The 141,147-nt window shown below is 32.3% G+C and overlaps 15 protein-coding genes and 3 long non-coding RNA genes across 54 annotated transcripts; 11 read left to right on the top strand and 7 right to left on the bottom strand.

Moving 5' to 3' along the window:
* Positions 1–3,717: 3,717 nt before the first annotated feature.
* LOC105770199 (histidine-containing phosphotransfer protein 1) lies at positions 3,718–9,457 on the top strand. 10 transcript variants are annotated; one of them, XR_008196299.1, is made up of 9 exons: positions 3,718–3,996; positions 4,299–4,390; positions 5,711–6,217; positions 7,212–7,342; positions 7,426–7,494; positions 7,826–7,935; positions 8,262–8,333; positions 8,629–8,701; positions 9,235–9,457. XR_008196299.1 is itself a non-coding variant. In XM_052631623.1 (8 exons), the coding sequence occupies exons 4-8, from the start codon at positions 7,254–7,256 to the stop codon at positions 9,277–9,279; spliced, it is 348 nt and encodes a 115-aa protein (XP_052487583.1). In that variant the 5' UTR covers positions 3,739–3,996; positions 4,299–4,390; positions 5,711–6,217; positions 7,212–7,253; the 3' UTR covers positions 9,280–9,457. The 10 variants fall into 10 exon arrangements, 3 of the variants coding, with proteins under 3 accessions (XP_052487583.1, XP_052487585.1, XP_052487584.1); XR_008196298.1 differs by having other exon boundaries at positions 3,720–3,996; positions 7,426–7,750; XR_008196296.1 differs by having other exon boundaries at positions 3,729–3,996; positions 7,426–7,935.
* Positions 9,458–10,122: 665 nt separating this feature from the next.
* Positions 10,123–13,924, top strand: LOC105769295 (flagellar radial spoke protein 5). Of its 2 annotated transcripts, none has more exons than XM_012589830.2 (9): positions 10,123–10,511; positions 11,356–11,440; positions 11,658–11,774; positions 12,301–12,365; positions 12,456–12,544; positions 12,647–12,726; positions 13,034–13,145; positions 13,382–13,501; positions 13,584–13,924. In XM_012589830.2, exons 1-9 carry the CDS (start codon positions 10,178–10,180, stop codon positions 13,764–13,766), a joined length of 1,185 nt encoding a protein of 394 aa, XP_012445284.1. In that variant the 5' UTR covers positions 10,123–10,177; the 3' UTR covers positions 13,767–13,924. The 2 variants fall into 2 exon arrangements, with proteins under 2 accessions (XP_012445284.1, XP_012445285.1); XM_012589831.2 differs by lacking the exon at positions 10,123–10,511 and adding an exon at positions 10,654–11,012.
* A 797-nt stretch (positions 13,925–14,721) lies between these two features.
* LOC105769294 (DNA polymerase epsilon catalytic subunit A) lies at positions 14,722–34,307 on the bottom strand. Its single transcript, XM_012589827.2, has 49 exons — positions 34,064–34,307; positions 33,897–33,962; positions 33,736–33,795; positions 33,533–33,628; positions 32,833–32,993; positions 32,570–32,658; positions 32,252–32,469; positions 31,853–31,939; positions 31,627–31,761; positions 31,425–31,547; positions 30,636–30,719; positions 30,142–30,306; positions 29,862–30,038; positions 28,786–28,899; positions 28,335–28,439; positions 27,869–27,987; positions 27,636–27,777; positions 27,464–27,558; positions 27,106–27,211; positions 26,927–27,006; positions 26,555–26,731; positions 26,275–26,362; positions 26,060–26,140; positions 25,835–25,978; positions 25,271–25,366; positions 24,933–25,133; positions 24,225–24,279; positions 24,002–24,144; positions 23,469–23,923; positions 22,798–22,945; positions 22,527–22,724; positions 22,342–22,416; positions 20,970–21,160; positions 20,105–20,288; positions 19,947–20,011; positions 19,057–19,189; positions 18,838–18,939; positions 18,663–18,746; positions 18,438–18,512; positions 18,156–18,215; positions 17,757–18,007; positions 17,633–17,681; positions 17,161–17,321; positions 16,994–17,060; positions 16,402–16,512; positions 16,100–16,270; positions 15,806–16,003; positions 15,588–15,694; positions 14,722–15,254 (listed from the first exon to the last, which is right to left on the bottom strand). The coding sequence occupies exons 1-49, from the start codon at positions 34,223–34,225 to the stop codon at positions 14,894–14,896; spliced, it is 6,615 nt and encodes a 2,204-aa protein (XP_012445281.1). The 5' UTR covers positions 34,226–34,307; the 3' UTR covers positions 14,722–14,893.
* Positions 34,308–34,599: 292 nt separating this feature from the next.
* On the top strand, positions 34,600–35,900 carry LOC105770450 (60S acidic ribosomal protein P2-1). The gene is made up of 3 exons (XM_012591654.2): positions 34,600–34,768; positions 35,320–35,546; positions 35,625–35,900. Exons 1-3 carry the CDS (start codon positions 34,681–34,683, stop codon positions 35,649–35,651), a joined length of 342 nt encoding a protein of 113 aa, XP_012447108.1. The 5' UTR covers positions 34,600–34,680; the 3' UTR covers positions 35,652–35,900.
* A 5,726-nt stretch (positions 35,901–41,626) lies between these two features.
* LOC105768208 (serine/threonine-protein kinase D6PKL1) lies at positions 41,627–46,206 on the top strand. 5 transcript variants are annotated; one of them, XM_012587998.2, is made up of 3 exons: positions 41,627–42,292; positions 42,672–44,706; positions 45,145–46,206. In XM_012587998.2, exons 2-3 carry the CDS (start codon positions 42,974–42,976, stop codon positions 46,001–46,003), a joined length of 2,592 nt encoding a protein of 863 aa, XP_012443452.1. In that variant the 5' UTR covers positions 41,627–42,292; positions 42,672–42,973; the 3' UTR covers positions 46,004–46,206. The 5 variants fall into 5 exon arrangements, with proteins under 5 accessions (XP_012443452.1, XP_052487341.1, XP_012443454.1 ...); XM_052631381.1 differs by having other exon boundaries at positions 41,627–42,102; XM_012588000.2 differs by having other exon boundaries at positions 41,627–41,879.
* A 139-nt stretch (positions 46,207–46,345) lies between these two features.
* LOC105768210 (uncharacterized) lies at positions 46,346–48,604 on the top strand. Its single transcript, XM_012588007.2, has 5 exons — positions 46,346–46,903; positions 47,175–47,310; positions 47,452–47,519; positions 47,602–47,688; positions 48,257–48,604. Exons 1-5 carry the CDS (start codon positions 46,499–46,501, stop codon positions 48,335–48,337), a joined length of 777 nt encoding a protein of 258 aa, XP_012443461.1. The 5' UTR covers positions 46,346–46,498; the 3' UTR covers positions 48,338–48,604.
* A 265-nt stretch (positions 48,605–48,869) lies between these two features.
* Positions 48,870–53,105, bottom strand: LOC105768209 (uncharacterized). Of its 5 annotated transcripts, none has more exons than XM_052631384.1 (11): positions 52,794–52,935; positions 52,303–52,340; positions 51,914–52,052; positions 51,556–51,700; positions 51,331–51,458; positions 50,423–50,494; positions 50,199–50,322; positions 49,999–50,123; positions 49,812–49,853; positions 49,361–49,573; positions 48,870–49,199 (listed from the first exon to the last, which is right to left on the bottom strand). In XM_052631384.1, the coding sequence occupies exons 3-11, from the start codon at positions 52,043–52,045 to the stop codon at positions 49,131–49,133; spliced, it is 1,050 nt and encodes a 349-aa protein (XP_052487344.1). In that variant the 5' UTR covers positions 52,046–52,052; positions 52,303–52,340; positions 52,794–52,935; the 3' UTR covers positions 48,870–49,130. The 5 variants fall into 5 exon arrangements, with proteins under 5 accessions (XP_052487344.1, XP_052487345.1, XP_052487343.1 ...); XM_052631385.1 differs by having other exon boundaries at positions 51,914–52,047; positions 52,794–52,934; XM_052631383.1 differs by lacking the exon at positions 52,303–52,340 and having other exon boundaries at positions 50,423–50,467; positions 52,794–53,105.
* Positions 53,106–56,485: 3,380 nt separating this feature from the next.
* LOC105768212 (uncharacterized) lies at positions 56,486–59,252 on the bottom strand. 14 transcript variants are annotated; one of them, XR_008196142.1, is made up of 5 exons: positions 58,664–59,233; positions 58,412–58,516; positions 57,389–57,485; positions 57,181–57,310; positions 56,486–57,001 (listed from the first exon to the last, which is right to left on the bottom strand). It is a non-coding gene; the product is annotated as an uncharacterized LOC105768212 (long non-coding RNA). The 14 variants fall into 14 exon arrangements; XR_008196143.1 differs by having other exon boundaries at positions 57,181–58,516; positions 58,664–58,782; positions 58,993–59,243; XR_008196144.1 differs by having other exon boundaries at positions 57,181–58,229; positions 58,664–59,243.
* Positions 59,253–67,573: 8,321 nt separating this feature from the next.
* LOC105767527 (uncharacterized) lies at positions 67,574–68,199 on the top strand. Of its 3 annotated transcripts, none has more exons than XM_052631883.1 (3): positions 67,574–67,642; positions 67,750–67,909; positions 68,003–68,199. In XM_052631883.1, the coding sequence occupies exons 2-3, from the start codon at positions 67,754–67,756 to the stop codon at positions 68,048–68,050; spliced, it is 204 nt and encodes a 67-aa protein (XP_052487843.1). In that variant the 5' UTR covers positions 67,574–67,642; positions 67,750–67,753; the 3' UTR covers positions 68,051–68,199. The 3 variants fall into 3 exon arrangements, with proteins under 3 accessions (XP_052487843.1, XP_012442537.1, XP_012442536.1); XM_012587083.2 differs by having other exon boundaries at positions 67,580–67,642; positions 67,753–67,909; XM_012587082.2 differs by having other exon boundaries at positions 67,595–67,642; positions 67,742–67,909.
* Positions 68,200–80,420: 12,221 nt separating this feature from the next.
* Positions 80,421–81,482, top strand: LOC105765871 (ethylene-responsive transcription factor ERF024). The gene has a single exon (XM_012585134.2). It carries the CDS (start codon positions 80,515–80,517, stop codon positions 81,268–81,270), a length of 756 nt encoding a protein of 251 aa, XP_012440588.1. The 5' UTR covers positions 80,421–80,514; the 3' UTR covers positions 81,271–81,482.
* Positions 81,483–89,131: 7,649 nt separating this feature from the next.
* On the top strand, positions 89,132–92,074 carry LOC105771173 (protein BLISTER-like). Of its 4 annotated transcripts, none has more exons than XR_001126415.2 (4): positions 89,132–89,286; positions 90,645–90,764; positions 90,943–91,008; positions 91,526–92,074. XR_001126415.2 is itself a non-coding variant. In XM_052630925.1 (4 exons), the coding sequence occupies exons 1-4, from the start codon at positions 90,226–90,228 to the stop codon at positions 91,568–91,570; spliced, it is 258 nt and encodes an 85-aa protein (XP_052486885.1). In that variant the 5' UTR covers positions 89,624–90,225; the 3' UTR covers positions 91,571–92,074. The 4 variants fall into 4 exon arrangements, 2 of the variants coding, with proteins under 2 accessions (XP_052486885.1, XP_012448040.1); XR_008196001.1 differs by lacking the exon at positions 89,132–89,286 and adding an exon at positions 89,345–89,600; XM_052630925.1 differs by lacking the exon at positions 89,132–89,286 and adding an exon at positions 89,624–90,252.
* A 4,410-nt stretch (positions 92,075–96,484) lies between these two features.
* LOC105770628 (stress-response A/B barrel domain-containing protein At5g22580) lies at positions 96,485–97,465 on the top strand. Its single transcript, XM_012591909.2, has 2 exons — positions 96,485–96,708; positions 97,070–97,465. The coding sequence occupies exons 1-2, from the start codon at positions 96,590–96,592 to the stop codon at positions 97,266–97,268; spliced, it is 318 nt and encodes a 105-aa protein (XP_012447363.1). The 5' UTR covers positions 96,485–96,589; the 3' UTR covers positions 97,269–97,465.
* Positions 97,466–101,340: 3,875 nt separating this feature from the next.
* On the top strand, positions 101,341–102,906 carry LOC105765982 (uncharacterized). The gene is made up of 3 exons (XR_001124937.2): positions 101,341–101,462; positions 101,841–101,914; positions 102,727–102,906. It is a non-coding gene; the product is annotated as an uncharacterized LOC105765982 (long non-coding RNA).
* Positions 102,907–103,645: 739 nt separating this feature from the next.
* LOC128041269 (uncharacterized) lies at positions 103,646–107,180 on the bottom strand. Its single transcript, XR_008196008.1, has 2 exons — positions 106,825–107,180; positions 103,646–104,139 (listed from the first exon to the last, which is right to left on the bottom strand). It is a non-coding gene; the product is annotated as an uncharacterized LOC128041269 (long non-coding RNA).
* Positions 107,181–113,183: 6,003 nt separating this feature from the next.
* Positions 113,184–114,510, bottom strand: LOC105771395 (uncharacterized). The gene has a single exon (XM_012592844.2). It carries the CDS (start codon positions 114,223–114,225, stop codon positions 113,323–113,325), a length of 903 nt encoding a protein of 300 aa, XP_012448298.1. The 5' UTR covers positions 114,226–114,510; the 3' UTR covers positions 113,184–113,322.
* A 4,887-nt stretch (positions 114,511–119,397) lies between these two features.
* On the bottom strand, positions 119,398–120,865 carry LOC105770964 (uncharacterized). Its single transcript, XM_012592346.2, has 3 exons — positions 120,622–120,865; positions 120,415–120,518; positions 119,398–119,700 (listed from the first exon to the last, which is right to left on the bottom strand). Exons 1-3 carry the CDS (start codon positions 120,786–120,788, stop codon positions 119,669–119,671), a joined length of 303 nt encoding a protein of 100 aa, XP_012447800.1. The 5' UTR covers positions 120,789–120,865; the 3' UTR covers positions 119,398–119,668.
* A 7,186-nt stretch (positions 120,866–128,051) lies between these two features.
* Positions 128,052–135,569, bottom strand: LOC105770286 (uncharacterized). The gene is given in 21 exon segments (XM_012591412.2): positions 128,052–128,408; positions 128,481–128,519; positions 128,745–128,810; positions 128,813–128,858; positions 128,962–129,027; positions 129,266–129,402; positions 129,498–129,555; positions 129,652–129,688; positions 129,782–130,381; positions 130,479–130,561; positions 130,636–130,672; positions 130,765–130,833; positions 130,906–130,997; positions 131,088–131,172; positions 131,245–131,324; positions 131,410–132,145; positions 132,226–132,316; positions 132,392–132,691; positions 132,769–133,297; positions 133,391–134,184; positions 134,309–135,569. Coding segments are annotated over 21 exon segments (5,055 nt in total). The 5' UTR covers positions 135,276–135,569; the 3' UTR covers positions 128,052–128,265.
* A 680-nt stretch (positions 135,570–136,249) lies between these two features.
* Positions 136,250–139,855, top strand: LOC105770312 (UDP-D-apiose/UDP-D-xylose synthase 2). Its single transcript, XM_012591455.2, has 9 exons — positions 136,250–136,637; positions 136,917–137,009; positions 137,190–137,297; positions 138,388–138,502; positions 138,585–138,718; positions 138,830–138,931; positions 139,047–139,139; positions 139,221–139,356; positions 139,457–139,855. The coding sequence occupies exons 1-9, from the start codon at positions 136,371–136,373 to the stop codon at positions 139,567–139,569; spliced, it is 1,161 nt and encodes a 386-aa protein (XP_012446909.1). The 5' UTR covers positions 136,250–136,370; the 3' UTR covers positions 139,570–139,855.
* Positions 139,856–141,147: the final 1,292 nt, after the last annotated feature.

Consider the following 141,147-nt stretch of genomic DNA (forward strand, 5'->3'; position numbering starts at 1 on the left):
CAAACCCTCCCATATTTCGGGCGAGCCGTCAGGCCGAGCCGGGCCTGGCCGCCCACCCCATGATCACCTCTAGCTATAGCCACCCTATCTTTTTTCTTAAGTATTCAATTAAAAACAACTTTATGGAGACGATAAATTATTCTATTATCTAATTTTATTACTTAGACAACATGTTTTAAGGAAATATGTGTAGTAATATGATTTTTTAAATAAAATATTCTTTTAACTTTGTTGATATAAAATTTGATAGTGGATGAGTTAAAAGTAGTTCACATCGTGTGGGTGTCAGAAACTTATTTTTGATATAAAACAATTCAAATTTAATTCTAATTCAAATAAAATAAATTAATTACGATTTTTAGGAAATTACTTTTTAAATATAATTTAAAACTTTATTTTTATTTCATATATTTTAATTTATTGTATTTTTATTTGTACAAGTATCTTTTATAGATTTAATAAATAGGGATTAGGGTGAGAATTTCTTGAGCAAATTACACCATTAGTTACTAAATTATAAGTAAGTTTTGTTTTGGTCACTTAATTAAAAAATGTTACAATTTGGTTACTAAACTATTTGAAAATTTTCATTTAAGTTATTGGGTTCTCAAGTATTTTCTTTTAAAAATTTGTGCCAGCGAGCTTCAAGTGACAATTCGATAATTAGTACAGTAGATCAGCACCCATCGATGGGTAGAAGAATATATGTTAGATCCAAATCGATTCTGGCGTTCAGTGTTGGAGATTCGGAGAAAAAAGTTATTTAAAAATTTATTTGCAGATTCATGATTTCCAATGTTGTTTTATGGAAAAAAAAAGAAGCTAAACTATAAAAAAGAAGGGGAAATAGAGCTTTTGATTGGTATAAGTAGTGCAAATAGAGAAAGCTATATAGCATCAATTTTAACAGCCCAAAGACTTAAATGAAAATTTCTTAATAGTTTAATGACCAATTTGTAAATTTTTTAGTTAAGTGACCAAAATGAAAACTTACCCATAATTTAGTGACTAATGGCATAGTTTACCCTAAAATGTTTTAGACAAAGGGAATTTAATTTAATGTTAAATCATTATTTGGGGTTTAAACTTGGTAACTATTCTCACATTAGAACTTAAACTTTTTTTATTTGAGTTAGGCCTTGAACTTGGTAATTATCCCCCTGGAATTTTTTCAATGTTAGTTTGTGATATTTCCTTAAAAATATTAAAATTCAAGTCTAATGTAAGAATAATTGTCAAGTTATGCTTTAATATGGAAACAATTATCCGGTTCAAGAACTAACGTGAATAACAAAAATATTCAAATATCAATAAAAAATAATTACCAAGATCTAAGTTAAATAAAAATATAAACCTCAATAGAGATAGTTATCAAGTTGAAACCAAGCCTTCCCTCGAAACGTATTACAATACACGAAGTCCTTTACCTGTCTTTTCTGCCTTTTCAATTTCAGTTTTTCTTTTCTTTTAATTAATTTTGTTTGAAGAATGATTTGTCGTTTATTCAAACCTACGTTACAACACTTAAAATTTGACGTTAATGCTCCAAATTTATCCACAAAATCCAATTGGGTCCACTTTGAAATCTATTTCTTGTTGAAAAGTTAATTTTATAACTGGATAAGGATGTTTCTCTTTATAGATAAATATGAACAAGCTCTTATGCAATCATTTCGTAAAATATTTTTATTTTATTTTATTTTCACACCAAACTCCTTCTAAAACAAAAGGGAGCACGAAATAAATGTTTTAACTTCAACGAGGCATACAATTTGATTACTGTTTACAATAGAATTAATGGCGAATAGTAATTTTGGAGTTTGAATGAGAAAATCATCAAATCCAATAAAAAGAAAGTGATTTTGTTTTCGCCTTTTGAACTGAGTCATGAAAATAATGTTGCCACCCCACTTTGAAATTTGCATCAACTTTCCATTTTCACATGTTTTTCATTCTTAGAGGACAGAAAGTTAAATTCAAAAGTTAAGTAGATAGATTTTCGCCGGTTTTTAATGGAAAATTGTATTTAACAGTTTCGAAATACTCCAGAGGTGTCAGTCTTTGCTTTGCAACTTCTTTGCTAAATAATTTTAGGGTAAATTACAATAATAATTATCTAATTATGGAAAATTACAAAATAGCCATTCAATTATTCAAATTTATCTTTTCTGCCCTCAGTTGACTAATGGTGGTAACTTTTAAATTTTGCATAATAGTAACTTTAACTCTCAACATTTATACATTAATTTTAAAAAGTTAATCCTCAACATTTATATATTGTGTAATTTGATCTTTTTGCAAATTTACTTCTCCTTATAACCATTTCACCTAAAAAGCTGAAAAATAAATTTATCAACAAAATTTTATTCAAAATATGCAAAAAAATGAAAACATTGATAATAAATTTCATCTTTTTCATTCTTTTAAAATTAACTCTCAATGTCACAAAGAAAAACAAAACTGCAAAAATACCAAATTCCTCAATGCATAAATGTTGAGGGTTAAATTTGTTTAGAATAAAGACCTAATTGACATAATTTATAAATATTGATAGTTAAAGTTACTATTATGCAAATTTTAAAAACTGCTACCGTTAGCAAACTAGTGACCAAAAAAATTACTAATAATTAGATAACTACTAATATAATTTACCCGTAATTTTAATTATTGAATTGTTTTATTTCTTCAAGAAAATTCAGTCAATTTAAACAGTTGATGCATATTGTGCAGGTTTTAATCAAGAAATTGAATTGAATCAGAAGGATCATTATTTTATTTTATTGGTCTTCTTTATCGCATGATAATTAATGGGAATCTAAATTCCTGATTTAAATATGTATTATGTATGTGTGCAGAATCTGCAATTCCAATAAACCAGCACTTTGATAATATAACTTTTGAATGTTAGAGATAATTTTAGAAATTTTTTTATGGAATCGAAATTAAATTATAAATTTTATAATAGTAAAATTTAATTTTATTATTTTAATATTTTATATCTTTATAATTTTTAAAAGAATAAATTAAAATTTTATCATTTTTAAAGGAGTTGAAATATAATTTTATTCTTACTAATTTTAAATTTTTAAAATTTTAAAGAACTTAAATGAAAAATTTTTCATTTGAAGAGAAATCGGGCCGTTGCGGACACCCTTAACTACTCCTATTGGCACTGATGGGAAACACGATCTCTAATAAATACTGCACATATTTAAATTAATTTTGAGTGATTCACTTAAAGAAGTTGTGAAGAAAAAAAAGCTTCCCTGTTTTAGTTAACGAGAGCTTTAAAGTCGACCACCTAAGATCCTTATGCAATGGAATAAACCTAGGAAACGATAGTAGAATAGAGAAAATGATTTATGCAAAGTTAAGGGCGTGTTTGGTTGTAGAAACAATTTTATTTTTATCTTTTTATTTGTATTAAAAAACACAAGGCAATATCATTATAGTTTATTTTTTAATTTTCCGTGTTTGAAAATTTAGAAATTTAAACTTACTCTTAAATTAAACAAACATTTCACAACAGTTTTATGTCAGCTTTAAATTTACTATAAATCCTATGGAATAAATAGGTAGTGAATCCGGCTTTCCCATTTTTGAGAAACCAGAACTTGATCGAACTTTATGCAGCCCGGTTCATCTGAATCGGGCTTCAAGGAAATTGGGTCTTTCTTTACAGTCCAGTTAGCATTTTTCTTCTGTTATTTTTCATTATCATTTTAACATTAAGCCTTCTCATTCTTTCATGTTAAAACCGACCAAGATTATGCAAGATGAAAGCCCCTTTTGTCCTTTAGCCAGTTTTGGCTGCAATAACTAATCTAGTTTTCACCAAAAATTTTCTTTGCTCTTTAAACGAAAACCTTTCCATAGCTAAGAAAAAAGCAGTTAAAAATTGTAAACCCTTCCATGCAAGAAACAATTATTGACAATGGCATTCAGTATCCTGAAAGTCCTGCTTTCTGGGTGTTGATTCAGTTCATGCATGATGAGGTAACCCATTTTCCTTTTCTAATTTACTTTTTAGCTGTTTTAATGCAATTTGGGTTTTGTATTTTTCATCGTTTATCTCTGTTGTTTGATTGCAACTTAATTGCTAATACTTTATGGATTGTGAAAATCATCATAAAGTTTTGAACGAATTGATGAACTGCTTGCTTTTTTTAAAATCTTTTCCCGGATGTGATAGATATATGAATGTGAAATTGCTCATAGTTGTTGACGTGTTAAATTACTCTTCTTTCAAACAAAATGCTAACAATTTAGTGATACAATTTCGTCTCTTGATATTTCAGGGAAAATTTTTATCACCAATTCTATCAGCTGGAAACCATGAAGGGCCCAGTTAGGCCTATTTATATTGTTGGAGCATCGGCATTAATCTCAGGTTTGGAAATAGGGTTTGTAATACATGATACGTTAATGCATGCCAGGTTTCTTGATGGGAATGTTTCTTCTTATCTTCTGAGTGGTCACCCTGATGACTTTTCTAGATCTATGTTTACCCAAACATAGGTGAATGCCAAATACGAGTATGCATATGGTATATGATGAATCTTGTTCCTTAAAGTAGCAAATCATACTAAGCCCCACAAAGTTTAAACTCATTTATCTAGAATTTTAAGCTTTGGACAATGAAGTGGGCAACGGATACTATGTTTTATGATCACTAACAATGTTTCTAAGTTGTAAGAGCTATTTGTTGCAACTAAAAAGTAAGGAGTATATCGTTTCTAAATTTTATTAATATGAATATGTCAATTATAGATCCTTTAAGTTGGCATTGTGAGTTGTTTCAAAAAATCACTGCTTGAAATCCTAAATTCCGGGGTTTATTTCAACAAAACTTTGGAAGGTTCATACTAAACATGAAGGAGGAACATTTTAGTAGGGTAGAGCTATCTCTCGTTTAGGGGAGCTTTGTTTCTTCGTCATCAGGAAGGAAGGAAAATGTAACAATTTGCCATTACCACCTAGTTTTCTGCTTACCATTAACCGTTGTTAATTGCATATTGATACTAGTGGTCAAGCTTGTTGAGTGCTTTTGAAGTTATACAATATATTCGAAAGGGGTTATGATTTCAAAGCTACTTTTCATGCGGAGTAGCTGTCTTTCTGCTCATTAACATTCTGATTTTTCACTATTGAATCGTTTCTTTTGAGCACTCTTGTCCAGGTGTTTTGTTAAAGAGCCTGAAGTATTTCAAAAGCTTTTACCTTTCTAGCTTCATTTAAAAAAAAAAAAATCCGCCGTGGATTTCTGAAGTAAACCATAAACATTAGGAAATTGGATTTGTTTTTACATGCAAAATTGAAACACCTTTAATACTAAAGTTCAAAGAGTATTAAGTTTGAAAAAGTAATATGAAATTCAATAACTTAAATTCTTAAAGTTTTTCTTCCCAAAAAAAGCCCTTAAATTTCAAAAAATGGTGTCTCAGGGACAAAAAAAAAACCCATCTCCATATAGAAATTCAAATAAACAAAGAAAAGTGGATATTAACATCTTTATAGAAACTGATGTCACCTCCATCTACTTTTGTGTAATAAAAGTTAAAATATACGAGATGCATGCCTACATCTTAAATAGAAAAACATGAATGTTAATAATTTGTATTTCCATTTAAGTGTTTTCAAGTTGCTAGTTTTCAGCTTGTTATACCAACTGATGATAATATTTCTTCGTGTTTTTCTGCTCATGATGTAGGACTGCATGATATATATCAGCCTGGTGTATTTGATCTCCTAGGGAAGGTCTTAGGACTGAATTCGATGTTATCTAGGTTAAGCAGAGTATTTTGCTAGCCCCTTCATCAATCTTGTTGAAACTCTAGCTGCGCTGAGATTAATTCTTCAACCCATTCCAAGGAACTAGCTGATCATATACTAGCTTAAGTTGGCTTTGAACCAAATTTAGCTTCCATTGGTTCATTGAGAGTTGTGGGATAGGCTCCTGGGTGAACTTGAACTGCTTTTGATCAATGAGATGTTTAACGAAGAATCTGAGTAATACTATTTTGTCTATTGCAGCTACAATAAATAAGACAACTGTATATGGACTGTTACATTATGATTAGAATAATGGGGCCCAGTTGACAGTTTAAATATTTCTTCAATTTGAACATGTGGCATGGACATGCTGTATCACCTTATGTGTCAATAAGGTGTAAAGTGGACCCCCAATGCCTGTCAACTTGCCAAGCAGGATTAGATTGTAAGTGCTTTATAGGGTGATAAATTTTGGAAGTTCAATGGCAAAAAATTTTACTGTGTTTAATTGCATCATGGTTAGAACCATTATCTTTTGGTTAAATATCATATATTGAGTTGCATATAATCAGTTATGAGTTGGAATTTAGAACCTTCATCGTTTTCAGGATGTGTTTGGAGTCCTTGGTTTGTTTTTCTTAATGTGTTGTATGATATCCAGGAAAAGGCTTTGCTTTTGATTTATCAGTTACAAATGATCACAAGCTAACCCCACATTTCAAAGTTATCCAAAGACCTTTTGATTGACAACAGTTCAGGTGTTTTCTCACTAAACGAGACAAGATGTAATAAGTGCCAGAAACTCTCAATGCAAGAGGACAAAGAGAATTTCTTGACATTTGTCATTAGGTGTTGTTGGTGTTATCAGTGAAACGCTGTGCTAAACTCGTGTTTTCTGACAACACATTTTTGTTTGCAACACATTTTGCCTGTTAAATTGTCACTTTAAGGGGGTGCATCTCATGCAAAGACCTTTTCTTCTCACCTTGGATAGAATATTTCCTCCATTTTCAGTTGTTTTCATTTAATTAGCATCAGAAATGGCTTTTGTGTTCATTTAATTAGCATCAGAAATGGCTTTGTCTATTGTCAAAGGACTGCTTGAACAATATGTGCAATCACTGTTCAATGAGGTTCTTGGTTTCTCTTCCCTTTTTAAAATTTTTTTAGTATCTTTGGTGCCATGAGTGTCCTTTGGATTTAATATGCTATCTATGCATGGGGCTTTTGGTTAATTTTCCATTTGACCTTGAATCAGATGTCTAAGCATTGTAGGTAAAATTTTGGGGATTATATTAAAAATTTTTGAATTCTTTTATATATTTTTATCCTGTTTGGATTATAGCTTCTATTGTAGACATGCACTTGCTCAAGTATTTATGGCATTTTTGCATTAACTTACTATTGAATCTGTGTGGTTTTATGGTTGTTCTTCACAGGGAATTATAAATGAACAGTTTTCTCATATTCAACATTTGAAAATGGTTGGAAGAACTGAACATTTTGTCCAGTTGATCAATACGTACTGCCTCGATGTGGAAAGCATCTTAGCACAACTTGCAAGCTCCATGTATTTTTGTTACTAAATTGTTTGAACTCAAGAAATTAATTTTCTTTTACTTGGATTATCTTAATGGGGCTACATGTTTGCAGTGATCTCCCTGAAGTGGATTTTTCTAAGTTGGCTGCTCTTGCTGCAGAAGTAACAGAGAGAAGCTCCCGGTAATGTTGACCTTAGTTTGAATCCTGGTTTAGTTCATCTTATAGAATGTTTGCCAGATGAAGAATATTGATTGAAATTTTTGTCTGATGGTGTTTTTCTTTTAAGAGAAAATTGTAGTAGTAAATGAGTTCTTCATTGTATGCTTAAAGTATTAAAACTAATGTTGAACGTGGAATAATGTGTTCCTTGATTAAGAAAAGAGTGCATGTATTTATAGGTGAGGCATGTGTTTTAGGTCTGCAGCGAAGATTCGAGGTATGGCAAAATGCACAACTAACACATTAGTAGAATCACTGCCTATCTATCCCCTTTGATCTAAAATCATTGCAGATGCAGTGTAAAATGAACAAAAGATGTGGAGCACCTCCGCTGAAATAGGATGTTGATTAAATAGAAGCATCCATATATGCCAAAAATAAAATTCAAAAGGCGACAAACAAGTATGTATAGCCAGCATGCGTTTTCTTACGTATCAATATACATCATTAGATTTTGCAGTTGGAAGACCAGTTGGCAGAGAGAGAAACAGGAAAATAATTAAAAGATTGAACATTTGATCTTGTAAGGATTTGTGATGCTTCATTTTATGCAGCTTTAGCTTTTTTAAGAAAAACATTTATGTCCAAAGCAATATTTACTTTGTCTTGTTTAAATTGAAAGTTAAGGTATGATATTTTTATGTAGTTTAGTTTTAATTTATGCAATCATTATTTACGGATTACCGAGTGGATAATATCCCTTGCCCCCACCAAATGCATTTAAACAGTATTGGTGCTGAGCACGTGAGACTCGCATGTGTGGATCTAATGCAGGCCTGTGAGCAGATGCAGAAGCAGAAGTATGAAACTTTCTTGAATGCACTTTTTCACTGATCTTTTTATCTACATGTGCTGCCACGTGAGAAAATGTTGACATGTGTATTCATCAACGCTGCACTATTATCATGCTTTTACTTTTATGGCATAGCTAATCTTTTCATTGAAATAGGTGTTTCTGGTGTTTGATTTTATTTGTCCCACTTGCATTTATCTGGTCGAGATCATTCAGTCCTTATGCTGTATATTCTGCTTATGTTTTAAGGAATTTTCTATTTAAGCATGTGCCATGTGTTTCTATAAATATCCGTATTACAGATTCCTCCTGGCCTTGGACTGGACAAAGACTGAGTTCACTCAAACCCAGAACAAGTTGCAGGTCCTTGTCCAGGTATAAACTCAACTTCAATTCATATGACAGTTGCATTATATGAAATTTTTATGGACATTATAATGAAAATAAACCACACAGAGAGAGTAAGTTCAGATCCAATCAAGCTGGTTACCATTTTAGGCCTTGCATTAGTTTGTGATCACTTCGGTCATTTTGGTAATGCCTTTCTGGTTTTGTTTTCTGAACCGTAATGTCCTGAGGTCTCGGGTCAAGAAGAGTTGAGTCTCTTTATGACAGACCATACGTCATAAATCAGGTTAAGTGTTTAGACATAGTTATCCACAATGAGTAATGTTGAGCGTATCAATCATTAGAAGCTAACCTTAATTAGTAAGCAGAGTTTGCATTTATGGAAATTTATTACTTAGCGCATTGATAGCTTATTGTCTTGAATTTGAACTTCATTGAGCATAAATTAATGAGGTTATTACATGATACACTTCGCATATGAGATCGATAACAGTAATAATAATTGTGTGGTGGTGGTTTGAGGTTGTTAATTATTATTGCTTCGGCTGCATTGAATGCAGATGGAGCGGAGGATCATGAGACTGGAAGCAAAACAAAAAAATTAGTGGATGGTGCTTGCTGCATATGGAGTAGTATACTTGTAATGAGCCAGCCTATAGAAATTTCGAACAGACCTTGGTGGTTTCGTTGGGAAAGTTTGGGAAAGACAATGTAATAGCAATCGTAATATACATGTTAGCAGGAAACTTGAGGCAGTAGTTTGGAAAGAGAACATTTTTCACAGAGTAGTTAGTCTCATACAGCTCTGCTCATCTTGTGATGGTTCCATCCGCAACACAGATGAGAAACAGAGCCTACCAACAACTCACTGCCCTTATAAATGGATTGTCCCTTAATTCCATTCCATCAGGACTCCGGCTTTCCCCTCGATCAAATTAAGTGTTTTCTAATTCGAGCTGGATGGATAATTTTTTAAATAATTAACGATATTTTTATTTAATTATATATAAATATTAATAAAAGTTAATGTTTAATTTTTTACAATTTTTTTATGAATAGTACTTCAAACTATATATCATTATAATGTTTGAGATAATAAAAGTTTTAATGTTAACCAGAAATTTTATCACAAGTGCTTATAAGTGTAGAAATCACAAATTTATTATTAATATATAGTCGATGGAAGTAACAAAATTTGTATAATAAAATTATGAATGGTAAATTACAAAATTTTACTAATTTAGTTCATTTAGGTTATATGTATATTTAAAAACTAAAATATTTTTAATAATATAAATTATTTTAATTATGAAAATACTTTTTCATAACTTTTTTCGAGTTGATGTTATTATGTTAAGACAAAATGTTAATAAAATGTTTTATAAAGGTCATAATTTGCTTCTAATTAATATTAAAATAATATAAAATTGTATTAGTAAACACATTTTTAAGGGACGTTGGAGTTTTGAGTTTGGAGACGCATTATTTTTGGCTTTACAAGAAATGGCCACATCCACTGTCTTCACCGGTGTCAGCCTCTTCAAGTCCAATAACTCCACTAAACTCTTCACTTCAACTCGGTTCTCCGACTCCAAGCAACAACTCAGCCCCAACTCAGTGAAATGTTGCTCAAAAACAACCACCGCAACAACGGAGGAGGCGACTGGTCGTCTAGTCACGGTGAAGAACGGGAACGATTCGCTCGAAATATGTCGAGTCCTTAACGGCATGTGGCAGACCAGTGGAGGTTGGGGCAGAATCGACCGAGACGCCGCCGTTGAAGCCATGCTTCGCTACGCTGACGCCGGTCTCTCCACCTTCGACATGGCCGACCACTGTACGCTCAATTTTTTCCGTAGACGTGGCGTTATTTAATTGGTTTGTTTTATTAATTTTCCTGACCACACAATAAAGATAGCTTCCTTAAATCCACGTGTCACGTTCTTTCATTTGCCACGTTCCTATGCCTCATGTTCTATATTTTTGGCATACGAATATGGCACTATTGGATGCTTTTTTAGGTGAAAAACAATTTGAATGGCAGAATTCTTACAGAGTTCTTTAAGCAACTTCACTTTGAATTCGGTTAAATGGGAAGTAAAAACTGGGTGTAGTCCAATAAGAAAGTTGACCCCAAACCAAATTCAGTGTGTCATTACTGAAGATAAAAGAAGAAGCATAGTTAAGAATGGAACTGACTCATTGGAAATATGTAGAGTTGTAAATGGGATGTGGCAAACAAGTGGGGGATGGGGTAGAATTGATCGAGACAATGCTGTTGATGCTATGCTTCGATATGCTGATGCTGGACTTACCACTTTTGATATGGCTGATATATGTAATCCCCTTATTGCTTTTTTTACTTTTTTGTAAATGAATGTCTTACTTTGAAATATGTAGTATGTGCGCCAGTGTTTGCATATGTTTGTTGGGCGCATTTGTTGCATCTGTTTTGGTTAAGTAGAAAGTTTATAAAGTGGAAATGATTGTTTGTGAAATTAGGATACCCAAGTTTTTAATGGTAAAGATCTTTGCATGAGTCTAGACAAGTTTAGTTGATTGTGGACTTTCTTCTTTTAAGTATTTGAAGCATATAAAAGGTCTATATGTGAATTTTCAGTAAGTCGAATTTCTTACAGTGTTACGAGTTCTTTCGTTGTTAAGCTTCTATGGTTTTGCAGACGGGCCTGCAGAAGATCTTTATGGCATCTTTATCAATAGAGTGCGTCGGGAGCGTCCACCAGAGTACTTGGAAAAAGTCAGAGGGTGAGTCGTAGCCATATCCATAAGCAGCACAATGTTTATGTTCTTCTGCTAGATTTGGGTTAATAAAAGCTTTCTTGGGCACTAAACTAGTTTACTCTGTGCTATTCTACTTTGTAGGCTACTTAATTTTGTTGGGTTAATAAAAGCTTGTGGACCAAAATAGTTTGGGAAGAGTAATTTTGTTGGTTTTCCTTACCCTGTTGCATTATTCATGCAGTCTCACTAAATGGGTACCTCCACCAGTAAAGATGATAAGTGGCTATGTCAGGGAGAACATTGATGTCTCACGCAAGAGGATGGATGTGCCTTCATTGGATATGCTTCAGTTTCACTGGTACTATTAAGTATCTGTCACACTTTCTTTCCACTTAGAGTAATTTGCTGCGGAAATTTAAAACCTCCCTTCAAAACTTGATAGGATGATGCAAGCTTGATTTTTAATTTCACAGAGAACCATATTTCTTTAAGGGGATAGGGAGCTAGAAGCTTCAAAGTCTCTTGTTGATTTTATATTGTTTGTTCTGATTAGTAATGGCATGAGGTAAAAGCTCGCATTATTTGTTACAGAATATATTATTGACTTCAGCATTGTCGTCTATTAAGGTAGACAGAATTGGCTGAAAGTATTTGCTCAATTTACTTTCTTACTGTATCAAATATAAACTTTTTTATAGACTATTTATTGCATTCTAGTGATATTTGGTTCATCTATTATTCAATTCTTAATTATAATGAAGTTTCAACATCAACAATCCTGTATTGATTTTGAAGAATTTTCATATTTGTTTGATAAGGAGACTCGACTTGTTAATTTCCTTCCTACTGAGTACCGAATGTTTCTTTGTATCGATTTGAAACAGGTGGGATTATTCGAATCCTGGCTACCTTGATGCTCTAAAAAACCTTACTGATCTGAAAGAGGAAGGTTAGAATTCATTCTCTACTATTCTAGTTTTAATTTTGAGTAGCCTGCAATTCTTGATTTAATCAAACTACTACTCTGATCAATGTGCAGGTAAAATTAAAACTGTTGCTTTGACAAATTTTGATACGGAAAGGCTGCAAATAATACTAGAGAATGGAATTCCTGTTGTTAGTAATCAGGTATTTATTTTCGAGTAGTAATTAGGTATTAGTTTTATCGCTTTCCTTGGTAATTTATATTGTCTGTGGCATTGCTGATAATATATATGGTGGTTCCATCAGGTGCAACATTCAATTGTTGACATGCGCCCCCAGCAGAAAATGGCAGAGCTCTGTCAGCTTACAGGAGTCAAACTGATAACGTTTCTCTCTCTCTCTCTCTCTCTCTCTCTCTCTCTCTCTCTCTCTATACATATATATATATCCCCTACCCCACACAGACATCTTGTCTGCCTTTAGCTTGGGCGTTGCAGATATAGAACCAGCTAACCAGGATAAATCTTCCAATGACAAGTAGTGAATTTGAGGCCAAATGTGCATACTCAATCAATACGGCATCCTTAGATAATGGCCTAATTTCATGCTTACACTGATTTTATGTTTATTGATCTCTACTACATGACTAGGCAATGCTCTACCTTAGTAGTTTGATGAGAATTTCAAATGCAGGTATGGAACGGTAATGGGTGGTCTATTATCTGAGAAGTTCCTTGACACAAACTTGACCATTCCCTTTGCTGGCCCTCCGTTAAATACTCCCTCTCTGCAGAAGTACAAAAGGGTACTAACTTTTTCCTTTTTCGCATATTAATAAGAAAGCATTTGAATAAGTTTGTCTTCTATATGTCATTTCTCGTCAAAATTTCATCTTCTATGTAACCAGTTTGCGATTGTTAAAAACACATCGACTCCATTGATAAACATGTATTAGTACTAATATGTCTTTTCAGAGTGAATATATTATATACCCTTTTATCTTTTGCTGGTAGTATTTTAACGTCAATATGGATGTGGCAGATGGTTGATGCTTGGGGAGGATGGAGTTTATTCCAAACTTTGCTTAAGACTCTAAAAACAGTAGCATCTAAGCATGGAGTCACAATCCCAACTGTTGCTGTTAAATACATACTAGATCAGGTAATTTACATGTAAGGGTTTATTTTTGGTTGGGGTTAGTTTGATGCATTGAAATATGAGAAAGTATCTGTTTGACTTACAGACAGCAGTAGCAGGATCGATGGTAGGTGTTAGACTTGGTTTGTCAGAACATATCCAAGACACAAATGCCATCTTTTCACTTGTTCTGGATGAGGAGGATGTGAACAGCATACAAGTTGCGCAAAGAGGGAAAGATCTGCTTAGAGTGATTGGGGATTGCGGAGACGAGTACCGGCGTGCATGAGAATCACTGCTGCCATTGTGTCTTTTAGACCAAAATTTATGCCATGTTCGTGATGTTATATGTTCGTGATGTTATTTTTCCTGTCTAAGATGTTATATATTTTATATAAATTTTGACATTTTTATGTGTTATATAAAATTTTGATGTTCCCATGTAAATTCATTTTGTGTTTGTTTTTTTTTTCTTTCCAAATCTTGTTAAAGTTCGAAACAATTGAGATATTTTTTTGGAGATTGGATGCAGTTACTAATTCATGATCTGGCATGTACAGAATGAAAACTTCATTCTCGTTTCTTCGAAAATTTTTATGAAAGCCTTTCATTTGTTTTTTTTCGATGGAAGTTTTATATTCCCAGAATGTATCCTGATTTTTGGTCTAATTCTTCTGATGATGATCGATTCAACCTCTGATAAAAAAGATATACCTTGGTTATATTTCATCTCTTCAACAAGTTTAGTAATGAGCATAACAGCCCTATTGTTCCGATGGAGAGAAGAACCTATGATTAATTTTTCAGGAAATTTCCAAACGAACAATTTCAACAATCAGTAAATAATTAGGGTTTCCAGGTTCCCATTCAGATATAATCAAGCAGATATTCAAATATTAACAGAGTAAAGATCATCAACTTTTTACTGCAGTGTTTAGCTGCTAGCGTACATCCCCGTCATTTTATGCATGAAACCTCAATGTATAATTTATCCTAATTCGATAAATTGAGAACAAATATGTTATTACTTGGTAAGCATATCACACATACTACACAGTAAAACACATTACATGAACTGTACTTTACTAATTCGTTTATATTAGAGTACAAATAAATTATACATATTTTTCATTATTCTTTACGCAAATCATTTGTTTAATCCATCAAAATGTATTTCATATTTTAGTATATTGATCGACAATGATACAAATATCAAAACGAAACTTTGAACTTAATGATGTAATAAAAAGCATGGTCACTCTGGAACCGTTAGCAAAATTTCATTAATAGAGAAAATTGAACCTTATGACATACGCATGATACATTTCATGTACAATACATTTTTAATAAACAAATCTAATAATAATATATGTACATTTTCAAAGATTTATGTTAAAAAGAACTCAGGGTTGAGTGCTAGTTGATTTGTAAGATCCATGAAGTACACTCCTGGAGGAGTTGAAACTTTTTACGAATGGCTATGTTCAAGAATATCTGCATTTTGCGGCGAAACTCAGATACATCTTCCTTGCATTTAAAAGAGCCTGCACACCCGCATTGTTCCGCTAAATGTGCTGCTTTCACCTGTCTGCACCTACAGCACACTAGATCCTGTAGATGATACAGTCTTTCTCTTTGTCGTACAATTTGCAAAAGTGCATTCTCCATCACCTCCCGATCATAAGGCTGCCCACACTGGGGGACAGCACAGCACCACTCGTCAACCAGTAAAGCCGAGTCCCGGCATAAATCCAGGTCTCTACAGTCGTTGCAGTAGCTGCCAAAAGATTATGCAAAATCAGCAACAAGTTTCGAAGACAGTAAAATTGATTTTTGCATATTGATAAGATGTTGGATATCTAAGTCAATATCAGAAGCTTCTCAAGCATGTTCAACACGTAGCCTTAATAAAAATTTCATGGTAAAGACTAAGTGCACATTCTCATTAGGAAGGCCAGATGCTATCTAAGAAATACAAATTTAACACCTTTCTATCCAAAACATTAACTCAAGCAACTGCCAGTTAACATTAACCGGTAAAAGCAATTAATTAGTCTTTATCTAGATGAGTTTAACCGAATACAAAGACATTTAGCGCCAATTTCAATACCTGCAAATCACATTGGGTAAGATGAAAGAAGGACATGGATCATGAAACTCAGCTTCTGGAGCAAACTCCTTGACATGTACATATTTCAGTAGATTCTTCCTTAATACCTGTATAAAGGACCCATGAACAAAACAATTTCTTATTGTATGACATTATTGATCGAGTTGATTAACACAAATAAAAATTGCAGAAGCCTGCTAACTAGCAAGTGCTATTACCAGAACATCGTGCTGAATACTATGGTCAAGGGCCAGAACAGTACAGACATGCTTAATAAACTCCAGCGCAGCATCTCCTTTGTGAGGAACATTATGCACACTCTGTTGACCAACTTTTCCAGATCCGTTCAACCCTTTCATATGAAGCACAATATCACGAACAATCCCTAGAAGTTTTTCTGTGAAGTAGGAGCTAATCTGTAAAGCATGCACCCAAGTTAATCTGATTGAGAATCCACAGGCAACAAGTCAAGGTATTAAATAACCTTTAACCACTATATTCCCAATTCCTACCTGCTCTTTGAGATATTGTACGATATGGGCTTCAAAATTCTCAGCAGCGGTAATAGTGATTGATGGAGTGCATAAGCTGCCATCCAGAGAGGATGTTCTATTTGCAGCTTGCTCCTGTGCATATTTCCAGGGAGTATGCAGAAACTCGGAGACAATTAAAACAAAATGATCCTGCCAAAAGTCCAGAAGATAATCAAGTGAAGTACAAAATGCAACTGAGGTTCGTATGATGTTGTTTTACACTGGGAGAAGTAAACTCAATATCTAAGATAGAGGGGAAATGGGTACAGAAGCCAGCATACCTGAATCTTCTCAGGTAAATACTGAGCAATGTTCCAGTTAGAAACAATATCCACTTCTGACTTTTCTTGTGAATTTTCATGAGATTCCGCCAAGATTCCCCCATGGTTATACTATCAAAGGTAAAGCAACATTATCATAGGTTTACATGAACGAGCAGACAGATAAACATAAATTATCTCAAATTCTCAGCTATTAGTGCAATATGATTGAAAACCAGTTGAACCGTTTGATTGATAAATTTTTATTCTAGAACTATGGATCGTGATGGGAAAGTAATGTGACACGACTGAAGGCACCATAAATACAGCGATCATGAGCAATGCTAGTTACAGGACACCCATGCCATGGCAGACAACTCCATCACCCAATAGACTTTCACTTTGGAATCAGATTGGTAATTCTCCAATACGTGAAACTCAATGGAGGTTTCACACTAATCGGGTTTTGAGACTATCAAGATATTGAAATTTCATTAAGGCTATATTCGCAAGATATAATTTCTGAAGTTGTAGCTCTAATTATATATTATTACAGCGTACAGCAATCCCTTTTGCAGTAATGAAATAACTAAACCATAAGAAGAAATCATACCTGATCCATAAATAACAAGGAATGCCAGAAGTGAATCGGCTCAAGTTCAATCCATTCAAATAGCTCTCTACCAATCCACAGTAAAAATTTAAAATATATAAATATACATACCAAAAATTTAAAAAAAAAATGAAAGATCTAGCTGAAGTTTTTAGGCAAACACCAACCTACTCTGCAGAGCTTTCAGCAAGCTATGACAATAAGCTTTAGCTGCTGATATATCATATTTTCCTGTGTCAATGATAACCTTGGAGAAGTCTGCAAATATAATTGTGGCACCCAATTTGCGGAATTCGGCCAACAGCAAAGCAAACACCTTTTGCATGACCTGCAGATATTAGAAACGAATCAGACATATAAGACCTAAATCACAAACCAGAAGAATTATTAAAAAAATCAGATTTTTTAATTGTAACAAGCTCAATGCAACTTATCTTAAGGCTAACACAGAAAAAAAGAAACTTATTCATCAGAAAATTGCCTCAAGTTAGTATTGCTTTTGGAAGAAATTTATAAAGCACTTAATCAAGCACAGCAAAATCAAGATCATCAGATGAGAGTGACATTTGAGTCCAATTTTCAACCAGTAAATATTCTACTGATGAACAAAAAGATTCTCAGTATCCAAATGGTACATACCTTGTGTAGTATGCGGTGAAGAGCTGGATCATGAAGCTTTGACTGAGGACTGTAATATAGAATGAGAAATATATAATCATCCAAAACAAAGGTGAAAGGAAAATGAAAGAAGATAAGAAACTACCTGCAAAGCCACCGATAAAGATGTTGCAGTATTGCATCAGCAAACACATTTCCAGAGGAAACTGCATCAGCAAGGCACCTCTGTATCAGTTGTTTCATGACTCGAAATGCAGCAGCAGATGCATTAGCTTCATCAAAACCACACTGTTCATTTCCAGAATGCACATCTTGGTCAAATCCTAATAAAGCTCCTCCTTCCATTTCATTGATTTGGTTACTTTTAAGAAGAGCATCTACAGCCAGGTTATGAATCTGAACACAGACAATAAACTAGCTTATTCACAATCACCTTGGTTAACAACCAGATTATACCACCCTACTAATATAGATAAAAACACACAGTGCAACATATAAGAAAAAAGAAAAGCAGAAGGAAGCAAACAATATAGATATTCTAGACCTTTAGCTCCACGGAAACTTTTCTGTATGCTCCAGGGTATGTGATAACAGGTTGACAGACCTAAATGAAAGTAGACAAAAAGTAAGTTCACTGAATGAAATTGGCATTCCAGACAATTTAAACGCACTGACATTAACATAATAAATAAGAGGGAGCAACTGTCTGGTTACAAGAGGAATTAAATTTATTCCCAGAACTGTCAAAATAAACTGCCATATTCATTACAGCACCCAAAAGGAAAAGATTATTAACCTGCTACGCTTAAACATTAGTCAAACTAACCTCATCAGCAAAACATGTATCTTCTTCACCAATGCCTCCTAGGTCAGGAACACCATCATCAGATATCCAGAGTACCTAAAAATCAATATTTGATTTTGTTTCAATGAGAAAACTGCTATGAAAAATGCAAATTACAAATTACAAATGGAAAAGGCTTTGGTTTGCCTAAGGCATTAACCAGTAATCTTGAAACATTTAAACTATCAAGAGCACCCATAGGAAAACCTGTTGCTGATCACGCAAGGCTCTAGAATAGAAGACATCTGCGGTATATAACAGCCAATCAGATTGAAAATTGCCCAAGGGTACCTGTCCAAGCAAAATTTAAAAGTTAGCATCCATAGTAACAAGCAAGGATATTTAGGAATAGATAAGGTAGACATGGAGGTAAAAGTATTACATGCGCATATCTTGAGAGAGAGATCCTCTCACTCAACCACTGAGATGATGCAGAACACCGCTGCATTCCAATTTTTGCTGCTGTTTGTTGCCATACAAGAAGCTTTATCGAACAAGAAAATTAAGCAAAAAAATGAGTTTAGACAAACAATGTCACTCCATTAGTAACTGCAAATAAAAATATGTGAATCAAGTATCTATTAAACCACAGCTCAGCTACCTGATAATCATTATCACGAGCATTGGAAGGTATGCTCACACAAGGGAAATCTTCTAGAGCTTGTATACCTGACTTCATCATTTGAGTATTTGGGCATTCAATGACAGCAAGAATAGGTCCTTGATGTTCATGCCTGTCATGCAACATAGGTAAATTGATGCAGGCTTGTGTAAACAAAAGAAATAAGTAAAACCAGACAATGATTGTGCACAAGATGATAACCTCTTAGCTAAACAAGATGAACCTCATTCTATTCACAGGTACTGATCTTTGATACTGAATTTTGTTTCTTTTCTCAGCCCATGACCTAAACAAGCCGCACTTTCACCCTAGTACGTGTTCCTCAGGCTGGGGACATCCCCCAAGAGCAGGGGATTTCGTGACATTTCTAATTGGTTGTCTTGCATTTCAAATAAGTTTTTAATAGTTGCCATGGGAAAGGCTCAACTTAATTAACTCACCATCCTTTTCTCCTTTTAACAAATATCCTAAAAGTTAACCAGGTAAGATCTATGGGATTATAGAAAATTAGATTTGTAGTTGAATTTTCTTTTAATTTTCAGTTGTGTTTTTCAAACAAAAGAGATTCTAGATTCCCCAACTCCCTAACAAAATCTCAAATTTACCAGATTTAATAATAAATGCTCAAATTCTAAAATATACTTAATAACTTGATGTAACAAAAGGAAGTAAGAGTTCATATCATGATTCAGGAACCCTAATTCCTGGTATCCCCAGAAATACTTCAGATGTTGCTATTACGATAAAGACAGTTATACACACATATGCATGTATATAAAACCTATAGGGAAAAAATACTTTAATATACAAAAATTGTAATAATTGTTACAAAAATCTTGGATAAAAACATAATTAGTATGAAGTAAAACCTGTGTTCACTTATAGCTCTTTGTAAATTTTTTTCAGCATCCTTGACATGTTCAACATAGTTCACCTGAGATAAGTAAATACAAGAATAACATAAAGATAACAGACAATATAGACAAGAATAAATCAGGAAAGCTACAATAAAGAAATATAAACTTGCCTTGAAAGAAATACCATTACGAGCTGGTGGTTCAATAGACAATGCCAGGCAAGCTTCACGAAAATATTTCTCAAGGATAAATGGAGATATACTTTCACTTTCATGGTGAGGATTAACTACCACCACAAACACTGTTCCTGATGAAGAAAAATAAGCAGCATATATGGCACGGCCTTCACAAATACTGAAGCAAAAAGCAAATCAAAATCAGCAATGTAGCACTTGCAATTCTTCTTTTCCATGAAAAGACAACATCAAGAATGAAAAGGAAGCTCGAGACCATTTGATATTGGATTTTTCCTAATTAAAGGTTCAACTATAGACTGTCCAAAATCATAGAATAAAAGAATTTTAAATTGAAAAGTTGGTTGAATTGGCAAACTATCACTCAGAGATGCCTGCCTGCAAAAGTCAGAATATCCACCACATAATGCATAGACAAAGGGGCAGGTATATTCATGTGCATGAAGAAACAATTGGTTTAGTGCCACTTTGAGAGCATCATTATTGCAAGTTTTCTCTGTTTAAACCAGCAGGTAGCTTTTAATACAAGGGATAAAATGTTCTGCAAATCGAAATAATAAGGGAAATAGTGATCTGACAAGGTATTGTTTGGCATCAAGATTTATGATATAATGTATATGATCTAGAAAATTTTTTACATCTTCTGCTTATACATTATTATTTTGCCTCCAGATGCTTAAACTTTAAAAAATAGTGAATTTTATGCTTTTGGAATAAGTAGAATTAACAAGGCATGTCACGGTCAAAGTAAAAGTACTAAACCATTAGTACAAATTACTAAAGCAACATTTCAACTTCTTACAGTAAAGCCTCATTCCAAGAAACAAGGAACTGTAATTACCTATGATACAAGTAAAAGAAAGGGATTGCCTGCTCCAGATAAGCACATTCAGTTGTAGTCTTCATATGCAGTTCACTCAGTCTCCAACCATCCTGGGCATTTCGTTTCTTGGCTGTCTTATCTACTTTACAAACACAACCAAGCTGGAGAATAGCATTAAACTCCAGCGGAATCTTTCTTTCATAAATTCCCTGATCAAAAGACGCATTCTTATCAATTAGAGATTAAGATAATTAATCCATTTAACTAGGCATCCACAAACAAACATACTTAAGATTATAAGAGTACAAATAAAATTCAAGCAACAACTAACTTATTGTTGGTTCAGCCTTATGACATAAGGATAACAGGTTTCAAGGGCAAAAATATTATGATTTACTTTCAATTCTTCTCTTAGATGAAGTTTCAAAGAAGAAAGGTTCATGTACTTTTTTATTTATTGGTTCCATGCAACTGGAAGAACTGACAAACCAACTCATAACCTACATCACTTTTCCATCAGGACTTGGAAATTAATTCATAAACAACTTCGTTCACTATGAATCAGAAAAGAACTGGAAGGGAACTATGAAAACTGTTTTAAGAACATCTTTGCCTAACAAAAGGTTTCTTTATAAGTTTTTGTTAAGATAGAAAATCATTATCATACCTTAAGGTCCTTCTGACAAAATCACAATGCTAGACACGCATATAAAATCTTATAATATAATATATCACTATCCATTGCTAACTAGATTCTCAATAGTAACATACTCATTGATGTTCAGTTAAATTACTCTTCAAGTTTACCATAGCCTAGTTGCGCATAAAAGCATAATGTGTATGAAAATCAACAAGGTCTTTGCAAGGGAAGGAGCAGTATTATCCAAGGAACATAGTCATAACCTATAAAAGTCACAAAATACATTGGAAGTATTCTACCTATGGACTAAAATAGATTGCATGTTTCATTGGTAGAAACCATTTGGATTTGGCCAATTTTTTCCAGGTGTTGTTAATTCTTGTCTATTTTCTGGGAAGGTGGTGTGAGAATAGTGATGCTTAAACAAGACAACAGGCACCTTAAGCTTCCTTTATAAGCAAGAACATGAAACAATATTAGCTACAACAGATAATATACATTTCAACAAGTTATTGATTGGTTAAAAGGAAACAAATTAAGATAACACAATGAAAAATGGACTTTTATCACTAAATAAGAAGTTCAAGTACAGCATGAAGTCAAATTCCGCTAACCAAATGAAAACTACCAACTTATTAACAACATAATAAGCTTTATCTAGAAAAAAGTCAAACCATTGATATATCTATATGTGTGCATTGTGTCTCAAAACGATTGATATACAAGGACATAAGGACATAGTATGCTCACCTCAATTTCTGGATCAGCAAGAAGAGCAGCAAGCTTCTTGCTCTCCCTCCTAAACTGGTCTTCATCAATTATAACCTATTAAATCCAAATAAAAGAGCAGAAAAAGAAAATCTCAAAACTTTCATGGATGTAAAATAAATAGAGGCAGGATCTAGCACTAAATATGGAAATGCCAAAATACTTGCCTCAAATAGGTTATAGCTCTGCCTTCCATGAGGCAGAATCTTGTTTACCCGTCTTCCAGGAAAATTTTCTGATATAGTTGCTTTAGAGTTCAAATAGAACACTCTTGGAACAGTTATAGGAACCTTAAGCATAATTCCTTCAACAACAACCCAAGCCAAAAATTGACCATTCTGTGAACCTGGAACTAGCTGCATAATCTGAAACATAAAAGAAGATAAAGTGATCAAGTGCATTCCACCCACATTTCGCCATGAAAGAAAACTAAACTACCTGCCAATAGGAATTTGTTAGAGATACTTCATGTCTTCTAAAATATGAACCAACACCAGTTCTTCCAGAGGCATCTTTATGGTTTTCCATGGCACCCAGCATTTCAGAATTGTGACTGACGTGATTTGATGTCCTTAGATTACTCAACCTACCGAAGAAAATGACATTTTAAAAAATATATGACATTAAAACATTTTTTGATACATAAACTAGAATCACCACAAGCCCGAACAAAAGACAACTAAAACTAGGGTGTGTGCTTGAGAGTTATTCAACAAGATTGCATTAAAAAAGTTTGGTCTGTAACATCCAACTGACAACTAGAATTATGAATTTGCTTAAATTAAACACGTCAAAAAACAATGATGTACCTTTCCATATACATTATCAGAGAAAAATGTGTTACTAAATGAAAGTTTTGGTTAAACCATAGAATTCAGCCCTTATAGATAGAAGAAGCAACAAGCATGCATCTCCATTGCACCGACTTTGCATTAGAAAAGTTTTAGTATCTGAAAAAAAGTCTCTTTTAATGGAAGTGCATAATAAGAAAAGATGTGTGATGTAACCATTATATGCATGAACAATTTCCTCCAATAAATACCAATTGCACACAGCAGCTCTATGGAATTATTAAAATAGACTATATCCATAAGCAACAACAAAACTACCTTTGCCTCTTCCTCCTTTCCAGATTGTCCTTCCATTTCCTCTTCTTCAGTTCAAGCCATCCTTGATAGTCAACATTTCTGTCAATATTTTCAGTGGATTGAACATTTGGCTGCAATATTGACGACAAATTTTGCTCACTTCCTCTATGATCAGTTTGGCGTTGCATAGTATTGCCTTGGATGGCTGCCTCGATTGGACCTTGATCCTTATTCATTTCATAACTACGAACAATTGGTACAGGTCCTTTCTTAGAACCCCTTTTGTTTTGGAAGTCTTCTAGATCTCCAACCACATCTGTGGTGAGAACAGCATCATTTGCCTTTTTCACTGTATCATTTCTAACTGATGAGCCAAAGATATCAACCAACTTTCTTTGACGGAATTTATCCTCCTTCTCACGAACCCTTTTATGAAGCCAATCAGGATGAGCGACCCTTGGGACAGGATTTGTAACCTAACAAATCCAACTAATTTTAGCAGGTGACAAAAGGAGAGATTATTATGATAAGTGATGTTAAACAAACAATGGAACCTTTTGCATTGCGGCAGGTATAGTGATAATTTTCTGAATTGCCGAGCTAAGCCGTTGCTTGTAATACAACCAATCAACAATAGAACGTATGCCAACATCTGAAGAAGTTTTGCACCACTTGCGTAGATAGAACTTCATTATTTCTGATTAGAAGCAGTTAGTTATTCCATTTATTCTACTAAAAAGAGAAAAACCAATTGAAGTTAAAAATAACAGAACTAACCAGGATCAGTTTCAAATATTGCAACAGGAATAGCACGTTCACTAACAGGTGTACCCTGCTCACATTATAATTATGAAATCTTCAAAACATAACATTCCAGAGAAAAAGAAAAAAATTGAAATGCCAAGGTCATGGTGTTGACTATTTCCAAGACAGTTAAAGACCTAAGAGTAAGAATGTCAGAAGAAAATGTCAGACCCCCTACATCTTAATAAACTAGTTGCATGCACGCGAATTCCTTAATGGAAGTCAGAACTGAATTAGTTGAGTATTTGGATCAATATGGCTTCTGAAAGATTGCAACAAGCTTTCTAGAATAGGAGAAAATGAAATGTATCTTAACAATTTTGCAGTAATGTTGGTTTATGGTTGGTTTTTCATGGAAAAGCAGCTACCGATAAGACTTTCAAATACAAGGTAAGAGCCTGCTTGGTTAGCATGAACGTTTGAAACTTTTGGCTGGTATGAAACAAGAATTCTCATGATATGGCAGCATCAAGAAAAAAAAAGGCATCCAAGTAACGACTCTCTTCTTATATTCCTGTGTTTCTTTCAACATTGTAAACCAGCTCTGATTGTTCCTCCACTTCCAAATTAAGCATGATCATATGGTTGAAGTTTTGACATTGGTACTTTTACAGAATTATATAGATTAAATACACAAGAAAAGATTCATCACATTATCAACTATTAAATAATAGAACTTACTCTTGGTTCACATGCCACTATATACTGGCAGTGCAGTCCTTTATCTTTAACCATAGCATCACCAAGAAAATCAGCAAGACGCCTTGCTGTGGTCACTGCACATGACTTTTGTTCACCATAATCTGCTAAAGACTTGCTCATTGTGCTAGATTCCGATATGTAATCCAATAACTCACTATCTGCAATATCCTTTCCTTGACTCTGTGAGATAACAAAAAGAAAATATTTTAAATAAAACAAGTTGCTTGGTCCACATTAAATTTATATATATAAATTACACAGGTAAAAAGCACAAAAATGATGATGGAAGACCGAATTTTAGGAGCTTAATTTCATACATCAAGAAGATCAAGCCAGCGGTTTGCAACAACAGCGACAGCTGAGTAGCATTCCTCTAAGGTGGATCCATTAAGGAACTTATCAAAAAGCTCTGCCTGCAAAAGAGAAAGTATTTCATGTCTAGAAAATGCCAAATGTGGAGGAGAGAAGTCCTAATCCTGAAATATGAAAATTGTGGTACATACAATAATAACATAATGCAAACAGTTGAAGAACGAAAACAATTTTTAACTTTGTTCCTTGTTGGGAATGTATTGAAGCTAAACAAACAATGGAAGACAACTTTTATCAAATTTTTAAGACCTAAAGCATTCAAATACAAAGAACTGAAAATTCTCTTTTATCATAAGCTGATTACAGAAATCACATAGAATTGTCTTTAACAATATGTGCACACACATATGCCACGCACTGCACCAAAAATTAATGTAATATTATGGAGCGCAAGAACTCAATATCCCAAAATTCATAACCCCAAAGGTCAAAGCATTAGCTTTGTTATATTGGCAAAAACCATCTCAAGATGCATACTGTAAACAGGGTATATCGAAGAGAGTGGGTACCTGGAAAACTTTGATGAGTTTCAGCTCACCTCTACGCTTTATCTCAAAACCTTTCAGTTCCGCAAGGGTTCCATCATCATTAAAAACAGCATATCTTTTCTTGATTAATATTCCTTCTTCCTTAGACGCAGGTATAATCATTGCCTAAATCCCATAACCAATTTGAGCCCTCAAAAAAGGAATGCGAAATTTAGCATTCAATAACAACTTAGTTTTCAGTATTACCTTGTATGGGCCATCTACTTCAAATTCAATTGAGCATTCACTATGAATTGTGTATATTTTATTGACAGGATTCACAAGTGTCTGTCAAAAAAACGTAGCTTAGAAAGTTGAACAAAAACAAGTCTTTCAAAATACCAAAACTTCCAAAAGAATTTATCAAATGCATTTGGAAGAAAACAATTCGAACATAGATTAGAACAAAGTTCCATGAAAACCTGGTACTGATCATTTGTATTATTTCTTGCCACATCAACATTAAGCATAACACATGGATAAGAGATAGTCAGCTTCTTCTTCAAGTCACTGACAGACATATTGTACAGATTATCAGAATCTTTAAATAAATCATGAAAAAAAAGCAACATATTCTCTCCAAATATGAAATCTAGAATCATATTTCATTTCAACTTTAAATACAATGAAAAAGTACTCAGAAATCAGTCACAAGTCCCAACTTCAGAGCACATATGCAAATAGGTCATGAATATAGCTTACTTAGTTTTAAAAGTAAAATTTTCTGGAAAAGACCCAGGAAGCGCACACCAGATACCATCTGTGTCTAATTCAAGTGGTTTCCCAATTTTTTCAACAAGTAAGCGAGCATTCTGAATGATTTTAGCACCAGTATATGTAACTACACCAGCCATTTCCATTGAGTACCATCTCGCACCTCTGCAGCAGACATATTTAGAACATTACTCTAAGCATGAAAGATATGTTCTATTTTTTTATACTAAAAAAGGAAGATATGTACAGAACAAGTAGACAACCAAGTTCAAATTGTGGGAATTTATAAGTAAATACAAGCTTTGAAGCCTACCCACACCCCACCCAAAATAAAGAAAAGAAAGTGAAGTCACAACTTACTTGCGCATGACATATCCATAGAATGAGTTCAGAATACACTTATGGGCAAGTTGTAAGGAATCATAAAGCACTACCATGTCCTGAAAAATATTGAGAAGAAAAGGAAAAACCATAAGAAGTTTATTTGATTATTGCGAGTCGACTATAATGGTAGACAAAATGAAGAACATTTAGCATACTTGTGCTTCTTGGATCTTCATAGGGTTTCCACCAGCCTTGGCTTCAGACAGCTTCCCTTTCCAAACTTTATTCAGTCCTTTGTATTCATACCTTCTATCTCGAAAGCTTGAATAAGGTTAAAGAAAATATGATTTAGTAAGAAACCAATTTACTCAAGGTCACTTTAATAACTCAACTTCTTGTCATTAGAAGAACATCTAAATAATAATCACCGATGCTCTTTTACAGCAATTATAATCCATCCATGATGAGAAGCACTATATATCAACATAGATTATGCTACTAACAAAATAGAAATGATTATTTAGTGGTAAAATTTAGCATATGAAATGTAAGACAGGAAATATAATAGCTTACCTGCGAACTGTGTCAACGTAAAAAGGGTTTTCACGCATACAGATCCCTGCTTCTCGAAGTTCAGTGACTGGCTTGTCCAATACCCGTCTGTAAACCTATAGAAGATACCAAATCCCATTATGTGAACTATTACTCAAGCAAACATGCTTACTAAAAACAACCCTTATCTTACCTTCTGACAGTATTTCTTCAATCGGTCTTTCAGCCTGGACTGCTGCTCCAGTTTAGGCAGGTCAAGAAAAGATTTTGACAACTGATTATCAGTACCATCAAAAAGTTCAGACTCGATTTGCTTCTTCAGGTGGTAATAATCACTGAAAACATTGAGAATGATGTTCATGTACAGATGTCAGTTAAATTTTGGTAATTGTACAAACAGAAAGCCGCAAAGTAAGAGAAGCAAACCTTTTCTTTGCCATGAATATCTCCCCACGCCAAACCCATTCAAGTTTCCGGAGGCAAGTCTTGTCCGGACGATTGAAATCACATGCAGTACAGACCTCATCTGTAACTATTGATGGTGGCTGGAATTCAAAAAGAAACACCTCATTGCTTGTTAGTTAACAAGAAACTTCTAAAGGATAAAGATCCTTAAATGAAATGAGAACACTGTCAGATCAGAAGCACCTAGTACTAAAAAAATGACTTGTGTAAGCACACAGTGTTTAGTTCAACCATTAAAGACTGTAGATCAGCATGTTTTTGCTATCTATATTCTAATGTCATGCCACCAAATAGCTCATAGGTATGCACTAGTCAATTATTTTCATGCTACCAAAATTGAAACTCAGTAACAAGTAATCCTTGAAATTAATCAAAATCATTGACATTGTCATCACAATGCACCAAAAGCAATTTATCAGTAGCAAACCTGAAGCCTGTTTGTCAAAATAATATTCGGGTACATTGCAGCAACATCTAAATGATAAATGAGAGGGCATTCTTCATGGATAGGTTCATCTCGTAACTTCACAAGCTGCATCAAAAGAAATAATAGATAAATAAAATTTTCTTACTCAAATGATATGATAAGTATAAATTGCAAGCCTTAAAATCGTCAGAAAAAAATTTAGAAAAGAAGCCAATGCACCTAATGAGAAGAGTGAATCCTTGGATAGAAGTATATAAAAAAATCAGTTTACCAAATTTGACAGCATGCATGATTATAAATAAAAAGATGACCTAGAAAATACATGTAAGTTAACTTCAAAGAAACAGCAAGGAAGAATAATTTTAAGCAAATAAGTTGGAAATTGCAGCACAAGTATCAAGGCAGCAATCAGACACATGGACATCAAGCTCAACCAACAAAATATCTTCACCTTTTCCATTATTTCATTCTTTACTTCGTCGTAGTTCAAGACTGACTCCAAGTCCATCTTTCCCTCAACTCTAATAGCATACTGTAGATCTCGGTCAAGATTACTGATCAGTTGCTGGATTCAAAGTAGCAAATGTTAGCCAATAAAGTTAATAAAGTTTACATCTCAGGTACCAAGAATCCATGCACTCGAGGATATGACAATTAAATGGTGCAGATTATGTTAGTGCATCCACACTAAGATTTTCCAAAAGATAACATAATGCACACCAACTCAAGCACATGGCATCAAAGATAGAAATAAGCACTTCTTTCAAACAGAAGATGGGCAACAATGTTTGTTTTCACCTATATGAGATATGTGTTACCCATTTTGAATTTCAAGTTTCAACACAAACTCATTTATTGAAAACTTCTGTCAAACACAAATATGAACATTAAGAAAAACAAACAGGTCTCGATGGTTTTCTCCCCAATCTTTATTTGGTTAGATGATGGTAAACCAATAATACTTTGAACAAAAAAAAAAGAACCATGATATATCAACATTATTTTCCACCAGATTTCATGATGTATCAAGGACACAACAATTTGGTTAAAAATATTAAAAGAAATGCATTTCTCTGTGTTCTTATAACTTCCAACAATTTCAAGTCTATGAGTTTCCATTATTATTTTACAGGTATAATGTAAAATCTAATTGCATAACCCTGATCTAAATAGACTGAAATAGCAAATATTCAACTACAGAACAACTCTGGCCAGCAAAAAGAAAAACCATAGCAGCCACTCAGTAGTTCATAACAATAATCTGTTGAATATATTAAAATGAGTGATACAATCTGCCAATACCTAAAGCGGTATTTGATTGTTGAAGCTAGCAAAATGAACACATATTAGATGCCATATAGACTTAATGTGTAGATGAATAAAGACGACTTCTGCCAAGCCATTGTACTATAGAGCCAGAAAAATCTTAGCATAAACCTGTCAAGCCTGTTCCTACACTATATACAACTAATTCAAAGGTACTATGGTCAACAATAGAAGAATAGAAGACCCTTGAAAACAACATACCTCATAGCCAGATGGGTCAAGTTTAAAGCTAGTTGGAAGATCAGATCTGAAAACACCACTTTCAAGGCATTCCACATGGCCACCTATATAGGTCTCACTCTCAAGAAGGTGATTCTTATAGAACTTCTCAGCATCCGATTGGTGTTTGTTAGGGCAGATAACATTTGCCTTGTAGGCCTGTGAAAATGCAATATCATATTAAAATTCTGAAAAACAAATAAAAACAATTTTGTTCAGTGAAGAAGCAACAAAGTTCAGTAAAAATGTTCACTAAAACTACCTGAACCATCAGAAGCATTTCGCAAAGTGTCCCACTTCCTTTGCGCAAAACCTCGTCAGGTGACATGGGAATAATAGTTGCCAGAGAGAAAATAAAGGGATGAACATAGGTCATATACAAGTAATAAGTTGCAACAGCATCAGAAACAGAATAGGAGGCCATCATCTGTCATAATATTGCCAGCAATCCAAACAGAAATTTAGTGAGAAAAGCTCTAGAAAGACATGCAGGGTAGGCAAAATTCTGTGCCTTAAAGATGTTTGCTAAAAGCTTGATGAATGACAGGACATATCATTAATATCAATATCATATATTACTAGACCCACATCATAGCAATTTGCAAGAACTAATCAAATTCATAGCAAGCAGATAAATGAATATCTGTAAGTACTCCTATTCTACTCTTCAACAATTCCTACATCACTTCTAAACCATCTTCACTTGTATAAACCAAAACAGGAAAGAAAACGGATTCATTTTTTAGCCAGTTATACCTGGGGCTTTTCCTTTGCAAATCGAACCATATCCTCTGGATTCACCTCTAGTGGATCATAACCCAGCTTTGCCTTCGTAACAGCCTAACATATTAACACAAGAAAGTTAACCATCTCAAGTGTCATGAAACATATAAGATCAGTTTAATTGCAAATAAAAAATCATTCTACCTAAATTAAACTTTAGAATGACTAATAAATTTATATTTCATTGCTCAAAGTACAAAAAATTCTGGAGCTTTAATGCTTTTGGCATTCCTTAGAACATAAATATTTAGTTGATTACTTCTACCCAACAAAACTAAACTCAATGCATTTTGTTTCAGAAAATCATGGTATTTCTTAACATGACTAAGAAATATTATTTTTCTCCTGCAAATCAATTACCCAACTGCCTTAAATGTTAAACATAACTCTAATTTCAGGACTGAATGTATGATGTGAAAGTTTAAGCACTAATAGTTATGCATACAATTAAATTCATTGTATCTAGAAAATAATGTAGTCAAAACCTGGACATGCTGTGATAACATTGTAGCATTACCCGTATCTCTCACCAAGGCATGGACATTAAGTAGATCATAATTATTGGTTGAATAAATAAAATAGCACTATCAGTACGAGGCAGCATGCTTCTATTTTAGCCATTTTATTCCTTGAGAAAACTAGTGAGGATGTCGTTATTAATACAGAGACATAGATATAAGTACCTTCAGTTCAACAAAAAGAATTATTGCAGAATACAAACTAAATATAACAAACAAAATAACTCAGTTTGCGTGTATGCACCTTCAGGCCGTGGCTCCCCTGAGGAAGATAACTATCACGTTTGACCCAAGCAAAACAATCCAAATGACAAGCAAATTTGGCTCGACATTCCCCCTGATTTTCATCACATCGAAACCCTATTTCCTGCAAAATCACCAAAAAAGGTGACAAATAAAGCACAATTCTTTAATGGAGTAAATGAACTGAAGTTGAGAATACATACATCACTCATTCTAAATCCATGATAAGCAGCTCTTTTTTCTATGAATGGCCAGTCAAAATAATCACCATTGTATGTAACAAAAATACCAGGCTTGACCTCTTGCATGTGGGTAAACCACTGCCGTAGAAGTTCTATCTGCAAGAAACATCAAAATAAATAGTTAAGGAAAACCAGTATCAGCATCATGAAGCCCCCATCAGAAGAATGTGTATGCAACTTCTGCTACCTCATTTTTCACATTTGTGACTTTGAAAAATCCTTGAAATTCTGGTTTAGGAGTATACTCTAAGCCCTCTATGTCTTGCCCTACACACTGCGGACAAGTGAAAAATCAGGTACTAAGTTGAAAGGAAAAGCTTGGTTAGAATACTATTTCTGGCAACACGTTTAGTGTGGTTCCAACTAATGGAAAATAGATAACAAACTGGAAACTGCAAAATTACGCAACGGCAGTAGATGACTAACAGAAACACATACAATTAACCATAAATTATTGATGAATACAAACAACCCAATAGTACATATTACAAACATGACTCAGGAAACCTTTGGGGCCAAATACAGATACAAATAAATCACGATCTTTGAATAAATGAATGAAGTAATAAAAATACATCATATATACCTCTCTGTTAATAATCAAGTAACCTTGTCCGTCAACCATGTATGATATCATCATTATTGAATCATACTCGGCATCTGGAAATTTCAAAGGAAGCTTTGTCGTCTCAATATCAAATGCACAGACACGCACTTCAGCACGTTGCAAAAGATCAGTTCTCTTCTCTAGCATGACTCCAGTACTAGAAACACTTACATCGTACCACTGGCCACATCTCACATCTGTGCTCCATCAAGTCCTCAGAGTTAGAAAAGTCAAGTGTAATACAACTACGGAAATAATAACAAGTTACAAGATCCGAAGAATAAAGGAAGAAATTACCATTGTCAATGGCAAAACGAACATGGTAAGGAACATCATATTCACGGAGATCAACTAGAAGATCTAAAAGATCTAGTGGCCTTTGTTCTCTGCAAGATAAGCCAGATTATGCTCAGAACACACATGGAATTACCATCTAATAAGTACTTGATGAATGGAATTCAAACTATGAACTGCCAAAAGAAAGATAGGTACTATTCCATTAATGAATAGACCTGCACTAAAAGCCAAGCTGAACTTGCCAAAGGACCATAGAACCTTACCTATTCCCCATTAATATCGACTCGTATGCTTCAGCAGCATCAAATTTTGTCCGGTTTCTTTCAACAACATGCACTAGATCTCTCTTCACATCCATCAATTGTTGAACAGTATCAAAAGATATTTTTAAATAACGTTTGTGTAGACCAGACAAATGGTTTTTCTGTCCATAAGCATATGAAGCAATCAGAACTGTTTGTTTGGAGAAACACAAATGTAATGAAAGCTATCCAAATCAACCATGAATAACCATGATGATTCACAAAATATTTAGCAATTCCAATAACCAGATAAGATACATTAAAATAAACAGCTAGAAAAAGTATATTGAGGTACCAATATGTCAATTATATGAATAAATGAATTCAAATTATGGGAAAGTATTAAACAATATAATAGCAATGTGCTTGCACCAGATAAAAGCCACAAATTACGACAGTACAACATAATTCAAAAAGGTGAAAATTTGAGGAGAGCAATCGAAAAGGGCAGGGCATCTAATTCTTCCATCATTAACTCTACCCACAACTAGAACAACAAATGAGATAACGAAATCAGATTAACCAACAAAGAAATCAAAATATAACAAAACCAAATGCTCTCTTTAGCAAATCCACTGCTCAGACAACATTATATTTTGATATTAAGGACTAGTTTTAATTATGAAGCCAATTTCAAAGTACAGGCGATAAAGTAGCTCACAAGATCAAGATCTTCCTTCTCCACAATTTCAATCCCTGCAATTTGAGTTTCATAACGTCGTCTCAAATAGGATTCCACATCCATTTCTGCTTTGTTCTGTCATAAGACAATCACTCATCATTATCATCAAAGAATTAGCATCAACTTAATAGTTCATGGAAAAACAAAATTAGAAAGAGAATAAACATATATAGAAAATGTACCTTTGCAGCTGCGTAAAAGTAAGGACGGAATTTGAACTTCGACTTAAAACAAGAACCATCCTACATTTCAATTTAAAATTTTAAAAAAAATGAATAATTTCCCAAAACAGAACCAATTTTCAAAATGAATTTCATCAACGAACGAGAACTTTAATTTTTACCTGAGAAACAAAGTAAAGATCGACGCAACTATATACTTTTCCTGCATCCGAATCCTCCCAAGATGACTGCAATTTAAAATAATGAGATCCTTTTTTGTATAAGTAATAGTGAGAAATGTTAATCTCATTTGATTCAATTGCTGAATACGATGAAGAGGTCGAACTACCGAAGCGAAAGTAAGTAACCATCCGAGACGTTTTTCGCCTTCAGTGAAGAGATCAAAGCCAAGCTTGGACTCGAGCTCCTCTTCTGCGCTGCGGATCAGCTTCTGCTTCTTCGATCTCCAAAGGTCTCGCCGGTCCAGCCGTCGGTTATCTCCGCCATTCATTTCGCGCGGTGGTGTTTTCAATTGCTCTAGTAACCTATTACTAGTTAGTGAATAAAAAGAGGATTTTTATTATTATTATTATTTCAAGACAGAAAAACCTCAGGCTCAGGCAGTGAAAGGGGGAGGGAGGGATAAAGCGTTTTCCCGCGCTTTGTTGAGAGGAACTAAATGACCCAAATGCCCTTGATATATGGGCTTCGGCCTGTGTATCCTTTTAGGGCCTCTTGTCCTTTTGACTTGGGCATTTTGCTTACTAGGAAAAGAAAATACTAATTCCAAATGAACGGCCACGATTGAAATTAGACGGTCCTCACCAAAAACCAAAAAAAAACCCTAGCAACGTCGACAGACACTTGTCAATATATATTCATTTTTTTCTGAAAACCCAAGCGTTTTTCCTCCGCGGCTCCTTTGTCCTTCTCGCTCTCTAGGGTTTTCGTGGTCAAGTAAAAAAAATGAAGGTGGTAGCTGCCTACTTGCTTGCCGTCTTGGGAGGGAACCTTTCCCCTTCTGCCGATGATTTGAAGGATATTCTCGGATCTGGTCATTTTTCTACTCTTTTGTTTTCTCTATTTACTATATTTTGAACATCTTTGATCCAATGATGTTCACTTCGTTTATCTATGTTTAGTTGAGCTATGATTTAATTTTCTGTTCTTATGTTCGTTGGATTTGAATCGAATTTAATGAAATCTACGTAAGGAATTTTGTTTTTATTATATCAAAATATATTATTTGCAAATAGTGAAATTAGCGAAATAGCATGGAACTGATATGGAAGTTATATCCGAATGAAATTGAGCAACTGGAATTAGATTCTAGTGGACTTCTTATGTCTGGAAAACTTGAACTGTAAATGCATATATTGCTCATAAATTAGGTAAGATGCAATATGATTGTGTATTTAAACAGTATAAAAACATGATCACAAAATAGGCGTCCAATTAATTTATGAATTTGGAAAAATCAACTATGAATGATACGTTTCCGTGTGCTGTATTATGCAATTTTATACAATTTTGCGAAATCCAAGTTCTCGCAAACTAGCATCCAGACAGTATTGACTTATTTTTCTTTTATCATGTATGTTAAAGTTGGAGCTGAGGCTGATGATGATAGGATAGAGTTGCTATTGTCCGAAGTCAAAGGCAAAGATATCACCGAGCTAATTGCAACTGGAAGGGAGAAGTTGGCTTCAGTCCCTTCAGGTGGGGGTGCTGTTGCTGCTGCTCCTACCGCAGGTGGCGGTGGTGCCAGTGCTGCACCAGCTGCTGAGGCCAAGAAAGAGGAGAAGGTCGAAGAGAAGGAAGAGTCCGATGATGTAATGATTGTTAAAGTTTGACCTTGTATATAATTCTTTATTGATGTGTTCTTCGCTAACATAATTTTCATTTTTCAGGATATGGGTTTCAGCCTCTTCGATTAAGCCAAGTAATGCAGATGTCAAGGTTTTTCTTATGCAGTTAGTGCTTTTATTTCAAGCGGTATATGATTTTGTATGTTTGTTACTCTCTGGTCGAAAGTTGTTTCTTTATCAACTTTTAGGTTCGAGTTTTCTTTGGAAAATGTAGTTAAAGATAATCCATTCAAGTCGTAACTTTAATTTTGGATTAAAACAAATTATTATCTATGTTTTATGTGTTTGGATATGAAGTTCAGATACATGCTTACTTAATTCTTTTAAGTTATAGCCGAATTATGGTTATGTATTTAAAGGACTCCCAGGGACTTGGTTTTCGGATAAGAAAGATCAATACTCGCATGGAAATAGCGAAAGCAGTATGATCCTCTAGACCAATGAAATCTCCAAGGCCAGATGGACTCCACCCATTTGGAAGTCTAAATTACTTGAAGGTATCATTGAAACACTATTGTGCTTATCCGAAAAATGCAAGAACCTGAATCAATTAAAATCTTCAGATCCATTAGCTTGGGCAACGCTACTTGTAAAATTATTACCAAGCTAATAGTCAGCAGGATTAGATGTTTTCCTTGAGAAACTGATATCGCCTTTATAATGGAGCTTTGTTCAATGTGCTTGGGTGACATGGTTATAAAAATTGATGTGAAAAAGGGGAAACTGTTAGGAAATCCAAATAAATGGGAGGAGTGGGCAATAGAGCTTCAAAGCCTAAGAATGAAGCCTTTATCCTCGGACTTGAATGGCAGCTCATTAATGAAAGCCCCAAGTCGGGGGCGAAAATTGAGTAGCCTTCGTGAAAAAGGTTTATGGTCGGGGATGGGTCAATGGTTAAATTTTGGATGGATAAGTAGTCGAGGAAAGGACCGCGGAAAGCTCTGATTCAAGGGGCTCTGATCCAAGGGGTTGTGACCTGAGTTCAATCAACTTAGTAGACGTAGGGTCAGTTCTTCATTACTTAAAAAATTTACTTCTGACTCCAAAAATACTTTTGAAAAAAAACTGTGAAGAATAAGTTACTTTTGGCTGAAATTTGCTGAAAAGGAGAATCTAAAAATTTTAGCTTTTCCTCTCCCAATTCCTCTCCCAAAAACATTTTTTGTGCTTAATTACTTTTTCACCCCTCCTATAACATAGTATTTTTCTTTTTTTTCTTGGTGCTTAATTACAAATGTGTTAAAATCATTAATTAAAAATAATAATAAAAAATGTTTTTAAAATACTAATTACAAATATTTAATTGTTATATTTAAATATTTAAAATATAGTTTATATATTCTAATTAAATTGTATAAATAATTCATATTTATTGCTTAAAAATATTTAAAATTTATATTTCATATATTAAAATATTAACAACAATTTATAATAATTTTTATATTTTTACTAAAATATAATAATATTAACTAATTTAAATATTATTTAAATGCATATTTGTTAGTTGATAATAACATGTCTAAAATGGATATTTTATTTCTCAAAAGCAACTAAACACTCAAATTTTAAACTAAAATTTTCAAAAATACTTTTTCACAATATTTTTCAAAAGCAATGAAGAACTGGCCCGTAGTGAAGCCTATGTCGCCAAGTTTGAGAAGCAGTCATCAAGGGAGAGGGAGTCGGAATGAGGGAATTTGGAAGAGGAGCCATGAGCGGGAGGAGTGAGAGAGGAAGAATCAGAGTTGGAGGCAGAGCCCGGACTAGCATTGCGATTTATGGTGGTGTTGGAAGTGGAGGTGAAGCTTGGGCTTCTGAAATTATCAACCAAGTCTTCGAGGCACGAAGATAAAAGAGAGGAAGAAAATTGGAGTAAGGAAGAAATGTGTTTGATATTCGAAGGGCTGAAGCTAATGGGTTGAACTTGGACTTGGGGTTAAAAAAGGACCTAAACAATTGGTTAGGTCTTGATATTTAGCTTCCTCTTACTACGAGGTGTTCCTTAAAACTTTATATAGTGTTTGCTATTAAAAATCAAGTCAACACTAAGTTTAATACCTTGTTGTTTGTCACTAAAATAAATTGTATATTTAGAAAATAAAAAGAAAATGACATTAACCTCCTGGAAAATAAAAAAGAAAAAAACATTATTGCATCCGGAAAATAATAAACAAACAGATAATCTAGAAGGATTATTAATTATATTGATGCTGGATTTAGTAATTTATGTTCTGAATTCTGCACTCAGTAAGCTTAGTTGTGTAAGTAGCACCATATTTTTTCCAATATGAACTTAATTAAGTATAGGATCTCAAGTCGGTCCAAACCTACATTTGACATACAAAATAAACTAAAAAATTTTCATATTTTGCATAGAAATGAGACCTATATACAATAAGTACAAATATACGTACCGAAAGGAAATAATAAGAAGTCTGAATTGGAAAGCAAGAATATATAGTGCTTTGATTTGATATGCCGCTTATCTTACCGTCATCAGGAATATTTTCCCAGCATTTTGTAGCAAAACGGCACATGCATGATAAGCGATTGGATTTAACGTTTGCAAATGAAAATAAAAGTATGACAACTAATCGGGTTTAACGTTTTCATTTATATGGGTGTCATGCGACTTGGAATTTTCTCTTTCTAAAGTCCAGAAATGGTGGTGAAGTTTATGGACAAAAAAAAAAAGATTAATAAGCAATTAATAACTTGATGAAAACTCCACATAAATTACTTGGAGTTATTTGTTTGTCCAACAATGATAGTTTCCAAACTTAATATGGATCACTCGCCGGATTCAATTTCAGCTTCAGTTACCCGTAGCTAGCTTTGTTATATTATTTCATCGTTTTTTCTCTCATTGTCACCTTTTTAGAAAAGGGATATTATGAATGATTCGAAACCCTTTCGAAGAAATTGCCGCCCATTCAAACAATCATTAATTAGCTTCATCAGTCAAAGTTCATTAATAGTTAACCTTTTTTTTACCTACCAAACACGTAAAAGCAACCAAAGAATTGTTTTTTTAAAACTCTTTCACATCTTCATAATTCATATACTGCTTTTAATTGAATTTATATTTCGAATTAATTAAAATTTTATTTTATTATAATGGCAAATGATTTTTATTTTTATATTTTATAAATTAATAAAAATTTAATAATAATATTTAAACTCGCAATGCAATAAATTTTAAATATTTAATTTTATCATTTAAATTAAAACAGTATTTGAATTTTGTATAAAATTTAAATAAATATATTTTATGCATATATATTTTTTCTCTCATAGTAATTACGAGATAATCTGTAGATTAAGTCAAATTCGTTGTAAAGTATATCATTTGCCTTCAAGTTTAAAGCATTCGGTGGAGCACCAATCCTTGTTATTTTTTTCTTTCCTTTTTAACTTTTTTTATTCACGTGTTCTCCAACTTTTATTCATTAACCTTTCAATATATATAACACTTTGAGAAAGTGCTGGGAGAAAAGGATAATTTTACCGTGAAATGTTAACAGCCATTGGTTTTTAGGTCATGACACTAAAAGAATCTAAGATAATTAGAGTTATTAATCTCATTGGAGAAAAAAAAAACACTCAACTATCGACGGCTAAATCATTGTATGCATAATCATATGCATGTTCTTAATTCAATTTTATAATTTACTTCAAAAATTCCAAGGTTATAAATGCCATAGATGCGTGCATGGACAGAAAACATTGAAAAAAAAAATTACTCAATCTAATCATATCTGTTTTTTTTTTAAGATAACGTTTAAAACTACTCATAGTTTCCTCCCCAACCCATGAAATAGGAGAATAATGCGCTCAAAATCACGTCTTCCTACATTGCCAACAATACTTATATCAATCGAGTTAAGACTCAATCAACTTATTTAATTATTTTATAAGATAACTTTAAAAGCTAACCTTAAAATGAACTAATATTTATAATCTATTTCTCACTTATAAATCATCATTGTCCTTGTATTTATTGAAAAACTTTTACTTCTTCTGCATATCCAATTTATATTAGGTATAAATTAACTTATTTACGTACGAGTTGGTAAAAGATTTGTATGTAATTATTAATTTTATTCCTGGAGATAAATATTAAAATTATATATAATATTTTAGTCAATACGTGAATTTTTATTTTATATAATTATAGACATGAAATTTTAATTATGATTCAAATGTATACATAAAAATTAAATTTTGATTCATTTATATGTATTTAAAGAAAGGAATATATTAAATTATTTTATATCGAGTAAATATACATTTTTTATGTATGTTTAAATAAAACTATAAAAATTAAAAGTTTATGTACAATTTTATTTTTTGAGTGGTGTTTATGCATAATTTAAAAAACAATAAAAGAACAATTTTATGAGGCTTTACTGAATTGCTCTTCAATCCTAGACCCATATATCTCTAGTTCAATTGATGGTCCATTCATGGTTTTAATTTTCAATTTTGTCACTTCTTTACCGACGCAGTATATGGAATGTAATAGGAGGTTTTCGGGTCCCTTAAAAATTTTAAATAGCTCTTTTAAATATAAATTATTGTTTTTGCATTCATTTATTTTGCATTTAATTTTATTCATTGCAATAAAGAACACATTATTATTTATATATTTATTGTATTAACTAAGCATAATTCACGAATCTATTAAAAGGGTTAGATCTAAATATTAATTTGTAATAACATAAATGTAACAAAAATAAAATTACTGATTGAGTTTTAGCTCATTGGTATTAGAATTGTTGTCAAGATAAGAAGATTGAAACACATTTATCTTCTTATTTAAAATAAGGATTGGAGCCCTAAAATAAAAATTTTCTATTGAAGTCATTTATAATTTATAAAATTTTAAATTAGTAATGGTAAAATTGTACTTTAGCCCTCCCAAAATAATAAAAACTTGATTTAATCATTTAAAAATATAAAGATATAATCTATTAAAATTGTGAAATTATATTTTACTATCGTAAAATATATAATTTAATTCCGTCCAAAAAATTTTCTGACTCCACCAATATTTGTATTGTTTATTTGATAAAATTAATAAATGTGAGAGGTTATTTTCGCTAATTATATAATTGCTTACAAATAACTGTATTATTAGTCAAATTTATTACACTCGAAATCGAAAACCAATATTTACCACAGAGTTACGTCGAAATTATTCCATGATTTTTGTGTCGTCGTAACAAAAAACACTTGGGAATTGGTTTGAAGACATTAAAATTATTAACGAGAGACACTTCACGAAAGGATTTTTATTTTATTTTTCTTTTTGCTTCTTTTATAAAAGGGTGGTAATACAATTAGTTATCGTTACATTGAAATGGAATAAAACCAATAAATTAGCGTTAAAAATCATAATCAAATGCAGTGTCCAAAAAACTCAACATGACATATTTTGAGTTGGATGATCCTCATGTAATACTAGAGATATTACACATTCGCGATTTTTGTGAGAGGAATTGGCTTTTTACAATTGCGCCATGTGAAGCGGAAAGTGAATGATTGTGCTAACCAGCTCGCAAAATAAGGGGAACTCTGCATACTGATAAGGGGAACTCTGCTAACCAGCTCGCAAAACGTCTGAGGTGGTGCATTCGTTAGAAAAGAAACCTATTTCTTTCTTTTATTAAAAAAAAAAAACAAAATAAGAGTTTTGAAATGGAAAAGAAAGAGGGTAGAAACAGTAGGCAGTAGGTAGCCAAGCCTTTCAACTTTTTTTTGAAGTAAATGAAAAAGTGTAAAACTGTAGAGAAGCTTTGACTACCCAACGTTGAAAAAGAAGAAAGGGAGAGAGAGTTGGGAGTTTGATTGATTTTGCATATTTTTTGTCGTTCTTGTCTTTTATCCCTTTGTGAACCATCATGTTGCTCCTCCTGAATCTGAAGTGCATGCCACCGCTTTACTATATATATATATATATATATATAGATGCTAGTACATTTTCGATTTCATGCACCTCTGTTCTTTTCTTTATTGTTTTTTCCCCCTTATATAATTAGTTTGTTATACGATGGCAATTCATGGTTGCTATTTTTTTCCGTTCTTTTTCTCTCTCATTTCATTTTTATTTTTTAGGTGGAAAATATAGTTAAAACTTGAAAGATGAAAAGAAAATTAAAAGCAGAATTCATTTTATTTATTCATTTATTATAATACATTTTTTTAATTTTATTATTCCGCCATTACAGAGTAAAAAGAAATTGTAGAGCAGCAGTAGGTCGTAGTAGCATTTAGTAGAACAAGGTGAAACTTCTCGTGAGTTATTTAACTTTTGTTTTCTTTTTCCCTCTATCTCCTCTTTCTTTCTTCGGTCGTTCAATTCACAATTTCCTTTTTTTTTTCCTCTCTCTTTTTTCCCTCCTTTTGTCCCAACCCTAATTATACCCTTTCTCTTTCTCTAGATGCCCAAATTTCCGACTTTTCATTCTTTTTTCTTCTTGTTTGGCATCTTCAAGGCCACCTCTTTTCTGGGTTCTACGTAATTCCCAGTTTATAGTTCCCTTTTGATATTTTCCTCTGAAAGTATTTTTGAACTGCTCTGGTTTGGGGGTTTTTTTAGTTAGCTCTTACCGTGCTTTCCTTTTTGTATTCAAATCTTCTGCTATTAAAGTTATCTTTGTGCTTTTAGAGTTTGTATCTTTTTTATTGCTCTTGCTGGTTTTTGAGAGGTAAAGTTATTTGATTCTTTAAAGTTACTCTTTTTGGATTTGAAAGCTTAAGCTTTTATGCCCCGTTTAGGTGCTAAAATTTGTTGTTTGCACATGGTGGTTGGTTGTGTTCATTAAGCCAAAAGCCTTGACGTGGGCATGGGATTTCAGTTGAAACTCCGTGTTCAATGTCTGCAATCAATAGGGCTTTTAATAAAATTTAAAAATACATAAAGGCAGTTGTTGTACAGCTAGGGTTTCGTTAGTCTTTAGCTTCTTTAATTTCGAAAATGGGAAGGGGAAAAAAAAAGAACCTTTTAGTACTTACGACTTAATTGGTTTGATGAAGTTTAGTCATTTTGTTAATTAATTATTCACACCCTTTCATGTATTTGTGCAGGTTTGTTCTTCTTCATTGACAGGTTTGTTTTATGGCTTCTATTTGTCTAAACTTTGTCATCATTGTGGAATTTGAATGATCTGGTTTGAAATTAAAAAGGTGGGGTTTTGATTGGCCATCCAAACCTGAGAACCATTATGATCCAAGGTAATCTTTAGGGATACGTGAGGTTGTTTTATTGCTCAGCTCTACTCAATCTTCGAGATCGAGAAGTTTCTTCGGAATTAGGTAGAGTAAGTGTGCAAAGCACATAGTTTTCTCCTTATCCCTCTAGTGTTGTCTTTGAGTTGAATTCTGAAAAGATGGATATGGGGACTAGTACTTCTGAAATCGTCGAATCGATTGATGAATTAGATGCTGAATTGAAAAGGGGAGAACCTGCTAAGAACCGGTATATGCCAAAATCAGGAAATAAGTATTCTATTGAAGATGACATTAACCGTCTTTTTGAAGCAATCGAAGTTAGGACAGCTTCTAGGGTTTCTGGTTTCTCAAAAGAAATCGGTAGAGATGCTTTACGGAAGAGTGCAATGAAAAGACCAGTTAGAGTTAGTTCTTCTCATGCTTCAGGGATTGGAATTTCTGAACCAGTGAGTTTGAAGCAGGCACTTAGAGGGTTGTCTATATCTCAGGCATCAGAGATGGCTGCTATGAAGAAGCGATTATCAAAGCCATCAGGTTCATCTGGTGTCTCAGAAGCAGGAACCATCAAAAGATTGTACAGGGCTGTAGTAGTTGAAGAAAATGGATCAAGAGTTCCTCTGAATGAAGGTAAAGGGAAGTTGGTGGAAATATCACTTGTTCCCGAAAAGATTACATCCAATACTTCGGAAATGATGCCTGAATCTTTGCAAGTGTCAAACAAGGAGGTATTCAACCTAAATTCTAGTATTTCAGACAATGCAACAACAGAACGGGTAAGAACCACCAGATTGCCATCCCCAGATCAGATTGTCCCTTTGGTCATGGAGTCTGAAAGTGAAGTATCAGAAGCAGAACTTAAAAAAGTAAATTCTATAGATTCTCCAGCTGTTAATCATGCTGTCAAGGAAGCTTTGGAGATTGGTTCTTCCTCTATCCAGACTTGTGTTGAAACTCCAATGCCTAATAAGGAGCCAAAGGGAAAGTTGCTTGCTGAATCTTCTCATTCAGTCTCTGGTGCTGCTGGTAAGGTGAAATCTGTTTGCCAAAATCCACGTCTAATCAAGCCAGTCTTGAGAAACAAAAGCTTTACAAGGAAGAAAGCAAAACAGGAATCAACTACCGTTGTCAGCAATTCCAATTCTTGTAATGGTTGTTTAGGCAATGATCTTGGACCTAGTACTAGTTATTCAGATAGCCTACTACAGAAGCCTGCTTCAGGCAGTGGAACAAAGGAAAATATGGAAGTGTCTCGTGTTTCGAGCAGTACAAGTTGCAGCAATGAAGTTAACTCAAGCATGGTGGGTACAAGTGGCAAGTCTATTTTGAGTTCAAACTCTAGTAACAAATCCAAAGGATTGTTGGCCAAAGCTGATGACAAATCAAGATCAAGGGAAAAGGGAGAGTTTTCCCAGAGCTCGAAAAGTAGTATTGGCGAGTATAGTAGTAGCACTGCCACTAGTGAAGAAAGCAATATCAGTGGGTCTAGTCGGATTGGTAGTAGACCTCACATGTCAAAAGATTTGAGGTGGGAAGCTATTCGCTCCATTCGCAAGCAGCATGGAAGCTTGAGTTTGAGGCACTTCAAGCTCCTCAAGAAGATTGGTGGTGGGGACATTGGCACTGTTTACCTTGCCGAGCTGACTGGTACAAACGGCTTATTTGCTTTGAAAGTGATGAACAATGATTTTTTGTTGAGTCGCAAGAAGATGCTTAGGGCACAAACAGAAAAGGAGATAATGCAAATACTGGATCATCCTTTTCTTCCCACACTATATGCCTATTTCACAACAGAAAAACTTTCTTGCTTGGTTATGGAGTATTGTCCAGCTGGAGATTTGCATATTTTACTACAGAAGCAACCTGGCAGGAGTTTCTCTGAACAAGCAGTAAGGTAACATCTATCTCTTAATGATGTTAGAACATGCTTCTAGTTTGTGCTGACAAGAACTTTAGTGTGTGCATGCATTGTTTGCTGTTCTTAATTTTATCTATTTCTTCCAGAAGGACATACAAGAAAATAGGGAGGAGAAAACGCTCTCATTTTTGTCTGAATTACCCAATCGTTTTGGTACTCGTTTTTCTTGTCATTTAGTCATTTATAATCAAGTTAAAAGATTATGGATTTTATGTGGAAACTCAGAGGCTATAGTCAAATTCAGGCAAATTATTGAGCTTAAAGTCAAATTCATAACAATGGACTTGTGAGGTTTTGATCATAATTACGATTGTTAGAATTAGATTTGAATACATTATTATGGTTCATCCACGATTTCTTGTTGCCCTGATTTTCTGATATTTTTGTTCCGATTTTTGCTTTTCATTCTTGCAGGTTTTATGGTGCTGAAGTCCTGCTTGCGTTGGAGTACCTGCACATGCTTGGTGTTGTATATCGAGATCTAAAACCAGAAAATATCTTGGTTAGAGAAGATGGTCACATCATGCTCACGGATTTTGACTTGTCACTCAGATGTGATGCTAATCCAGTGCTGCTAAAGTCTGCTTCACCCGTTGCTGAACCTGCAGAGAAGATGTCAAGTCCATGCTCTCAGTCCAGCTGTATAGAGCCTTTGTGCCTCAATCCATCCTTTCAAGTACCATGCTTCACTCCTAGGCTTCTATCGCTTGCTTCCAGATCAAGGAAGATAAAATCTGATCTAGCCACTCAGATTAGCCCCATGCCACAGCTTGTAGTGGAGCCAACCAGTGCCCGGTCAAACTCATTTGTCGGAACTCATGAATACCTTGCTCCAGAAATCATCAAAGGTGAGGGTCATGGGAATGCCGTTGATTGGTGGACGTTTGGAATCTTTCTGTTTGAGCTTTTGTATGGTAAAACACCCTTCAAGGGTTCAGGAAACGATGAAACACTATCCAATGTGGTGTCACACAGCCTTAGGTTTCCTAGCAGCCCTATAGTTAGTTTTCATGCAAGAGATCTGATAAGAGGGCTTTTAGTTAAGGAACCTGAGAACCGGTTAGGATCAGTGAAAGGAGCTACGGAGATCAAACAACACCCTTTCTTTGAAGGCCTAAATTGGGCTTTGATACGATGTGCAATACCACCCGAGATGCCTAGGTTCTGTGACTCGAGCATCTGTTTGCCAACTGCAGCTTTGCAGAAAAAAGACAGCTCCAGAGGTGACGAGTTGCCGGGTACTGGAGACGATGTTGAGTTTGATATGTTTTAGCTTAGGTTTTATCCAATGTGCAAAAAGGAAGATATTTTAGCTTCTCTTTTTAACAGTGAGTTTGTTTTACGATCCTGTTGTAACTGATCATATATATATATACTCATACATATAGCATATGTATAGTGTAAATGTATTTCAGAAAGTTGAGGCAAGTTATTACTGTCATATAAATATACAGTAAAGCTAGTCGTCTTCAAAAAGTACTGCAATCTTTCAAGTTTGCGAGCTCTGGTGTCTGAAAGAAGAATTTAACAATTCTCATACATTTAATATTCGAACGCCTCCTTGAAGATTGAAGAGCATTAAGCCATTAACCCAACCCATTTCAGAAAGTCCAAATCCATTATCAGCCTCATGTTTCTTTATGTTTTTATCCATCTTGAATCTTAATCTACTTCTAACAGTCCCAACTCCTTTTTATTCTAAATCCACTCCGGTTCCCACGACAGGCTTTTATTTTTTGCTTCTAAAATCTCCACATTTGCAGGAGTTATGAGGCCATATCTGAACCATGCCACAACTAGACCATCATCATCAGCAACTCCTCCATATTTACCATTTTACCACCACTCCCGTTTCCTTTCTCCCAAGACCTCTTTTATTCCTCTCTTTCATTCAACCAAATACCCAACTATTCAAAACCCGAAATCCCCTTCATATCCCCTGCAAGACCCCACCAATTTTCCTGCTTTTGCGTCGCTAGTGAAAGCATCGATGGCCTCTTCAGCATCAGGAAGGGCTGCCACAGAGACAAAGCCTTTCTCTGTTCTTTTCGTTTGCTTAGGCAACATCTGCCGGAGCCCAGCTGCTGAAGGTGTCTTTAGAGATATTGTGAAAAAGAAAGGCCTTGACTCCAAGTTTAACATTGACTCTGCTGGCACCATTAATTACCATGAGGTATGGCCCATTTCAAATATGCTAAAGCATGGTATTTTTGGACTGAGGTTTTACATTTTCTGTATGGTAAAATATCTGCCTGGTCTTGGTTTATGATTTTGGTTATAGAATCAGTATAAGTTCAGATCGATGCTTTCTGTTAAAGGTTTTAAAAGATAAAGATCGGTATCTCCTAGGACTCCGAGCAATGTGACTGATGTGATTAGAAACCTTTTCCCTAACCTTTTAATATTTTCAAAAAAAAAAATTAACTGTTTTGTTGTTTGTGAAGGGAAATTTGGCAGACCCAAGAATGAGGGCAGCCTCAAAAAGGCGTGACATTGAGATAACATCTATTTCAAGGCCAATCCGGCCATCGGACTTTAGAGATTTTGATCTTATTATTGCAATGGACAAGAAAAATAGAGGTAGTATTCATGGATTGGCTGTTTAATTTAGCCTTAAAATTGAATTCATCGGTGTTCTCTCACTTTTGATTGCTCAGATTCACTTATGTAGTAAATAGTGTTAGATATCTGTGTAGTGATAGTTACTTTTATTGCCTGCAGAGGATATATTAGAGGCTTTCAATAGGTGGAAATCAAGAGACAAACTCCCCGCTGATGCCTATAAAAAAGTTAGTAGAATGTTCAGAGTGAAGACTATCAGTCAATTATGTAGGTGGCCTTTTTATTCTGATATTTGTAATGGTTATGCAGGTTAGACTGATGTGCTCTTATTGTAAGAAACATGACGAGACAGAAGTCCCAGATCCATACTATGGCGGAGCGCAAGGTTTTGAGAAGGTAATGTAGGGGAGTTTCATATTTTTAAGGTAGATTTTAAAAGTTGATATGGTATTCAAATCATAGTATTTCTCTTGGCATATCTGGAGCCTGGGGTATACTTGATGGACTTTGCAAAACAGTGAGCTTTTTAGGTCATTAGAGTGGGAGAAGTTATGGCAAGGAGAGAAGGAAGAAGCATGTGGATATGGTGAATTATGGTGATTTTTTGTGATCTGAAAAGAAATAATGAGGAAAAAGGAAAGATGGGAGGGAGGAAACTGAAAGTTCTGTTTGCACAAGTATTTTCCCACTTATATATATGAATTTTTACATGTACTTCATTGTAAGGTTTGAAAGACACAAGGATACAACTATAAAGTATAAACGATTTGAAATGCCTTCACATGTGAGGTTGGAAGTTGGCATATGTATGCATATCTTGCCATTGAGCTGGTTGTGATACTGCGTTTTTAGTTCTTGATTAGCTAAAACGATATTGGATAATGTGGTTTTTTTGTTACCTTACCGAGCCTCCCTTGTTTTGATTTGTTTTTCTTATGTGTTGTGTTGGCAATTGGTGTAACAGGTTTTAGACCTGCTTGAAGATGCTTGCGAATCCTTACTGGATAACATCTTGGCCGAAAACAGCAACATTCATGGGTCATAAGTGTCTACTTCAAACCTCTGTTTGATCCTCAGTTCCAATATAGGCCATAATTATTGGCCGAGAAATTTGTTCATATACCCAACGTATTGAACTACTTATTATGTGTTTGAAAGGGACTTCCATTGGTGTTTGCATGTATTTAAACTCTTTTTTTTTTTTTTTTTTGTTGTTGAAAAGCAATGTGTCCCCTGTTAAGTTCACTCTTAAAATTTCACTGGCGATCCATGAAATGATTTCTCTTAATATATTACCTCAGAAATTATGCTACTTATATTGGCCAGTTGGATGGAGATGGGTGTGTCATTTTCTTTTTCAGGTGATGGCTGAGCCGAAAGGCCATCTTTTGAAAATTGAGAAAATAAAATTTATGATGTTAAGATAATAAAATTGATTGTCAAATGATTTGATGGTCAAGATGTTCATTATTTCAGGTGTGACTTGGGTTGGGTTCGAGTCGCACTATTCGCGTTTGTTGTTCGGGTTTTGTCTTGTTATTGTATTTCAAAAGTAAAAAAATTATTGTCAAATGGGATATCCCAAACTTCAAACAAATATTTATTTAAAATCATGGAAATATTAAGTTTCAAATAAAATACTGAACCTAAAGCAATGTGCTGAACAGGATCCTCTAAGCAATCTACTGAATATATTTCCCTATCTCTCTGCCATTTAAACTGTTATAGGGCTTAAACCTCTAGATTTAGCATGGCCCAGGATGGTCAATATATTGAACCTTAAATAGAATTTTATTTAGATTTTGATTGTCACATTGATAGGTTTGATTCTGAGTCAACTAATTGACCAGCTCTATCCCTTTCAGGGGTTTTCCAGCATGAAGTTGTAAGGCAACATCACCAACCACCTGAAATTAACAAAATATGAGCCAAAATCATACTTGGAAATCAACATTAAACAACTAGTAAAACAAGCCATAATAATGATGATTAGAGGAAAGTAAGAGAATGCATTTACAATGAAAAATGAAATTCATGTTACTTTCAAGAATATTGATAAGAAGCATACCTTAGCCATTGATCTATATGAATGTTCGGTAACCCCGGCAACATGAGGTGTAAGTATAACATTCTTAAATTTCAAAACTGGGTCATTAGGGTCAAATGGTTCTTTCCATGCAACATCAATTCCTAAGCCTCCCAAGTGTCCAGACTCAAGATGTTGCACAACAGCCTCATAGTCAAGAAGACCCCCTCGAGCAATATTCACCAAAAGGGCTCCCTGAAATCACACTATTGTTAACATAAACATCCAACAACTTAAATCAACCATGAGTGCAGCTCTTTCAATACAAAATTAAACGTTGAAAATTTATAGAAGATAGCTAACATAAATATAAAACAAACGCTATGAAAACATGCCTTCTGAAAATTTTGATTCCTGTTTTCATATCTATGGTTGCAACTAAAAAAACAAGAAAGAGTTCTCTCTTCAATTTTGGAGTGCATTTGAAACAAACCTTTTTCATTGAAGATATGAAGGGCTTGTTCAGAATGCCAACCTGAAAATTTGAAATATCCTTATTGTATTAACTATGGTTGGAGAATAAGTATTTTAGCATATGTATGTACATAGAACATAAGAAGACAATACCATTCCCTCTGAAAGCGGATATTTTAAGTAAAGAAGGAAAAGAAAAGCCTTACTGTTTCTTTATTCATACTCAAGCAACAGACAACTATGTCAGCCTTGCTTGCAAACTCATAGATATCACCATGACTGCCTTTCTCGTCAACCAAATCATCGAGAACCCCATTTTGAGTTGGAAAGGCTGAATGTTCAATACATAATGAATGAAAATGCCATCCAACTAAGCTACACTATTTACATAATAAATCCTCTATACCTTTCGGGATAAGAACTTCCGAGTTGGAGGGCCAGCTCCTTTTTGTAGCAATAATTTTAACATCAAATGGTTTCAAGCGCTTTGCCAAATCAATTCCAATATTTCCAAATCCCATTATAAAGACCTACACAAGCAGGGGATAATATGTGAAAAATAAACTAAAACATAATCTCAAATTAATGTCAAAGCAAAGGGAAAATTGAAGAGATAAAGTAGAAACTGACTGTTTTCCCAAGAAGTGTTTCCCCAATAGGCTCTCCAAGCATTTTCTGCTTTACAGATATTTGCATTTCATTCTACAACACCACCATAATCAATGACATAATAGAAAATGAATTTAAAGGTGCAGATTTGAAAGAAATATGCTAAAATGTGAGTCGAGTAAATGGTAATGAGATGCTGAAGACGAGATGATAAAAGGCTGCCAGTCATGAAGGATATGAAGTAAATTTGGTGAAGCTTTGCATATGAAATTGGCTGAAATGATGGCCAACCTACTAGAAAATTAGTTTGCGATGTAATGGCTATCCAATGCATTGAACAAAATAGTATTTAATCAAACGAAAAAGTACAGAAATGAGTTTGCACTCTAGCTGAAATGCAAGAAAGAAAACAATGCTTTCTCTCTTTAATTCAAATTGTGAAAGAGAAAATGCGTGATCAAGCTCACCTTCAATATGCATAAACCAAGGTATGACTGCGTTATTGAATTATTCATATTTTCATATTACTATATTAGGCACACATCCTTAATTTCGAGGCTTGATCAAAATTTTCTGCTAATAGAAAGGAAGATAGAGCACTCATGCCAGCAAACATTTATATCCATTCCAATTAGACTTGGAGGCTAATCTAGCTGATAAACAGCCATAGATCTCATAGCAGTTGTAAAGCCTACGGTTTGGTCATGGTTTATTCAACTGATAAACAAATTGCATTCTAAAGTCTCTTTCATTTCTGTAACCCAGACAGTGGATACAGCTTTCAATTGTATGCAACAACCAAGCCAATACGATTATAGTGAACTACATCACAATAAAAATAAAGTCAGATATTTTTCATGTTTAACTATAATCATAAGAACATGCTACAGAAAAATGCAACTTTTAGTTTCTAAATAAAATAAATAAACCTGTTTCCGAAGAAGGCCCAACGTTAGATATATAGCCATTTCAGCACAAGATGCAGCATTTCCAGTAGCATCACCAGGAATTCTGGCAACTTTTATCCCATGCTTTGTAGCAGCATCAATATCAATGCCTTCATGCCGAAGTATGAAAACCAAAAATTTAATACAGTAAATGTAAAGTGGCAAAAGCTTTAAGCTATGGAATATTAACATTAAAAGAATAAGGACCTTCTAGGCCAACACCAAATTGCATTATAAGCTTCATCTGTTTTGCACGAGATAAGACATTTGAATCAAACAGCATGTTTTTTGAAACACAAAGATCATAGTTCCCAATATGATCAGGAACTTGCTTGAGGGGCACATCATCAACCTACAAGAAGTTCAATATAGAGAAGATCAATATGAAATAGGAAAGGTTCAAATCCAACAGAAAAGGAAAACAAGAAATTTGTGTGGCTTGCATTTCATTGGAACATTTTGGCATATGCTTGCTAGTGCATGTTTGGTTTATGATAATGCTTTAATATTTAAGTGCTACTCTATAGCAAAAAAGTACATAAGCAGTACAATTTGAGAAAAGTACTTGGATAAAAGGATACTTCTCCAAGTACTCTCTGGTATAAATTTGTGAAGCTGGAAAATGTGGTCCGCAAAAAAGAACACGAGTGATGGGTTTATCTTTGTCCACATCTTTCTTCTCTGCCATCGAAGACATACCTGCACTGAAGGACCTCAAAATCAACACAAAATACCTTGGAAAATTAGAAGACAAAGCAAATTATAATTGAACTATATGCAATCCAAAATTTCCTGAAGCATTTCTCTATCTGATCGTCTAACCTCTACTGTAACAAAGACTAGGGTAAGTCTGCCAAGATACAATATTATAACAGAGACAACACGTATTGCCATTAAAAAAAACATTGAAAAAAAAATCAAACCAGGGCTACCTTTAGAGCAGAAATTAACTACCTATATCTGGTGTGTAATGACCTTCATTTCATCAGGTACTGCAGATAAAAACCAGTTTGGGCGGTAAAGCACCAAATTGTAGCCATTATGAAAATTATATTGGATGCTACTTGTACAACTGTCTACCAAGGGTAGCTGGATAAGGAAGAAAATAAGTACTCTCACAGCATATCCGAGGACGATTAGGACATGATAATCTATGAAAGACTGCATCACAGTCTCACAGGAAATCAACATATTGATTTCATAGACCTTAGCACGGTTAAACAGAGTTCCCCCTTGTTGAATGAGAAAGTCTTAATTCTTCTCTACTAACATTGAGTTTATTCCCAGGACGAAAGTGGGTTCAATTTAAATAGACTCTTTCCCATTGAAAACCAAGGATTCCAAAATTCCATTTTCATCTCAAACCTTCTGCTAAAATACTTCTCTTTTAAAGGAACGTTAGAAAACAAATAGAAGAATCGGGGAGTGAAGATTTGGTGGTGTACCTGCGAGTAAGTGGTGATGAGAAACAAGTGAGACCCGGAATCAGATTTTTGGCGTTGGCTAAAGCAATCTGCCTTTTAATACACCAAACGAGCATTTCAATTTAAACACGAAACTCAGGACAGAGCAGTCTGCACTAACTGTGAGTCTGTGACCCCCCCCCCCCTTTTATATATATTTTTAATCAATCATAATATTGGGGTTATCCCCAATTTCCCCTTATAAAATGATGACGAAGTTCGTCGTAATATTGGTATTTGTTCTTTCACATGTGTATGGGTTTAGGGTTTTGAATCTGTTTTTTTCCTTCTCAAGTGTATTGGATTTTTCTTAGCTCTGGTCGTTGATTTCATTTGTTTATGTACTTTCCTACGAGTTATTAACTGTTCTGCGTAACGGCTTCTATCTTTTTCGTGTTTATATTTATAATATATCTATAATATATATAAAACAAAGTTGGTTTTCACAGTATTACTAAATTATCATTTAAAATATTTATAATTTAATTTATTTAATTTATTTAAATTATTAATTATAAATTTATTTTTTAAAATTTGTGATAATTTTGTTAATTCTATAATAAAATTACAGTTTGAATAAAAATCTAAAGCATACTACTATTAAGTTAAAATATTTAATAATTAAAGTTAAAATATTATTTTAAATTTTTGAATTATATTTATTTTTATAAGTAAACTGTTTTTATTATTTTGAGGATTTTATCTTTAAATTTTGATATTTTTCAAATTGTTTTTGCATGATAGTTAATTAATTTATCAAGTTATTCTTATATCAAATCTCAATTTATCTTTTATTTATCAAGTTGAAAAAAAACTAGTGTTTTAATTTTTTTCGATATTAAAAACACGATTTTGTGACCGAATGGCCACTTCCGTGTCAGCCGTCAAGCTGGTTCAGCCAAGCTATCACAAGTTCGTATTTTTAATACCGGAAAATAAATTAAAAACATAAGTTTTTTTCAGCTAATTTTTTTTCAAAATATTTTTGGGTGTAGCCTGACACATCGGCGGCACCAAATAAATTATTTTTTTACTTTTTTTCCGTCTATTGAAAAAAAATCGAATTTACCATGCAAAATATGGGTGTCGCCGATTGATCTGACTACACCCAAAAAAATGCTTTTTTATTAGAAATAAAGTGGTGTCGCCGATTGGTCAGGCGGCACCTGTATTTTACTGTGTATTTTACCTATTCTCGTAAATATTATTCATGTTATACTATTTTCGTATACATTGATATGTTTTGGCTATTTTACTCATCTAACCCCAAAAAATTTAATATTTAAGAAAATTACCCTAGTTCAAAAACATTCACCCAAATGACCTAAAATGAATAGTAAATTTGGGTTATGGGAACTCAATGGCCAGCACCCCCTTGTATTTTGGCCCCATGAGTGCCTGATGATTGTGTCAGGCTTTAAATATATATATTTTACTTTGGGACATCAATGGTCGGAATCAGGCTATTTTTTTTAAACCGTATCATATTGGTATGCTCAAATACCGGAATTTGAAAAAAAAATTGGGTTATGGTCATCTAATGGCCAGCACCAAAGTACTTAAAAAAAATTTTAGGTGTTGGCCAATAAATGATCAGCACCAACACCTTTTTCAGGTCCCAAGACTATTTTTTTTCCTTTGGGACATTGATGGTCAGCATCACCTTTTTCAAGACCTGAATTTTTTTTTATTTTCAGACACTGATGACCAGTACCGAGTATTGAAAAATTATTTCTCTTAATTTTGGGAATCATATGGTCGAAACCCTCCCTCACTTTATATATAGGAGCTTGGTTTGGGTTTTTGAGAGAGCCATAAAAATGAAAGTGTTTTGTAATGGATTGCATATGGGAGTTTTTTGTAGTGTACAACCAAATTTTGAGGTTGAATTGTATACTATCATGTTTTAACGGAGTTGAATTATATATTGTCATGTCAACCAAATGTTATGCCATTAAGGGTTGGATGACTTTCTGCGCGATAGATGACTAACTGAGATGTCTAAAGCAAATAGACATTATCTACACTGTAAGAGCGTTTATTCTGCAACTTATAGGTGGGGTACTAATGCAACGTATACCTGATTCAAGTAGAAGATGACTAATTGTGAAAAATTACTATTCAAAAATTTTGTATTACTTTTGTATCTTTAAATCAAATTTAGCCTGTATTATTTGTTGTTCGAAATTTATATTTTAGTGTATTAATTCTTTATAATGTTTGTATTTTTTTGTATTTGTAAATTTAGTTTAGTCGGTATTATACTATTATTTGTGGTTTCAATTTTATATTTTCGTGTATTAATTTCTTAGAATGTTTGTATTATTTTGTATCTGTATTTTTTTGTATTTTTTTTCTTAGAATGTAGTTTCAATTAGGATCCATTAAGTGATCGGCGGTAATCAGTGGTGAACGACGGTGATCGAACGTGATCAGTGACGGTCGATGGTGAATGACAATTATAGTGGCGATCGGGTTTTGGGTTGAAGTATGCCATTTATAGTGGGGGACCATAGTGGCTAAGCAATGGTAAAATATATATATTTTAGGTCTTGACCTATTGGGTCACGTCAGAGCAGGCCTAACCTACTAGTGCCAGCCATTCAAAGGCTGCCTGCCACTTGGACCCTGTTGGTGCTGGCCAATTGATTTTTTGTTTTGAGTGGCCTAACACAAGCCTATCATGCTATGGGCCAGTTCTTTATTACTTTTGAGAAACGCTTTTGAGAAGTGCTTTTGAGAAATTTGGTTGTTTGGCATTGCTGTCAAAAAGTGCTTTTGAAGAATAAAATGTCCATCCATTTTAGACATGAGATTATAAAGTAACAAATATGTATTTAAATAATATTCAAATTTGTTAATATTATGATATTTTAGTAAAAATATAAAGAAATAATTTATTATAACTTATTGTTAATATTTTAATATATAATATTAATTTTAAATATTTCTAAGTAATTAATATTAATTATTTATAAAATTTAATTAGAATATATAAACTATATTTAAATATTTAAATATAAAATTAAATATTTGTAATTAGATATTGACACGATTGTATTATTATAAAAATTATTTTTATTTTTAATTAATGCTTTTAACACATTTGTATTATTTTATTTTAAAATGTATTTGAATATATAACTCATATTATATACTAACATAACATAGAAAACATAAACCTAATGAATTAAAATATTACATATATTTGGATTAAAGTTTTAAAAGAGATAATATTTATATACCAAATATAAATACTAAAATTTGTCAATAGCATTTACAATTTAAAGTGAATTCATTAAACTAGATGCTATATTTGATAAGCATATGAAAATGATTTGGTTATATTCAATAAATGATTTGGTTAATACAATACTTATATTTGATAAGCATATGAAAATGATTTGGTTAATACAATACTTATATTTGATAAGCATATGAAAATGAAAGCCGAGACTGTCTGATCAAGAACGCAAAAAAGAATATTTCATGGAAAGAAGATTGTTAGGATGAATTCTTCAATTCCAAAGTCTCAGAAACCAAGCAATATGCCAAATTAGTGGACAGTCCACATCATTAACATTACATACTGTTTTAAGATGAACAAGAATGGAACTAAAGTGTCTACCGAGGAGTAACATACTGCTATTTTTGTAAATAAAGTACAGAAAGTGTATAAATAGATGGTTGAATAATACACATCCAGAAAATATCATTGCCAATAAGCCACTAACAAAGTAGCCTCATAAACAAAGAAATAGTTTTTAGGTTCTGCCTACATTTCATGATAATGACATAAAACTACATCAAAGATCAGAGTCGAACTTTGTTCATAAGAACATAAAATAAATCATTGGCAAGAAACAATTTTGCAGCATGTCATATGTGTTGAGCATCCAAAGGAAAAAAGAAATTGTCAGCCAGTGGCTCTCATCTTACTCGCCCGCATAGTAGTGTCGCCTCACTATGGCATCCTTAACCCCCATATGACATGTATACAAGCAGCCACCCCTAGAAAGGCAATTCCACTTCATATGCAGCGAAATAAAAATACCATGCTTCATACTTTTTCCTCATTTAGCAAGAAAGTTTCTTTACGGATTATGACCAAACATAACTTCAAAGCATTAGCTGACTTCATACTCAGAAGCCGACTACTCATTTGGTGACCAGTGCTCTCAACGACAAATCTAAAATCCGAAAGAAACAAATTGCTTCTTAACACAATTATAATATCATTACAAAGTAGAATAAAATAGCAAAAACCATGACACTTGCAGATAAATTAGGTCCAAGAAGGATCTAACTGAACAACAAATCGAAAAAGTGAGGAGACCTATGATCAAGGAAACTATAACTCTAAATTTACCTTGCACTCTCCGATCCATCATTAGCCTCCCATCTGATAGTAGCATGATAAAATTCTGGCCGAATTGGATCCGTCTTTAGGAAGGGAGGTGCTTCAGAAAGAACCTTCAAGCCTAATTAGAGAATTTAACCTTACACAAATTTTGTTTTAGGAAGCTGAACAAGCTTTTGAGAAGTCATTAAAATGAAAACAGTAGGCAATGTAGTACCTTCACCATAGTAACACCAACTGTAGAAAGTAGTCCCACTTCTGAAGCAGCTAATCTTTCTCCAGATTTTAGAATTTCCAGTGTATCAAACAGAGAACTAAAGCAATAATACCAAATAGTAGAGTTTAAAACATATCACCAGTTTTTATTTGTCTAAAAAATGGGCATCTGTGAGAATATATATAGAATATAAACATCAGAATCAATAATGGAGCTGGACGTTGACCAACTATGCAACACTTTACATAGATATGCTGACCTTTTAATTGAAAACATAATACAATCATAAACAGCCTAAGCTGATGAAGGGTTAAATGAAAGAACCCTACAAGTGAATCAATCTGAAGAGTGCATGAACATAAAAAAGAACAATATAGCAAGCAAGCACTTATGAAGCAGCTATAGCAAGGATCATTAACGTTTAACAGTATCCTATTAACTTAAAAAAAAAAAAAAAAGAGTAGTTCCAAGCTTCTAAGAAATCAAGAAAAAAACATCAATTCATGCACATAAGCAATTCAAAAACATCGTTGCCCTCTCCTCATAAGCAAGTTAAGATATAATTAAGATAAAACCATGCAAATAAACAAATAATAGTACCATTAGGTGGAGCAAAAAAAAGTGAAGAACAAATAGTATAATAATAGTTACAAGAACCTAGCGTTCAGTGTTGACAATTTTGTTGGTGAAACAATCAAAAGACCCAAAATTCTATTTCCATTCAGCAACAAGGCCTCTTGATTCCCACTCAGTAACAACGCTCAACACATCGAGATTTGTCACTGTGAAATAAGGAGCACCATGATCGAATAACAGCTCTCTCCCATCTTCACTTATCTCTCTAAATTCCCAATGTTACATATTACCAAAAACAACAAAAATTCATTAAACTATGCACTTTAAAATTTTATTTCTGCATCCCAAAACACCAGCAAATAATAGAATATAAAAAAGGGCAGTCAAAATTCGTCAAAGAAAATGAATTTTTAATAAAAAATAAGTGGAGAGAAACAAAAAAGGAACCTTCTTTGAGACATGCGGCCACCAGGACCCCTGGCAGAGTCAAAAAGGGTCACTGAAATTCCATTCCTTGCCAAAGTAGCGGCACATTACAAACAGACCCTGAAACTGTGAATTTCAAGTTTTTAAAGTTAACAAAATAATGATAATAATAAATCTAAAAAAAAGATCAGAGGAGTGGGGATTTAATTTTTGTTTATTAATGGGTGTAGAAAGAGAAAGTGAGATATTATAGTAGATAGTAAGTATGGATACTTCCGCTTCCCACCGCGGCAACCTTGGCGACAATGTTTTGCATTCTATCCCGGTCGGTGTCGTAAACGGCGATGCTAATCAATTGGGGCTCATCTGTATGCTAATCAATTTGGGCTCATCTGTAATTACTGTGCCTATTAAACAAAGCAGTTTTAACAGAATCCATGCGTTGGGGTTCGGAACCCAGACGCAAATTCAATAGAGAGAGGGTGAACAATCGAAGAATGTAAAATTTCTGTAAAATTTTTGCTAAACTCTAAACAATCAGAAAATAACTAAAAACAAAGCAGAATGAATAATTAAAGAGAAGAAGAAGAAAAGAAACTCACCGGCGGAAGAGGAACAAAAAACCAGAGGAAAAGAAACAAAGGCAAAGAACTTGATATCTCAGGCAAAGAACAAGAGGGAAGAACGGTTTTTGGGGGAGAAAAATGTAAATTACCAGCCAAAAACACTTTTGGCTGAAGAAAAGGAGAAAATTTTAACTTCTTCGTCTGGAGAAAAGAACTTCTCCGATGGCGAATTTTTTTCTGAAATGGAGGCCGTTCTTCGTTCCTTTTAAAAGAAAAGGACTTTTCATTTCAATTTATTTTTTAATTTCAATTCAAATTTCATTTAATTTTATATTCATTTCACATTTCATTTTATTTTTTCATTTAATTTTTTCATATTTTATTTTTCATTTAAAATTTTTTCATATTCATTTTTTTCTTTTCCATTTTTTCATTTCATTTCATATTCATTTCAACGTTATTTTCATTTCATATTCATTACAACTTTCATTTCATTTCATATTTCATTTCACATTTCATTTCTTTTTTTTTCATTTCAATTTATTTTTTCATATTCATCTTTTCTCATTTCAATTTTTTTAATATTCATTTTTTCTCATTTCAATTTATTTATTTTTCATTTCAATTTATATTTTAATTTCATTTCAAATTTCATTTCATTTCAAATATTTTCTTCTTTAATTAAATTTCATTTTATTTAATTTTTTTCTCATTTTAAATTTCATGTTATTTCAAAATTTTAAATTTCATTTAAATTCAAAATTTTTCTCATTTAATTTTTTTTCAAATCAAAGTTTTAGGCCCTGATTCGTCGGATCACGTCGGAACAGTCCTAGGCTGCTAGTGCCAGCCATTCAAAGGTCGTCTGCCACCTAGGCTCTGACTGGTGCCGACCAATTGATGGCCCGATTTGATAGGCCTTGTAACACCTGATTTTTTAGTGGTGTCAAAAACAGTGGTTTCGAGGCCACTAAATCCAACAATTAAGTTCGTAAATATTATTATTTAATATTTACGAGCCAAATATGGTTTTAAAAAGATTTTTGATTTGGTAATTTATGTTTTATAACGATTTATTAGGTTCAAGTGGTAAGACCCTAAGGTCAAATACTTTTAGAAAGTGAAGTATAGGGACCTCATTTCTATAAACCGAGCCGTAAATATTTTTATAAATATTTACGGTGTGTCATTAAGGTGGTATTAAAGTTTTGTTGAAAATTTTTAAAGTTTCGTTTCTATAAACCGAGCTTCTGTTCAGCTTTCGAGCTTCTGTTGGCATATTCGAGAGGACCAACTCTTATGAGCTTCTGTTGATGATGTACTCTTATCCGTAAGTCATTCTTCGAATGGAAAAATCTCGGTTAGGTGATTTATTTAATAAATTTGAAAGACCTGTTTATTTATTTTTATATTAATTTGAATATAGATGTATTTATCGATTGAAGTTGTGAATGACAATGAGTTGTCATGAATGATTTTTATTATTTGATTTATTATAGTTAGTTTGGTAAAATTTTTGTTTATCTCGTCGAACTTACTAAGCTTCGTTAAGCTTACTTGTGTTGTTTAATGTCATTGTAGATTTTCGGAAGGTTGTACAATCGGAACGACATTCAAGTCATACTATCCAGTTTATCTTGGTGGTTTTTGAAACGTTAAATTCGGATTATATGACATGTATAGACTCTTGTGCTGTTTTGTTAATGTTTGGCTTATGTAAATGTTATGAATGATATTTTGTGCAAATAACCAATTTGCAAAGGGTATGAGAATGAGGTATAGTTGTTACGCTAGTATGTGTGGCTTATATATATTTGATTTGTTGTGGTTGTGGTAACTTTGTTAGATATTTTGATTTGGTATTACTTGAATGAGTTGATGAATTGAATTAATGTGTATTTTGAGATTAAATTGTATATAATTGTGGTACTAATCAGGGTACATTGGTTAGGCACATATTAGGTTGATTTTGATGTGTTTTTGACCCGATTAATGTCATTTTGATTTTGTATTTTGGTTAGTATTTGAGTTTCTTAAGGTCCAAGCAATTTGATTATGTTTGTATTGATGTATGGTTTGAATGATTTACTATTCCATTGTCCTGTAATACTCTGAAGCCGTGTTCCGGCGACGGATACGGGTTAGGGATGTTACAAGCCTGACACAGGCATGTCATGCCATGCCTTGCCACTTTTTTTTATTTCAATTTATTTTTTAATTTTATTTCATTTTCATTGTTCTCTGTCATTTGAATTTCATTTCACTTTTTTTTTCTTTTTTAATTAAAACTTAAATTTAATTTTAATTTCAATTTTTTTATCTTTTTCAAATGCCATGTCAATTTTATTCTCATTTCAATTTCTTTTTAAGTTTCATTTGAATTTCGATTTCTTCATTTCAATCTTATTAAACTTATTAAAAAAAATCAATTCATTTCATTTCATCTGATTTATTTTTAATCTTATTAAAAAATCAATTCAGCCAAAACAGGCTTCGTTATGCGGGCCTTGACCTTGGTACTGCCCATTAGAAACAAATTTTGAAAGGCCTGTCATTTCAAATCAATTTTTTTTTCATTTAAATTTCATTTCATTTCATTTCATTTCAACTTCATTTCAATAAAAAAGCTTAATTTATTTTTTAAATTTTACTCATATATCTTTTTTAAATATAATTTCATTTCATTCCCAATTTTAATATAATTTTATTTCATTTCATTTCAAAATAAAATTCAATTTCTTTTAAATTACTCATATATCTTTTTAAATATAATTTCATTTCATTCCTAATTTTAATTAATATATTTAAAGTGTTTTAAATTAAATATGTATGTATATTGTATTATAATTTGTATATTATTTAAAAAATGTATTTATTAATATATTTAATCATTTGTATCATTTGAATAAAGTATGTCATTTGGATAATTTATATATTTTTACAACGTTTTTACAAGAACATGTGCTCAATAATATATCATTTGTCATCTTCCAGTCCGACATTAGAAGATGATTGACCGGAAACATAGACATGATGTGGGCAAATTGATCAGTTGTGTCTGAATGTTCGGCACACTGTGTACAATTTAGGTTTGCATGTCTCCCTGACGTCCATGTCATTTTGAATTCTCGTCGATTGTGGTCAACCTTGATGTCTACGGAGACTACGGCCAGACACTATCTCAAAAGCAGGCGGTGGAACTTCTTAGCTAGAGACATCGGGGATTATAGGAAATTCGTTTCCCTAGATATGCAATGTGTGTTGCAACGTGTAGATCTCGTATATGAATTGTTCAACATTTAAGTTTGCTCTCGCACACATTACATGAACATGCGCACACGGATATCAAAGAGTTTGAAATATCTCGCACTTGCAACGTCTATTTTGCAAATCAACTGGGTACGACCTAGGCAGAAGACTCGAGCGATGGCTGATGTACTCTTGAACCCAGAAAGTCTCCAAGTTGCGCAAATACAAATCTGCGATCATCATTTGCGCCCTTTGACCTTTTGCTGCCGTGGCCTTTCAGATGGCCTCAACGTACACGTGCCTGGCCTCGATTTGCTTAGCTTGTCTCAACCCTATCCTAAGCATCAATGTGACCAACCTATAGATGTTACTGAGGAAACAGCAGAAAATGGCAGATGACGTATGCGCCTCAATACGGAGTTAACCGCTTCTACTAGGTCGGTTGTCATCTAGCAATACAGAAACCCCTCATCGTAACTTTGAGTCCATTTCCAGTTCTCCATGCAACCCAACCATGTCCGGAGATCTATTGGTAAAGATGACATCTAAGATTCAAGCCTCGCAAACCTTAGCCTGAGTCTTCGCGGTTCTAACTCATGAGCTGCATATGCAGTTTGGAATTAGTATTTTAAAAAATTACAGACTAATAAAATTTGAAAAGGAATTTTTGAAATAAATACAAACAATATTTTTTAACTATGTTCACGAGTTCTTTTTTCCATTCTTTATTCTTATAATCTCTGTGGAAGTTTAACGCGATGTGCCAAATGCAATAAATAAACCTCCACGGAACACCCGATCGCCTTATCGCAACAAATAGTCCCTTTGATCTGTCCGGTATAAGGAAAATGTTGTCTTTTCTGACAACGTGCCTCCGTAGATTTCTAAGAAAAAATTCTCAGGATTCGAAGCACTCACTCTTTATGATGGCAAAAGCGACCGGAAGTACATTTCGATTGTCGTCTTCTACAACAGCCATTAGGAGTATTTGCGTGTATTTACCGTACAACCAGGTTCTATCCATCTGTACCATCAGCTTGTAGTGAGGGAAGACCCTAACACATAGCTTGAACGTCCAAAATAATCAGTGAAAAACTCATTTCCCTGATTACATCTCGTCATTCAGGCCCTTATACGACAGTGTTTGCAAATCAGTCATCATCCCCGGGACATACTCCCGCATCGCGACTGATGCATCCCAGTCACCATACAACTCCCGCATTGCCATTTGCTTCGCCCACCATGCCTTCCGATAAGACACTTTGTACTTGAATCGAGCTTGCATGTCCGCAATAAGAACCGACACCTGAATAGTGGGCAACTCTTTTACCAAATTGATGACGCAGTTGCATATGATTTTTGCATCTAACTTTCGACGGTCTTGCCACATACGAGCAGATGTGCATGTATGTGGACATTCTATTTTCCTTATCATCTACATCTGAGTCTACTGCATTAATGCAGCTCGAACACGCCAGTTACACCTACTCAAGGCTTTCCAACACTCTGCGATGTATAAAGACTGCGTCGATTTCGTCACTTTATAGTCCATACCTAACTTCAAGTTGTGTTGTTTTATTGCATGTAAACAATATTTCTTGTTATCGAATTATTGTCCTACGAACAACTCTTCACTGTCGAATTCTTCATCAAGTAGATGAGCCGAAAAAATGTTTGTATATTCCAGAAACTCGTGTATAAGAGCCGTATAAGGATCCACGTTAGTCACAAAAGACTTTAAATTATTCCTTATAGTTATATTGGGGCCCGTGTTCCCGACCGAATGGGGGTTTACATTTTCACCCTCTACCGAGTCCTCTTCGTCTATGTCTTCAGGGATGTCATCCAAATCGAGGTTACTGAAATCATCGTTAGGATCACGGTGGGGCTGATCATTACCATCTTCTATGGTGGCCAACACCTCTGGATGGATTTTTAGACGAGTACGCGAGTTTGGGATGTTATGCGAACATCCACGAGTGTTTGGATTTTTGAGAGTTGGCATTAACCCTTCACAACCCGACTGATATTCCCAGTAGACGTTAAGATCAAAATCAATTCCAAAACGCTGGCTTACTGGAATTACAACTTGAATGAGATCCGATTTAGCTATCTCAGCAAACAACTCAATTGGGTTGGGATTATCCATCTTAGGATGGCAATAAATTGATATCATTATCCCTAGATAGATCATCATCATCTTCAACATTTGCTTCCCGCAACGGTAGCTATCTTTGTACCGATCTTTCGTTTTAAATCCGCCAGCGAAACACATTTGTTAAATCTCATTCCCATTTTTTTCGACTTTGAAAGATACAACCTTCTTCAGTTTTATTTATCATTTCTCCATCAAAATGAATATAAACAAACAAAATCAGGGAACTCATCTTCAAAAATTTTTGCTTCATTCTCAACAAAGAAAAAACTGATATTTTTAATCTTGATTTTCAACTAATAAAGCAAACAAAAAGCAAACAAAAATTCAAATGGAAGACAAAACACCTATATATATATTTGATAAAGTTGGTGCTGGCCATCAGTGTCCCAAAACAATAAAATATTCAGGACCCAAAAAAGGTGTTGGTGTCGGCCATCTATTGGCCAGCACCAAATTTTCTTTTAAGTACTTTGGTGCCGGCCATTAGATGGCCATAACCCAATTTTTTTCAAATACTGGTATTTGAGTATACTAGTATGATACAGTTTAAAAAAATACCCTGATGCCGGCCACTGATGTTCCAAAATAAAAAAATTTATTTTTTTAAAGCCTGACACAATCATCAAGCAATCATGGGGACAAAATACAAGGGAGTGCCGGCTAGTAGTGAGTAAAATCCGATTCAATTCGAAAAACTCAATAAAATTTTCAAAGTTTAAATTAAATAGTTCGAGTTATTTGAGTTAATCAAGTTATTTGAATCAACTCAAATAAAAAAATTAAGTTTTTCGATTTAACTCGAATATGAATTACACAATTCGAGTTATCCGAAAATCCGAATAAGAAAAGGTAAAACTAAGCCATATTGATAAATATTTATCTCTTCTAAAGTTAAAAGTCAAAACCATTAAGTTAAAAGGCAAAACTATGTTGTTTTGAAAAATGTTTACTAATTAATTTAAAAAGCAAAACCATTATATTTTTTATGTAGTTAAATAATTTTATACTTCATTTACTAGTTAAACAATCGGTTCATGTAAACGCAACATTGAGTATAAATAATAGAATTCGTTAACTTGACTCGAAATTTTTTGACTTGATTCGATCCGATTCGAAAAAAATTCAAATTGAGTTCGGTTGCTAAAATAGGATTCGTCTACTCGACTAACTCGAAATTTTTTTACTCGATTCGACTCGACTCGATTGTATACTCACCCCTAGTGCCGGCCATTGGGTTTTCATAACCTAAATTTACTGTTCATTTCAAGTCATTTGGATGAATGTTTTTGAACCAGGATTTTTTTTATAAATATTAAATATTTTTGGATTAGAGGGGTAAAATAGCCATTTATTTTATATTAATCATGAAAAAAAAAACCTCATATTTATTGGATTTACATTATGATTTGGCTGATTTTAACAAAAAAAGTTTACGTAAAATATTAAAAATATAAATTTATTTAAATGATTTTTATAATGATTAAATTAAGGAAAACATTTTATTCCTTAATTAATTTTATTTTTAAATATATTATTTAATTTTACAAATTCTATTTAAAGTTTTAAGTTTACTCATTGATTCAAACCTCGACTTAAAGATTTGTATTGGATAAAAACTTAAAAAGGTTAAAATAAGTTATAAGTTTATGTATTTTTGTAAATTTAAAATTTAATCTTTATATATATTTTTATTTAGAAGTTAGTTATTTAATTTTTCAAATTTTAAAATTTAAGTTCAACTCTTGATACCATTAATATCATTTTGCTAAATTTAGGTTCATTTGCATATATTATCAAGTGAGTATTCTTTTTATTTCAAAATATCACCTCAAAAAATAAAATTTAGATCTGAAAAATGAAATCTTAAAAAAGAATTCTAAAAGTAAAATTATGATGACTAAATTCTAAATTTGTAAACAATACAAAGACATATGATATATTTTAACTAAATTTAAATATTACTCGAATAATGATTATATTCATTTTAAACAATATATGTAAAAGAACGAATATTAAAGTGTTGGTTTCAAACATTTACTCATATCAAATTAAAATTTATACTTGTAAAATATTTTTATTTATTTTAAATATTATTTAAAGGAACTAGTACATTTATTCGTAAGTCAATTTAGATTTTATGTCTGATTCACTTAAAAAAGTTATTTTTGTTTTTAATTATTTTGAACTGAGAAATACAATTGCAAGCACAACCCAATTGCAAATTCTAATGAAATATCTATAACTGTTCAATACTAGACTTAATTATCAAGTTAATGTATCTAATTCTTAAATCATTATCAGTATATAACAGAAAAGAGAAATAAAGAATCGGAGACTAAGGTAAATTATATTTAAAAGAAGCCGAAGATTTTGTGGGTTTACCTGCGAGGAAAATGGTGTGAGAAGAAACAAGCGAGACCCAGAACCAGATTTGTTGCGCCTGCTAAAGCGGTGTGCCTAGCGAGCATTTCAATTTAAACACGAAGCTCATTACAGAAGACAACGCACTAATTGTGACCCTTAATACTTTAGTTTTTCAACTCAGACCTTTACTTTTAACGTCTTTTTATTATTATTTAGTATAGGTTGCTTCTTAGCTGCGGAGGTTGAGTTGTTTACATATACTTACTACCTCTCCCCTTGTCTGCTTGTCGAGGATCCAGACCTAGTGCAGTAAACAGGACTCGTTTATATATTTTCTTGCTACATTTGACTGTAATGTCTTCAAGTTGTTCAAGTGTGTATAACTCATTAAAATCAAAATACATACTATCAATTGTGATTTTATGTGCGTTCAATCCATCGATGATTTCTGTAAAAAAAATGTGATCTATCGATTTCGAATTTTTCCAGCTATGAGAGTTTCCAGCAAATGCTAGGTATTAAGGGGTTAAGTTTCTAATGGCTGGAATCCTCCCTTTAAGCTTGTATCCCATTAAATCATTTTATGTATCTAGTAATATTATTGATGTTTTGTAAATGCTTCAATAAATTATATGTTCATTGAGACGACTCACTTGAATTGAAGGAAGCATCATAAATTGCTACATAAAATTTATATCTAACTTGATTTCCTAGGCCAGCGTTTTTCGGCCGATCAGTCTAGGCCCAATTAGATAATAATTTTGCATGTGGGCCAAGCCAGTCTAGGCCCGTACAAATGTTTACTACAATCGTAGTCTCCTGTAAATAAATATAAAGACCATTTCGTGATATGCTTAGATTCATCTAGAATTTCTAAGGTTTTGGCATCCAAGGGAAGAGTTAATTTTCTATCAGGTACTAACTCTCTATTGTTTCCGATAGGTGTTTGATTTCACATGTATTATTTTCCTTTGTGTTATATATCTGTGGTTGAATCAGCTGAATTTTATTTAGTTGTGAAGCAGAATGTCGGAGCCACCGTTCAGGCCGAGGGAGAAGCTTATTGAGAAACAAAAACAGTTTCAAAGCATCCATAAGCCCACTTACCTTAAAGGACGATATGATAAGATCACTTCCATTGCCATTCCCGCTGCTTTGGCTGCAACTTCACTTTATTTCATTGTCAGCTTATCTCTACTTTTTGAGGTTTTCTTTGTTAGATTTGAGAGATGTAGCTGTTGATGATGTTGTGATTTTTTGCGTGTGTTGTTACAGGCAGAAGGGATTTACAATATGTCTCATGGGATTGGAAAGAAAGAATGAGGCCTACGCTACTCATGGCTGGAAAACATGTATTCCTCGACTTTTGTGGGTTTTTTTAGCATCTTCATTAGCTCTAATGTTTTAATACATCTTTATGAAGAATGTGAAAATTCCTTCAGAACAATATAAATAAACATGTTTTAAGATAACATCATTTCTGTCTTGATGTTTAGTCAAAATGTAGGTTTCTTATTAGCTTCAATTTTCCAATTTTTTAAACTTTTTATCCCAAGTATACAACCACAAAAACACACCCCTCGGCCTTGGAGGCCAATTATGGCCATCAAAAAGGGTTAAAAGATATATGTTGATGATTGGTATTAGACTGTGTTCTTTTGGTCGTTTGAAAAATACTTTTACATATAAAATTGTTTTTGGGTGAAAAGTAGTAAAGAACAAACTTCGGTGGTAGTAAATTTTTAACTTATTTGAACTACTTTTGGCGCAGATGAAAACGTAAATTTTTTTAACTTTTTCAGCCAAAAAGTACTTTTGGGCTGGTTTTTTATTTTTTTAGCCAACACACACTGGTTCTTTTACATTTTCTTCTGGAGATTGACCATAACCATCTTTGTTCATGTGGAATATTATCCAAAAAGTACTTTGTTTTCATCTCTGGTTCTTTGCTTTCATCAATTGGAATATAATATTTAATTATTATATTTAAATATTTAAATATCATTTAAATATTCTAATTAAATTTAATAAATAATTAATATTAATTACTTAAAAATATTTAAAATTAATATTATATATTAAAATATTAACAATAAGTTATAATAAATTATTTTTATATTTTTACTAAAATATTATAATATTAATTAATTTGAATATTATTTAAATACATATTTGTTACTTTATAATATCATGTTTAAAATGGACATTTTATTCTTCAAAAGTACTTTTTGACAGCAATACGAAACACTCAAAATTTTCAAAAGTACTTCTCAAAATAACTTTTCCACAGCATTTTTCTACAGCTCTTTTCAAAAGCAATGAAGAACTGACCCTTAGTTGATACTCATCGATACAACTCTTTTTTTCATATTTAAATGTATTTGAATTCATCTTTTTTAAGCAAAAAATTTAAAAAATTTAAAAGAAAGATTTGAGTTCCAAGCGCTTCATCTTCAAAAGAACAAAAGATTGTCTCGAGTTTTTTTAGGAATTAGGAATTAGGACCCTTATTCTAAAGGAAGGTTATTTTTTAAACATAATTATTCATATTGAAAAAAGTTATTCAAAATAGAAGTTATTTGAATGACTGTCATTTTCAACATAGGTATTTTTCAAGTACAATTATTTAATAAAAATTAATTTACTAACTATTTTCTTATTTTAGTATTTTAAATTTTTGGTCTCAATTTTGTACCTAAAGTATCAATTTTCTCTATTTTTAATTTACTTTGTAATTAAATCTTAAAAAAATATTTAGACAACTTTCGCCAATGAAAGAGCACCACGTGACATTTTTTTGCTAATGAAAAATGTCAGCATGAAAATTAAGTATTTAAAATAAAAATATTAAATTTTAATTTTAATTTTAATTTTAAAAATAGAAAGTATAATATTTAAATATCAAAAACACTTTTGACTTTGGCTGGCATTGACCAGTCACGTGACGCTATTAGAACACACCATATGTGGTTTTTTAGTATTATATATTATATTGATTAAAAATATAAAAATCATATATAATATATAAATTTAAAAAAAAGTTTGAAAATAATTTTTTACAAAATTATAAAATATATAATTTTAAATTTTAAAATTTAAATAATATATAAAATTGAAAAATTAAAAAATGTATTTAAATTACTTGAAATTTAAATAATTTTTTAAATTTAGAATTATATGTTTTAGAATTTTATAAAAAATTATTTTAAACTTTCTTTTATTTTTATTACAATTTTACATTTTATATTAATAAGATTAATTTAAACTAATTTCTTTTAATTTTTGTAAATTTTATTTATATATATTTTAAGATTATATATATTTTTGTGAACTTTTATATATTTATTTCCATTTTATATTGTTTAATGTATATGTATATATATATTTAATAAAAAATGTTTATTTTATATAAAGATGTCATATGGCGCTTTGTGATTGGCTATAAAATTTTTTTAACGTTTGTCAAAAAATAGACTAAAAATATAATGGGGCATACTTTAAGTCCCAAATTGGGAATTCGAGTGTACTATAGGTAACACATTGAGACAAAAAAAGTTTAGGCACCAAAGTGAGAAAATGAGATTACTTTAGGGGCCAAATCGTGAATTAAGCCAAAAAACACTATTATAGACAAGAATTATTCTTCCAAATAGAGGTGAATCCATAAATTTTTTTAGTAATGGAATTTAATTATAAATTTTTCATAGATCAAAATATAAGTTTATCATGTACTAATTTATAATTTCATCAACTTTGAAGAGACTAATTTTTTTCATTTTAGAGAGGCTAAAGTGTAATTTTACTATATTTTAATTTATAACTTTTTTATTTATAAGAGGAATAGATTGAAATTTTTTATTTTGAGAGGTCGAGCAATTTCACTATATATTAATATATAATTTCTCTAATTATAAGAGGATTGGATTTAAAAAATATTTTTGAAGGTCCAAGGTAGATGGGTGGCCCAGCCCAAAGGTCCGTCCAAAAAGTGGGAGGGTTTGAGTAAAAATGTAAGCCCAAAAATGGGTTTAGACAAAAAAAATAATGCCCATTTAGAAAACGGGTTGGGCCTCGAGTAAGGCTTTTTTGGCCCGAATATGCCAAAAAAAACTATTATTTTTTATTGTATTCTTGTTGTTGTTTTTTAAATTTTCTTGCTTTCCTTTTCATTATTTTACTACCATTTCACAATTATATTGTTACTATTTTTTTGTTATTAGTTGGATATTGTATAATTTTTGTTTTATTGTTAATTTTGTTAATATTTTAAAGGCATTTGCTTGTTAAGTTGCACCTATCTTAGTGCATTTTAAGTATACATATTTTTAAATTTATTGAGAAACATTTATTTGAATGTTTTAGTATTTTTGATGTATTAGTTTTTAAAAAAATTGTATAAACAATTTGATATGAGCGGGACGGGCCCAGATTTTAGCATTTTATCCAGGCCAAGCTTGGAAAAAGTTTAGACCCATTTTTCATGCCTGGCCAGGCTCGAGCCTAACAAACAAGCCTTAAATTTTTATTGGACCCAAACCCCATTCAACCTGGCCCATGGACACCTCTACTCCAAGACCCTTGCTTGTACCGCCACCAAATTTGTCTCTCCTCCAAATAGAGGCGAATGTAAAGGGGTTAGGGGTTGGCTCCCAAAAATGAATAATTACAATTTTACTTCTTTATAAGTTATTAAAATATAAATTATATATATGATAAAATTATACTTTAACTTCTAAAAATAAAAAAATTTATATAATACTTTTAAAAAATATGAAATTATAAATTAATATATAATAAAATTATATTTTAAGCTTTTAAAAAATGATAATTCAATTCTTATCCTTCCTAAAATATTTTCTAAATTCCTGCTTTCAAAAGAGATATAAGTGATGTAACGCTAATACTTGTTCAGAGCTTATATGCTTAATTTCTTTAAACATGATCTTATTTATCCTAAAAAAATGTTAAAAGTAAGTTATATACACGTTCGCAAAACAGTGTTTGACACTTTGCCTCAAAAAAGAAACATTGATGTGCTTTGTCTTGATGCAGTGATTACACCAAGTTTTTCTGATGTTTTGATACATTTCTGTTTCTATGTCCACGTTTTCTCGTCGGTTCTTCAATGGGAATTGGCAAGTGTTTCTGATTTTAATCAGTAGTCTCTGATCGCAGATCCCACACCAAACGTGTCAACACTCTACTACTAATTTTTTTGATATGTTTGGTGATCCCCATCATTAATGCAAGTGATTTTCTTCAAACTATCATTATTATTTACAATATTTTTAAATCGAATCAGTTGTTAATTCAGTTAAGTTAATTGATTCGATCGGTTCAATTAATTCAATTAAAAATTATTAAAAATAAAAATTTTAATTTAATATGTTTAATCATTAATTTAATCAATTTTTAATTACTTCATATTAATTTTAATCTAACCAAATCAAAATTAAATTGGTCCTTAACTGATTTATAATTAGACTAATTAATCCAATTTAATTCAAAGGTAAGACATTCATCTAACTCGAAGAAAGCGATGTAACACCGTCAAATTTTGCTTCAAATTCTAATACACGGAACATGACTAATATCCGTAAAAATTTTACTATACTGAGTGTGGGCTATCTTTACTTAATAATCACGTTTTCTATTGGGATCTTAATACCTTCCCCTTCTTGAAGCTGTTTTAAAATGCATGCACAAAGTTGAGATGTCGGTCTTTTGCTAGTTCTAATTTCTAAGGCAAAATATCATTAATTTGCTATTCATTTTCTTCTGTAGTTCTCTTACTCTTATTTATCCATATGGATGATGTGAATATGTAATTTGTAAATTACATTAGTAGTTAATTATGATGAAAATACTTTATTGTAAAATGAAATTATTAGTATTGAAAGATGAAATAAATAGAACCTAAATCAATAAAAATAATTACTATGCTGTGAAATAATTACTGCCTTAGAAGCAAATCCACTCTAATCAGTATAATTGTATAGTGGACGTTGCCCCACAAAATTAACACAATATTTTAATATTTGTACACCAGAATAAAGAATCTGGAGTACAATTGGTATTGCTTTTCTCAAAAGGAATTGGAAAAATAGGCCGAAAAATAAAACTGATGATTTGGTCAGAAAATTTAACCAAAAATGATATTTGAAAAGAAAACAGACGAATTGAGAAAAGAAGTATGAAGATTTTCTTGTTGTGTAAAATGAGGAGCATGATCTGCTATTTAAACAGTTTTTTGAAGGGTAAAATGGTAAAACACATAGTGTCAATTTCCACAAAAAGAAACACATGCATGAACACAGATTGGGCGGCAGCGGCGCACATGTGTTGAGTCTTTAGTCTCAATTACTCAATGAGGGTAAAAGGCAAGACTATATTTAAACCGTCTTATAAGCATTTTCTCAATTAATGTGAGATTACCCATTTTGCATTACCAATAACCTATTTATTAATAAATATTTTAGTCACCCAACTATGGAAAATTATAAATTTGATCACTTAACTATTCAATTTAATTTATCTTTCTTGTCACTCAACCAATTTAGATTTTTAGATGTTTTCATTTTCTTATTAGGCAGCTGGTGATCACAAAAAATAAAGTTGATCATTTTGTAACTTTTCATAGTTGAGTGATTAAATTTTTAATGTGACACGTTAACCAATTGAATGACAACACATGACCATTTTTTGACATTTGACTAAAATTTTAGAACATCTCTATAATTATTCCAAAATATTTTTTCTTTAGCAAATAATAATGTGATTATTTAGATAACTAAATTAAATAATGTGATTATTTAGATAACTATAATTTAGAACACTTAACAAGTAATTTGTCTAATTGCCCCCGTTGTTACATGTGGCATTTAATTTGTTTTAACTTTTAAGCCTTGTCGTATTCCTAACATTATTATAGAATTAAAAGAAATAATTAAGAAGACGGCCGTTTTTAATATTTAAACAGTTTTGGGACTAATTAACCCTAAATCGAGAATTCAAAGAGAAGTTGGAGTTCAACGAAAGTAATTCAAAGAGTTGAATGATTTTAGGGTTCTCAATTTCCACCACATAAATTAGTCGACCAAATAAAACTATTCTTAGAGTTGTGTGATCCAAATTCTAATAGATTACTTGTAAGTCAAGTTAAACAAAATATATTTTCTTTCTAGAAGATTTAGTATTTATTAGTATAGTTTATTTGACCTACTAATTTAACCTATAAATAGGTTTTTTACAATCTTAGAAAATACATCCATTAGATATTAGAATTCATAACACATTTAGAGAATTTTATGTTTACATTTTAAGGGTCCTTTGTTTTTGGGTTTTGAGTTTAATTTTTATCTCCATCTTTTGTACTCTTCGTTCTTTTGTCATTATAGTAAAATTATTTTTGCCTATAGTTTTTTATCCTCTTTAGATGGATTTTTTCATATTAAATTTGTATGTTTAATTTCTCAATTTATTCTGCTATTTTTTTTACTTATTACTTAATCAAGTCGATTCTAACAACTGCAATGTGGAGCAATGGACACCACTCCTATATTTGAAATATTATACACAATTTCTTTCTATTTTCTGCAATTACTAGCTTCTGCGCCCATTATTTCTTACAACACTTTCATAGACAAAAGCTATATAAAATAAAAGATCAAACTTTTAAAAACGTAATTTAATTTATTTTAAAATAAAATAAAATTCACTTTTCTAAATATTTGAATTTTGGTGCACTCAACTTTTCCAACACTATCATAATTTAATACACAAAACTATTTGCATTTTCTATTACTTTATTAATAATATTTATTTTTAAAATTCATTATTATTTTTTATTCTGATTTCTCTCACCCTGCATAGTGGGTGTACTCTAAGGAAATGTATATTAACTTATTTTTATTTTTAAAAAATACCCACATAAAAATAATACCTTAATGTTTTAGGTCAAATTCTTACATTGCATGTATCATTTGTAGGTTATTTACATATTTTTACTTAAATCCTACCATCCAAATATGAGTAATTAAAAACTATTTTAACTTAGTTTTAATATATTTTAATTATCAATAAAAGGGTACTGTGTTATACTTAGATTCTAAGTAAAGTTAATTTGATTATGCGGTCGAGTTCATCCAAAATCTTAATCCATTTTTAGGCACAGGCTCAGTCCGAAAAACAGGTCTAATATTTTACCCAAGTCACTCAACAATTAATGTATTTCTGTTTTGGTCACTTAAGTTTAGAAATTTTTATTTCAATCACTAACATTATCGAAATTTAATATTTTGGTCACTCCTTTGTTAAATCACAAATGAAAATTGTTTAATTAGTATAATAACAAATTTAACCTTCCAATGTTTATAGATTATATCAATTTGATCCTAATTTTAAAAATTAAACAAATTTAACCCAAAACTTTGTACATTGTCAAATTAGTCTTGATTCTCAAAATCAAAAATTAAAAAAATTAAAAGCAAAATTTAATCTAAATGTTAATTTATCGATAAAAATACACCAATTTTTATAAAATGCATTCAAAATTATAAAATATTTACAAGTAAATGAATATATAATTTTCTCATTTTCTAACATGACATTTTATTTATTAAAACAATATTTTTATAAGCAACAAAAGTCAAGGAAAAAATAAGAAAACTTAGGTAGATGCAGCTTTTCTATTTTTCCAACATTAACGACCACCATATTTAGATTAGATCAAAAATTACAACTTGAGATTGAAAATGGTAAGAATTGATGCCTTTAGGTTGTTGCCTAGAATAGTCCTGTTGCGTTTGAGGTTGTGCTTAAGGCTAGACATGATTGGGGATATATAGGCCAGGATGAGGTCTTAGAGACCTGGTAAGTGGAAGGCCATGCTGGTAGTTGCACAATTGATTCCTAGTTTGATGGCGTGACGATAGAGGATGTGAACATCAAGGAGTTTGGAGAAAAGGCTATTAGCGTAGGTGGTTGTTAGGGAAGGTGGTGCCCGGCACTCCACAAATTTGGCGAGGATTAGGGAACAAGGCCAAACATATAATAAATAAATTATTATTTGTAGAATAAAACTTCAAAAGAAAAAAGAGAGAGAAAAGTTTGAATTTGGTTTAAGTCTTGTCTGTGGGTTTTTTTTGAAAACAATTTACTTTTAAAAGTATTATTTTAGTAAATAAATTTCATGTTAGAAGAAAGAGAAAAATAGGTATTCAATTATTTATAGTTTTGTATGTATTTTTTTTAAATCTTATGTATTTTTAGCGAAAAATGAACTTTAAATTTGTTTTAAAAGTTATTTTTAAAAATTTTTAAGGATCAATGTTAAATTAACAGAATGTGTGAAATCGAGGGCTGATTTTGTTGGAATTTTTAGAATTAGGACCAATTTGATATAACAATGGCCAAATCAACATTCCATTATTGATTTAACGGATGAGTGACTAAAATACTAGATTTCGATAACGTTAATGACCAAAATTCACTATTCATCCATAATTACCTAACAATCCTTGTCATATACTTCATATATTACTTTTGTATATTTATAATTTAGTTATCAGCACAATATTTCGTGTAGCACTATAATTTACTTTTAATAGTATATATAACATAATATTCATCATCGACATGTATTATAAAACATTTATTCATACCTTTATGAGTTCCAATTTATCATAATCAACTTTCTACTCATATACTTGAGTATTGCTTTCAATATTATCGGAATTAGCTAAGTTGAAAAGCATATCTATCTATAAGTAAAACAAATCTCATCAGGGTCGGGAGATATCACACTATCACAGGTTATATAATGGCATGTATTTCCAAACTTCACATATGCTACGTTCGGTTTAAAAATCGACTAAACCGTAGCTCTGATACCAATAAATGTAACACCCCTAACTCGTATCCATCACCAGAATAGGGTTATAGAGTATTACCAGAGTTTACAAATTAATTTGCAGATATTTCATTTCATCAAGCATTCATATTTATAACCAATCAAAATCAAAACATTAATGAGCTAATGTTGGCCAATTTAACTTATACATGCCATTACAACCAGAATCAAATCATGCAAAATTACCGATAGTACCAATGGATAGTGTGATATATCTTCGACAAGCTTCCAATAATCATTTCAATGCATCTAATAATTATACATATTACCAATAATATTTCAATTCCAATAATAAAACACATATTTATATAATATTCATCACCAAATAACATCCACTTTAATTAAAATTATACATAATATAATTCATATGAACTTACCAGGCTAAATTGCGAAATACCATAATTCAGGACATTTTGGTAATTTTCTATTTTCTTCAATTTCCACCCAATCTTGATCTAAATTAATATTTCATTCAATTTAATAATTTAAATAATAAAACAATTCATTTCATGCAATTTGGTCACTTTATGACTTTTTTACAAAATTACCTTTAAAATTTTACTTTTATTAAATTTAGTCCCTGAACCTAAAACATGCAAAGTAGCCATTTTTAATGAAAACACATGCTAGTTGAATAATCATATGTTTTCCTCATCCTCCTCTCCATTCCACATCCTTAATGTATATAACATGCTTATATGTAACATTATCTATAATTTCACTATTTATTTATATGTTCATTCAAAGTTGTCCATTTGAGTTACGGTCACTAAATTATTTATATATTGAGCTACAGAACCCCGAATTAAGATCCGCTAAATTTCTATGAAACTAGACTCACATATCTTCTTACCATAAAATTTTTAGAATTTATGGTTTAGCCAATAAGTACAGTTTATTCTTTAAATTCATCCATGTTCTGCTGTCTTACAGTTTCGACCCTTCTTCACTAAAAATTAATTATCTCCTCGTATGAGATTCAGATGATGTTACCGTTTATTTCTATTGAAAATATACCCATTAAGGATTTAAAAATATAAATTTAAGCCCCTAATTATTTTTATACAATTCTTAAATATTTTCCAAAGTCAGAACAGGGGAACCCGAATTCATTCTGACTTTGTCTCACAAAATTTATTATATCTCATGATTTACAACTTCATTGCTTACACCGTTTCTTCTACGAGAAACTAGACTCATTATGATTTAATTTTATCTTTTATTCATCTTCTAATTTGATCCCCACAATTTTTGATATTTTTTTAAATTTAGACTACTGCTGCTGTCCAAAACTGTTTTAATGCAAGATGTTGATTACTAAGTTTATAACTCCCTTATTCCCTTTCTCTATAATATTTCCCATCACTTTCACTTATTTACCTTCACTAATATATCAAAAACATAAGACCTTATATAAGAAAACTCTACTATAACATCATTTCCATGCTTTTTCAATAATATCAAACTTAAAATATATTGAAATCTTGATGTTCTTACCTTGTCCTATTAGTTTCAAACTTTAACTTAATATTTTCTCTCCTCCAGCTTCTATTTCTTGAATCTAACTTGATATTTTAGCTCCCCATAGTCTCCTTGTTATCATTCTCTCTTGTTGGATATGTAAATTATTTTGATTTCTAAGTGAAAATGGTGAGTATTTGGTGAAAGGACCAAATTGTAAATAAAGCAAAACTTTCTTTCTTTCTCTCTTCTTCTCACGTTGATGCATGGGAAAAATGGTGGGATGGTGGCTTTTCATCTTTCTTTCCACACATATATACTAAATAAAATATAAAATATCATTAAAAAAATCAAATCAAAATATTATAAACAAATATTTATTTAATTAATCTAAAATATCTCCAACATCATTATTATCTTCTAGATTTCTCTCTCTTCTAATTGACCATTTTTCCCTTTATAATCTTTAAAAATTACATTATTGAGTCATCACTTAATTTGGTAAAATTGTGATTTAGTCCCTCAAAATTCTTCACCTTTTCAATTTGGTCCTAATTCATCCATTTTCCTTAGTTTCTAGATTATTCCACCCTTAAAATATTTGCACTATTGGTCCTTCAACTTTTTCATATTTACACTTTACCCCCTCAAATTTTGAGTATTTACTCTTGATCAACAAAAATTTTCTCACTTTTTGGCACTTTATTTCCTTATTTTACTATATCAAGGATATTATCTTACTTTCTTACTGTAGTAATTTTCGAGGTATTACATACATCGATTGACGAGATTAGCCTATCCCTTAAATCATGAGATTTACAAGATATACAATAACAAATATAATATAATCTTTACAAGATATGATTCCTATCAATCTTCTAATATTAGTTCTCATATTTACTAAGGTAGCCTATGTTGGCTTCAATCTGACAGGCTTCTCAAACAGTTCTTTGAATCGAGTTAGTTATCGTGGGCCAAATGATTCTCATCTAATCAATAGACCTCCATAGGATGCATTTTGTGCTATGGTCACGGACTTTGAACTGCGACCTATGACACTTGCGTGGTACCATATCTTTTTTAAATCAATAGAAAAGAAAAAGTACAAGAAAAACCTTTATTTATACATAAATCATGCACAATTTTTTCATTGTAAAAATTAACAAGTCCTCAAATTAAAGTCTAAATACATTTGACACTTTTAGGATTTGTTGTAAGTATCAGAATGGACGCGAAACGTTTCGTGAATAATAATTTTGAGATTAATATATACTTTTCATTAATAGTACAAATCCTTTATTTACAGATGGTAAATTTTAAATTTTAACTCATAAAATCATTATTAAAACAAACTCATTTTTTTCTTATATATATATATAAACTGGTATTTTTTAGATGTAAAATTAAAAAAATCATTATAAATGTTTCAAATAATTACTGAAATTTATATTTATTTAGGCATTAAATTAAATTAAATTGCCTCCTTCAAGTTAATTCAATTTATATTTAATTTGTTTTAATATATATGTTTTATCGTTATATTAATTTTTATAGGATAAATCAATATTTAACTTTTAAATTTGATAATTTTTAAACTTAAATTTTATACATGGCACAATATGGCACTTTAAGATTGTATCGCACTATTATGTATGAACGAAATTTAAATTTAATAAATAAATTTAAAAAAGTCAAATTCGAAAGAGAGAAGATAAAATATTCTTCTTATAATTATTAAAAACATATATAATATGAATAGTAGTAAAATTTGAAATTTAGCTGGATGATAATATTTGCCGCCTTATTCTTACAAGACACGAATTTGCACTCTACAGTATAGTAAATTTAAACGTAGTCGCACTAAATTGTGACTTGGAAAATTTCAGATGAAAAGGATTTTGTATATTTAAATATAAAAACATTGACTATATTTTAAAAGAAAAATAGTATCAAATCAACAGGGGTCAACTTCTTTCCAATAGATTAGATGGAGTATGTTTAAAAAAGATGCAGTACAGATCCATTGAACTGCTTCCCTCGTACTAGGACACGTGTTTCTGCCGTCGTAAAGTTGGACCCGATAATATTCCAATTATTAGAATTTCTACAGAAGGATAATTTTCCGACATTTCACATTCGTGTTTTCTCATGAATTTCTCGGAATCCTGTATTTTCCTTTTTCACGTGTCCGAAACTCAAACCATGCCGCTCCGTGTCCAACTCCATGTCCAAATCGCGGAATTCATTTTCTTTCCTAATCCTATTCCCTGTATATATAATTTTACTTTTTCTAAGATTTTTCCATCACTCTCTTCACTTACACTTGTCTGGCTTTTCTTCACTACTAAATCTGATACTAATATTTTCAAATTTACTTCCAAGTTATCGTTCCGGGTATTCAGATCCAGAGCTAAAAATGGAGTATTTGGAGATTGATTCTTCTTCATGCAAGCCATGCAGCCCTGACTCAGAGTTATCCTCCTTCTCATCTACCTCATCAGCTTATGATCTGCCATTAATGGTTGTTTCGAGTTCCCATAAGCGAAAAGCTGGTCGAAAGAAGTTTAAAGAGACTCGTCATCCGGTATTTAGAGGTGTACGGCAAAGGAGAGGGAGTAAATGGGTGTCTGAAATTCGTGAACCTTACAAGAAATCAAGGATTTGGTTGGGCACTTTCCTTAGCCCTGAAATGGCAGCTAGGGCTTACGACGTTGCCGTCTTAGCGCTTAGGGGCAAATCCGCCGCTCTTAATTTTCCAGACTCGGCTTCTGTTCTCCCCAGGGCTAAGTCTTCTTCGCCAAAAGACATACAAATCGCTGCGTTTGCCGCTGCCGAGGCTTTTAAACCAATAACTTCAACGGATATTGATCCTCAACCAGTGGGATGCTCATCATCAACCTCAGTTTCCACTGAGAACGACGAAGAAAAGAGCCTTTTAGATGATGGCTCGATGTGGGATCGTAGTTGGAGCTTGGAGGCCACCAACACTAATGATAATGAGTGGAATTATGGTTTCATGGACGAGGAGGCATTGTTTAATATGCCAGGCTTACTCGATAGCATGGCTGAGGGTTTGCTCCTTTCTTCACCTGCTGCTTTGCAGGCACAAGTTTATGATTGCGACGATGACGTAGCTTCCACCTTTAACATTGATTTATGGCGACATTACTAATTACAAGCCGGCCTTTGCTATGTTGTGTTTTTTCTAGTTTCTTTGTTTTCGCTTCATTTTTCCAGTTTCCTTTAAAAAAAATTAGTAGAAAAAGTATACCAATTAACCAACTGGTCATACGGTGTTAGGATTTACATCAACCTCATATTACTTTTAAATCCATAGTCTATGATTTGGATTAGGTTTGACGTCACTGGTATACATCATTCTATTTGTCTTATTTTTCATATCTCTTTTGTTATTTATATTCAAAGTTTAAAGTTATCTCTTAACAATATTTTATTTAAAATTTAAATCTCTTTTTTCTCTAAGAGTAAATTTACCGGGCAAATTACACATAAAAGCTTTTTTTTAAAATATTTACTGAAATGGGCCCGGTAAATAATTATTTACCGGAATGAGCTCTTTTCCCCGAAAACGCGTCTACGTCAGCGCAATGTCAGGGTACGTGACAGGAAAACGCATCCCTGAGGAAGCATTTTGCCTGCACTTTTAGGGTTTAGGGTTTTAGGGTTAAAAATTAAAGTATAAAGGATTATAGTTTAGGGTTTAAGGGTGTTCATGGGGCTAGGCTGGGCCAGGCTGGGTTCGGGCTAGGCCGAGGGAAAAATATTTGTCCCGATTCCTAGGGCTGGCCAGGGCCCGGGCCAAAAAAGTGGTGCCCGATGCCCGGCCCGTTTTCTAAACGGGCCTGGCTTTTTTACCCAAACCCATAATTCGGGCCTATATTATTATCCGAACCCTCCCATATTTCTGGCGGGCCGTCGGGCCGTGGCAAGCCGCCCACCCCATGAACACCTGTAAGTTTAGGGTTTGCCAATTAAATTAATTATAATTTTTTTAAAATTGGATTAGTTTTCGTGTTAATTATTTTTTAAGAAAAAATAAATTAAATTAGGGTTTAGGTCGTAGAGGTGTCCATGGGCCGGGCCGGGCGCAAAAAAAAGTTTTCAGCCCGGGGCGGGAATATGGGCATGAGATTTTGTCCAGGCTCGGCCCGGGGAAAAAATACGGAACCTGGGCCCGGGTTATTAAAATTATATTTTTATTAAAATTAAAACTAATTGTTAGTAAAATTAATTGTTATTAAAATTATATCAAATTATATTTTTTTTGTACCAATCAAAACATTTTGTAAAATCTAACATTTTGTTAGTAAAATTATTAATTGTTAATTGTAATAATTGTTAGTAAAATTATCAAATTATATCAAATTATTAATTGTTAGTACTAGTCAAAACATTTTGTAAAATCTAACATTTTGTTAGTCAAATTATTAATTGTTAATTGTATTAATTGTTAGTAAAATTATCAAATTATATCAGATTAGGGTTAGGGTTAGGGTTTTTGTTAGCATTAGGGTTTTAGTGTTTTTAAGTTAAGGGTTAGGGTTATGGTTAGGGGTTTTAAGTTAAGGATTAAGGTTAGGGCTAAGGTTTTTGTTAGGGTTTTGGTATTTTTAAGTTAAGGGTTTTTAAGTTTAGGGTTAGGGTTAGGGTTAGGGTTAGGATTTTTAAGTTAAGGGTTAGAGTTTTTAAGTTAAGGGTTAGGGTTTTTATGTTAAGGGTTAGGGTTAGGGCTAGGGTTTTTGTTAGGGTTTTGGTGTTATTAAGTTAAGGGTTTTTAAGTTAAGGGTTAGGGTTAGGGTTTTTAAGTTAAGGGTTAGGTTATGGCACTGTTCACACGCGGGGAAAACGCGTCCCCTGGGACGCGCTGACGTGGCAACAAAACGCGTCCACGTCAGCGCGCTTTCTGTCCACGTGGACAAAGCGCGCCATTGAGGAGGCGTTTTCCTGTCACGTACCCTGACATCGCGCTGACGTTGACGCTTTTTCGGGAAAAAGGGCCCATTCCGGTAAATAATTATTTACTGGGCCCATTTCGGTAAAAATTTGAAAAAAAGGGCTTTTAATTGTATTTTGCCCAAATTTACCGGTAATGCAAATGAAAAATAAGATATTAAAAAAATATTTAAAGATAAAAATACAATTAATAAAGGTTGGAGGTAATAATAAGGCACATTGTACTCTTAAGCAGGGGTGAAGTTAGGCGCACGGTCCCTTAAAATGGAAAATTTTTCATTTAAGCTCTTTACAAATTATAAAATTTTAAATTAATAATGGTAAAATTGTACTCTGGTCCTCCCAAAAATAATAAAAATTTAATTTAATCTTTTAAAAATGTTAAAGATATAAGCTATTAAAATGGTGAAGTTGCATTTTTATTATTGTAAAAATATACAATTTAATTCCGGTCCCTCCAAAAATAACTTTTTGACATCGCCGCTGCTCTTAAGGAGAGAATATAAGTTTGAATTTCGGAGACAATCTTATTGGAGGAGTAATCACGAACTCAGAATATGAAGTGTAAAATTGAAAAGATAAAGAAAGACCAAATTCAAAATTTTTTTATACAAATAAACAATTATTTTATAATGAGAAAGAAGTTTACAAATACAAAATTAAACCTCAAGTCTTATAAAAATCAATTTAAAAGGCACACAAAATTACCATTCAACTAGAAATTTAAAGCTTACTATGTAAAGCTTTTTTACTGGAAAAGAAAAAGGTTCACCGTTGACGAACCCAGTTCTGATTTTTCAACTTCCCCTAGTTTCCTCATTTCTTCAAACAAGTGAGCGAGGATTTGATTTTCTAACGGAAAATACTGCTTAGCTGCGCTTTGAAATTTCAGTTACTTGAAAAAAGAATTACATATAACAAATTAGAATTTCAGCTACGTTTAATATAATACACGTGCCACATTTTGCATTAAACAAAGAAAAGAAAGAGAAAAATATTATAAAAAAAAGGACACACTTCAAGTAGTAGATTAATTTATTGGTTCCATCATATAAATATATAGTAAAGACATTAATAACAAGTAAATGTTGGTATAGTTTAAGTAGATACATCAACATTGAAGTTGTTCAATTCAAGGATGGTATTGATCGGCATTTGTTGGATTTTTCACAGCCTCTATCATAAGGATTAGAAGGTGGTAGGCAATTTCCTCCTTTGCATTCAGATGGATGATCTCCTCTTCCAATTGCCGGATACCCAATTGTTGGTGTCGATCTTGCTTTTGCATTTCCAATCCACAATGAGCAAACTATTTTCTATATATGTTAGATATGTACAAAATCAATTTTTTATATGCTAGATGTGTGTCAAGATCTATACAAGTTTGTGTTATATATACACCAACGTTTGCACCACTAATATCGTAATTGTAATCTATATTATATGATATTATCATTACTTATCCCATGCTTATCTAATATGTATTAGAGATAAGTATACGTAAGCTTACCCAATGACTTTCCAAATTGAGAATTGAACCATCTCTCGAGATATTCAATTTGTAATTTTGAAGACCTTAGCATCTGTTTTGATTAAAATTTTAGTATATATTTAACCTCATATATATTAGTGATAAGTATACGGTAATTAAACTTGACATAATAGATACAATGATTCAATTCCTAATTAAATAAATCTTGAATTAAGATTGATTCGTCAAAATAAATTATGCAATATATAAGATAAATCTAAACACGACATAAGTATAATATAAAAATAATTAAAATATGATACTGATTATAAATGGTGGATTGTGATAATATCAAATTTATATCATTTTTGAGTTGGATTTAATTAAGTTAAAATTTTGAGAAAAATGATTGTTAAACTAAGATTGTTATGAACTTAAGTTGGATCAAATGTTTCAAATTCAAAATACCTGAAGTTTTAATTCTTGATCTCATCTCTTCTCCCATACTTAATAGTGGTGGAAAATGTTGTATGATAATTCTTCAAACTAACACAACCTTGATAATTAAAATAGGATGATAAAATTGAAGCGATCAAGTCTTTCTTGAAGAAATTGCACACTCTTGAATCTTGATGATAAACTAGTAATAAACAACAAAGAAATTTTATCACACCTTATCCTCAAAATATAATAAACTTAATCACCCACCATACACATTACTAATTCAGAGACATTAGAAGGTACAAGTTCTACCTAAATGTCACTTTTTTACCCAATTAATCAAATTCTTAAAAGGACTTGATAATTTTTTATTTTTTTGAAGTGAGATGAAATCACTATTTATAATAAAATTTTGAGAGAAAACGGCCTTACGCATTTACAACTTGAACAATAAACACATTTAAATTGTTTATAACTTTCACTTCCGTAGTAAATATGAGTTAAAATTAATTAAATAAAAAAAGCGTTTTCCATGGTAAACAGTGACATATTTTGGTTTAAATGGAACTGTTTTCCACATCCGAAAGAAAAAAAAAAACGAGAAGCATTCAGCACTACTGCGGGCCAGAAATTGGATAAGTGTTGGGCTAATCCCGCCAGCCCACTACCGAAGTTTAATTGAACAAGGAAATTAGAGTTAATTCCACCATTCATCCCAAACTATAACCTTCATTCTAAACTGGTCCTCAAACTTTAAGACATTCTACTTAAATCCAAAAACTATCGAGGCTATATCAATAAGGTCCTCTTATTACTATGAGATGTTAGAGTTTATGCGGCATATTTTAAAATGTAAAAATCAAGAAAAATGAATATTGTAAAAATCTTGATTTTGAGGCTTTCAAATATTTTAAAAAACCTTTATCATTCACTCTCTCTTTTCATTTTAAATTATGTCTTATAAGATTTGACATGCCATTTAATGATTTTAATAATAAAAGGGCCTAATTGATATAATATAAATAGTTTAAGGATGTAATTAGAATGTTTTAAATTTTAAGAAATAGTTTAAAATAAAAATAATAATTTAAGGATATTTACTGCAATTAACTCAAGGAATCAATACATGCCAAATATATTGATATTCCAAAAAACATATATCTTTTATAAAAAAAACATTAGAGTATATAATTACAACAACTACATATATGAAGCACGTATATTTGGAATCAAGAATTATAGAATGCAATTAGATTAATAATCAGAATTGATCAAAGTCAAACTAAGATTTATACATAGTAGGAATTAAGTTATAATAACTCATAAATAATTTAGATAAGGTTAAATTATATTAATAGTCACTTAATAATGGTTTTTTGTTAATTATTTTAAATTTTTAAATATTTTTATTTTTATAAAAAAAACAAAATTGATTGGATTAAGAATGTGTGGACATAAAAAAAGCAAGAATGGTGATTCCCTAGAAAAGTAAACAATTAGCATAGTATATAAAAATGATAAGGAATCAGTCAATAGATTCAAATTCACTTCACTTGAAAAGTCAAATTCGGAATGAATTATATGAAAGCTTGCTTCTTCCACACTTTTATGTGGGAATTTCGACCCATTAACCATATGTTTTGACTCACCTTCAGATTCATGACTTTATGGATCTCTCATTCTCTCCATTTCGTGTTCTTTTCTTTTCTTTTTCTTTCTGAATTCCCTAAATTTAGCTTTCTTATCAATTTGGTTTTTTTAAGCTAAATTCATCATTAATCTTAAAAAAAAAAAAAGTAGAATTATGTTTTAACAAAACATCAAATAAAATATTAATTTTAACAATATTAGTGCAATAAACCTTATCACATTCAATGTGTAATTTATGTTAGCATGACATTATTTATCTTATATACCGTCTCAATAAATAATTTAAAATTATAAAATACTCTAAAAAAGAAAAAAATAGTATGAAGTACATATGGTCTACGGGCTTCCCTATTTAAAATTTTAATGTTTTAGTTAAAGAAACAATAAATTGATTTTTTAATGTTTATTAATCAAATTAAACTTTTTTAAGTTAAATTAAGGGTCAAATCAACTTTAAAATAAATAATGATGAAAGATGTATACATTAAAAGTTATATTTCACCCTTAAATATGAAATCTTCATAAAAGGAGAAGAAAAACCCTTAAATGAAGTTCAACTTGTGCTAATTAATTAATTTAAGAATGTTGACCTAAGTTAGCTTGATTTTGTTACGTTAAATGATTAGTACAAATGCAATAAATATAATAACCAAAAAAATCGAAATCATCATTAAATAAAGATAGTCTCAGTACTTATGCTTAGCTATATAGTTGCAGCTCTTAAGCATAAAATTATTGAGTTCACAGCTGATGAAATAAGAGCTTCCCCATAATGTCGAATCCTTGGTGCAATGATGGCAAATCTCCCCAAAATCCCTGCAATAGTAATACGGTGTTTGAAAACAGCCCGGACCTCCTTCTGGGTTGGTTCAAGAACCTGAATGCTCAACACAAACAAGAGCTTATCATAGAATTGTCGACCAAAGTGCAAGGCCTTTCAATGGAGAAACAACTCCCAACCGAAAGGGCCGAGGTAGATGATGATCTCAAGGCAAGGCATTTCCAGCAACTCCTGCAGCGACTTTCTTCCAAGAAAAACAATGTCGGGTCCAAAATCCACAAGGCATATCTCGGAGTTCAACGTCGTTATATTATTGAACATGAAGATCAACATTTGTTGAAACCTGACAAGTTGAGCAATTTGAAATCAATAGATTCAAGAGCAGGATCGCCTGTTGTGAGGAAGGAAGGTGCCATTTCTGAGGTGGGGAGTTCGCTCAATCCAGAGCTATTCAAGATTAAAAAATTTTCCACCACAAAGTGAACAAGGTGGCGCTACTCATGAATCCAGAGCTAATTAATTCAGCTGCTTATTGTTGAATTTCAATATTTCAAATTATGATTAAATATTGGAAACAAAGCTAGTTAATGCATGGTGGAAATTTGGTTCTTATATTTATGGGTTTTTTTTTAAATTAATACCTAAATTTTCATTTCGTCAAGGAAAAAAATTGTCAAATTTAAGGCTAAATGAGTATTTAAGAAAAAAAAACATACATGCAATTTTAGTATTACTATTTCTTGTTGAACATATGTTCGTGCTGCTTATTCAATAAGGAGCAATTGAATTTTAGCTATAGTGACTTTTTTTCTTTTTAAATACATGTCATGAAGTTTGACAGATGTTTCAAATTTTAGCGAGAATTTCAATTTATGCTAATAGATAATATAAGATAAAAATCGGTGCAAATAATTTTTCTCCAAACCCTAAAAGCCACCTACTCTTTCTCTGGTTTGGTTTGTCATTGGAGTTTAATGCTGGTAAACTAACTCCAACTTGTTGAACTTTGACCAATCGAATATTACTTTGGTTAAAATAGGTTATAAATCTTCTTTATAAATTTAAATTTTAGTTTTTTTTCTTTTTAATTTTCAGATCTTAAAGTTTAGGTCTAATTTTTAATAATGTTAAAAAATTTTAGTTAAATTTATTGATGTGACATTTCAAATAAAAAAAACTCATTTGGTAGCAATGTAACTAAAAAATGTAATAAATTGAATTTGAATTTAATAAAAATAATAATGTTAATAGTTGGACCTAAATTTTGAAATCTAGAAAATAGATGGACTAAATTTTTAGAAATAAAAATACAAAGACCAAATTTTAAATTTGTGAAAAATGTAGGAACTTACGGCATATTATAACTAATTAATTTTCTTGTTTTTGAAAAGGGATTGCTTTTTTAGGTGAATGTACCTAAGATTAGACATGTCCAAGACTCTAGTAGCCCACTTGGCCCGACCCGATTAGGGTCGGGTTTGGACAATGATTTTTGCACCTTAATCTGACTCGGCTCAGTCTGAAATCAATTTGGATGATAAAAGATATTTATAAAATTTAAATTTGATTATAAAAGTATATAATATATCAATTACAAATATAGTTTTTTGAATAGTGAATTGGACTTTTTGGGTGGGTTGAGCCGAATTGAAAACGGGCTTGGGTTCGGAATTTTTTAAACAAAGCTTTAGGCTCCCTTTGGAAGCAACTGCATCTCAGTGCGTTGGCTGTTTTAGGCTAAAAAAAATTGCAACTGAAACGTTAGTAAACGCAAGGCTGTTTGGAAAGCATTCTTCAGTGCGATGAGAATGCATTTCACCTCACCGGAGGCTTAATTTCAGACTGGAGCCTTTTGTTCCAGTGAAAATTGGGTAACTTCAATTGCTTTTTTTTCCCTCTTTTACCCATATATTCTTCCGTTGCATTCTTCTTCAGGCTTTTCTGATGTTTGGTTACCCTTCTTCTCCCCTTTCCCCTTCCCCTTGGGTTGCAAATCAGTGTTCTTGGATTTTCTGTGTTTCTCTTTTTTTCTAATTGAAATTTTCATTTTTTTCCTTATTTGGTTTTGCATTTTTTTTTTAAATTTTGTGTTCTTGGATTGACAGGAGCAAAAGTTTTTGATCGGAAGTTCAATAATAAAACTGTCTTGCTTCATTTCCATTATTTATTGCTTGGTTAACATTCTGTAAGGCCTTTGTAATTATGCTTCAATATCGTGTTTCAGTTTTTTTTTTGTTGATTATTTTCTAATCTTGAGTTTCCCCTATTCTGCATCAGATATGCATGTACTATGAGTCCATAATCCATATTATTTCAGTGATAACATGAGGGGTGTACTAAGGACATTGTTATTTGATCCCTCTTTTTTCTTTTTCTCTTATTTAAGGGACTTACATTTGTTATGCTCAGGTGTAAACCTTGATGGAATCTGTTTTCACTTTTCTTTCTCAGAGAGTTTTTACATAGCTTTATGGCTCTGTAATGATGGTCATTGGAGTATATCCGTCCTATGGATTTTTGATCTAGCATTCTCGTCTCCCAAAAATATTTTAAGTTTTACATTTTTCCTTTTATTTTCACTGGGCTTTGGGAGAGGTTGTTAAAACTTTTGCAAAACCAGTAAACTTTTGTGGTATCTACCAGATTGGTTCAATGCCATTTGCTTATTTTCTTGGCATATGGTGGAAGTCGTGACTCGTGAAAAGCATTAAAAAATAGCTCGTTTTAGTATGTATAACCTAAGTTGTCGGATTTTGGATCAGTTAATATCCAGAATCAAAGAATCACTGCAAACGTGATATATTGTTCTTATGGTTCCTTGCTATTCTGTAGAATCGGTGAGTTTATTTGCTATTCTGTAGAATCGGAGTTGTTCTTATGATCAATGTTGCAAACTTTTGCTTCTAAAGATGCTTGCAGTGGGAATTTTTATTGTTAGACTCCTGTGACTTCTTTTATGACTCTTCAATAGTCTGATCAATAAAGTCTTTGTTTTGAATGGTTTTCTTTTGTTGCAAAGGATGGTGCGCAGGATGAATTCAGTTTTATGCTGTATTTTAAAATGTTATGCTGTCTGTATGCTGATCTGTATTTTATTCTCTTGTGTTCTTTGTCTGGTGATGTTCAAATTGTTAGGGAGCTTGTTACAAATTTGTTAACGGTTTTGTTTATTAATGTTTTCTCTGTTCATTGTCTTGGCTTTTCTAATCTATTCATCCTTATTCTGCAGCATATTGAAGACTTGACTCAGGAAAAGTTTTCACTGCAACGAGCTCTTGAGGCCTCATGTACATTAGCAGAATCTTTGGTTGCTGAAAACTCATCTTTGACTGATAGTTATAACCAACAGGTTTGTTTCCAAATATTAGATTAGCAGCATTACCGGCTGTCATGGTCATGATATGTTTTTTTTATCAGTTCATCGTGCTTCTCCATTGCAGCACTTTCTGTCATTTCATTATCCTAATTTGTATTCTCAATCCTTCTTAAAAATCTCTTAATTATCTTATATTTACTTTTCTCCCCAGAGAAGCATTGTCAACCGGCTAAAATCTGACATGGAGAGCTTACAAGAAGAAATCAAGGCCCAACTGGTTAGTATTTACTATATTTAGGTACTGTAGTCACTTCAAATTGTTAGAAATAATTGAATCTCATATAAATACATACCACTTTATGTCATATGGTTAATGCAATGGTGTTTGTATGGCATGTGTCATGTGTGCACATATGCACATTGGTTTAGATTTGTTTGTGCTTAGATAAAGTTCTATCTAAAAATTGAGATACCTACTGCTGTCTATTGCATCTCTGGTGGTACCCATTAACCAAAAAATGCAGTACAAGGAACCCTCTTGAGGTTGTCCATGTCTATGCCCTTTGATCTACACTTGAAGGGGCCTTAAGTAGTGCTATCCCAAAGTTATTAAATATTGGGTTTGTTTCGATTTTATATTCAGGTTGGGCCTCTCAACCTATTGCCTATTGGTTTTAGGTTAGATGCTTAATAACTTTTTATATATAAAAATGATCCTAAGGCTGGAGCTTGTCCATTTTTCCTGGATTCAATCAATAAGTCTTTGTTTTGAATGGTTTTCTTTTGTTGCAAAGGATGGTGCACAGGATGTTGTTGAACTTTGGCCTGCAATGCAATAGGAAACCAGCAGCAAACCAGCGTGCAGACCAGCATCCAAGCTGAACCAGATAAGCAGCAGCATTTTGTTTATTTTGTTCATTTGTAACTTGATTTAGTTGCAATGTAATTTATACTTAAAGTTAGTAGGAGTAGTTGTTGATTTATGTTTTATGTTATAGCTGGTATGTCAGCTACATTTTGTTTGTAATTCTATCTAGGCTTTAGTCATGTATCTTATACTTGACTCGTTCAAGCTTTTGATGGTTTTTGAACCATGAACAATAAGAAATGAATCAGATATGTTGATGAAGAATTGAACATGTGGTTTCTATTGGTAATTTATACTTAAAGTTAGTAGGAGTAGTTGTTGATTTATGTTTGATGTTATAGCTGGTATGTCAGCTACATTTTGTTTGTAATTCTATCTAGGCTTTAGTCATGTATCTTATACTTGACTCGTTCAAGCTTTTGATGGTTTTTGAACCATGAACAATAAGAAATGAATCAGATATGTTGATGAAGAATTGAACATGTGGTTTCTATTGGATTTCTTCTGAAATTAAGAAATGAATCATTTTTCATTCATCATTGCATTGCTTCATCTTTAGCTCAAATGTGAATCATTTTGCATTTTCTCTTCTGATGAATATTCCAATCTATTGGACAAATACACTAGTGTGATGTTGGAAACATGGATCTAGATTTGAATTGTATGCCTTGGGTTTCAATATAAATGAAGCAGAAATTATATATTTAAATTTGATTTATTATATAAATAGTAAGAATGAAATGAAAAGTATAAAAATATTTTGAAAATATGAATGTTACATTTTAAAAATATTTTATCCAATTTCTGTTGAAATAATGTTTTGATTGATTGTAGGCTAAACATGGATTTAACAATGCTAATGTTATAAAGTCATATTTTGACGTCTTTAATCTTATATTATAACTCCAATGTTAAACTAAATCAAACTTAAAGTTTAAGTTAATTTTATCACCCCAATGTCTTATAATATTGTATTAGTAAAACATTTTAAAGGATTTGGTATGTAGGCAAAATTTCATACAAACATAGATAACGAAATTAGTTCAATTGAGTAACACTGTTAAACCTTCTTGTTAAACTGAGCTGTTCAGTAACTTATGTGCTAGGAATTAGTAAAAACCAACAGTAGCATATTTATGTTATTGTAATAATTCATTTTTAATTATTTATTATTGAAAATAAATATAATTGTAATAATTTTTAATCATTTATTAAATTTATAATTGTTAAATAATTTTAAAAATTTATATTATATATCATTTTTAATCTAATGTCCTTAAAAGTCATTTTCTATTTTTACCTCACCGCTACAGCTGCGTTTGAATCCAAACACACACTCCACCGCTGTTTCTAATCTTACTGCTACAGTACCCAATCTCACTGCTACAGTAACTAATCTCACCGCCACCGCTGTTTTTAACCTCACCGGAGCTAAACACACCGCCCATCCAAACTAAGCCGTAGTCCAACTTGACCCATGGACTCCTCTACTTGAGATGTCCCTCTATTATAGGGATATGATTAAATTAATCTCTCTACTATTAAATAGATTAATTTAGTCCCTGTACTATTAAAAAAATTAAATAAGGCCAATTTGTAATAGAGCTAATCTTAATATTTAATGAGGTATTATTTTAAAGTTTTTATAATTCAGTAAATGAAATTTTTATTTGGAATTGAAATTTTTTAATATATTTATATAATAAATTTAAATTTTATCACAACTTGAGCTTATTCAATTTTTAATAGTATATAAAATAAATTGATACATTTAATAATAATAGAATGACTAATTAAATCCAATCACTCTAATATTGAGTACACCTAAGTCGCTTAACCTTTTTTTTTTTTTATATTTCCATTCAACTTTACTTCTTATTATTATTATTTACAAGAGAAGGTATTGTATGAAACTGTGATTCCACGTTATCCTTATTCCTTTCCAATAGAAGAATGACAAATCAATTTTTTACTCCTGATTTTCAGTTTTTTCCTCCTTACAAAATTTAAATCCAACTAAAAATGCTAAAAATCAGGAGAAAAAGTTTGATTTGTCATCATCTTATTGAAAAAGATAAAGATAACGTTGAATCACAATTTTATACAATTCTTTCTCTGTTTACAAATGTGATTTTATTAAATTTTTTATTTACAAGCGAAGGCAATTCTAAATAATATTTAATTGTTCCTTTAGATATTTATTGAAATATATATTTTAATTTTAATTAGTTTAATATTAAAAATAGTAAAATATAGAGTATTAAGTAAAATTTCAGAAAGAGGCAACTCAATAAATCATAATGTCTGTCATTTAAATATTAAATAAGATTGTAAAAAATTAAAAATCAAATTCCAACCTTAACTTTTAATTTAATGGTACTACGTGTTCATCTTAAAATTAACTTTATAAGTCCAATCACCTAGTATATAATTATATTTATTAAATATATAAATCTTTAAACCTGTCTAATATCTATATCATATTGATATAAAATATTGTATATTGAATGATTAAATTTTTATATAAAATAAATAATTAAAAATTTAAACTTATATTAAATTTAATATATATAATTTATATGAAAAAATATAAAAAATTATGATTAAATTGTTAAAATATTAATAGAGGAAAGGATGTAAAATTATTTTAATATAATCTTTCCCATGATTTAAAACTTTTTTCTTCAAAAAAGAAAAGAAAGTGGGCATATGGGGTGACCATGGGAAGCGGGCACCTAATGTCGCTAATGGACCAACTATCGCTTTCAAACCTCAGATGGGTGCAGTGGGGATGAACGGCTGATGATGTAGGATGCTTTTGAATTGAATCTGACAGAGTTTGACTGTACCAGGCTTTTAGTAATAATAATACTGGGTTTTTTAGGCCCACACTTCTGCTGGTACTCAAATACTTATTCCTTGCACGAGGGCAGGCCGCTTCCCCATTATGTCGGTTCATAAACCCATATTTAAATTTGATTTGAGTTAAAATTTTATGATCGTTGAATTCATCTCCCGGAAGAGGATTTCTGTTCACCAAAGGTCTGCAGTAAAGTTTTTGATGGTTGTTCCGGAAAAAGATGTTGAATCTTTGGTTTCATGAGATAAGTTTCTCTCCTATATTAGACTTTGAATAACCAAAAATCAACAAAGTTGTGAGTTCATCATAGAAGCAAGTTTTGAGTTCCTTCATTTTATTAGATGATTAACGTGCAAGGTTGATCGATATCATGGGATTTTGACTTGGTAAGATCAATCATTGATGGGAAACATAATTGCAGGTCCATATATATGACTCCTCAATTATTGCCCTACCTTCCCTTTCACTATTTCAATTCATAGTATTTTAGAAAAAATAATCCCAAGAATATAATTTATTAATATACACTTCCATATTCATATTTGAATGTCTCACATATAAATATATATATTTTTAAATTAGATGAAATATTTATATAACCTTTCATTGTACGAGAGCTTCAAATTTTGGCCACAAAATTTAAGAAATCCAATAAATTCATGCAATTTCTGATTTCATTTTATAAAGGAAAACATAAGCTTAAAACGTTTGATATAAAAGTTTGAAAGAAATTAACCTTACAGCTTGGCTGGTAATTTGAATAAAAGAGCTGGATATCAAAATTATGGTATCTAATGTCGGTAGCAGTGATTAATATTCTAATCACAAGTGCTTTTAAGGAAGAAAATGCCTGGTCATAAAATACACTGTAATATTATTTATCAAATATAATTAATAGAAAGGCTGAGGCTGACCCACATATTTCTTCCACAGTGGATTTTGTAGATTATAATAATGCATGTAGACTAAATCATGCAAGCAAACAAAAGAACATATCATCCTCAATCAGTGTTCAAAATTATAAAAGCTTAGGCAAATTTTGCAGAAACTTGTTTAATTTCTTGCATTTACTTTAATACAAATCTGAAACAAATCCTTTTGGTTTGACTAATCAAATAATCCCAAAGAAAAAGGTATTTAACAAAATCAAAATGAATCAACGTGGAGCAAAGTGTATGCCTAATAAATCATCGATGTTTTCTTGATATAGCTGATATGACCCGAATTTGCTTTCATGGTGCTTCACACTCTGTAAGAAAAAGAAGAAACTAAAGATTCCTTAAAGATAAGTATGGTGAAATGTCATCCATGAACTGCAGCTTGAACAAATTTGAACCTTGGAGCCACATGGGAAGGACATGGACAAAAGTCTAACAATAAGCATTGTGTTCTAAATTTCTCATAGAAAAGGAAAGAAACAAAAGAGTTCAATCAATTTCACTCCCCAGCTCCCCCATATTGAAAAGACGCAAATTAGACCATGTGTTTAAACTTATATTATAATTCGGATTTAAGTGACTATGAATATTCAACATAATTATTGAAAAATATCAGGGTACATGTTTTCAGAGATCTGTTCCAATAGTTTTAAAAAAGAAAAGAATTATGTAATAATTGGAGGATATGAGAGAATAATAATAAAAGAGAGAAAGGAGGGTGTGTAGTGTGATACCAATGGCTTAGAAAATCAGGTGACATGATATCTCAAGTTTCAAGAAAAAAAGATGAAATGGAACTATTATGAGTGATGACGAACATTTCATGTGCAAAAGCAAAAGGGAAAGGGACAATGAGCTGAGGACAATATTCACAGTGAAATGGCTGAGCAGTGGGTCTCACCGCCCATGCAAATCTGTACCTCTCCATATATTGAAATACAGATCTTGTCTAACAAAGGAGAGACTAATGAGTCTGATCCCTTTAGGTCATGGTTGGTAATTACAAACGGTGAATTATTATTTTTGGGGGCACCTTCACACTGTTTAAGTTGACACCAAAATAACTTTGGGTTTTTGTGTATAAATTTGTCTAGTTATTTTCATTGGTTAGCTGCTTCAAACTTTTTTTTAAACCCTCAAAGCTTCACAAGGTTTTTCTTTCTTTCTTTTATTTTCCTTTTAGGGATAAATAATGGGAGGGTTCAAGCATCTTGTTGTTGTGAAGTTCAAGGAAGATGTGGTGGTGGAGGGGATTTTGAAAGGTATGGAAAAGCTGGTTTCTGAGGTTGATGCTGTCAAGTCCTTTGAGTGGTGAGCTTCTTCTTCTTCTTCTTCTTCTTAATCTTTTAGATCATTTTGCATGCTTGTATTTGCTGCTCTTTCATTGACTTGGTCAAAAGAAAATGAAGTAAATAAACAAATAGCTCTGTTGGTTTCAAAAAACCGAAAGAATAATGGGTTCAAAATCAGTCACAGAATTGAAACTCAAGTACACAGTAATAAGGCCAAAGAAAGTGAGAAAACAACTCAACACTTGGGGGTTTCTTCATATTTTTGATGTTATTGCAAATCCCAGAGTTGCCATTACTTTGTGGTTTAAAAGGTTTTTGTACTTTAAATTGGATTTGAACAAAAATCAATAGAAAAACATGAAGTGAATGTGTTGAAACAGGGGACAGGACATAGAAAGCCCAGAGATGCTTAGACAAGGATACACTCATGCCTTCTTGATGACGTTCGAAAAGAAAGAAGATTACACTGCATTTACCAGCCATCCCAGTCACATTGAATTCTCCGCCACTTTTGTTACTGCCATTGACAAGTTTGTGGTGCTTGATTTCCCTTCGGTTCTTGCAAAATCTCCGGCTTGATCTGCAAGAAAGAAAAAAGCTACCCAGGAATTTAAGTGCTTGAGTATTTGTTATGTTTAATCTTTCTGTTGTTTGCATCTCTATGTTTTCTGCTTATGTGTTATGGCTTTCTGCCATTGCTGTCAATTCCCCAATAATCACAATTTGTATTATTGATATGCAAAAATTCACATGCATTTTGCTTCTTTTTCTCTGAACTCTGAGCTTAACATATTACGATTCCGACATAAGCTACGTGTTGTGGATGCATGATGTAAAAAAGGAGGAGTAAATGATGCAGTTCACTTGAAATGAGAGTGGAATATTAATTATTGCAATTTATTTTCATACAAAAGTTAGATTTTAATCTGATGAAGCATGCAGTTGAATACACATACTCATTGGTTATTAAAATGAAAATGTTATTACAAATTATAAAAAAATTCAAAAGCTTCAACAATAAAAACTTATTTACATTTTATAAAAGTATAAATATATAAAATAAATAATTTATTTAAAATTTTATATCTTGATTTATATGAAGTGGTAGTTAAAATTTTATTTTTGTTCAAATTAAAACCTGTCACCTCATCCCACCTCAAATATTGTATAAAATTACTTAATTAAAATTTTATAAAATCACAAAAAATATAAAATCTTCTATAAATTTTAAAATTTTAAAAACAAATAAAAAGTGAAAAATAATTGAAACTTACAGCAAATATATATACATATATATATATATATATATTTGATCGTGATTAGCATTGATCGACAACGAATTTTAATTGTTGGTTAATACTAATCAAACAGATCAAAGTTGGTAATTTTTTAAGTTTAATTTATTATTATTTTTAAGTTTAAATAAATTCTTTTACTTTCTTTTTACTTGTTTTGGATTTTCTAAAATTTTAGCTAAATATTTTAAATATTTTGAATATTTTGTGGTTTTATAAAATTTAATTTTTTTGAATTTTATTATTTAAAATCAAACAAATGATTTTTATTGTTTTTTTTATTGGTTGCTGAAGGGGTCTGTTTTATTGTTGATTTTGTTTGTCTGTTGTGGTATTGTGGGCAGATTTTATGTTGCTATTTTTTTTATTGGTTTGGGTAGATCATGGAAGTTACTTTGTTTTGTTTCTTCTTCTGTTGTTTTAATGAATATATATTCTCCTTGTTGAGGAAAAAAAACAAAGTAGAGAATGAATGGAAAATTTATTTTGTAATTAATTGAAGGAGGTGTTGAGGTCTCCATATTCACAAATTAAATACGTGGAGAGGTAAGCCAAATTTCCAACCTTACTTTATATTTATCTCTAATACATATGAGATAAGCATCAAGCATGGGACAAGTCATGATAATATTGCTATTTGGTAACAATTCAGCAATAAAGAAGTAGTGAATTATTCTCAATTGATTTCTCAATCCAATGTCATGTATTTAATACACGTAAAACAACTAACTGAAGTTATTAACAACTTGCTAACTAACATTAACTAATAGTAACTGTAAACAGTTATTCCTAACATGCCCCGTACTTGTCAACTTTTCTTTTCGTAAAAGACTTCCTGATTCATGACAACAACTCGAAGCTAATCCCGAAACTTGGTGAACATTGCTATTGACAGTGGTTTTGTCAATATATCCCCAATTTGGTCAGAACCAGGTACATGACCTACTTGGACCATCCCATCTGCAACCTTTTCTCTGACAAAGAACAGGTCTAACTCGACATGCTTAAACTTTGAGTGCATAACAGGATTCCCTGTTACCGCAACCACAGCTGAGCTATCACACCATATCAAAGCCTTATTCGGAACTGGAACACATAACTCAGTCAATAAGGAACGGATCCACACCATTTCTACAGTAACATAAGCAACATTCTTGTATCCTGCTTTTGTTGTAGACCTAGAGACTACTTGCTCATTCGTTGAGCTCCAGGAGATTGGATTCCCCCCAAGAAACACACCAAAACCTGAGGTTGACCTGCGATCATCCACATCTGACCCCCAACTGGCATCGGAGTATCCTTCAAGCAAGAAATTTGAGGCTCGGGTGAACTTTAACCCATAGTTCAGTGTTCCTCGTAAATACCTTAATATCCTTTTCACAGTCTTGAAATGCAAGTCCAAAGGTTTATGCATGAACTGGTAAACCTTGTTTACGGAGTAAGCAATGTCTGGCCTAGTGATTACCACGTATTGTAAGGCACCAACAATGCTCCTGTAATGATGCTCATCCTCAACAGGACTGTCTGTATTAACTGACAGATGACATGTGGTGACCATCGGTATTGGCAAGCCATTTGATCTATCCACGGAGGCTCTTTGAAGTAGATCTAGAATATATTTTTTCTGAGTAAGGAACAATCCTTGTGAAGTGTAGTCAACTTTGATGCCAAGAAAATAGCTCAACTTCCCCAGGTCTTTCAAAGAAAACTTATCATTAAGTTGAGTAACAAACTTGTCTATAGCCTGAGAATCGTTCCCAGTGATGATAATGTCATCAACATAGACTAAAATATATGAAACCAAAAACTCTTTCAACGTATGAAACCAATCCCGAGGTGCTTGTTTGAGACCATACAAGGCCTTTCTTAGTTTACAGACGAGTTGCTCACCATTTGGCCCTTGTTGCTCGAACCCTGGAGGCTGCATCATGTAAATTTCCTCACTCAAATCCCCATTCAAAAATGCATTATTAATGTCAACTTGTTTAAGTGGCCAGTTTAAAGATATTGCCAAAGTAATGACCACTCTAATTGTAGTTGGCTTAACCATAGGGCTGAAAGTTTCCTGGAAGTCAATGCCAGCTTCCTACAGGTAGCCCTTGACAACTAGTCTGCCCTTGTACCGAGCAATTGAGCCATCTGCATGTTTTTTGATCTTAAAAATCCACTTGCAGCCTACAGTGCGATGACCTTCAGGTAAGGGCATAAGATCCCAAGTACGATTAGCGGGCAAAGCACTGTATTAAACTGTGCAGCTATTGTCCAAGCAATACTCTGAAAAGCTTCGATTATGGTCATAGGCTCCTTCTCAGCCAGAATAGAAGCAAAGACTTTGGGCTTAAAAATACCACTTTTGGAGCGAGTCTGCATGGGGTGAATATTCACACTCGAAGGAGCTCCTGTAGTACACTTAGTCTGACCACAGGACGTAGGCACATCAGCTGCTACTGGGAAGTCAGTAGAAGAGCTGGAAGGAGATTGATTACTAGGAGAATGTACTAGGGAATGTGCCACAAGAGAGACCCTGGCTGGTCTTGTGACTGTCCGTGTGAAGGTGCGTCCAGGAGAATCATTAGCCATAATCAGAGGAAGCACAGTCTGCTAATGAAGATCATTTGTAGAGCTAACTTGAGATTGTGAACAGAAACCATCATGAAATGGAAACTGAGCCTCATAAAATCGAACATGTCGAGATAGGAAAACCAGACCATCTTCAGGAAGACACCTATAACCCTTTGTATTAGGAGCACTACTAAGAAATACACACATTTGAGATCGAAACTGTAATGACCCAAAAATTCACGGACATTGGAAAAGTACATTATCGGGCCTCCGTCTTAGTAAATTGAGTTCGAAAATAATTATTAGAAATATTTACTAGACTAGTTGTGTGTTTAATTAGGTTTTAGATAGATGAATTTAGCTTAATTAAGAGTAATTAGTAAAAAAGATTAAATTACAATAGAAGTGAAAGTTTAATTATAGATTAAAATAAAATAAGAGGGACTAAATAGGTAAATAAGCCAATGGCTTAAGATTAGGCAACAAAACATGAAAAATCTTAGATTTTTCTTGATTTATATTATAAAAATATTATTAAATTAAAATATTATAAATTATATTAATTAAAATTAAGATAATATATTATAGGAAACAAATAAGATAAAGACAATTGTGTTGTGATAAAATAATACATGTGTAAAATATATAAAACACACTTGTAATAAAATAAAACATTTTCTTATAATTTAAGTAAAAGATATTTATGAATAAAATATTATTATATGATTATAATATATGATTATTATTATTATTATTAACTAATGCATAAAAGAAATAAAGTAAGTAAGTAAAACAAAAAGAAAAAGAAACAAAAGAAGAACAGAAAAGAAACAGAGAAAGAGACGAAAACAGGGGAAGAAAAAGGGAAAGAAAAGAAAGAGGGAAAATTGAGATTTTGAAGCTTGAAGTTTAATAGGTAAGCTAAATCAAGTCCTTTTCTCATAAATTTGATGTTTTTTGGAACCCTAGAGTGAAATACTCTTGGATTTAAGTTGAAAATTTGAAAGTTAATAGATTTTTGAGTAGGGTTTATGTTGAATAAATGATGGAATTGAGGTTTTATTTGATAGAATTTCTAGTTAGAGTTGATAAAAGGATTAAATATGCTGAAACTTTGGTAGTTAAATTTGAGTTTAGAAGAAATTTGAATAGAAATAGAGTGTGAATTAAATTAGAAAAGTAAATAAATTTAGTTAGGATTAAATTGGAATTAAAGTATAAATTAGATAGAAATTTTATTATTATTATAAATTAATGTTGTAATTGATGGTGTAAATTATTATCATTTTCGTAGCTAACAAGGAACTCGAGGCATCGGCACACAAAGGAAAGGAGAAGGTTATTAAGGAATAATCGAGCAAAATTCGGGTTTGTATTACTATAATTCAAATTATTTATTATTTGATGATAAATTTAAATTATGTGTATGGTAAGCATATGATAAGGTAAGTGACTTTATTGAATTGAATTTGGAAAAAAAAATTAAATTGAATGAGAAAAGTATGTGTTGGTATTGAACTGTGTTTAATTAGTGAATGGAAAAAGTATAATTGATATTGAAAATGAATTTTTTGAAATAAAAGTGAAAATTAGATTGTGAAATTTATATACCCTATTAACTAGTCGGGCTGAGTCGGATATAATTGGCATGCCATAGGATTTAGAAGAGTACGGGATTTATCGGCTTTGCCGATCAGGCACTTTATGTGTCGTATCTCAGGCACTTTATGTGTCGTATCAGACACCTCGTGTGTCGTTTCAGGCACTTATGTGTCGTATACTGATCATGTACTATGTACCGTTTTAGGCACAATGTGCCGTATTGGTGTGTTTGGGTTGGAATCCGTGTATCCGTCAAAGTCCAAATTGTTAATAGGGTGAATAATTGAAATAAGAAAATTTAAAATTGTGGATTGAAATTTGAGATTGAAAATGAAAGGCATGAATTTAATGTTTATGTAGTGATTGAAATTATTACATGTGATATGTGATTGAAATTGAAGAATAGCTAAAAATTGTATTGTTATTGTTAGTTAATGAAAGTTTATAAATTAATTGATATTTAAGAAATCGGATAGTTACATGCTTGGTAATTATAATTCTTTGTTGTTATTATAATTTGAATTATGGTAATACCACTGAGTATACAAAACTCAGCGTACGGTTGTTTCCGTGCGCAGGTTGAAAAGGGATCAGAGTCTCGGTTCAGCATCCAGGACAATCCCGACTCCGACATAAAGATTTTGGTGATGTTTTCTTCCTTTAAGAGAAAGTGGTATGTACATAAGAATTATAATAGTTATTTTGGTATGTTATATAGTTTTATTGTAAAGTAAGATATTATGTATTTTGATGATTATATTAGCAAATTGGTAGAAGTCCTTTATGGCATTGGTATCGAATTGAAATGACTTGATTAGTTTTATGTGTTAATTAGAAAAGATAATAGGATTTTTATTAAATAAGTTGTTATGTCAATATGTCAAGTAAGATTTAAGTATATAAATGCCTTGGTTGAAATACTGGAATTGGGTTGGTTATGTTTGAAATTTTGCAGGGGGTTGTATGTAAAAATAAGCAGAAATGCTGCCGAAATTTTTATAAAAAAAATGAATGAAGTCAATTAGTAAAATTTATATGAATTATTTGTAAATAGCTTGATATGTCATGAAATGTCTTGTAACCCTGTTTCGACGACGGTTTGGGGTTAGGGGGTGTTACAGAAACTATAACTTATGCTATTGGAATGGCCTCAGATCAGGAAAGCAAGCACAGCCAAACATCCGAAGCAGACCATAGTCAGGTTTAAGTTTGTGAAGTGCTTTATAAGGACTAACTTGATGCAGAACAGGAGTAGGTAGTCTATTGGTCAAGTAAACAGCATGGGCAAAGGCATAAAATTAAAATTTCAAAGGCATACCAGACTGAGCTAGAAGAGACAAGCCCATATAAACTATTTGTCTGTGCTTTCTTTCAGCAACCCTATTCTGCTCTGAGGTGTAGGGACAAGTGACCCTGTGTTGTAGACTAAGTCGAGAGAGCTTCTTTGACAAGACACGATATTCTCCCCTCCAGTCAGTTTGTAGCATTTTAACAGAATGACCAAATTGAACTTTAACCATCTGATAAAAATTTAAAAAACACTGCACCACCTCAGACTTGTTTTTGAGAAAATAAATCCAAGCGTATCTGCTATACATGTCAACAAAAGAAACGTAATAAGAGAAACCATTTGAAGTCATATGAGCTGGTCCTCATATGTCAGATACCACAAGTTCAAAAAGGAAAGAGTACATTGTATGTAAAGAAGGAAAAAGTAGCTTGTGAGCCTTGCCTAACTGATAAGCTGTACATATTCGAGGCAAACTACTTTGTTTGAAAAGAATTTTTCAAGATTTTAACACATGAGCAAATGCGATATGGCAAGGATGGCCAAGCTTGTTGTGCCACAAAGAAACAGATGAAATCTGAGCATTGTTCAGCAAAAATGAGCTAGGCTTTGAAGTAGAACTGGCAGTGTTGGGAGCAGACTTTGAAAACTAAAATCTGTATAAGCCCTTATGCATGTGGCCCTCTAGCAGAGTCATCCCTGTCTAAATGTCATTCACAAAACATAGAAACATGTGAAATTTAAAATAGACACTATTATCTTTAGCAAACTGACCCACTGAAATCAGATTCTTGCAAACTGTAGGAACATTTAAAACATTTTGAAGACGCGGGAGTCTGGAGCCAGCCAAGATAGTAGATGATCCTACATTAGCTATGGAAACCGACTCACCATTTCCCATAGTGACACGACTTGTTGTAACACCCCTTACCCGTATTCAACTCTGGAATAGGGTATGAGGCATTACTAGAACACTTACACATGTAAACGTATTAAACTGAGTTACAAAATTTCATTCAAATTTAAACTCTTCAAATTTTTAGCATGCTTTTATAATTCTTTATAACATATCCTCAAAATATTATATTCATAACAAATAGGGCCTACGAGACCCGATACTTACTTATGTAATTCAAAGCTCCATTTCCATTTTATTCAATTCACAATATTTCATGTTCACAATTCAAATTAATTTCTCAATCCAATATATATATTTCAATACCACACTCTCATACTATGAAACTTTATTTTCCCATATGAGCTTAAACCATGATCATCACATATCAAAGACAAATGTTCTTGACATTTCCATGACATAAACCGAATTAATCAATGCAACTCAATGATATAATCATCCATATATCATTATTATCATATATATATATCAAGACTAAATTTCTTATACATTTGGTCAATTGCTTTTCAAAACCGCAATAGTTCCTTCGGTACCAATACGTATTTACCATTCAATTTAACATTTACCGATTATAATCGGGCATATGACAATTATACACAATTATTTCCTACATTTTATTGTCCTCCTCCTCCTCTCCATTCCACATCCTTTATGTGTATATCACATTTAAACAACATTAACTATAATTTCTCTATTCACTAACATGTATATTCAAAGCTGTCTATTCGAGTCATAGTCACTAAATTATTTTTACCCGGAGCTACAGAACTCCAAATTAAGATCCATAAATTTTATCCGAAACTAGATTCACATATATTCTTACCATAAAATTTTCATAATTTTTGGTTTAGCCAAATAGTACAGTTTATTCTTTAAAGTTTCCCCTGTTTCACTGTTTGACAGTTCTGACCTCTCTTCACTAAAAATTAATTATCTCACTGTACAGAATTCGGATATAGTTTCCGTTTGTTTCTCATAAAAATAGATTCACTGATAATTCTAAACATATAAACTTTATCCCGTAATTATTTTTGTACAATTTTTTTTACAATTTTCCAAAGTCAAAACAGGGGATTCCAAACTCATTCTGACTCTATCTAATTAAACTTCAAATATCTCAAAATATATAACTCTTTTGCTTTTTCTATTTCTTTTATGTGAAAATAGACTCATTAAGCTTCAATTTCATATATTATTCAGCCTCTAATTAAATTTCCACCATTTTGGTGATTTTCAAAGTCACACAACTGTTGCTGTCTAAACTGTTTTGTTGCTAAATGTACTCTTTCATAATTTCATTTTTCACTTTCAATCACAATTCAATTCAAAATTCACTTTTCCATTTCTAAGTCGATATTCAATTCAGTTCCACACCTATATTCATTATTCAATTACACTTAGTCAATTTCCGTTGAACACTCGGAATATACATAGATACGTAGAGAATTAGCACATAAGTGCCACAATCGATATGTAGCCGGTTACCATCGATCGTGTAGAAGGTTACCATCGATACGTGGCCGGCTTACCACGATACGTGGCCGGTTACCACGATACGTGTCGGCTACCATCGATCGTAGCCGAAGCTTACCATCGATACGTGGCCGGAAGCTACCACCGATCAATAACACCGGAAATGTCCACGGGCTGCTCACACAAGCCGTCGTGTCTGCGCAACACATGCTAGATCACCCAGCACCGGGACTCACTGTAACACTGTAACATCGATCTCTAGTGACATGTCACTTGTATCCACTTCTATTCCTAAGTTCAACCGAATTTACACTTAACACTTTATTTTAAACACTTTATCACTTGAATAATTCATGAACAATTTTCCTTCCACATTCAATATTAATTCACATATCAAATATAATTCACAATTTATAAAAATATAACTATTATTTACACGTAACTTACTTTGATGCAATAATATAAAAATTTAGCAATTTAGTCTTTAACCTTTCCTTTTCTCCGGTCAAGGTCGATTCCACTTCTTTCTTGATCTATAATAACACATTTGACTTATTTAGTACTCACATTTATCAAAACAGTCCTTGACTCAAACTTTGGTAAAATTATAATTTTGCCCTAAACTTTTACATATTTACACTTTTGCCCCAAAGCTCGTAAATTAAACTTTATCCCTTATTCTTATGTATTATGACATGTTGAACATTTTTCCCTTCTATAGAAACATCAAATTCCAACTCTAACACTTACTTATGAACATTTAGTATTTTTATCGATTATGTCGTTTTACTCGTTTTCACTCAAAATCGCTTAGCAAAAGTTGCTTAACATAATTCTAAGCTTCATATTCTATCATGAAACATCAAAATTCACACTTTTCATCTATGGGTAATTTTTCGACATAAATTCTAGCTCGAATTAATGGTAGAGATAGCTTAAGCAAGTTATCGGGATGCTAAAAATACAAAGAACAAGAAAAGCGGGCTAGAACGGACTTACCATGAAGCTTGGAAGATGAACAAACCCTAGCCATGGTGTTCCCTTGCTACATACGGCCATGAAGAAAAGAATTGAAGAAGATGATAATTTATTTCATGCTATTTTGTCTTTATTCATTAATTAAGGCATTTTACCAAAATGCCCTTAAATAGCTTACTTACTAACCATGTCTATTTTTGTCCATAAATAACCAATGGTCTAATTACCATTTAAGGACCTCCAATTTAAAATTTCATAATAATTAGACACCTCTAACTTGTAGAACTCAACTTTTGCACTTTTTACAATTTAGTCCTTTTGACTAAATTGAGTGCCCAAACGTCGAAATTTTCGAACAAAATTTTTACAAAATAATTCCGTGAAATCGTAGACCATAAAAATATGAGAAAAATAATTTTTTTTCCTTGTCAGATTTGTGGTCCCGAAACCACTGTTCCGACTAGGCCCAAAATCGGGCTGTTACACTTGTACCTGTGTAAGGAGAAGCATTTGTGAGATTGGACATTTCACATGTAACATGATTCATTGCACCAGAATCAGGATACCAGGTCTGACCAGAGAGGAAGGGAGCAGGAGCTCGGGTAGGTGGTGGATGAGAAAACGAGCCACAACAATGAACCATGGATGAGCATGCGGTAGGAGAAGATGAAAAATCAGCATTGTGAACCTGATGATAGTTGACTGAAGGGTTTTGACTAACATCAGAAAAATTCTCATTAAACCTATGATAATAGGTCTGAACAACATGGCCGATCTTCCTACATAACTGACACTGTGGCCTAAAGTGAGGCCAGCCCTGACCAGTACCTCGAGTTCTCCCACGAGACCAGCCTCGGCCTAACCCACTTTGCCCTTGCTTAGAAGTCTGAGAATAAGCAAGTTTCGAACCGTCTGTGCTATCTTGATGTTTAGTAACCAAATTTGCTTGCAAAGGAACTTTTGCCAATAGAGCTAGTTGTCTTGCCTCACAGTCAATAAGCATATTAGTGAGCAAGTCCAGAGATATTGGAGTTGCAGAAGCAGGGACTCGGATAGAATCATACTCAACAGATAGTCCAGCCAAGGTAGCACTGATTTGTTCTCTCTCAGTTACCAAACTACCAACTGCCGTTAAGCTATCAGTGAGAGTCTTTACCTTGGCCAAATATTCTTTAATGGTGAGGTTAGCCTTCTTGATTGAGTACAAAGTATGATGCATACTCAAAATCTTGATACTAGATGTGGTACCAAACCTTCTTTCAATAGTGGTCCAGATATCAAAACTTGTCTTAGCTTTCGTTAGATGAACCAAGACTTCATCAGTAACAGTCGACAGAAGCCAAGAAGTTAGAAATTTATCCTATTTCCTATGAACAAGAAAAGCGGGATTCTCAACAAGTTGACCATCAACCCCTGCAAGAAAAGAAGGAGGGACAGAAACCATGCCCAGCACAAACCCTTCAAGACTATAGCCTTCAAGAATCAACATAAGTTGATGCTTCCACAACAAAAAAATATGCTCAGCAAGTTTGATCATATCATGTTTGGCAAAGTAATAAACTGTTGATGAACCACCACTGCCAAGGCCCTGCGAATGGACTGCTTCGCCAGTATTGGAAGAGTGACGCGGTGTATCAAACCCTGGTACTGCCTCAGTGGCCATGAACAGAGAAGAAAATAAGGAAAAAAAAGCGTTATATAAAAAAAATTGGCTCTTGATACCATGTTAACAATTCAACAATAAAGAAGTAGTGAATTATTCTCAATTAATTTCTCAAACCAATGTCATGTATTTAATACACGTAAAACAACTAACTGAAGTTATTAACAACTTGCTAACTAACATTAACTAACAGTAATTGTAAACAGTTATTCCTAACACTATTATATGTACGAAACTATAACTTGGTAGTCTATCTTTGAAATTGCATGCAGAAATATGGCGATTTCTATGGAAAAGAAAATCGTGGCATTATGCATTTGTGCAATGGTGGTGAGCTCATTCTTGATTGGAAATGCAACATCAACACCAACAACAACACCAACATTTGAAGAGGAAAAACATGCAGTTGCATGCAGTCGAGGACATCGCCTACCACCTCCCAATCCTTCTTCTGATAGAGGTTGCGAAGCATCCAACAGATGCCGAACCACACCACCCTAGAAATGAACAACTTTATTCCTTATCATTGTCTTTACTATCTATTTGCCTATGTTTATTTTTATTTATATCATGGAATAAATAATATGAATAAACTAATTTACTATTTGAAGTGCGTCTTTTTATAAGGATTTTTTTCTTCTTTTTTCTTTCTTTTATGCAAAGTGTGGACTTAAATTCAAATTTATTAAATTATTTTTCAAAGATATTAAAGAATCTAAAATTTCAAATTTTAAAATTCTGTTAACCAATTTCTTTTATTTGAAAATTCAGATCTGGAGTCCATTAATACGTTGCTAGTGAAAATTGCAACGGTTTGGCGCTTGGGCAGCGTTTTTATAGTGTTTTACCTTGTTTTTTACTTGGGCCTAAGCAATGGGTTTTGGGTAGTGGCCTCCAGGCAGGTTTGGCGTCCTAAAACCTGCCGAGAAAATGCACACATACCTCGTATATAATATATTTTAGGTTGTTTTTCGTGCAATACATGGATTGATTGTTTCAATTAATTAGAAGAGAATTTAATTTTAATTTAATACTGATGAATTATAATAACAGAACAAAGTCTAAACAACAAATGCAACAAGTACAACTTGAACCTAGGCCACATCTAGAGCGATGAATACCCTGAACCATCAAGCCATCATATGGGTTCAATTCAAATACTATTATTTTAGTACATATAATAAATAATGAAATATGTGACCTGAATCTAATTAATAATATATGAAATATGTACGATATTTAAATTTTTAAAAATAGATTAAATTGTTTATCATTGTGTTTTCATCAATCTTGAGTCAATATCGAGTTAACTTGTGACATCACCTCAATCAAATATATTATCAAATATATACAATTGATGGAGGTGATAAAGCATACACAATAAAATTAAAATGAAAAAAATTCAAAATAAAGCTTTAATAGTAAGTTAAAGGTTTTACTACTATATAATTGATGCGGATTTGAATATCATCATATGCATATTTTTATTTATTTATTTTTAAATAGAAAGACTAAAGTATGTAGAATAATGTAACTTATTTTAATCACAAATAAATATTTTTGTAATTTTCTTAATCGAGTTAAGAATCGATTGATGGGTGATACCAACTCAATAAAAACTTAATAGATAATAAAATGATTAAACGACTTCTTCTCGATAACTAAAAACAAAATAAAATCAAATCTAAACTTAAAGGAATTCATTAATTATCTCAAACAATTAATTTTTATTTTGAAGTGAAATTCATTAATTAGAAGAAGAAAGCGGCTAGATAAAACAATTTTCTTTTTAATCTCCAAACAATTAATTAAACATTAGTAGTGAAAAAAAATCCATGAAAATCAATAAAAAAGGGTTAAAGATAATCTTTTTCCATAAATTGTTGTAAGTTTATAATAAATTTCTAAATAGGGTTTCGAAAGTTCAAAATTTTCTTCATTGCGGTGGCAGAATGTAATAGGAGCTCGTGGGCCTTCATACCAGAAATTTGAAAAATTATAATTAATTATGCTTTCAAAACTTTAAAATTTAATTTAAACTTATAAAAATTTGAAAAAGTTTTTTTAAAACTTTAATTAGAAGTGCAAAATTTTTAAAATTTTAATTTATCTCTTCGAATTTAATGATACGTTTCACTATTGCTTTGTTATTATTGTTATGCTAATTTATGGTTTTGTAAAGTTTTAATTTAATGATAAAATGGGAGTCTTAAAACTTTTGAAAGTTGCATCACTAGACTTTTATCATTTACCGATTTGACTTAATTTTAGTTTGGATTTAATTCAATTATGTGTTGTTTGTCTATATGAAATGAATGTATATAGTTTAGTAATTTGTCAAACATAGATGCAAATTTTGTAAGAGGTGGTGAACTCCCCACTAAGGAAGGACTTGTTGGGCGAAGTGTTGGAGATGTAACCAATTGATGTGAAAGGAAAGGAGTTGAAGTTTTAGAGTTTGATTGGCAAATTGCCGACTAAATTGAAGAAGGGAAAAAAAGAAGTGTAGAAGTTGAAAAGATTGCTTCCAATTTGGTTTTTTTAGATCTTTACTTTTAAATCACAATCATTTCCAAATGGATATTATATATAGTTAGATCAATTTTCATATTTTTTTTACAACTTCTATGATGGTGATTTTATCGTTTTACCAAATTCCATGCTTATTGATTTTGCAACGTAATCTTTTTCACCATATCATTTATGGTCATTTTTTTTAAATTTTTAATGATAATTGAACAAGTTTTTTTCATTTTATTGACACATAGTTTTGATAACTTTTTTTACCTTGAATCTTGAATTCAGAACCTTAAATTTTAAACCCTGAATCTCGAACCCCAAACTTAAAATTTCTCATTAGCTTTGATGATATTTTTGCCCGATGTTAATTTTAAAAACTTAAAATAGGTTAAAATGAAATAAAATTCTTTGAACTTCGTTTTTAGCAACTAAAATGACACGGATTCAAATATATTTGAATGTATTTTTTATTTGAAGGTCGAGAAAAATTATACTTAGAGTAATTACTAATTCTTACATTTTTATACAAAATAAAAGCATACAATACACAATGTTAAACTTAAGATCTAATTTAAGGAATAATAGTTTCATAGCTACATAAAACCAATATTAATTTATGAATATGAATTATTCAGGTATAAAAAAATATACAAATATAAAATCTTTTAAATATGATTATATCATATACAAATGAACAAGGGTAAAATGATGTTTGAACCGTTAAACAAAAGAATTTGCGGAGGAAAAGCAAAGGGTTTTTTTTTCTGTGTGTGTAAAATTTAACCAAAAAGCATGCTAATATGACCATTCTTTGTCTTTAATCCAGGGATTGGTTCAGAAGTTGAAGTTCATTGCCATCTAGAAATTCAACATGACTGACTTGAATCATAAGAACATTCAGAGACGGTAGAATTGACATTAATCTACTCCCCACAACTAAAGCAATACCAATATTTGAATACAAACCATAACTCGGTCCATTTATGCTATCTTTAATAGGTTTATATTCGAATTTATTTTACTTCAAAATAAAATAATAATAGTAATATTCCCAATTTTAGTGCCAGTTTGAGTTTGAAAACAACCTTTTAATCCATATATTCATAACAAATGACAAAAGAATGTGAGCTAGCACAACCCCAATAATTGACATTGGACATCTGTGTTCATCCTCTGCAGTTTTGTGGTTGGCTGTTAATTAAAGACTCCCACTTTCCTCTCAACATTCTCTTTTAAGTTCCATAAATCAAGTTTTGTCTTTATTTTGGAGCATTGATCATTGATGTGGTGGCCACCTCATTTTAAGCATTGCCTAATGGTTACAATAAATGCTCATACAACAGACTTCTACTCTATCCGTCTAATTCTGAGTAAAAACGTAACATATATACACAAGGGTAGTGCCAACGTTACTCTTTACCCATTGGATGCCATTTAGTACTTCCTTAGCTTCGCCTGATGATGCCTAAAATATTCTTGCCATTTCTAGTTAAACTGAACCGTAAAGTGTCCTTGGCAAAAAGTTTTGCTTCTTGCTTGTGGACCAAGTATTTATTCCAAAGGATGTAGGGGACCATGGTTATTGCTAAAGAGGGGCAGGGGTCCTACGGAATAGTGGACTACTATCTTTTGATGACAAGACGGTATCAAAGATACTAAATCCAAGCTTTGCTCAAAGCACTTGTTAGGATGTTTATATGGATGGAACAAAGCATGCGCATATTCACGATTATATTTTCATAATTGCTCGCTAATCAAATATGACTTACAATATATCTCGCAATCCATATGGTATTAACCCAACTTCAGAAAATTACCCAACAAAAAAACAAACGATGGTCATTATCTTGAGAGTGATGTGGCTAATAAACCATGAGATTTATATAATTTCCTTCATGGAAATGGAAAAATACTTGTATATGGTCAAATTGTTACTGATCATTATCAGGAGATTCCCAACTTTATTTTGTCGCAATCTTCCTTGATATATCCAAATGCAAATCTTCACGGGTGTCCTTAAAATCCAGAAAATAAAGAGCTTGTTTGCGCTGCCCTTTAGTTTACTACCTTTTCAGTTATTTGAACCTCACAATAATGTCTTACATTCACTTTTTTTTCCTGGCATCAATACCACAGTCCTATAATTAATTGGACCAATTTTTTCACTGTCCTGAATCTTGTGGAAGGAGATAAGAAAGAAGAAAACGAATGAAATTTATTATGTTTTCTAGATTTTTTTATTTTTGATGTTCGAACATTGGTACAGCTAAATCCTTTAAAAAAAATTGAAAAATTAAAGCAAATAAACAAACATAAAGAAAAGGTCGGTTTTTTTTTTATGTGTTCTTCCAGGCATAAATCAACAACGAGAATTCAACCTTATCTTCATCTTTGTGCACCCACTTCTCCTCCAACCAAAGCCGGCTATCCAATCCACTTCTTGTCCTAAACATGAAAACGGCTGAACCGGCGGCAGGATTGAAGAACCAGTCATGCACATCCCACATCAAATCAACCAGCAATCCATCAACAAATATCGTCTGGTTTCCTCTAAAATTCCATTGCAGTCTCTTGACCCGAATCACCGTCTTGTTATCGATACAAACCGACAGAACCGGATGCTTTAGGTCTCCGTGTTCTCCGCTACATCTTATCAAAATATCATGTGAAATGCCTGTATCACAAAACTGAGCCTTGGTGGAATAAAGGGTATTGCCTGAACAATGTTCTTGTCGAGAAACTAGGGAGGATTTTGCTACTGGGATTGTGCTTGTGAACCTCTTGTTGATTTCTTCTTCGGCCGTATCACCTAAAATGAGGCCTATCTCTGAATCAACCGTGACTATGACATAGAACCCATTAACCGGTTCAGGCCCTGCATTATACTTAGCGGCTGAAAGATCCCAAAAGATTTCTATATTTGAATGGTCGGATTCGATCGCTTTGCTGCCTTTCATTTTCCTGAAAAACCTCAAATTGGTGTTGAGCTTGAAACAGGGCCAAGGGTCGTGGTTGAAGTTGATGCTTAGGCCTTGACCCGTTTGATTCTTGCACCAACTGACTTTGATCAAGTACTGCTTATTCTGGGATGATAGAAAGACTTTGTAAGTGGCGGCGACTGCGTTCTGGACTGAAGGGACAAGGCTTGGAGTGATACAAGCATTGGTTGAATAGCTAGAACATGAAGGATGAGAAACATTTACTGCGGTTTCGTTGAAACAAGATATGATGTTTCTCATGCTGCCGCTTAATAATACAGTATTAAAGATTGATATATCAAATCAAAAGCTTGTTTCTTCTTGGGGATTCGTGAGAGAGAAAGCAAGATCCGAAGGTTTGGAGAGATGGGTCTTTCTCTTTTGGCTTGTCCTAAGCAAATATGAAAATGTTAGAAAACTGGACAAGGTTGGTACTTTTTTGAACTGTCTCTCCCTGCTTTCGATTTTTCTAAAGAAGAAGTTTATGTCAATGGAAATACAAAATAACAGGAAGACAGGCAACAGCAGGGAATTCAGGTTATCTGACAAATCTGTAATAAATATGAATCTACTGTATGGCACGAATGCAAGTAAAGAAAAATAATTACAACACAATCCGATATGAAATAATAATTTAAATATAAAATTTTCTATAAAAACAATTATTAAAAATTATGTAAATATGATATTTTAAATACAATTATAACCCTTTAAAAAAATAAGAACATGACATGAGTCGAATCGAGTTTTAGCTGATTGAATACCAGCACTTAATTTTGTGACGTGATCATGGATGCTTTTAATTCCTTAACTATGCTTTTTGTTAATATATATATATATATATAAATCTGCACCCATTTATGTAACATGAGAAACTCGATATATATATATATATATATAAGTACTTTTATTAATTAAATAATTGTGAGAGTGAATATTTGACCCCACCAAATGAATTTATAGCCTCTACGGCTGCTTGTAACACATCTATGATTAAAAGCAACTAAAACTTTTCTTCTAATTTCCTCTTAATTATTTGAATGTATTTTGCCCATTTTATTTAGTTTCGTGGTCTGATCAACTAAAGATTTTTAGTTTCTTATTAACTCTTAACTTGATAGCTTATTTTATTATTTGCAACTATCATTTTATATTAATATTTATATCTTTTATAATTAAATATTTTTCAACTCTTTTAAGAGAATTATTTTATCGTTTGCTTAAGAGGTAGAGTTTGGAGAAAAATTATATGAAAAATATTAGTCATAAATATACAATTTTCTTAAACTAAAGCTGACACCCAAGCTGGCATTATATATTTTCTACCTAAAATCTTAGTAAAAGAAAACTCTTTACAAAAAGTGAAACGTCATACAGGAATTGGGTTTAATCTAATTAAATCATGATTTCATTTTTCAAAAAATTAATTCCAATTTAATATTTACTTCATGACTTTTTATACTAAAAAAACCCTATTAATTACTATAATTTCTGATCCTCATAACATTTTATGATCGTTTGTTTCATCGGTCCGTTATATCATCATTCACTTACAATAATCCATGCTCATTAATTGGGCACTTAATTTATTATGTTTTCCCTTTTTTTTTTGGTTTAATCTTCCAGTTTTGAGAGATACAGTTCAAGGCATAACTTTAATCTTCGTTTGGCTTCTAGAACAGTATAAATCCAAACCATTTTATATATATATATATATATTTATTATTTGCTACATGAAGCAATTGTTAAGCTAAAGCTGTAATTTTCACGTAAAACGCAAAGCACTGAGTACCTAATTCACAAATTTAACAAACGTAAGAGCACCAAAGCAGAAAAAGAAAAAAGGAGCAATGGAATCCACATTAATAAGTGAAAATGGAACAAATGATCGGTCCAATTAGTATTCATTTTTCACAATCATCAACATCTAGGGTTAATTGAAATTACTGCTTACAGTTTTTTCTCTTTAAAAAAGAGTATTTTCCTTGATGAATTTTTACGTAATCTCTTATTAATTTCAACCTATAATCCGACAAAATATTGAACCAATCAAAACTGAAATATATGATAACTTCAACCGGACCATTTAATCACAAATCGGTAGTTGTTGTAAGCAATGTTTACAGAATCGCTGTCCTTTGTTTCGAATGTCCAGAGTTGACTATTGTTAGAATGTTAGTTTGAGACAGCTCCAGCACATGAATATTAATAGAGGAGCTACCTAGATTCTAAAATTTACTGATTGCATGCATGGTTAGAAAACTTGGAAGAAATTACAAAACACACCTGGTTTAAAATGCCACCTCATTTGTTAAATATATACTATATGGTAGCTTCTTGGCAGTACATATTTCCTTGTTGATGGAAATAAAATAAAATAAAGTATTGAGCAATGACTACACTGTTAATATTATATGCCCATTTCTTGCCTACTTTGTGAAAAGATTTATCTACTTGCTCACGTTTCCTACATGTTCTTGTACCAAAATCCACATTCTTATACATCCCCAGATTTTCATACGTATACACTCAATGTTGCAAATCTTCTTTCATCTCACCTACATATATACATGTATTGAGTACATAAATTCATATCCAACACACACTTACAAATCCAAATAACATAAATTATAATGCATTTTAAGTGAAGAAATTCATTCCAAAAATTAAGATGCAATACAGACATTATATATATATATATAGCTAGTTATTGATCAAAAGTAACTTTAATAATTAGGTATAAGTTTCATGTTTTATGTACAATTTCTGCCATATATAAATGATAATGCTGAACGTGTTAAGCGGGATCTCAATTCGTAATCATCCTTAGTTCAATGGTGGGGAAGTGTTGTCGAAGATATTGTTGTACATTTTAAGCCCACAAAAATGTTAAAATAAGTTTTACATAAGAAGATTGCAAAAAGTCGTTATTACATGCTTGTATATAAAGCGAAATTATACTTACTGTCATATCCATCGAAATCCTTCAAATCTCCCCTCCATATCTCATTATGGCTGTCCCTTTTCCTTTAAAATGATTTTATATTTGCTAGATTTCGACTTCCCATTAGGTAAATCATCAGATAAATACGAGTCATTCAGTTAAATTATTATGCATAATGAATGTTGCAACATCATTGTAAATTTACAGTGATCAATGGTATAGACAACTGGATAAGAACTTTGCACATAATGAAATTATTTTGAAAGAGAGTGCGGGAGGAAGTGAGACTACATAGAAAGATTCAACAAAAAAATCCCATTTTTAATGGCTATGGATCATAAATGAGGCGATGGAAACAAGTATGATAGCGAGACAAAGAAGCTTTTCATTCAATGTACGCGTGAGAGTGAAATGTGTGCACGGCTTTGCCTAAACACAAATTCAAGGGATTAAAAGGACCTTCAAATGCGAGATGATTCATCATCCACTTAACCCTTAAGGTAACTTTCTTCGTATTTTTTCCCTTATTGAGTTCTGCTCGTCGCAATATGTATCAACTTATGCAGTTAGGTAGCACAAGTATATGATTCAGTACTGACATGTGGTTAAAGTCCTTTACTTTTGCAACTATCATTATAATGGGCAAAACCCTTTCTGTTTCTTTCCTCCGCCCCCAAGCTCTACCAGCCTACTAGACAATGACGCAAGGAAATAAACACAAACACGACATGAATTGTCCAGTCTAGTACCAGGTAAGCCATTGCTTTTGTATGCCTGTCTAGCACTTAAGGTGAACCAGCAAGAAAGATCGTCTCAACTGGCTCTCTCTATATCCTATTCATTTTTTTTGTTTAAACATCTACGATCATGTATATTTCCCTAAACACTAGCTTTTTTTTTGTTTAAACATCCACGATCATGTATATTTCCCTAAACACTAGCTTATTAAGGCGGTGAAACGTAAAAAGGTTATAACTGATTCTCAAAAACCACCCCAAGGCTATTTTTTTTTTTTGTCTCATTTCTCAAATTCAACCACATTGATTGACATAAAATGACACGAGGTTAGACCCTGTTCTTCATTTTAGAAAATAATCAGCCACAGCAACCAGCAGATAAATCAGGGAACTGAATCCCATGTGCTACAAAAGACAACATATCCAGAAGTGAACTCTCACAATGAATAACATCCAATACTTTCCTCTAATTGTTTTTCACGGTTTTACCTATCCTCCATGATAGGGTTTCTAAAAAGTTTCTAATATCTCAAGCTCAATGCTACTTAGAGATTCTAACAAATTGTTAGTCAATAATCATTTTTAAAGTTATCAAGTTTTAAGCAGAAAATGGATTTTGAATGTGTGAAAGCCTTCTCTTTTGCCCTACCACCAAGGAAAAGCAGGTGAATTACATCTATCAACCCCCCTCCCCCCCAAAAAAAGAGAAAATACTACATCCAGATTATTCATCTATCATCTTACAATGCAATCTGCCATAACTAATACTGGAAGCACAAAAACAAGCACAGCTAACAAAACTTACCTAACAATCACCAATACTTATTTGATAGAACTCCATGTACAGCATTCCTAACTAGCAACATTGAAACATATTAAGAAAAACAGTATGAACGACCAAATGGGTATCCTGACCTCTTTTCTTTGTAATGCTAATCATATTAATGAAAATTTCAATTTTTAGCTACATCATATTCCCTCAAGGACAAACCTTAAATGCCTAGGCAATGAAAATTGGGATGCCAAGAAATTTGCAAGGAATCTTTCACGATGTAGTCAAATTACCAGACCACAATCACAAGAATCGTGTATAAGGTAATACTGAGCATGTATGTAGCAGCAATAAAATGATAAATAGATCAACAATATTGGGCTGAAGAGAAGAATTCAAATGTAATTTGGATTCAATATCACTACACCAAAGGTAAATAATTTACTATAAGATTTTGAAAAAGAAAAAAAAAACAACCGGATGAAAAGGTGATTCCAGAAACAATTCTATTTAGATTCAACCAACTAGAAGACAACTTAGTATTTGCTCTATTACACTGTTTAGATGCAGCCATGATTTACAACCAAGGAGAATTCCTTTTAGGCCCAAGGTTGAGCAACTTACAAAATAAAAAGACTAAGTATTGGAATAACTCAGAATTTTTTTAAACCCCCCACATAGGATTAAAATTTCCCAAATGCAAAATACAAGTTTTTTAGTGCCTCATGACCTTTTATTGTTCCATGGTCAACTCAAACTTCCAAACAAATGACTAAGCTTTAAAATCAAGTATACCATCCTCATTTCACAAAGACAAACATCTATATTACAGCATTTGCCAACTTCAAGCCAATAAAAATAAAAATTCTTAAAATATGAGGACAATAATGTCGGCAACACCAACATTTATTTCATTTTTATAGATCAATTTGAAGCACTATCCACTACTCATCAACATAAACATAACAAGAAGGTCAAAATTGGATGCCATGATGGATTTATTTTGTATTCAGATGATTAGTAGTACACTAGTACTTTAAGCAAAGAAACCATCCATTGAATGTAAATTAAAATCATTAAAAACAGAGAAGATTACAAGAGTCACTTACACCCACCAACTAATTAAATGTAGGTCAATAAAACACATTCAGCCAATTGATTCCCTGAAAAGCTGAGTTCTGAATTATAGAATGAAGTAAGCAGCACTGCCACTCTGAAAGAAGTAAACTCAACCTCTACAAGCGCTTGCTACTAGATGGGACTGATATAGTTAGCAAATCGACCTGTCATCCGCAAAAAGACATATCATAGATAAAAGTCGTGCATATTTATACATATAACAAAGAGTGAGTTCATTACCTGCCAAGTGATTTTAAAATGATGACAATATCTATTAACCAGACAGTAAAAGCATACATTATCCCACATTTTACCTTTATGCTTCTAAGAAATGCTGGTTGTCTACCTATGACAACAGATACCAGACAGAAAATTTCCATTTCCCTCACCACATTAGCAACTTTAGGAGTGAAATGTCCCCCAATTACACCGAAAGTACTGAATAAACTGATTAAGTATCTTCCACTAAAACAATAATTATACACAAAGCTTAATCCAAAGAACAAATTCTTGAATGCACTGCCTCATTGCTTCTAAAGTGCTAATAAGCTGAGCTTTGAATATATGACCCATTGGTTAAAATTTAACAGGGTTCCCAACGAGGATAACTGTTGGCGACTGCTGAGTGGCTTAAAGGTACATAAGCATGTAAGCAAAAACTGCAGCTAAACTCTAGTTGAAATTGTGGGATTTTCAGCAAGTACTAGCTCCATAGAATGAGGAATGAACAGCGGTTGAACCAGATATCAAAGCTTGAAGTTTTTGGATTAAAATATCTAATCAAATCATGATCTCTGAGCAAGCACGATGCGTAAAAACAGAGTGCCTAAACCGAAAATTGTAAGAAAATTGTAAGAAAAAACAAAAACTGGAAATACCTTCAGCACAACTATTAGCATCGGAAGGAAGCTTGGAAACAAGGCAAGCCGATGCAACCGCACTGTGAAGTGGTTGAAGAGTGCTTAGTTCTCGTCGAACGAACCTTAAAGAGATAACTCAAAAGAAACCAAAATTAAACAACGAGCACGTAAAGAAAAACCCATCATTCTAGTAGCAAAGAAGCATAAAGGGAATAAAAAAAGTACCGAGAAAGAGAGGGAGGAGAAATCCGGGTCTGATGAAGACTGAAATTGGATCGAAGTGAAGAACTTGGAACTGAAAATGGGATTTTGGTTCTTGCTTTTGTCGATGTTGTTGCTGTTCGGAGAATTGGACGAAGAAAAGAAGATCTCGATGCAATTGTAGCTGCCATTTCTTTGTTGTTTGGAACCCAGATAACAGTGAAAAGCCTCTGCAAAACCCTGCCTCCTAGTAAACCACTAAACCAGTGAATTTGGTCGTCTCTTTTTCTGGCTCATGTGGCTAGGTTTAACCCACTGGATCTTAAAGTCCACCAAAGCAAGCCCATTTGCTTCTCACATAATAATTTTCCAGACTCCATACATAAGCGAAATAAATTCTTGTATTATGCCAAAAAGTTGATTTAATTGATTTTTTTATTTTTTATGTTTATTTTTTTAACATTATTATTTTTAAAGTTGTACTGGTGTCTTCAACAATTCCATTAAAATCACGAAAAGAAGAGGAAAAGAAATGGATAAATCGTTTTACAAGAGGATCCATCCATAGTGTCCATATGCATGTTAAAATAAAATTTTCCATTCAAACTCAAAAGGTCAAAGGAATGGTTCAACGGAGGAATAATACTCATGCACAAGCTTAAGGTTGATTGTTAGTCTTGGTATGGTTTGCATGACAATCAACACCAAGCTCTCGTGGCTTTTAGATTTATTAATCTTTTTCGTCAAGGGCGAAGTTAGAATGGGCAAAAGTATTATATAAGCTATTATATTAGAAGTTAGATTGTATTTTGACTTTTTTTATTTAAAAAAGAGCAAATTAATCATTGTTTGTAAGATTAAAAAGCAATGTGGTCTTTTATGTTAAAATTTTCCTTTATTTTTACTACTAAAATTGGATGCGGCTAACATAATAATTAGATAGTTGCACGTGATGTGCCATGTATACTTTATTTTGACATACAAAAACCAGTTTTTAATCGTAGAAATGAATGAAAATTTTATCAAAATGACTAGTTCATTCTTTGATATATTGCATAGGGATAAATTTGTCCATTTGTTGAGTATAGAAGGCAAAATGCTATCTGATTCCTAGTTAAGGGCTTTCATGGTACATTTATCACCAGAAACTTTTTATGGAAGAATCGAGATTGAATTTTAAAATTTTGAGGGACTAAAATAATATTTATGTAAATATAACAAATTGATATACAATATATTAAATTTTAAAAATAATATAATTTAATTTTGCAAATTTAATAACCATTCCTCATCCAAAAACTAAAAATTTAAAGTTTAAAAAGTATAAACTAACTCGAATAGACTACATTATCCATTGGTAGATAAAAATGCTTAGTAAATATTTAATCCAATTAATTATTCCCGTCTAGTCTAATCAGCTACTTGGAAATCTGGAATTTTATAGCAGCAGCTAACTAACGGATTTTGCAAAGTGGGTTTTGTTTATATTTTAATTAACAAGGTGATTTTGACATGTTTTCGCTTTGTTCTTTACCTAAATTTTCACATTAATGCATTGCCTAGTAAAACTGCAAGGACCCTTGAGACAGAGAAGGAGAGAGAAAATGCATAGAAGGGTCAAATTTCCGACGATTTCTAGATGATAATATCCCTTCCCTTCCGGAACGAGTAATCTAAAATATACAAAGCTTAATACAAAATTAAATTTAATGTTGGTTAAAAAAACAAATTGTTCAATCCATGCCTTGATGGCGTTTGACATGGATTTTAGTCATTATGATAAATAGAAATTACAAAGATACGAAGGAAGTCAAGAGTTTAAAATATAATTTTATTATTCTAATAATTTTTTAAAATACTAACTAAATCATTCATTTTATGGTCACCTTTTAAATTAAAAAGTAGAGTAATTGTGGTATGAATGTGGAAAACGGATGCCACATTGCGACGTACGGTTTTTGGTTTGCCGTCGTTTGGTATCTCTTCCCCCCTCCCTTCGTTGAAGATAATCCCATGATGATGATGGTTAGGGATTTTATGGATGTTGATAACGAAACCTGGAATATGTGACCTTACTTCGCTCACGCTTTAACCATGACCAGTGTAAAAAAGTCATTGTTAAGATTCCAATAAGACTACCTTCGGCTCAACATAAACTGATCTGGCACTTCTTCCACCATGCCACTTTCAACGGTTCTGTATGGGTATCAACTCTTCTTTTCTCGTTTCCTATTTCTTGTTTAAGTGGCTCTACCCACACTGGCACTTTTTTTTCTTTCTTTCTTTTCTTGTCGCCTTTTTGTAATTTCACTCGTTTTAAACACACGTGGGATAACATTGTGGCCCCTTTTCCAATTTTTGATTCGTTCATTTTTCCATATGTCTTGTTAGCATATTTATTTTTGAAGGCATTTATGGCAACTAAATTATGCCATAAATGAAAGGCAAGGGTTCCTGCACAATGGTTTATACATCATTGCTGTGGTTTGTCGTTCCGGCAAAGGTTTACTTTGTTGATAGTTTATATAAGATGGTTGTTGCTACTTCAGTGGAGGTCAGTATGGGCGGCTAGGGAAGCCTGTTTTTTCTGGGTTCGAGATGGAGACAGACAGACAGCATGTTATCTTCGAACCCAATTGCAAGAATTTGATCTTCCCGTTTAAGCTCGATTGGTCAATTGGAATGGTCTGGCAATTCAACATGATATTCCAACCTTTTGTTTTCTTTTTCTAATGCTTCTTTTCTCCTTTCTTATAAAGAAAGCTAACCGAGTGGCTTATTGGATTACTAAATGGACGTGTGTAAGATATTGAGCTCATGATTGGGTGGTTAATCCACCCCCATTATTTATATATTCCCTGTTGTTACTGTTACTCTTTGGCTTTTTTAGCCCTTTTATGAAAGGGAAAAAAAAATCAGTTATCCCATTATTGAATATTTGAAATTAAGGACAGACTATTCATAAAAAGAAGTAAAAAATTTTATATGGTTAACAATAGAAAGGATAATCTTTCTTCTAAAACTAAAAATTCGACTTTATGGAATGAAAGCGAACAAAAAAGATCACACAAAAGAAGCTTTCAAGTGAAAAGGACACCATTTCTATTTACAAAACAAGACACGAGAAACGTCTCTCAGGCTAAGGCCGTAAATCCAGTGACGAGTTTTAGTCTCATTGGTTACGTACGTGGCAAAACCACTCTTTCTATCCAATCATTACTCGCCACGTATGCAACAAACTGCCAAGGAACTTGCCACGTCACTAAAGCACCGTTGGTATCCATTTCATTCTCTTGATTTTCATTTTCCTTTTTTCATTTTCATTATTTCGTAGGTATAAATACAAAAATACTACTATTAAATACCGAAAGATAATCGGTCGTGCTTTAGCTTCTTCTTTTTTTCCCCCTTTGGCGTGTCTCTTTCTTTCTCCCTCCTCTACTTACTATTCATTTTTCTCTCTTGAGTTTTCTCGAAAAATTTTGGCAAAAGCCTTGTGAGATGTGAAAGGAAAGGGAAGTCTGGGTGTTGTTTTGTCTGACTTCAAAAATGGCTTCTTTGTACTGCAATAATCAGGTAAGAGATTCTTGTTTTACCAACGCACGCCATGGGAGATCATGTTCCAAAGCTCAAGCTTGTCTCGAAAAGATTCTTCATTTAATTTCAAGCATCCCACCACCATGTGAAATTAACCCAAACCCTTTCAAGAAGAGAGGGTTCGATATTGATTTAAACTTGAGATTAGGCTCTTTTGTCGACGATGATGACGAGAGCGAAGAAAAATCCGATTGTTTTGCTGAGAATAGTTTCAATGAAGAGAAAACAGGTACAGGTGAAGCTACAGCGACGGATGTTTCTTCCGATGTTACAGATATTCAAAAAAGCGAAGAGTTTAAGAGCGGCACTGAGGGTGAAGTTAAAGCTTCGGCGGCGTTTTTTCATGATTCATTGGATTTGCTAATAGAAGCGGCAGAGATGATCTCAGCCAGGGATATTTACCTGAATGAAAAGAAAAAGGAAGTCGAAGAGGTTGAAAAGAGTGGCGTCGGCGACGGTAGGGAGTCAATGGAAAGGGTTAAAGACGACTCGGTTAACGTTGTGGAAGAAGGGTTGGAGGAATTTGAGGATATAGCGTCGCCGGTGGTTCGATCAAAGAGAGGGCGGAGTCAGGTTTTGCCACTCAGGTTTAGAGACTCGGTTTTGGAGCCATGGAAGAAGCGACCACAGAGATCAACAGCGACAACAGCTGCAGTAGCGGTTTCGAAGAAGAAACGAAACTGGAGGTAAAAAAAAAAAAAAAACACTAAAAGTGAAATTTCTTTTTACTGTTTACGTGCTAGAACTTTTAAAAGGGCTTTTTTATGAGAGTTACTGAGAAGTAGCAAAAATAGCGGGCATTTGGTAAAATGAGAGGGACCGGGAGACACTATGGTCTGGTGTTTATGTAAATTGTCGACAGTAAATTAAGAATGTTAAAGTTTGGTTACCGCTTTATTATTATTAATTTAGTAATATTAATTGGTAACACATTAACTTTAGAATCCAAGAATATTGCCATTTTGAAAATGAAATTTATTCAAATTAAATATAACCAGGATGAAGGTAGTAGCTAATATGAAAATTAATGGCAATTTTAATTAAAATATACTAAAATAGAAGGCAACTATAAAGTCAGATTAGAGCTTCTGGTTAGGAAACAGTTTGACATATTCAAAATTAGGCCCCAGATTTAGAGAGACCAAACTATTTTTTAGTGCATTCTCTTTTTTTTCCCGAATGCGTCTTTCATAATACCTTGGTTTACACAAACAACCATATTTTTTTGTTGGTTAAGGCAGTCAGGTCAAACAACTTTTTATTTTTAATTGTTGATCACTGTAATAAAAAAAAAACATGCAAAATTGAGAACATGTTAACAGTACTTGTTTGGATGCTAAAGCTTGGGAAGTAATTGGTTACTGCTTTACGCGTAAAATGTTCATTGTTTTCAAATATCAAGATTTAGTCTGCGAAAGGTCAAAGGCGCTGAAGATAAAATGGAGGTAACAATCTAAATGCCCAGAATTCAAACGGCGTCGTAGTAAGCTCAACCCAGTATGGTGATTCCGTCTGTCCAGACGATTTGGTTGACCTTGTTCATTATAAGAGCTAACCTTAATTGAAAGATAAACATCATCATACCTAATTCATCTTAACACTTAGCGTTTATTCTTATTACCTTAACATTTTGTAGCATTATCATATAATATGTATGATAGGCATCCTATAAAACTTCCCTTCAACCTCAAAAGAGTATATTGCAATCACACACACAAAAAAAGAAGAAGCAAACTTTGCACTTGTTTAATTATGCCATTCAACTTTGACTTATCTAGGGGCGAAGCCAGCACAACTTTTTAGGAGCCAAATGAAATTTTATTTTTTTATAGTCTATATCTTTATAATTTTTAAAAGATTAAATCGAATTTTTATAATTTTAAGGGGTCAAAGTGTAATTTTATTTTTACTAATTTAAAATTTTAAAAATTCTTAAAGAGCTTAGATAGCAATTTTTCATTTTAGGAGGGCCGGGCTCATCCATCAATCTTTATCATCTTGAGTTGACATATTCATAGATACTTATAACAATTAACCATCGAATGCGAGATTTTTTTTTTCTTTTACCAAAACATATCATTAACATGTTAACTTTAAAAAAATTGATATATTAATGAATAATCAACCAATTGAGCCTACCCACATTAACTTTTTCTTTTTTTTAATTTTAATTAAACTTATTAAATGGTCAAACTACTTAATTAAATCAGAAAACTTGTTCGGAAGTTAAAAATCTAGATCAAAATATTAGACATAAAAATAAATTTAGATGAAAAATTAGACTTATTTAAAAATATGAATTAAGCTTGAATTTAATATTTAAAGCTCATGTCCCACCTAATCTGACTAACTTTTAGGTTTATAAATTTTCATTTATTTTACATAATAGGTAATTTATATCATAAGAAAATTATATGTACTATATGTAAACATAAAATACATATTAAGTTGTTTATATTTAATTTAAAATATACATATGATAGTATAAAATTAATAAATATTATATACAAATAATTATATTTTAAAATAAAAAATAAACAAGTTTAAACAAGCTTTTATTAGTCATTTATAAATATAAATAAGTTTAGATAAAATTTGAGCATATTAGCACTAAACACTATTCATAAATCCGATCCAAACCTAATGTGACTTAACTTACTAGCATCATTTAACTTTTAATACAACTTTATTTGTGAATAACATTCACAAAGGTATTTCATCTTTGACTGTATGTGGTCATTTCATATTTAATATGGTATATATGTACACTATTATTTAGATTTTTGGTTAAGTTAATATCATGAGTCAATCATGTACTAATTAAATTGATAATTTATTAAAAATATGTTTTATGAAAGCAAATTATACTATTACGAAGGTGTTTTTATTTTCTATTTTGATATAAAACTAACAGATTGAAAGATTTGAACTTAGACATTATAGTTTTTAAACTTTAAAATTTTCCAATTTTATATTAACTTTTACTATAAATATTTTTACATAATTTTTCACCAATATATATTATTCACATATAATTGTATCTCTATTATATAAATTTAGATGTTTCCATACAAAATTATGAATACTTAATTATCAATAAATAAAATTTGCGCATTTAATGTAAAATATATCATATTAGCAAAAAAATCTATTTGTCGGTAAGGTGTACATTAATCAAGATTTTCATCAATACTAGAATTATTCCCTTGCATACAATGATTCCAAGAATAAATGGATGGGGATGACTGCATCTTCACTTTCCTCTTGTCAGATCGACACTCAAACTATTCCTCGGTCACCTTCTCCGAATCATGTCCTCAAAATCAATTATGACGTCTCCTATTTCAACCATTACAAGTCTGTAGGAATTGTCCCCGTCGCCTAAGACTCTGAAAAAGTGGTTGTCGATGGAATCAACGCACAAGTATGCTCTACGATTGCATTCCCTTGCTATTAGACTTGATTCACCCCCCATCCAACGATACGGATGAAAAACTCAAGTTGCTTGGGAAGCTAACTCTGTAATTTCTAACATCTTGGCCTTTGTTTTTAAGGTTCATGATGTAGATTTAGCAATAGAGATGTCGACTGGGTCGCAAAGATACGGATTCTAAATATACTTATAGTGTTTTAGTCTCACTTTTCATTTCCAATAAATGTAGTAAAAATTATTAATTATAAAATAAAATTGATATAATTTGGTAAACTAAAATTAGTAAATATCCAAACTTTACATTAATTACAAAAATTAAACATGCATTATTTAATAAATTAAAAAACAAATGCATAAAAGCAATCCATAACAATTAAATTAAAATTAGGTAAAACACTGAAAATAATAGTTAAAACAGAAAAACAATAAACTGTTTTAAATACTCACCACGTGTCTATCAAGGATCAAAATACATGTCGACTGTCGAATAAATTGTTTTAAATACCTACTACGTGCCAATCAAGGAACTAAATACATGTCGTTTTTAATATATGGTATAGATTTAATATACATTATAAATATTACTAATGCATACTTTATTTACAAAAATCAAAAAATATTTTATAATTTATAAGATATTACTTTTTATAACTTAACAATTTCGTTTTGGGTTTAGATTCCTTTTTTACTTTCTCTATCTTACTTGGTGCACAGTGAAATCTGCTTGCAAGAGGTCTAGGGACACCTTGACTCCTTTCAAATCCTCTATTACAAATAATACCTGAATTTTTTTAAGAAAATAAATTATTAAATAACTTAATTCACCTTATAAAGGAAAAAAAATTAATCGTACCTGTCCAAAAACATTTCTGAATATTGTACATTGATTCACCTGTTTTAGAAAAAAAATTTTAAAAAAATAATATTTTATGAAAAAATAATTTTATTCACTTGCTTGAAAAAACAACAAAACAAGTTTTATAAGCAGAAATTATAAATTTTACAAACAAATTATGTTAATTTTTTATATAAATATTATTTATCTCAAATTTTATAAACAAAATTATTATTTTTACGAACAAATTATTTTAATTTTTATTATATAATTATTATTTACCTCTCAATATTGCTGATATTGATGTTCCAAAATACGCTGTCCTAGTTCGGAGATTATATATCAACTCCTTGAAACTTTAATTGGCCGATAACTAGTTTCATGATCAGCAAACACCTACAAAAACAAATAATATATAATAAAATTATATAAATATATTTTAAAATTTAATTAAATATAAATATATTTATATTAAATACAAAATAAAATATATTTTTACCTCATTTACTTGAAAGTATGTTCCATTCAGTGGAAAGCTACCTTTGTTAGCTACTCGATATGGTATCTAAAATTTAAACCATAATTATGTAAGATTTTAAACTTAATATTTATTATTATTTTCATATTTTGAGATTTAATCTGTAAAAATACATATATTTTAAGAATTAATTGAAATAAATTTGAGTCGATATGGTATTTAAAAATTAATAGAATAAATATCTACCATATCTATTTCTATTTCGAAATTAAATATAAAAAATATATATAATTTAAAAATTAATTAAAATATTTTTTTATCTCACCAAAAGAGTGCCACGAACTATATTAGCATTAATTTCCCGAATATTGTTGCATGAGAAACATGTTTCTTCGTTACAAAGATCAGGCCCCGTAGAATTACATCTTTTCTTTGGTGGTTCTGATGACTCTGCAATTTCACCTAAAACCAATACCAATACATATATATACACGCAATAAACCACTTATATAAATAAAATATTTGTATTTATATCTTAACAAAACATTAAATAATACCTGATCTCCATATTGCAAGATGATATTGTAGATCATTATCAGATTCTGTTTGTTCTAACTGTAATAAATAATTAATATGTAAAATAATACAAATAAAACTTTATATTTATTTAAATTTATATCTTAAAAGAGATATCTGATTAAACTAACCTACCCCTTCAAGTAGAACATGATTTCGTGGAAGTTCATAACTGCACAAAAAAAAAGAAAACTAAAAATAATAATCCTGCTGAAAAAAAATATTAATAATAAAACTATAAATAATATGAAATATAATTGCTTACACAAGATGCTCAGTTCTTAGCCGTCTATTCTGCTTCAATTTAGGAGCAGAAGTTGCATTCGGATCCAAAGTAACTAATGAATTTGAAACCTCACCATCTCTAAACATGAAATTGTTTTTCATTATAGAAATTCTGAATATTGGAATTCCATCGGAATCATATTCAATCTCAGGTTCTTGAGACTCTGGAACTTTATATTTTGAGGATAATTCGAGAGGTTCCTCAATTATAGGCTCGATATCAGCCTGTTGATACTCCGGCTCTTCGATGATAGGCTCAATCTCAGGTTCTTGATACTCCAGTTCCAGAGACTCTGGAACTTTATATTTTGAGGGAGATTTGAAATGTTCCTCAATGATAGCCTCGTAAATCTTAGTTTGGCTTTCACTATTCAAAAGGTATTGTGGTGGTTCATAAATCTTGGTTTGACTTTCACTATTCAAAAACTGTGGTGGTTCAAAAGGTTCTTCAATAATAGACTCATGAATTTTGGTTTGACTTTTACTATCCAAAATGTGTATAGCCTCTTTTAATGCTCGAGGGCTTGAATTTGAAGCCGTACTTGATTTCATTTTATCAGACGGGAGGGCTTTCTTTGAACTGTATCAACAATTTAATATTGATATTAAAATTAAAAATATTAATATTATAATTACAAAGAATGCTTGAAAATTTTATTGTTCATATGATAGAAAACCTGGCATATTCACTTTGGAAGTGTTTGCAATTATCTCTCATCGGACAAGCATTGCAGTTTGGCTTACTCTTGGTACAAGTAACCTGGTATGTGGAAATAAAATTAAAATGAATGAGAATTGAAAACGTGAACCAATGAAAAGAAAAATGAAAAGTACCTTTCCAAAGGTTATCATATGAAAATGAAGTTTGTACCTATATCATACAATATGTCAAAACTCAAAGATTAATTAACAAGTTTAGTTAAATCAGAAAAAAAATGGTGTTATTTAATGTGGTGACTTTACAGTATTCTTTGAGGCAAGTTGCACAGTCGCGGCCATAGGTATATCTGAATGTTATCCATGATGGGGTACCTGCAAAAAAAAAAAGAGAAGATTTCCATCAGTGTTCTTTTTTTTATTTGCTTCTTAGCATATGATGCTTACTGTTCAAGGAGATGCAACTGAAGTTGTTCAGGAAGTGGTTGGAGAGGAACCCATCCAAGACGAACAGCAATTCGAGCAACATTTACGTCAACCTTGTCAAAAAAGGATGAAACCTTTTAAGAATGCAGATAAATTTCATTGACAAAGAAGTTACCATAATTTGGTTAGATTAAATATCTTACAGGGAAAGCAACTTGTTCTAGTGATAAAAGCCGAATGCACTCAACACTCTTCAACCCCAGCCCGTTCACCTCTAACAGGTATCGCCTGTAATTACAGAATAAACATATAAGTACATGCATATTTATGTCAGAAGATTCAACTAATATGTTGGCTTACTTAGCCAAATCTGGTGGGGTGTCTCGTAGCCATTCAAGGTCAAGGCAATTGTGTAAACTAACGACTCGGTTAAGTAAGTTCTGCAAAAAAAAAATTATGATCAAATGAAAAGATTTGCAAAAGAACCATGCTAAATATGTTATTCTGCTATGTAGTTTTTCTTACTTGGATTGTTTCTGAAATTCTGTTCTGCTGGCCCCGTTCTTTGATGCAATCAGCTAAGTCCTTAACATCTGCAATCCTGACTGCCTCCCAGTCCACAGTATCCATTTGATCACCGCTTCTTTCACCAGTGGAATATTTTAACCTTATGCTTTCCCAATCAACCTCTTCTTCCTTCGAAGCACTTTCCCCCGAAGCACTTTCCTTCTTCTCTGAAGTAGATTTTCTCTTACCAAAACCCATACTCAAGTACTCACGTTCCTTTAATTTCGGTATTTTTGACAGAACACGTTTTTGCATTTTCGCGTATTGTCTTTGCACTATGGATCCACAACTACCATTGAGGTTTGCAATCGAATTTTCTGGCAAGTTGGTGTCACTGACGACCTGTAAACAACCTTTTTGTCCAGCATTCATGCTTGTTTCCTCTAACTCACCAACCAAGCCACCATTGAGGTCTGCTTCTGGAATTGTTGGCAAGTTGGTGTTACTGATCACCCGTAAACAACCTTCACAACCAGTATTGATACTTGTTTCTTGGAACTCACCAATCAAGCCATCTGTTGGTTCCTTGAATTCTTTGTTTCTTTCTGGTTCAGGTTCGATTACAAAATATTGGTTACCTTCTGCATCATATTCTGCTGTGTTACTCCCAACTGACTCTTGACTAAGACAAGGATCACTCTCGCTTGCCGCTTGTTTTGGAGGGAACTTTGCAGCTAGACACATAAAAGCATTGCTATCAAGAAAGCATTGAATTAGTTTTCTACCATTTTCAATCAATGGAAACACATAAAGCTACATAACTTGTTGTTTTACCTTGAACAGTGATCTGTTACATTCTGTGTTAAGAGAACTCCAATCGCCGAATCCAAAACTGAACCTTTCCATTTCCTGAAACCTCTGTCCCCTATTCACAAGGTACATATTCATTAGAATTTTTATAGCTAATGTAGAGATAAGCTGTTTATCAGCAGAGATTTACCTTGTATTTGCTGCATACGTGCGATAAATGAGGCCACTCGTCCAGCAAAAACTTCTCTTTCCTTTTGCCACCATTTCTCCTTTTCTTCACTTGCTTCGTTCTTTATCCTCTCGACGTCTATTCCCATCAGCAAGTTCCAAACCCTCACGGTCTCTGGATCTAAAACAACTAATGGTCTTATTTTCTTAAGAGGTTGAAATGGCCCTTGGTACGGAACCAATGTGTTATCACTGATATGAAAAGACTGCAGTTTCTGAATAATGAAATTAATATACTTTTTGCTCAAGAGTCCACTTTGACCTGCATCAAAAAAACAATATGCATTTTACTGTTTTCAATCTCAAAGATAAAGAAAAACACTGTTTCTCTGTTGTTACCTCTTTGTTTGACAATGGCTCCTGGTGTGCTTGCTTTACGCTTTCTCTTGCCAGTAATAAGGATATCAGTTTCCAATACTTTGATCTCCCTCATTGCTGATAGATCCATCTTTCCAGTGACACAAAGGTTATCAGTGCCAGTAATCGGAGTATCAGTTTCCAATACTTCAATCTCTCTCATTGCTGATATATCCATCTTATCAGTGACACAAAGGTTATCTGTGCCAGTAATCAGAGCATCAGTTTCCCATTCTTCGATCTCCCCCACTGCTTTATCAGTGACACAAAGATTATCAGTGCCAGTAATTGGGGCATAAGTTTCTAATACTTTGATCTCCCTCATTGCTGACAGATCCATATCCATCTTATCAGTGACATAAAGGTCACCAGTGCCAGCAACCGGAGTATCACTTTCCAATCCTTCGATCTCCATCACTGCTGAGAGATCCTTATCAGTGACAGTGAGATTACCAACAACAAGGTTATCAATATATAAAGCAGCATTACTTTTTCCCTCTACCTCAGTTACCTGTACAATATATCAATGAATAAAGAAACTTATAAGCTTCAGTGTGGTAACTTATATAATAAAACTGGAGTTTGAGTGAATTCTAATTCTTACCTTCCTTGGCCTCTTCCTTGGTGTCCTTTTTCTTCTCGGTAACCATTTAGCAGTAAATAGCTTCTTCTTGCTGTTCTTGACACTTTTTGTCACACTCATAACAGGTAAACTAAAGAAACTCAATATCCTTCTCCTTCTGGACCTTCTTTTCTTGTTTGTAACACTATGAGAAGCAGACTCCACAGGTTCCGATTGAAAACACAAAGTCCTAGTAAAGGCAGCTTTGGTTTCATTGATCTCTATGATCATTTTGCTTTTGTTCAATGTCCATCTCCTTTCGGACCTTCTTTTCTTTGGAAAACTATGAAACGCAAACTCCACAGGTTTAGCATCCAAACTTTCTAATGGAAAATCCAAAGCCCTTGCATAATCCACACGTTCAGCATCCAAACTTTCTGATTGAAAATCCAAAGCCCTGGCAACAGCTGCTTGGGTTTCATTGATCTCTATGATCATGTTGCTTTTAATGTCTGATAGATTCTTGTTCTCAATTATGGCTTCCTGCAAACCAGGACTTGCTTGCTTCCTTACATTCTCAGACTTCTTTCGCTTAGCCCGCTTCGCAGCTACAAGCTTTGGTTTCTTTTCCTTGACTAGCTTTGGAGTTGCAAGCCTTGGTTTCTTTTCCCTTACTTGATTTGGAGTTGCAAGCTTCAGTGTGTTTGGTTTGCCATCGAATGCAACTTTTGGCCGGTGTATCTTCCTTTTCGGCTTCTGTCTACTTTGCTTCAGGTCCAAGCAATCATTGACCAGAATTTGATCAAAAGTTACAGTTTCCCGCATAAATCCATTATCTAAACTCAAAATTAACTATATTAGTTCGTGAATACTAATAATAAAAAAGCAGTGATGCAACATAAATAATTAACTATATTAGTTCATGAATACTAACTTAAGTACAGAATCTGTAAGCAGCACCTTGTGACAATGCATAAGGCTGAGAAACTTTAGGCTCGAGCAAACATGGGAGTTCCATGAAATGATTATCACTCAATACCGAATCCCAATCTTTTTCCAAAATATTTGAACCATCAATGGCCCCAGCAGAAGCTAAACTAGTTGAGTCGAGTTCATCAGTTTGGTGATTAAAACCACCACTGTTTTCCAAAGTGTAAGTACTTTTATCCAAATCAATGGAGCCTCCATGACCCGAAAACGTACCTTCAATCCCATTGAAACCATCTTCTTTTTGCTTGCTTGTGACGGTGCAGACTGTGGACTCCAAGCATAAGTCTTCGATTCCATCAAAATTTCTGCCTGGACAAAAGTTCTGTTCCTTGCCTTCACCAGCACTCAACAAATCCGCCGTGCCTAGAGAATCCAAGCTCATCTTCAAATCTAATTTGCCTACAAATCCCAAACTTATGCACTCTGTTCTGTTGGAACTTTGCTCCATTTCTTTTTGCTTGCTTGTGACGGTGCAGACTGTGGACTCCAAGCATAAGTCTTCGATTCCATCAAAATTTCTGCCTGGACAAAAATTCTGTTCCTTGCTTTCACCAGCACTCAACAAATCCCCCATGCCTAGAGAATCCAAGCTCATCTTCAAATCTATTTTGCCTACCGGTCCCAAACTTATGCTGTCTGTTCTGTTGGAACTTTGCTCCTTTTCTTTGTCTGACAATGCCATGCAAGAATCAAACACAGCATCCTTTTCGGCCAAAGGAACCAAATTAAAAAAACTGTCGAATGTTTTGTCACAATCAATTTTCTTTTCACTTGAACAACTCTCAGAAACCTTTTCTTCAAGCTTCATTCTGGACCGCCTTGCATAAACTTCCTTTATCTCTGGTATTCCTGGAGTAGGCTTTTCTGGGGTTCGAGGAACCGAACCACATTGTTCTTTTCTTTTATGTTTTCTCTCGTAAACTCTATACCCGGACATGATTCAAGCAATGGGAACAACCTAAAACGACAAGAATTCTTACTAAGAGAAAGCAATGAAACAGTCTAAAACGACACGAATTCTACTGAGAAAAAAGACAAAACCCTGAGAGGAAAACGAACAAAATGGAGGAATAAAGGGAAAAGAGTGAGAGTTAGGTGGTAATTGAGTTCAATACAGAGTCTGATTAGAGAGTTTGATTATGTTTCAAAGTCTGCAAGATATCTTCAGCAGTTTTTTAAACAATGAATGAAGATAGTATATTCGTTCCCGATTCTAGGCCTAGGGTTGGGTTTTGTGTTTCGCCTTTGGTTTGGGTTTTTTTGTTCTATTGGGTATTGAACTAACAAAATCATCATTTTTTTTAATTTTTAATATTATGCTGCGAAAATATTATGATACGATTATGTTATGTGAATTTATATAAATTGTTATGATTTTTTTTAATTTTAACTTAATTGATATTAATATTATTGTTAGTATATATAAATTTAGATTTAATTATGTTAAGTGCATTATACTCCTATTTAAAAGATGGAGAGAGTCATAATTAATGAATAAATTAATTTAATTAAGATTTTAAATTTAAAAATACAAAATTAGAATTAAGTTATTGGAATCCATAATTTAATTATAAAATTATCTAAAATCATTTTTTTAAGTAATAAATATTATTTTAAAAATATTTATGTATTTTTATATTTTATTAAATTAAAAAAATAGATAATAAGATTTAAGCCGGATGTGCATTTTTGATTTAGTAATTCATCCATAAAAATAAAGAATCCCGTGCTTCAAGAACAAAAGTAAAAATAAAAACTCCCGTGTTTACTAACATAAGGCTGCACTGCACTCCTACGAGCCTTCCACGTGCTCAAATCATTTTATTCAAGTACGGCCAGTAGCTGCACTCGCGAGTACACTTTAATCCTGCCCTTATTAAATGTTGCACTGTAAAGGTGTCGTCGCTTCTATTTTCCACATATATACAGACAAAGACATTCTCTCCCATTTCTCACCATGTCCAATTAGCTTCTCTCTCTTCCTTTGTCACGTTCGGCATTCAAAAATAACGAAACACCGGCGTTGTTTCAAATGGCGACTAGAATGGATCTGGATGGAAGGCCTATAAAGCCGATGACGATATGCATGATTGGAGCCGGCGGCTTCATTGGTTCTCACCTTTGTGAGAAACTGATGGCGGAGACGCCGCACAAGGTGCTTGCCTTGGATGTTTACAGTGACAAGATCAAGCACCTTCTTGAGCCTGACTCTCTTCCTTGGGCTGGCCGTATTGTGTTCCACCGACTTAACATCAAGCACGATTCTAGGCTCGAAGGCCTTATCAAGATGGCAGATCTCGTAATTTCTTGCTCTCTCTTTTCCTATCATTGCAGTTCCTTTCGTTTTTTTTCTTCTGAACCAGGAGATGGCGTGTCGTTGATATTTCTCTTTGTTACACGTCAAAATACTTTATTGTTATTGTTCTTTTTTGTTTTGAATATGTTAGATCAGGCTGAATGCGTTTTTTTCTTTAGCTAATTCACTCTTATTGCTGTTTAAAGGATAATTATCTGATTTTTTTTCGAATAGTTCTTGCTGGATTTAGATTTGGTTTTTACTATTTTTGTGGCAATGTAGACGATAAATCTTGCGGCGATCTGTACTCCAGCAGACTATAATACTCGTCCACTTGACACGATTTACAGCAATTTTATTGATGCACTTCCGGTGGTAAGCATCTCTGTTATAGCAGTTTCATTTTTGTGTCATTTGTTTAGTTTCTATAATTAGTTTGTTTGATATTGATGTGAGTGAGGACAGATCTGATTATTAGTTTGTTACTGCTCATATTTCTGATAGAAGTTGAAATTGAAGTTGCGGTTGTTTTGACGTTGATTTGTGGTTTGGTAGGTAAAGTACTGCTCAGAGAACAACAAGCGTCTTATTCACTTCTCTACTTGCGAAGTGTATGGCAAAACAATTGGAAGCTTTCTTCCTAAAGATTCTCCTCTCCGGAAGGTAACCTTTCACTTTCCATTTTTTAATTACTTAACTGAGAATCATTTGAGATAGAGAATTTATATCTATGAACTATGCTTCCCTTTTAATAGGGTGACATGTACTGGTACTCAATTTTCACAGATTATGTCAGTGTCTAAATCCACTATTGACCGAACTATAAGAATGGGTTCTTCAATTTGACCATCATTCTTTGATATGGATATTATTATCTATGAAGAAAGAATTTTTAAAGCTGGTATTGGATAGAAAAGGCAAGATATGTGGATTTAAATGGCTAAATCTAGATCATTTGATGTTGGTTAGTTGATTTATGTATGCTTCTTACTTACCAAATGTCTTTGAATTTTTTCAGTTTTCTGGGTTTTTTTTCTTCCTATAGTCAGCTAACATTGGTCAACCGCCTTCAGAAACATGGAAGGGTTGGAGAGTGGAGTGGTTATGTTCTTGTTGGTTCATGTAATGACAATTTACTGTGTTATTAGAATGGATTATTAAGTCTTAGTCAGTCTAGCATGGTTGTATCCTTGATTGGGTTATATCTTTAAAAATTAGCCATTTTTATCAACTGGATTTTACTTGTTCAAAAGTTTTTGTTATTCAATGCCTTGCTGTTAAACCTGCTAATTGATAAACCTGAGGTTAAATTGGCCTCAGGCCTTGCAAGATACGGTTTTTGTGCTGATCATTGATATGCTCTTTTCTGGTTTATAAGTTTTGTTGAAGTTCATTTGTTGCTCTTGTTTGTTTGTCATTTTTAGGATACAATACCGACTGTAAGATCTTTTTTTTTGGTTTATTTGTACTTATGGCCCTTGGAAAAATATTTTTTTCCATTCAAAATAGGCCCCTTTTTGTGATTTTGCCTCTTTAAGTTAGCTGTTTCTTTTCTCTTTGGTGCCTGGTTTAAACATCACTAAATCCATGGTGGTATTGAAAGTTATCTAATACACTATTCTTTTCACCTTAAAACTTCCAACTTTCCCTTTATGCTATTTTTCCATTCCCTCTTATTTCTAGGAGACCTTAATGTGTTGTTTGTTTCATTGCATAGTTAAGTTGGCTTATACTTTTCTGATTAATGTGACAGGATCCTGCCTACTATGTCCTTAAGGAAGATACCTCCCCCTGCATTTTTGGTTCAATCGAAAAGCAAAGGTGGTCATATGCATGTGCTAAGCAATTGATTGAGAGGCTTATTTATGGTTAGCATCTTGTCTAATGATTTGGCTCCTATTGAGATTCTTCAAACATAATTTTATGGACTTATTTTCTTATCCATTGCAGCTGAGGGGGCAGAGAATGGCCTTGATTTCACCATTGTGAGACCTTTTAACTGGATTGGACCTAGGATGGATTTCATCCCTGGTATTGATGGTCCAAGTGAGGGTGTTCCAAGAGTTCTGGCATGCTTTAGTAATGTTAGTTGAGAATTATTTTCACAGCTCTGGAGAATGACCTAGAACGGCTTCTAATTTCTCTATTCAAATAAGATGGTCTTAGTTTTAATGACTCTTCATTTTCCTGGTCAGAATCTCTTACGCCGTGAGCCACTAAAGCTTGTGGATGGTGGTGAATCTCAGAGAACTTTTGTTTACATTAAGGATGCTATTGAAGCTGTTCTCTTGATGATTGTGTGTACTGACACTCTTCTCCACCTCTTCCTCACCTCACCTCACCTCACCCTCTTCCCCATCTCCACATCTGGCCAGCTGCATAAACTAACTAAATTAGTTGTCTTCTATACAGGAAAATCCCGACAGGGCCAATGGTCATATTTTCAATGTCGGCAACCCAAATAATGAAGTCACAGTGAGGCAACTTGCTGAAATGATGACTAAGGTGAAGCTCATGATTGATGATATTAGTTGCTATTACTGGTATCTATGTTATTTTATAACTGTATGCTGTCGGACTCTTCAGGTCTATGCAAAGGTAAGTGGAGAACCTTCACTGGAGTCACCAACAATTGATGTCAGTTCCAAGGAATTTTACGGGGAGGGATATGATGATAGTGACAAGAGAATTCCAGACATGACCATAATAAATAGACAACTTGGTAGGTCTTACTTCTTTGATTGTTCTCAAGATCTTTTGTTTATGGTGCATATGAGAACTTGAGTAACCATGTCTCGTTATGGTTTTTGTCACTGCATTAGGTTGGAACCCCAAGACAACGCTTTGGGACTTGCTTGAATCGACCCTTACCTACCAACACAGGACTTATGCTGAGGCTATCAAGAAATCCATGGTAAAACCTATTGCATCCTAAATAGGTAAAGATGTTCAGACCATGCCTAAGGAAGGATGCATGTAAAATTTACTTGTTCGAAAAATGTTCCAATTCTTTTTTTCTTTTTAAGGAGTCCTATATATATCTGAATTGTTGATTTTACTTGTATGCTACATTTTGGGTCATCCCTTGTGTCAATAGTTAATAGCTCACATTAGCTCAGGCAGTTATGTTCCCTTTGTGGTCCTATGTGTAGATTATTAAATTTCTTACTGATCTGAACCGATATTGTGTTCGTATTATATATGTTTTGAGTTTTAAGCTACAGCATGGAGTATATAAATTATACTAGGAAAGGAAAGGGAAGCTGTGATTTGTTTCTTACGGTCTCTCTTGGCCTGAGCTGTGTTGTACTTATAAAATTTGTTTGAACCACTCAAGCTCATATTGCATAAATTTATTATTTTATTATTTTTATGCAAGTTGAAGACTTTTTTTTTTGGCCATCCAAGTTAAAGTTCAGAAGAGCTGCTTTTTGTTTTGATTTTGATTTTTATATATTTTTTAATTAATATTTTTCATTCGATGATTTGCCACGACATGAAAATTCGATAGGAAACCATGCAACACTTTAGTATATTTATTGTTGTAGAATTTGGGTTACGTAAGTATTTTTTGGTAAACTACCTCACAGGTCATCTAATTATTGTCTAAATAATAGAGATTAATTTTTTTGTCCATTTCCATTAAATGTGACGGTAGGGTGACGTGGTGATAAGAAGCAGGCAGTGGAATAAAATTGCAAGTTTGTGTAAGTTGCAGATTTAACTTATAATTCTAGATGACCGCAACATGAAATACAAACAAGTTCAAATCTGATCTATAAATTTTAAAAAAAAAAAAACAGCAATTGAAATAAACAATTAAGATAAAGAACAATTAACTAAATTAAAATATTACAACGATTAAACAAGAATAGAACATAATAAAGAAGAAAATAAATAACTTCACCAAAAGAAAACTTAAAGATTATCCTCAGATTGTTAAATGAACGGATTCCTTAAATTGTAAAAAGTTTGAAATTTGTAATTTTCACTAAAATAGTTATAACTTGAGTTTTTGAATTCGAAATCGAGTGATTCAAAGTGTATTGTGAAGCTAAGAGACAAATCTTCGATTGATAAGAACGCATATTGACCCAAAAATGTTTAGCCCTCTTCCAAAAATCACTACAAAACAATTAATTATAACATGGTTAGGCGTGCGGGTTTGATTGAGGACCTTGAAATGTAACGCTTAAATTGTCATCTTTCACGTGAGTTTATCATCATTGATTGAGATTTTAAATCCAAAAATAAAATTACTCTCTTTTAATTCATCCTTACTCTATAATTCTTCATGATAAAATTTTAAACAAATAAATTAACCTGGCTTCAATTACTTAAATTTAAATCTCGTTATTAAACCTTGAGTGAAACTAAATCAATCATGTCAATGAATTTAAAATTAGGCCTCAAAATTAATATTACATGATAATTAATAAAATTAATATAATAACAAATTTTAGTTTTCGTCTTTTTACTTACATATATCAATATGGTAATAATTGTAAAAAAA

The sequence above is a fragment of the Gossypium raimondii genome, chromosome 5 (assembly GCF_025698545.1).
Source record: "Gossypium raimondii isolate GPD5lz chromosome 5, ASM2569854v1, whole genome shotgun sequence".
NCBI classification, from domain to species: Eukaryota; Viridiplantae; Streptophyta; class Magnoliopsida; order Malvales; family Malvaceae; genus Gossypium; species Gossypium raimondii.

Coding starts and splice junctions, on each gene's coding strand:
- LOC105770199 (XM_052631623.1), top strand. CDS start 7,254: ATGGTTGGAAGAACTGAACATTTTGTCCAGTTGATCAATACGTACTGC. Junction 7,343..7,425: donor GCACAACTTGCAAGCTCCAT/GTATTTTTGTTA, acceptor ACATGTTTGCAG/TGATCTCCCTGAAGTGGATT. Junction 8,334..8,628: donor GAGCAGATGCAGAAGCAGAA/GTATGAAACTTT, acceptor TCCGTATTACAG/ATTCCTCCTGGCCTTGGACT.
- LOC105765871 (XM_012585134.2), top strand. CDS start 80,515: ATGGAGTATTTGGAGATTGATTCTTCTTCATGCAAGCCATGCAGCCCT.
- LOC105768210 (XM_012588007.2), top strand. CDS start 46,499: ATGAGGCCATATCTGAACCATGCCACAACTAGACCATCATCATCAGCA. Junction 47,311..47,451: donor AATGGACAAGAAAAATAGAG/GTAGTATTCATG, acceptor TATTGCCTGCAG/AGGATATATTAGAGGCTTTC. Junction 47,689..48,256: donor GAGCGCAAGGTTTTGAGAAG/GTAATGTAGGGG, acceptor TTGGTGTAACAG/GTTTTAGACCTGCTTGAAGA.
- LOC105768209 (XM_012588004.2), bottom strand. CDS start 52,888: ATGCTCGTTTGGTGTATTAAAAGGCAGATTGCTTTAGCCAACGCCAAA. Junction 51,459..51,555: donor ATTTGGTGTTGGCCTAGAAG/GTCCTTATTCTT, acceptor TTCGGCATGAAG/GCATTGATATTGATGCTGCT. Junction 50,323..50,422: donor AAACACTTCTTGGGAAAACA/GTCAGTTTCTAC, acceptor CTGCTTGTGTAG/GTCTTTATAATGGGATTTGG.
- LOC105771395 (XM_012592844.2), bottom strand. CDS start 114,225: ATGAGAAACATCATATCTTGTTTCAACGAAACCGCAGTAAATGTTTCT.
- LOC105769294 (XM_012589827.2), bottom strand. CDS start 34,225: ATGAATGGCGGAGATAACCGACGGCTGGACCGGCGAGACCTTTGGAGA. Junction 28,900..29,861: donor TTGACCCATCTGGCTATGAG/GTATGTTGTTTT, acceptor CTTTGAATCCAG/CAACTGATCAGTAATCTTGA. Junction 28,440..28,785: donor AGAATGAAATAATGGAAAAG/GTGAAGATATTT, acceptor CTTTTGATGCAG/CTTGTGAAGTTACGAGATGA.
- LOC105770312 (XM_012591455.2), top strand. CDS start 136,371: ATGGCGACTAGAATGGATCTGGATGGAAGGCCTATAAAGCCGATGACG. Junction 137,298..138,387: donor AAGATTCTCCTCTCCGGAAG/GTAACCTTTCAC, acceptor TTAATGTGACAG/GATCCTGCCTACTATGTCCT. Junction 139,357..139,456: donor CATAATAAATAGACAACTTG/GTAGGTCTTACT, acceptor TCACTGCATTAG/GTTGGAACCCCAAGACAACG.
- LOC105770450 (XM_012591654.2), top strand. CDS start 34,681: ATGAAGGTGGTAGCTGCCTACTTGCTTGCCGTCTTGGGAGGGAACCTT. Junction 34,769..35,319: donor GAAGGATATTCTCGGATCTG/GTCATTTTTCTA, acceptor TGTATGTTAAAG/TTGGAGCTGAGGCTGATGAT. Junction 35,547..35,624: donor AGAAGGAAGAGTCCGATGAT/GTAATGATTGTT, acceptor TTCATTTTTCAG/GATATGGGTTTCAGCCTCTT.
- LOC105769295 (XM_012589830.2), top strand. CDS start 10,178: ATGGCCACATCCACTGTCTTCACCGGTGTCAGCCTCTTCAAGTCCAAT. Junction 10,512..11,355: donor CTTCGACATGGCCGACCACT/GTACGCTCAATT, acceptor ATGGTTTTGCAG/ACGGGCCTGCAGAAGATCTT. Junction 11,775..12,300: donor GATATGCTTCAGTTTCACTG/GTACTATTAAGT, acceptor GATTTGAAACAG/GTGGGATTATTCGAATCCTG.
- LOC105770628 (XM_012591909.2), top strand. CDS start 96,590: ATGGGAGGGTTCAAGCATCTTGTTGTTGTGAAGTTCAAGGAAGATGTG. Junction 96,709..97,069: donor GCTGTCAAGTCCTTTGAGTG/GTGAGCTTCTTC, acceptor GTGTTGAAACAG/GGGACAGGACATAGAAAGCC.
- LOC105770964 (XM_012592346.2), bottom strand. CDS start 120,788: ATGGCAGCTACAATTGCATCGAGATCTTCTTTTCTTCGTCCAATTCTC. Junction 120,519..120,621: donor TCTCCTCCCTCTCTTTCTCG/GTACTTTTTTTA, acceptor TATCTCTTTAAG/GTTCGTTCGACGAGAACTAA. Junction 119,701..120,414: donor TGCTAATAGTTGTGCTGAAG/GTATTTCCAGTT, acceptor TGCGGATGACAG/GTCGATTTGCTAACTATATC.
- LOC105767527 (XM_052631883.1), top strand. CDS start 67,754: ATGTCGGAGCCACCGTTCAGGCCGAGGGAGAAGCTTATTGAGAAACAA. Junction 67,910..68,002: donor CAACTTCACTTTATTTCATT/GTCAGCTTATCT, acceptor GTGTTGTTACAG/GCAGAAGGGATTTACAATAT.
- LOC105771173 (XM_012592586.2), top strand. CDS start 90,462: ATGCTGTATTTTAAAATGTTATGCTGTCTGTATGCTGATCTGTATTTT. Junction 90,765..90,942: donor CTGATAGTTATAACCAACAG/GTTTGTTTCCAA, acceptor TTTTCTCCCCAG/AGAAGCATTGTCAACCGGCT. Junction 91,009..91,525: donor AAGAAATCAAGGCCCAACTG/GTTAGTATTTAC, acceptor TTTGTTGCAAAG/GATGGTGCACAGGATGTTGT.
- LOC105768208 (XM_052631380.1), top strand. CDS start 42,974: ATGGATATGGGGACTAGTACTTCTGAAATCGTCGAATCGATTGATGAA. Junction 44,707..45,144: donor TTCTCTGAACAAGCAGTAAG/GTAACATCTATC, acceptor TCATTCTTGCAG/GTTTTATGGTGCTGAAGTCC.